The sequence below is a fragment of the Xiphophorus couchianus genome, chromosome 3 (assembly GCF_001444195.1).
Source record: "Xiphophorus couchianus chromosome 3, X_couchianus-1.0, whole genome shotgun sequence".
Classification (NCBI taxonomy): Eukaryota; Metazoa; Chordata; class Actinopteri; order Cyprinodontiformes; family Poeciliidae; genus Xiphophorus; species Xiphophorus couchianus.
The window spans coordinates 14,286,286-14,404,986 of record NC_040230.1 but is presented as its reverse complement, the minus strand read 5'-3'; the positions used below and the strand labels follow the sequence as shown (position 1 = coordinate 14,404,986).

The following is a 118,701-nucleotide window of genomic DNA, read 5'->3' as shown; positions in this document are numbered from 1 at the left end:
GTTTCCCATAAATCTCCTGTGGGACTCTTGGTTAGTTTTAAATCCTGCAGTCTGAATACTGCCAAAAGAAAAAATAAAAAAGAAGAAGCTGTTTTTCGTATTCCTCCCCTGTCTTCGTGTCACAGACTTGCGTGAGTTGTCATTTCCTGTTTCTCATCACGCAGGGAGGCTTAACAGGTCTGGTTGCGTGCAGTCTGCTGCCGGTGCAAGCCGCCGCGGTCCTCTGGGCTCAGCGGGCGTATAGCACCCTGCCCTGCTGGGCGATGGGTTCATGGGAACCCCCTTGTGATGGGATTTATACATGAAAGGCTGCATGTGTAGAGTTAGGGCTATATGTTGGAGGACACAGGCTCACAGAGGGAAGGAGGGGAGGCCAGCAGATGGTGACCTTTAGCAATACATTAACATGAACCTAGTGAACCCTTCGCAAGCCTCCCTCTCTCTCTCTTTCTCTCTAACTATCTCTCTGTCTCTCTTTCTCCCCACTCTGGGTGCACACACACACATCGAAGATAGGAAAGCTGGATGTGCTGCTGGTTTGTCTTCTGAAAAAGCTGGGTTGCAAGATTCAAGAAACTGAAATAGGGAATGTTTCAAATTGCAGATTTTTTAGGTTCTAGAGTAATGGTTTTTAAAATTGGTCTCTTATACAGAGCTTTGTGTAAAAAAAAAAAAATGATGGGATGAAATTTAAACTTTTGAGTATTTGTGAGTAATGCATATAGTTGCTCTGTTTAGACTTGTTTTGTTAATAAATATTGTATATGTTTATCATCATTTCAAAGTTTTACTTACATTTTGTAAATATTTTATAGATTTCAACGGTAACACTTGCTGATATTTTGAGTAAATGCAGGAACAGAGGTTGAATTATGTAATTCAGAGCATATCAACTCTTGCAATCTTCTTGCAGTGTTATTCTTTATTCAGTTTTCTTTGTACTTAATTGTGTATGATGAAGATGATTTCATTCACTCTGTCAGTGTTCACAACATCCATCTGCACCTTTATCTGTTTATTGGCTTTTACCATCAATAAACATGTTTAAGCGGAATCATTGCAAATGTGGAGCAGAGTTTTCATTATTAAGAAACATAATTGAAGTCTCAATTAGAATAATTCCTTATCTTGAAGGATGGCTGGCAGCCCTGCAGTACATAAAGCACTCTCAATGTCTGCTTTTTTTTTTTTTTGTACCCAAAGTGCAGCGCGTAAAGTAGGCCAACTCCGTCCCCGAGCTATCTCTCTACCCTCTGTCACACTCTTCGCTCAGTGAGGGTGTGAACGGGATTTCGGGGCTCGGGCGTGAACAGCTGTGGAGCAGTCGTGACTGCGTGATCGTTGTCGGCGGCGCGCTGAGGCGGCGTTTCAGCACCAAGGCCAGGGCTCGCGGCGAGAACAATAGGCGGCTCGCGCGCCGTGGTGCCCAGGGACCGTCCTCCAAGTTCATCCCAGCAAATAGCCGCTAAAGTCTGAGAAACTGAAAAAATCCTTAAAATGTCACAAATATATTAAGTGCACGCGGCTTATTACTACAGTAACTCAAATAAAAAGTTTGACATGGATTCGCTATCTACAGTGTTTATTTTAAGTAAACGTCTGTTGATGGTCTCAAAAATAAGATCAATAAAGAAAATTAGGTTGGAGGAAAAAAGCAGTGAGAGGACTGTAAAACAAAGACAATTTAAGAGCAAGTACTTCATATCTCAACATCTGTCTCCAAGGCATACTGCCTTGCATATTTTAGATCAGCGGACTCAAACTACATTCTTTGACATCTAAAAGTTGGCTTTTAGATGTCTCCCTTGGCCTAAATAGTTTAATTAAATGTTGAAACTGCCTCACGAGAATGCAGTGAAGTTCTACTAATGAGCTAATATGGAGCCAGGTGTGCCGAAGCAGGGAAACATATAAAAGTCGCAAGACACCACCTCTTCAGGACTGAAGGTTGAGACCCCTGTTTTAGATGCTATGCTGATTTACCACACCTGATTCAGATGATTGTAGTTCAGCAAAAACATGTTAATCAGCCATCAATTTGGAAACTCTGGTTTAGTACAGCCGGAGATATGCACCTCCTGAATCAGACATGTTGGAAGCATCTTTCCTGGATTTAGGAGAAGGACTGGACTTTAGCTAGTATTATGTTCAAATAGTTTAACTAATACGGTACACTTAAATACCACTCTGCATTTCAAAAATCCAAGTAATTGCTTTTTAGTTTATTGCTCCTGTAAGGTTAAAATAAATAACCATTTAAACACCAGTATGATGTAAGCCAATTACAAATTAAGCTAACGATGATAGGCATCTTTCACACATCGAGTAACTTTGGAATGATAAAGCATCTGGTGATGATTTACTGGTGTAAACTAAAACTAAAAATCTGATAAGGCTCGGACCAGCCATGTGATTTATCAACAGGATATTCAACAACTCTTAAGATTCCCGCGTGTTTTCGTGTTTTCAACGTAAACATGTTTATTGACGGTCCCTTGATGTTACGTCACAAGCAAGCCATGAAGGGGGAGGGGCCTAGAGAGAGCGGAGGGACACCGGCATCAGTAGGACGTGAGAAGATACCCAACCGTTGGACAGGAAATAAGGTCGAGGTAACTGTCCGCTCATCGCGGTGGGAACAATACCGTCACGGCTGAAAGAGGTCGTAACGTGAGGCCAGCCGAGTTCAAACAGTCGTGAGTTAGTCTAAATTTTAAAAGCCAGCTCGGTTGCAAAACAGGAATTAAAAGTGACAACCATAGCTGGCGTCGTCCACTTTTTGGTGACATTTTCACTCCGCCGGTGAGAAGCTGTCAGCTGCCAGGGCTTTCCTCCTTTCCCCCCCAGGAGCACATTTTGTATTGTTTTGTTTGTTTACTTATTTATTTATTTATTTATTTTAAAAACACAACACGTAAACAGTCGAGCCAGTTGTAGTAGTATCTGTATAAGCCGAGGAGAAGGAGGAGGAGGTTAGATCGCGGCTGGGTACAAAGAGCGGCGAGCACCCAGAGAGGAGGCTGGCGGACGGGACGGAGCGGAGCGGAGCGGCGAGGACAACAGCGGGGACCCGACCGAGAGCATCTCTGAGTAATTTCTGATCTACGCGAGCTCCACGAGTGATTTTAATTAGCGGTAAGCGCTTCCATGCGTGCAGTCCCTACGTTTCCATGTGTTGTTTTGTTCTGGGGTCTGTATGTATATTCGTGTGTACATTGAGAGTGGATCGGACAAAGAGCAGCGGAGCCCCATGACATCCGTGTGTGTGCACTAACCTACAGCTGCCTAAACAAAGAAACTGCTCCAGTGCAACGATTTCCATCCATTCTCATTCCGTTTCTCTGTTTTTCCATCAACAGGAATCCCCAACACCGTTTATCGACCAAAAAGGTAATTTCCCCCCTCACAGATACTTTTTTATATATATATTTAATTGCAGGGAAAGGTGCCATTATTGTTTTGTTGATTGGCTAATTAACATTTGCATAATTGTTTTCCCAGAAGGTACAGGAGCCCTTTGTCATCAAACAGGGCAATAAATACTCAAAATGACGGCTCAAATGCCTTTATTTTTGGTAATTGGGAAGCAGATTTGTATCTTTATTAAATTATGCATTTTCACCAACAAATATGTTCATAGAAAACATGATGATGCTATTTTAAATACAATAAATGGCTTATTAAAAATATTGTAATAAATGTTACAGTTTTGCAGCTCTTTTTTTTTTTTTTTTTTTTTTTTTACTAAAAATCCAGATTTCTAAATAAATTTTTTTGATGTTTTTCTCTTCCTTTTCAATCAGGACTTGTCCAGCAACAGCTGGTCCTCTCCAGAAATACCTGCTCCTGATCTGTTCACACCCCCCCACCACCACCCTCAGGTCCTGCAGCCATCACCTCCACTTTGTACCGATGAAGGAGGCCGACGCCATCAAGTTGTTTGTGGGGCAGATTCCTCGGAATCTGGAGGAGAAGGACCTTAAGCCCATTTTTGAGCAATTTGGCAAGATCTACGAACTGACTGTGATTAAGGATAAATACACCGGGATGCACAAAGGTAGGTCTCACCCACTTACTGTAAACAGTAAGCAGAGAGACAGACAAAATGACACGAGTAAGAAAGAAGCAGGGGGATGGATAGGTAGTGCTGAATAGATAGACAGTGTGACAGTGAGGGAGTTGGATGGGTGGATTTTTCTGAGGCAGCTGTCAGATGTATCCATGGAAACTGTCACAGCACCTCGTGGATTCGTCTCCTGTTATCGCCGCGGTGTGAAATCATGAAGACAGTCAGGAAACCTCACTTAGTGCACAGAGTTACGGATGAACAACTATTGTAAAATTTATCATTATCATGGAAAAAAACAGATGTGTTAGAAATTCATAGATATTGTGACATCGTTAAACTCTAATTGATGAAGTCTGCAAACCCTGAAAACTGGTAGGATGGTTGAGATTAATAGTTCAGCTGTTTTCCTGAATAGGAGAATAATTTAAAAGAATAAATTTTAAATATGATTTGAGGCAATTGTCATGTTGTTTAGTTGTGGAATTGACAAGGATGATTAAGTATGAATTTTGAAAACCATTTTTTCATCACTTTTATTGGAATCACAACAAATGCCTCAAATATTTGTGATAAAATCTGAAATTGATATCTCTCATCCCTACATGGAGCTATCCTGAATTAACTGGACATGGCTACTTGAGATGCACTGATCTGGCTTTTCTTAGCCAGTACCAATTTAAAATGTTCTTTCAGGGCGGACGTTCAGATTTAAATATTTGATTAATTTATGTTTGTTCTTTTATAAGAACTAGAACATAAAAAGAATACCAATTTCTCTTCAAGAAAATATTCTATATAGCCTCACTGCTTCTAGCGGTCATTAATTAATATAAAATATAGTTTAGCAGTAGGGGCAACTTCCTAAGGCCAGTCACTGCAAAATTAAATCATGCTGGTTTAAAACAGAGTTTGAGTCGACCTTTTAGCATGATTTAATATCCTACTAGTGATTAACGCAGTAACATTATTAACTGAAGACATCAGTCTCTCTTTGTATTCTCGAGAGATTTAGTGTGGAATGCCAACATTTCCAAATCCAGCTCGTTTCATGACAGATAGAGGCTGAAATCTCAACATACTAAAGCAGAGCAACTTTCCTATAATATGTACAGCGTTCGTTTTATCTGCTGAAGTCATCCTTTGAAACTCCAACGAAACATAATCAAAAGTGGATTCCAATTACAGTCCATTCTGGTCCTTTTTGTGCCCTTTAAAGTCAAGTATTAATCAACCCCAAAAAATAATGGTAAAGGAAAGAAATAGCCTGCACCTGCCAAAGTCTAGCTTGCTTCATAAATGACACAGTTTCCTTTGAAATGGCTTCTTATGGGTTTTTTCTTGTTCTTACCTTATTTTTAAACACCTCTCTGATATTAAAAATAGGTAACTTTGAGCCTTCTTCTCGCAGTAACAACTTCCACACTGAAGAGTGTTAGATCTGGTACCACTTAAATTGAGCGCACATACTGATCAAAAAAGATTGAATTTATTAGTTTCCAACTGGTCAGTCACTGGTTAGGCTAAAAAAAAAAATCTCCCAATTCCGGCCATCAACCAATTTCTCGTTGCATCTTAATGTAATGCCATCTCTCTCTCACACACAAACACACAGTCTTGCACAAACAGTGACCAGGGGTTCTTTCGGTTACATGAACCAGATTAGGCTGTGTGCTCCAATCAGTGTAATGGGACTGTAAGCCTGGGTGACACAAGGGAAAGAATTTGTTGTTTCGAGAATCCCCACAGCCACAGTAAGCCCCTCTTAAACGCAATGAGATGGACGAGAAGATTCATGTGTGTCTTTGTGTGTGCGTGGCACGTGTGCCAGTGCATCTTAATTATTCTGTTTTTCGTCCTCTTTTGTTTTGTTGAATCACAATGAATTCACACAGATTTACACTCCGTGTGAATTAAACGCTTTAATCTGATTCTATGTCACAGCGGATGCTAACCTGCTGCTAATCTTGTTGTCTGACGTGCTGGTGACAGGTGTAGTAAACAGCTCTCCCCAGCCAGCTCTACTATCCACCCCCCCTCACACTCAGACACAGGTACAGCATACCGGAGTACAGACGAGTGATAGCAAACTATGCGTAGTGGTTGATAGAGGGCAGAACGCTGGCATAGCTACACACGTCTGTGCTGTTGTCATGTGCTCTGACTCGTGCCGTGGAGTACTTGCAAAAAATATCCTCACTATTAAGCTGTACGTTTACATCTTTATTTTCTTGCAAAACATCAATGAGTCAGAAAATTCAACCAGTTAAGCCTGTCACAATAAGCAATAAACCAATTAGTCGCATGATAAATTAAATCAAGTTTGATTATTTCTATTTTTGCACAATTGTTTGTTTTTCACATGTCTCTCTCTATTTCTATCAAACACTGGATGAAAAAAAGCTTCAGTCTATTGCAATGGTCTCAACTAGCCCATTTTTTTTAATGGCAGTTTCATTTATTTGTTTGTTCCAGGTTTTTTGTTGACTTATTTTGGATATATTTATATATATTTTGGAAATCTCTTCCAGTTCCAATGTTAAATATCTGTTAGAAATTAAAGTTTATTGATCTTTGAGAGGGCAAGTTTGTATTTTTATGTCATTACCATTATATTACTCTAAAATAGCCTCAAAACAACATTGTTTATCTTAATAACGCATGGTTAAATTTATCCCATAAAGTGATGTACCTAGCAATAGTAAAAGAAAAATATCAATTGTTTGCTGGAGGATGATACAGAAAAAGACCCACTTGCTGACCTTTTGTACCAATAACCCTGCTCCCCCTCCCACCCTTTTGCCCCTCGCCCTCTTTCTCCCTGTGTTTGCCTCCTTCTTTCTGACAGGATGCGCGTTTCTGACGTATTGCGCACGAGAGTCGGCCCTGAAAGCCCAGAGCGCTCTCCATGAGCAGAAAACACTACCAGGGGTACGTGCTCAAAAACAAACAGCCATAAACACACACTTCCCATGACACTAGGCACCGCTTACTTATGCAACAATACACACAACCTTGCATATATGTATTAGAGATCCCACGCCCTCACCTAAATACATAGACATTTAGCGTGCAGGCAAATACACACTGGGGTGTGTGTGTGTGTGTGTGTTTGGAGGTTCAGCTCCCATTAGTAACACAGTGACATAACCCAGCAGCCGGCAGGCGTCTTGCTGCTAAGGACAAACATTCCCCCTCTCGCTGGAGACATATAGGGTACTCCACGAGCATTATCATCTCCATTTCTCTGTCTTTTGCTGTCACTCCATCTCACCGTCGTTCCCTCCGTCAGCCTCCGGTGATAGCTGCCGTCTAGAGAGTGTGTAATTAATGTGACCATTCCCCTTTGTCTTATCCCAGGCTCCCTACAGTCTCTCTGTTGAGGGATTGTGAGCAATGACTGTGCAGGGGTAGGACACTGTTCATTATGGAGGGGGCACTGTGCAAGAAGAGCGTCTGTCTCATAGGCTGTAGCTCTCTATCTTTAGCTTTTCCCTTCTTTTTTTTTTTCCTCTGACCTGGTTTCCAGGTGTGTTGTTTGAGATATTTAGATCAGGCATTTTATGGCTGGTATAATTACATGTGTCTTTGATGTGTGACGGATTCCAATATTTTATTCTTTGGATGCAACACATAAGAGAACAAAAATGTTGAATCCATCAGAAAAAAAAGAAATAATTAATACGTTTTCCGGGTTTGTCGACTCAAAATAGAGAAACTCTTGAGTTTTGATACATTTCATGAATTGGAAATACAGTATATGATTTGTGCTACAGTATATATAAACAACAATTTATTGGACAGATCAAAGGAACATTAATCTATGTCAGCGTCTTGACAATTTACTGATGCATCTTCTACGTTTTTACACAAAGGATTACAAGCAAAATTGACTACTAGAGAGCGAGATATAAAAATGCAAGTAATTTAGAAAAAAACGCCACTTTGTCTTATCTTAGTTCGGATTCACAGCAATTACAACAGAATAGCCAGTGTGCCTCAGCCGTTACTGCAAGTCTCTCCATCTCGTTTTCTCTGTGTTGCCTTGCAGCCGATCACAGTTTCAGGTCCTGCACCTTCTCCGCAAGCTGGAGTGTTGATAAGATCTATGTGAGAAAATAGTTGACGAAGAGCCTGAAGAGAAAACGTGGGGGAAGGGAAATGTTCTCGCACATATGAGCACAAATCCCTGCATACATACATATTTAGCACCATCACGCATGCTCTTTCATGTAGCTGGAGAACACATACACACTCACCTGTACTAGCAGCGTGTTCATAATGACATTAATCCAATTAGAGGCTGCTAAGACGTTTGACCTCTCTGCATTTAGAACACCTCTCTGCAGTCTGTTGTTTGGTTCCTATTTTTTCCCGTGCCGCCCTTTGTTTTTGGAGTTAACTCTACTGTGTTTTATCTCCTCCTTTTCTGCTTGTGACATCAGTGCGAGTTGTATGGAGACAAATGTCACAGACTGAAAGTTGCAGCATATTTCCAGATAAACTGAAGGAATTGTTCTGAACACAAAGATGAATGATTTGCAGGGTGGATACTTACTAAAGAGACTGAAGAGCCAGGATCTAACAATCACAAAGCCCACTACCTTTTGTGCTAAAAATGGGTGTGGCTATCATGTGTTGGATTTTTAGTAACCCTAAACTATTAATGAGAAAACCTTCTTTTAAATGTCCTCAGTTTGTCCAACCTTTTGAGGTTTATCTGAAAATGGTAGCATTTTGCATTCAAATCAGGTGAATATAACAATGTGAAAAAATATTTGACTAAGATACTATTGTGGCACTTACAGCTCATCAAATAACTCTTACATAGTTTGCTTACTCAAACCATACATATGTCATAGTATTCAGTTATTTACATTCTGTTTGGCCTTACTGTTTCGGCTCAGAGTGTGACATTTCTTTTAAAGCTAGATTTGTATATAGACGCACCTTTCAGAGATTTGTGACCTATTTACGATTTCCATCTTTTGTGCTTCCTCTACCTCCATTCTGAAACATGAATAATGCTAAATGATGACTCTAAAATGATACTAAAATTACGAGCTTCTTCCATTAGTAAAAGCACTTACACTGAAGAGTGGTATTAGTTCAACCTTGTTGTGCTTGAATATGATTATTCCTCTTAAGAAACCGATAATCATACGAGTCCAATCATTCGCTTTTTGTTTGTACATCCTTTCTTTGAGACAGATTTGAATTCTGTTTACCTTAACCTATTCTGAGGTTTTATTCTGCTTTAAGTTTCCACCAAATCTGTCTTTTTTTTCTTCTTCCTTGTTCTCCTTGGCTCCACCTGCCCGCCTCTGTTGCTTTCTCTGACAGGATTTGGAAATGACTTTCACTTTCTTTCACACTTCTGGACATTGTCCTATTCTTTTCTTTTCCTGTGACATGCCTTTCCTTTACTGTCCCCCAACCCTCAATATCCTTTGCCTCATTCCATTATATCTCCTTTTTCTTCTCTCAAATCCCCTCTGTCCCATGTTCAGCTCCTCCCCTCCTGTCTTCCAGTCTCCGTGCAGCAGTAGGATATTACAGGATGTTCTCCCTACTTCCCCCAATCCATTCATTTCATGGTACTCCTACTCATGTCCCTCCCCTATCCACCTCTTTTCCCTTCCCCGCTGTCTTCTGCTCATATTTTTCCTCTCGCTGCACACTCGCAGTTTCTGCTCAGATTCTCATTTCACAGTCATTTATGGTAATCCTTCTTTAGTCGTCCTCTCTACACCAGTCTTGCTCAGTATTTCTCCTCTCCTCTCCTCTCCCCCACAGTTCGTCTAGCCCTCATCTCATTTCCCTTCCTCTTGATTAGTTGACCCCTTTGACCGTTTCCATCTCCTCCCCCTTTCTGCTCGTCCTCCCCTGCTCTGTTTGTACGGCTCTTAGATGAGTTTCCTGCAAACTTTTCTCCATTTCCAGATTCAGCTTAAATCTGTGCAACATCAGGCTCATCAGGAATGTTTAATGGAAGAGAAGCATCCCTCCTGTATAGATGTGTTTTTGTCTTGTACAGTAATCACAAAGCAATTAAAAGGTGCTTGATACAATGTTTTCCAGTTTACCTATGTAAATTAAATAATGTACAACAGTTAAAGCAATGCATATGGAAACAAAAGAGGAATGCTCTGTCTCAGATTTCCTCGCCAGCCTCTGCATAGCAGGAGATTTTCCGATTGGAAACTGCAAAAAAATACAGAGGGATTGAGAGTGAGATGAACAGATGGCCTTATCAGGGAGTCCTGTGCCTTTTGTTTAGCTTGGACTCAGAAGGAGGAAAGAGGAAGCACATCATGGGAAGAGCAACAGTTACACAATATTTGTTAAAGTACAAGAAATTAATATAAGTTTTTAAATGAAGTTACATTGTAGGTTGCAGATGTTTGGTTAGAAGTGGTCCAGAGTTTTCCTCTGGGAGGTGTTTACATAAGCTCACGAAAAGCCATTGGCATTAATACTGGAGGCATAAAAGTTACTCCCAGGAATGTTTCTTTGGCTTAACATGTTGATGTTTAATTTAAAACCAATAGTACATTGCCAGCGGCTCATCAAATCTCCCTAAAAGGAATGAGACATTATTATTATTATTATGTGTGGCAATTGGTTGTTTATAAAGTGTAATAGCATTTTCTGTCCGAAAATCACAAGTGTACACATGGAAAGTTGTCTAAGAGCTACTTGAACCGTGAACATTTGGAACTAACACTGTGTTTTTACGAAAGTGGTCTCATATCCACTGTTGAGTATGGGGATGGATCTGTGATGCTGTGGGTTTGTCTCTTTCCGAAGGCCCTAGAAACCTTGAGTTGTCAGTGGTTAAAAGCTATGTCTGGTTCAGGGCTTCAACTAACAATTATGAAAGTTCTAGATTATTCTATCAACTATTCTGACGATTAATCGATTAATTAGATTTTTTTTTAATTGGCACATTCTGGAGATTTTTCATTTATTTTTTTGTTATACAATATTAGAAATGCATTAAGAGATGCAAATAAACTAATAATTTTAAAAATATATATATATATTATTGGTTGAAAGGCAATAACTCCGAATTCGTTTCGTGAATGCTTGATCATTTGTAACAAAAAATTCAAGGGCAGACAAAAAAACCTTGTAACTTCAACATGCTCAACCCTTTCTGCTTTACTTTACATCAATATGGTGTAGGGCTTATGTATTGACAATTTTTTGGATTAACTCATTAATAATGGAATAACTAAAAGTGCGTTATACATTTTTTTTCTTTATAAAGAATTTGAACTGAGTGAAGTTCTAGGTTGAACACATTTACAAACAAAGGTGTTTTTTATCTTAAATACAAAATGTATATATTATACAGTTTTGGCTTCATTACTGCTCTAAATATGTTGTTCTGCCCTAGTCTGATTTTTGCACACTGTTAGTTTGAGGAGTTGCTGGCAATATGCAAGGTCAGAGGTCAAGGTTTGGTGGAGGGGTGGGGTGTGTTGCAGAGGCTGCTGTCAGAGCAGTAAAGCATTCCTTCCAGGCGATCATGACATCCGCTGTAAATATAAGGTCCTCTGCTGCAGTGCATTAGACAGAACGGCAGCCACTGCTTTTCTGTTCTGTTTTACGTTTCTAAAACAGAACATAAAAGTGTCTTAATTTGTCTTTAAAAGGATTTTATATATTTACTCCTGTCAAAGACAGTCCAGAGCATTGAGGCATGAGATCTGTATATATGCAAAGCTGGTAGAAACAGGCTCAGCAAAGTAAATGAGGCCAAATGTGCCGTGTTTACTCAGAGGCACTGAAAACAGTAGGAATCTCCTTCAGTTTCTCAGTTTTGTTCCACCTTGTGTTGGCCTGTCACTTAAAATCCAGATATAACTGCACATTGAAGTTTGTGGTGGTAATTTTACAAAAAGTCAATATTCATAAAACCAATTTATGAATATTTTTTGCAAGGCCATTTGCTCACTTTGTCAAAAATATGTGTTTAACCACATTTGTCATCATTCAAATGGTTTCTGAATACAGTATTGATCCATAAGAGACTCCTTATATCTCTTTCAATCCATCTATCCCTCTTTTCTTTCCTCCCTCCTGTCCTGGTTAGGTTTTAACCTCATATTTCCCTACACTCTTTATCCCTCCATCCCTCCATGGCTTACTGTTGCTGTATTTCCCCACATATCTTTCCTCTTATCTGTTCTTTTGTTCTCTGCTGTTGATATCTCTCTTTCCCCATTTAATCTGCAGCCTCTTTGTGTTTATCTCTGCCTTCATCTTCTGTGCTACTTCACATACGACTGTTTCTACACACACACGCACACGCCTACACGCTTATACACAGCGACACACACACACACATCTGTTTAATCACACTGGCATCCGCAGATCTGAGTGTAGGTGAAATTAAAGTGTGATAAGCAGCTTACCAGGTGTGTGTTGTCATGCTTTACTGCTCTCCAGGCAGCATTTTGCTCCCTGTCTTTTGATTAGAGCCAAAACAGCGCATACACACACACCACACACATGGAAATACACACCTTGTGTTTCCCATGACATTCTTGGTGCTTCTAAATGATTAAAAAGGTAGCAGTGCCAAAAGACAAGCAGTTAGCAATAAGAGATACAGCAGAGGATCAATACTCTTATTAAAAAATAATAATAGTTTGTAGTTTTTTCATATTGATTGAACACATACAGCCCTGATGGCGTGCTGGAGCTGATAAATTGAATTACCGTAGTCTCACGGTTACAGCTGTAAACATGACGGGAGCTGTTTTATTCTCCCTTTATTGAGCTCGTGTTCTCTCCGAAGGAGGACGCATGAATTTATGGATGTCCCTGGCCAAAAAGGCCGAACGTTTTATGCATGCATCATGAACGGGGGCAGAAACGGCAGCTCAGAATTACTGTTGCTCCTTCTTTCACTTCTGTTACATCACTTTGCACAGACAGTGGGATAAAATGTAATTACAAGCTGTAGCGCTTAGTATTGGTGTACTTTCTGTGCTCTAAGCCTGCGACAATAGGTGGCATGTTTGCATGTGTCCATCATCACGTATGTGTGATAAATGTTTATCAGATCCGCTTAGGGTTTGTTCGTGTGGTGTGTGATCAGTGTTTGAGTTTCTACGTGGAATCTGAGAAGCCTGCCAGACAACCTCCCTGTGGGGCAAAGCTATGATGAGCAATTATCCACTAGGGCGAGTTTGTAGGCTAATTTTGCATATTTATGTGGTCAGCAACACTGTTTACTATTCCCCTTCGCTGCTTACTGCTGCATTTTCAATTTAGAGCAGACCCCAGTTTTCTTTCTCTCTTTCCCTCTCTCTGTCTTTATATTCTCTCCATCTCTTCTTCCACTGCCTCTATCTCTCTCCTTCTGATGGGGTTTGTGATGTGTATCGCTCCCCCCATCCCTCAGGCTGCTTCTCTATTTTTATCCTCACTGTGTGTGGGACGGGATGGCAGTAAAGGGACAGGTGTAGATTTGGCTCTGTGTGTGTGCGTGTGGGGGTGTGCAGGCGTGGGGGGGGGGGCGTGTGTGTGTGTGAAAGAAAGTAGACAGGGGGAGGAGTCGTACCGAGGGGGGTTTGAAGTGCCGAGGGTATTTGTTTTAAGGCAAATGTCTGTTTGCCTGCGATCGGGCTTAAATAGCAATGTGGACGTGCTTTCTATCAATCTTTTGTTTGAGGATATGCAGAACTCTATCACATTTTCTTACAAATATACACTTCAATTTTTATTATTGGGAATTTAGGTAATAAACCAGTACAAAGTAGCACATAAATGTCAAATGGAATTTAAAGGATACATGGTTTACGAATACAATTCTTCACTGGAGTTGGGCATTTATGGTATCGCTTATCATTTATCGTAATACATTTCTTATCATAAGAAGTTTGAATTATGGTTACGATAATTTCCAAGTTATGGTGTTTAAAAAACAAAATACAAGATATAACTCAAAGTATTTGTCTTTTATTAACCCTTTCCATTTTACAATTAAAAAGGCCACTAACATTCACTGCATTGTTAAAAAGCTGATTTAGACACAGCCATCCAATAAATTTGGCTAAATACAGGAAGCATTTTCAAAGAAAACATGAGGCATGTCCCGATTTTTTGCTATAAATACATTTAAAAAAATGTATACCAAGAAAGTTAAAACCTACTAACGTAAGAATGTAGGACTTTCTATATCTTTTTTCAGTTAAGCAAATGTTAAAGGCACCTTTATTACTTTGCATTGACTTTGTTTGATCAATTAAAGTATTGTGAGATTAATTTATTGTTGAGCAGGAAAATAAAAATTCTTCATGAAAAAAAATGCACTTCTTACAAAACACAAAAAATTTTGGTCACTGCTAAATACTTTCAACCTGACAATTTTAGATAAACCCAGTAGAGCTGCAGCTGTGGTTCCGCGTAGTAATTCTTTAAGAGGCCTGAATTTAATTGCATGCCACACTTTTCAGATTTTCATTTGTTACAAACATTTGAAAACCTTATATTACATTCCTTCCATTCTGAAATTAGGTGCCACTTTGTGTTCGTCTGTCACATAAAATCCTATTAGCATACATTGAATGTTGGGGGTTCATCATGACAAAATGTGATATGGATGGTTTAGCAGAACACTGTACGTGTGTGGGTCCATATGTGGGTACATTTATGCATGCAACATGCGGAGAGAAAAAGCGCCTGCCTCATATTTCACCACAAAATTGAGGCAGAATCTAATCATAGCCTCATAAAAGCCTGACCCTGGAGAGAGCCTGCCTCTTTAAGGCCTCTGACACACGCACACACCCGCTTGCAGATCAAGGTCAGTGATTATACCAGAAAATGGTCCAAATGAGCCAGCAAATAAGAAAACAGAAACACACACCTATAGGACAATGTAAGCGATTAGCTGATTTGATAATTATGTTTGTTTGGACACATGACTAGCAGGTTGCCCTGAATGTTCTCTGCCAAAACTGTGTGTCTCATAAACCGAGCTCTAAAGTAGCCTTAAACTGAACTGTGTCCATTTCCAACACCATCTGTTTTACAAATGCAGCCAGCTTCTGCAGGCTCTGTTTTCCATGTACACACAGAGAAAAAAAATGCTGCTCAGTTGCAATTAACGTTAATCATTTTGTTTTATTTTTGACGCTTTGTGGAATAGTGAAAACACAGAGAGCGTAGTTTGTGTCTTTCAGATGTTGGATTTGGTTGTGTAAAATAACAAATATCTCACACAGAGCTACTGCTGAAAGTGAAAATCAGCCTCCTTTATCTGTGCATTTTTTTATGTTTATGAGGAACTAAATTAACATTAGTAAACTCGACCAGTACACTCTCTTTGATATTTGCATAGAGATGAGGCTTTGATCACTAGGCATAGGCTGGTATGAGGTTCTCAAAATAAAACAACCTTAAGGTTTCATCTAATCAGAAAACCATTCACACAGAAATTGGTGTAAATTTTTTTTGTTCAGAACAGAAGAGCAATAATCATTCCAACCAATGATGATGATTGATATTGTTAGCATTTGACTGAGATACATAGTCATTAGATAAACTTAGCATGCACTCTGCTTTTTATTCAATAAAAAAAGTAAACCAAGATGATATTCTGCTTTCTGTTCAAGCAATCATCTGCATAAAAAACATACTGCATCCTGCTCGGCAACTGTAGTCCTAAGAAATATGACAATTCATTTGGAAATTTAATGAAATTGAACAATTTTATTTGGAAAAATTTAAGTTTTCCAAAATTATTTCTTTTTATTTTTAAATTAAAAAAATTTTTTTAATTATTTTGTTGGGTTTTTTATAAACGCCACTCTTTCAGTTTTCTCAACCAAAAGTATTTCTGAACAACCACCACTCTCTTTCTTATAAGGCGTAGTAGACTCTTTTTTTTTTTTTAATCAGCTGACCAGCAGGACACAGCAACATGTGGGGAGGGGCAGTTCTGTTTTATTCTAATTGCTGATTACGAGTATAAACTTTACCACTTTCTCAGAAAAATCTCAAAGATAATGTCCATGGTATAAACCGTCTTCAGGTTATATGGCCCATATTTCATTGTGTGGACATATAGAACAGATCCATACGAGGCGCCTGAATGAATGTGTGAATTTGCATGAATGAAATGGGGACTAGGAGACGTAGAGGAGGGCCCTGAAGAGGTTCTTTATGAATAGGGACGTACAGACAGGGAGGGGGCAGGGTGAGACGAGGGCGGAGTAGAGGAGGTCGGGGCAGAAAGAAGGAGGAAACGGGACAAAAGTTTTCAGTAATGAGTGTGGAGGAAGGGACAGGTGGGTGGTGCAATAGAAGAAAGGCTTTTCTCTGAATGCTGGAAGGGGTGGGAGGGAGTCAGGCGGACTTCTGTCAATTTAAAGAGAGACATCTGTCAAAGGGGAGTGTATGCCTACAAGTCTGAGTGTGTGTGTGATTAGGTAGAGAAATGGGATGCCAGGACTGTATCTGCACCTGGGATGTGACTCTTATCAAACCATAACTGGCTGTCTAAACACTGAGCTCTTTCACCCTGACCACAGAGAAATGAAGCATTTTACAAACTCATTAAACTTGTTAGGACTTCCCCTGCTTGGATGATTAGTAACCATCCAGTTTTTCCATGTAATATTTCTCATTGTATTGACTGTCTTATAATTTTTTTAGATTGATTAAGAGCAGTAATAAACTCTCATATATATTTCATGATGGGGTGTGGAAAAGTATTTGTTTTTCAGATGTTATTATTTACCCCATTTTATAAAAACTGTATCCATTTTGATTCCATCTTGCAAATATCACATTTGCCATTAAATTAATAAGAAACTTTGTATTTATTCCTAAAATTTTACTTGATTTTTTTTGTCTACTTTTAATGCCTACTTAAGCAAGAAGGCATTTATCCTGTAATCTGATATGATTAGGGAAGAAAATGGCACAATGTAATATATAAAAGTTTTCTGTCCACTTGAGGTTGCACTGATCTCATTTTATGACACAAATACATATTTCTATGTACCCATTCATGAAATGTTAGAGTTAAAAACCAGTGTGTTTAAATGTGACCATGTAAGAGCATAAATCCATGCGGATATCAGTCTTTTATTTTCTGGATTCCCGCCTACACCATAACTATCCGAGCTTTCATAAATGTGTCAGGCTCCGGATTGAACGTAATCTCAGTGAATGTGAGATTTCTGCAGCCATGAATCTGTATGGCTTTGAACGGCCTTTTTAATTCACCAGCTCATTTCCCAAAGGACTTACACTCCCGAAAATAGAAAGAAGGTCCAAGTGCATAGGTCTAACAGTTATCCGCTATAGTGCTGTTGGATTATGTTGAACTAAATCCACAGGATCAAATTTCAGTGAGTGCTCCGCTGCTGCATGCTGAATGTTCTCGTTGGGCTTGACAAAAACAACGTAATATTCTGTGGATCAACACGGTGGCTAGCGCTGCTTTATGCATGGTTTGATGTTATTATTGTGCAGGCAAATGAGGAGAAAAACACAGTGAGAGGAAAGGGAATATGTTGCTGCTCCAGCAGAGAGACTGGTGAAGGGTTTCTGCCAGATAACTTACTGAAAGGAAGAGATGGAGGGCAGACCTCTCAGGTGTGAAGAAAGGAATTAGAGACAGTAGAAGGGGGAGGGGGACAGGGCACCAGGAGCCTGTATTATGGTTGCAGACCTGCGTCACTAGGCAACGGAGTCGAGCCAGATGCCAGGTTTCTAGGAAACCTGAGGGATGCAAAGCCTAACGTGGTTCTAAATAGTGGATGATAGCATGGAGGGGTGGAGCTGTGCTTCTGTTCCACCTTAACGCTCACTCCCTGTTTCTCACATTTTAATGTTTTCTTGTCGCTCTAAATGAGAGGGACAAATTCAGTTTGATCATCATAACAGGATATTACATAAATATTGTTTTCTTACTGTACAGACATGTTAACTTTTCATAGAGTTTGACTCGCGCAGTGCAAACTATGACCCTGTCTATATTTTATATAGTGTCCAGTTCTGGTAGTTGTTGTATGTTATATACTTGTTTTGTTGGATGAAGTAGGGATCTTCAAATTGAAATATGTGTGATTGGATCTAAAGGTCTTTATAGCTAAATATGATTTGGACAAATTGTAGTGTGTGTTGCGATAAAATCTTTTTGTAATTTGGAGCTATATACCTTCAGGTCTGTGCTAAATGGTTTTGTTTTCTGATGAACATTTTAAGCCCATTAAAGCCAGAATATTCAGCGATTACTGTGAAACAAAAATAATATATTTGCAGTGTCACAACAGTCCTTTTTTTTTCTTTCTACAAATATAGAAAAATGGCTGCAAATACGTGCACACACAGTTTCTTTATCCTTATGTTGTTTCCTCTAAAGTTTATATATTTATACTTTGTTTGTACCCTGTGAACTCCTAAAAACCAAAGGCAAATTCTTTCTTTGTGCTCAAAATGTCAGCCAATAAAGCTGATCCTGATTCTACAGAAATAAACTGGATTGAAATCAGTTACATGAAACATATGATTTTTTTTAGCTGAAATCAATATACTTGTATATTATTCAATAATTCTGCAGTTATTGAATAATTTTGATTAAAATGCTGATTGTGTGCTTGAGCTGCTAATTATTTGGTTCTGCTACAGCTGTAAGTGTACAGACGCAGTCTAAATAAAAGCTGCATTTATGTCTCAAGATATGCTGGATTCAAACTGTTATGGATCGTTTCTCAGCATAGCTGGGTAATAAATGTAACTGATATAGGGAAGAAGCCTTTTTGATTAGGGGAATATTTTAGTTTTGAAGCACTTATATATATTTTTGTGGGCCTCTGTTTGTAATTAAGGATAAACTTAAAAACGGTCAATTTTTTTAGTTTTTTCTCTTAGTTTTATCATCATTGCAACACGCTATTGGTGAGTTTCTAAGAATAATTAGACAAACATTGAAGATTTAAAAAAGAGATGTTCCAGGAAAAGAAAGCTGAGATACTGCCGTCAAAAGCAGAATATGGAGGATTATGAATCTCGATGCGGAGAGCAAGGAGTCAAGGAGAGGCAGAAATAATGCGAGATTGTGGAGTGGGGATAAAAATAGTTTTCATTCCTTGGGCATTTTGGAAAATGGACTTCTGAAATTGTTAGGTTGAAGCGTCCCGAGGGAGAATAAAAGGGGAATGAGGAGGTGTGAACATATGCGTTTACAGAGGATTCAAGAGAGCATTTCACATGGATGCATACTCGCATGAATGCATGTTGTCTTGTTGTTTTTTTAAGTGTTGAATGAATAATTTCTTCCTGTTGTGCAGAAATACTTTTGATGGCAAAAGAGAAGCAAATACAAAATGAAGCTGTAGCTTTGATTTATGTCTGTACAGTTTCTTTCTCCTACCACTTCCCCCCTCATCACAGTGGATGGTTTGTTCCACTGATTTTGCGTGGGTGGGGGAGGGGGCAAAATACGATTTGATTGGATAATCCAAGGATTTAATATCCTCTAATCCTGGTACAATCCTCTCCGCATTACTGCAGGGAGTAAGATTAACTGTAAGTGTGTAGTATGTGTTTGTTTCAGTGTGAGCAAAAGGTCGGGTGCTGTGAGACACTGGAAAGGCGTACCGTAAAACTGTTTCGGGGTGTGTGTGTGTGTGTGTGTGTGTTTGTGTTTGCATCGATAAGTGACATGCACTGTGTGTCTATTGTATTTCTGTTGTCACCACAGTGTGTAAATGGGCTTGTGTTTGCATGCAGGCTTTGGTCAGAAGTGCATGAGTGGAAGCCGGGCTTTCACTGAGTGTGTGTGTGCTCATGCAGCATCACATATATGCCCTCATGCATCGCCTCACATGCAAGTTCACTTTCCTCAGAGGCACAGGAACTTGGAAAGCTTCTTAGTATGCAGCAGGATAGGTCAAACTGCACTCCGGCGCGAGTCCTGGCTCCTCTTTACATGTACACGTTTGCAGATGGCTGCTGTTAATTAAGTCTTATTTGGAACGTGAGTAATTAGAGGATAATTTGACATGAAAGGAGTGTGCGGCTGTTCTTGTGTAAAGGAGAGAGACAAAGACAAACTGGAGTACAGTTTGACTGCCTAACCAGACTCAAGGGAATTTTAATCAGCACAGTATAGATTTGCCACATACTTATTTCCATATCTGGCCTCTGACACCTTCTTCATTATTCTCTTCAATGTACATTTCTTTCTTCTCTAACATTTTTACTCAGACTTGGTGCTCATATTCCTGGTTTTCATGCTAGTATCCAGAGAGTAAATTCATTTTAGAGACAATTTAGAAGGCAGTACAAAGCCACTAAAGCATCCTCTGGCACCAATTCTTTGTTTACCCAAAGAGCACAGCAGTCGCCCTTGGCAACCAGCATCCTTGTTTACCTACTCAGTGTGCCGTCATACAATTGCCATGACAACAAGCTGGTTGCCATGCGAATTTTCCGATCTCATTGTGATGTCTCTGAAGAGGCAGTCTGCACGTCTCACCTGCTGCTTCTCTTCATGTCTTTAGTTTCTCCTGCTCATTTTTTTCAAGCAAGTTAATCACTGAAACGCATATTATATACTTAAGATTGTAATGTCACAACGCTCATATACAGAACCTTGCAAAAGTATTAATTCCCCCCACTCAACCCTTAAGCAATTTGTCATGTTACAACCACACACTTCAGTGTATTTTGTTGGGAATTTCTGTGATAAACCTGCACAACGTTGCACATAATAGTGAAGTGGGAAAATAAATATACACTGCTTTCAGAATGTTTTGCAAGTAAAAATTTGAAAAATGTGGCTTGCATTGAAATTCAGCTTTCTTTTATACTGTCAGTAAAATCCAGTATAATCAATTGCCTTCAAAAATCACCAACTTAGTAAATGGAGCCCACTTGTGTATAATTTAATTTTAGTTGTAATCTAATTTTTCTGTGAATTTCTCTGAGGTTTGTTAGGGGACATTCAGAAACAAACACCAACAGGAAGGACAGGGAGGGAGTTGTGGAGAAGGTTGAAGCAGAGTTGATTAGAAAGCCGTATCTCAATGTTTGATGGTGGCAGAATTATGCTGTGGGAATGTTTTTTAGGAAAGGGGATCTGCATATCTGTGTATATACACTAATCAGTACGCTGTGATTCCACTGGAAGTGGCGGGGGTTTTCTGTTTAGCCCATTTTATGTGCACAAGGACAAGGCTTAATGGAGGAAGAAATTGAAGAGGTGATGGATTGATCCAAGGTTAGAGAGAAGGTAGGTGGACACAAATCTTGCAACTATCAGGCCTCTCTACAAAGGAAGCCCAAATCAATGTACAAGACAGGACTGATCAATGAGCAGATGGATGGCAACTTGGATGGACAGCAATAACATTAGGACCAGAATAGGATGAATGGATGAATTTCTCCAGTAAAGGTGCTAGAGTTAAAAAAATATATATCTATGATTCACTCCTAATTTGTGAGTGTGTCTTATGAAGAGATGTGAGGAGGTGTGTTTTCATCTGCGTGCGATGATGTCGTGGCATGTGTGTGTGTGTGTGCGTGCGGTGGGCGTGTGTGTGTGTGTGGGATGGCCTTGCCCTAGATCGATAGTTTTGTGGTGACAGCTAAGAGCTGATTAATCAAATGCGTGGATCTGTCTTTCTCTGCTCTGCCCTCTCCTCAATTACCAGCATCATTACATTGCCTTAACACCCCACTGGGACGCCGAGCCATTCTTCCTCCTTCTCATCCCTTCCCTCTACATCTTCCGTCCTTTTCTTCCAGTCCACACATTCGCTCAAACTCCAGCAAGATTTATAAGAATTCAAATAAAAAGAAGTTAGGTCATCCCTCCAGGAGAGTCGACTCCACAGTTCTTTGTTGAGTCCTGTCTCTCCTCCGCTCCTCCTCCAGATCTACCTCGTTTCTTCCTCGTTCCATGTCTCTCCTCTTTTTGCCACCATCATTCTGCAGCTCTGCTCCTCCAGCCCATCCCTCTTTCCCCTACCTATGACTAAGCACTGTGTGTGCAGAGTTTTGGGGGGTTTTTGTAGGTTTTTTTCTGTCTTTTTGTTTGTGTTAGCCAAAGGTACAGACGATATGAATGGGAGGGATGTTTGCAACATGGGTTTGGGATAATGCATCAGCACTCTTGGCAGGGGATCTTGGTAGTCGTGAGATTTTTTTAGACAGAGCGAGTCACGACTGAATCACGCCCCGTCCGCCTGCCTGCTCCTCTTTCTCTTTCTATTCTTTTTGAATCCTCTCTCAGGGGCAGGCTCTGCTTTCATCCCTCCACTCTCAGCCTTTCGCTTTCGCACTTTCCATGTAATACTTTTTTTTTCCATTTACTCCCCGGGGTTCCTTTTAGCCTTCCACCTGCCCTTTCTAGCGGTCGATGTGAGTTGGGGTCCCCCAGGCTTCTCCCTCTGAGTTGTTTTTTTTTCTATCCTTTTATTTTCAGTTGACTGTGCCCGTTCCCTTTACACACTTGTCATTTCACTGAACAACATTATCTCCCCCTCTCTCCCACGCCTGCACCGTCTCATTTCTCCTCTTGCCTGTGTCTCTGCCTTCTCTTGTACCTCATCTAATCCCTACTTTTTAGGTAATCCAGATCAGCTTGCCTGCATTCTTAATCTCGCCACTTCTCAATCCCCCGGTCTGTGAGTGTGTGTATGTGGGACAAATCAAAGACTGTTTATGTTTGAGTCTTGAAGCAAATGTCACCTGCTAACTAGAGAAGCACCAGTTCAGTTGGCCAATTGACCTATTTTCTCTTGATCCAAAGATCAAATACTGGAAAAAAATGTTTCTAAGGTAATTTATTAAACATATCAAAACTAATAACTCCCACCATTTTCAATCCAGATGAGTATCACCGAACAGCATCTACTTCAAAGCACCCTTTTTACTTGAATAAAAGCCACATAAAGGTCAGGAATATATTTTTGATGCATAAATGAGGATAATCTTGTTACAATTCTTAAAATGAAAAAATGCTTTCTTTCTGAATTAGAGTTGTCAGGTCAATCCAGAAAGAAAACTGGGAATCTATGTCGGTCATGAAAAGGTTAATTCCTACTTAACTATCCATAATCTTGATACTTGAGTAACAAAAACACATGAATAGACCCTGACTGCTGTCATTACCTTAATTAGATTTTTTCTTTTTTAAAAATGAAAGAATTATTTTAAACTTCTGAAAATGTTCATTAGGGTTGATATTTTACGGTAGTTTTTTTTTTTATCTCACCTAAAAATCATCTGAGAACAGGTTTTCTTAAAAAAAAATACAAATTTCTTAAAGAATATATCTCTATAGACTGCATTTTTACTGAGGTTGAAATTATGTCATTAAAAAAATTGGATTTGGATGTTTTCTTTTCTTTGATAAGGTCGGACTAGTAATTGGCAGATCAAATAGTAAAAACACATTTTTCTTAGTAATTAAATGCATCAAGAAGAAGAACCCCCTCTGTTTAAAACTAATCAACTAATAGCATGTCTTCTGAAGGAGTTTAATGAATAAAAAACAGATGAAAGTTAGTGACATAAGTGGAAATAGTCTTGTAATTCCTACATTTCCTGTTAGATTTAAAATGACTGACTTTATTCAAGAACATATAACAGAGTTTTTTCTGATTGATGTGTTTTTATAAAAGTTTAAATCACAGCTATGCAGGTCAGATTCAAAATAGACTGGAAATCAGTATTGGTGAAGAAAAGCTTTTAGAGTGCATCTCTACTCCTAACCTAACTATGGTACACAAATGACTTTAAAAAATTGGTCTGCCCTATCTTTTGTAATATTAAGGCACATCATTTCATTTTAAATTTAAGTCTGATGCTTAAGGTCTCAAGTTTTGCCTCTGTTGATAGTTTTCAAGATGTTCCTAATTTAGTGACAACTTTTTTGAATATTTAACTTCTCACCAAAAACCTACCATCATGAATCAATCATTGGAGGAAATTTATTGATTAAAGGATAGCATACATCTCACCAGACAGTTAAATATCTTTTGTGGAGTTGAATTGAGTGTGACTGAAAGGCATTTAATGTTGACCTGTTTGCTGATGTTTTCTTTTGTCACTTTAGATGAATCGGCCGATCCAAGTTAAACCAGCTGACAGTGAAGGCCGAGGAGGTGAGTCGTCTTTCTCCTTTTTGTGAAGACATTTTCAAAATGTCTTCCCAATCTATAAACTCAGCCATCTCAATGAGTCTGTTGTATATTTTATTTTTTGTCAGTTTTGAGGTGAGTTTAAAATATTAACCTCAGATAATCTTTAATAGATGTTAGAAGGTTTCATGCTGGGCAGGATTTTACTAAATACCCGTACTTTTACACAGACATTCACACTAGCGCCTCACTTTTCCAATTACCAGTCTCAGTGGTCAACACTGCTCCCTGGTGGACGAAAATAATATATTTCCCTCTATAGTTTCAACCTTCATGTTATAAGAAGATATGTTACCAGTTTGGGGGTAAATAAATTGATTTTATGTCTTTTTGTTTTCCTTTCTCCTGCACATCCCTGGTGTCTCAGAGGACAGGAAGTTGTTTGTGGGCATGCTGGGAAAGCAGCAGAGTGATGAGGATGTCAGAAGGCTGTTTGAGCCCTTTGGCAGCATAGAGGAGTGCACTGTTTTGAGAGGACCAGATGGCACAAGCAAAGGTAAATTGCATAAGGTTGAACTGCTCAAGAAAAATACAGTACAAACAACTTTATTTGCTGTAGCATTGATTACTAATCTGATAACTGTGTTTGTTTTTGTTGTGCAGGGTGCGCCTTTGTGAAATTCCAGGGTCATGCCGAAGCCCAAGCTGCAATCAGCAGCCTGCATGGGAGCCGCACAATGCCTGTAAGCTCCATGCATACGATGACTAATGATTTAAAAACATAAAGACATTCAACATTCATATCTAAACGATTAATTTGAGTAAAGGTTTGGATTCTGTCCTTGAAAAAGTTTTAATACCCTTTTAAAATGTTGATACATTAAACTTTGTTGTATTTTACGTATTTTTAAGTGACACATTTATTGAAAGCAGCACATAATTGTGATCTGGATGAATTTCCACAGATTAGATTGATTTTACAGAAAATGCAATGGCAATTGCCATTGCAATTACAGCTGCAACTCTTTATGAGGAATGTCTCAATTAGCTTTGCACAGCTGGAAACAAAATGTTTTTCTTTACAAAGTAACTCAAACTCAGTCAGGGTGGATGGAAATAATCTGTAAATCAAGCCACAGATACCCATAACAAGTTTTTACCTTCAGTTGGCGTGTACTTGCTGAAGAAATATCACAACAGCATGATGTTGCCACCACCATGTTTCACAGAGGGGAATTTTATCCCTGACCTCTCTGGTGGGAGGCGTTCATAGAACAGCTGCGTTTAAACTGAGATAAAATTATATACATAGAGACTATTTTCTAAGTGAAAACAATAGGTTTTTATATAGCAATTTAGAATAAAAAGGGCTGGTACCATATACTTGGTACATTTTCCACATTTTTATTTGTAAATATTCTTGAGCACCATGTGAGAACCATGATGTTTACTTCAGTGTTACATCAGCCACCACAAGTTAATCTGTCACATAAAATTCACTACAACACACTGAAATTTTCAGTGGTCCAATGAGAAAATGTGAATGAATACTTTTAGAGAGCACTGTAAACTGTATCTCTCCGTATACAGGGAGCGTCGTCCAGTCTGGTGGTAAAGTTTGCTGACACGGAGAAGGAGCGGGGGCTGAGGAGGATGCAGCAGGTGGCCTCCCAACTCGGCATCTTCAGCCCCATGACCCTCAACTTTCCTGCCTACAATGCCTACACGCAGGCGGTCAACGCACAGGCAAGCACAGACACACAAAAGCCAACTGTACGGCTCTCACATTTGCTACACACCAAGTTTGCAAGGGCAGTGCTGTGCTTATGAAAGGATGTAATAAGTTTGAAGAGGCTATCAGTGGTCTAATTGGAGCTAATGTTATTACATAGACAACAGAACATACGTCATCTGGCATTAGCCTTCCCGCAACACACAACCATTAACCCACTGACTTGGGACATAATGGCCTTGTAATTAGATCTCTATTCATCTGTTCCTCCATCACTCCCTCTCCTTGGCCCTTCCTCCCATTTTTCATCTTCTTTTCTCTCTCTTTCTCTTTTTCCCATATCAATTTAACCCCCTTGCTCTCCTCCATCCTCTTTCTCCCTCGTCTACAGCTTGTCCAACAGCAGGCCCTGGTTGCCCAGTCAGCGTACTTGTCTCCTGTCGCAACAGTTGCTGCTGTACAGATGCAGCAGATGGCGGCACTCAATGCCAATGGAATCATCGCAACACCCATTACACCTATCACACCGTCCTCGGGTAATTCTCCTCATGCACACTCTTCATACTCCATAAATACCTGAAATTAAGGTTGAGAGGCTGCAGTTTGTTTTTATTAAGCCAAACTATAAAGAAACATTTAGATTATGGATTGGAGGGTGTGAACTCTTCACCCTATTACAAGGAAAGTCAGTGTTGCTGCATGTAAAGATTTAAAGTCTCAAATCTTTCCATCTTGCAGAGGTTCAGCAGAATTGAAATCCTTGAAAATTCTTGAATTTCAGCTAGGTGTTTTGAAGGTTTGGAAAGTGCTTGATTTTAAATTTCTTGAAAGTGCTTTATACTTAAACTTCACAATTTTGTAGTAAAGTTGCTTGATTCAAAGCATAAATTTGTAAAATTACATTTACAGATGAAATCAGATATTTTTATAGACCTAATAACAAGATAATTTTTTTCTCACTGTCTGAAGATAAATCGGATGAAATTTCTCTTGTCTAGACATTTTTATAAATTATTTCTATTTGCTAAAAGCCAGAAAACTTAGCGAGAACATTTTTTAGAGATTTTGTTTTTACTTTGTATATTGTGTTTAAGCATTTAATTTAAGCAGGAAGGTCATTTACCTTGACACAATTTTTGATTGTTTTAATGTAACAAGTATTTATTATTCCTTATATCTCAATGATTTATTTATCATCTTGTATTTTATACACTGAACAAAGTTAGTGAAATTGAGGGATTTTTTTTGTTAAATTTGTGTTTTGGGCTCAGATCAGTCAGGTGCAAAATGCGTGAGAGACATTTTAAAACATACAATTTTGCTATATTCTAGTTTACCTTGTCTCTGCTGTAGAATATTGAATACCATCACATTATTAATAACAGTGATAAATGATAGATAATAGTGAATTAAAACATCATTTTTTTTGTTCAGTTGTATTGTTTTTATCTCCAAAGTGTGGTGTTGGAAAGTTTGGAAACTTGAAAATGCTTGAAATGAAATGAATTTTGCTATGGGAAAAGTGGACAAACCCTGTAAATATCAAAACATTGTACATGTTCTTCTTAACTAGGAAGTAATTGTTCTGGTGTAATCTATATCTGCAGGTACAAACACTCCACCAACTATCGCAGCAACACCTGTGTCAGCTATCCCGCCAGCATTAGGAGTGAATGGTTACAGCACCGTGCCAGCTCCCACCAATGGACAGCAAACAGAAACACTGTACACTAATGGAGTTCACCCATACCAAGGTAGCTTAATAAAGGAAGAGTATAGAACTGTAGATTATCATGTTAGTTGGATTCTTAATCTCTGCTGCTCTTATTGTTTTTACTCCAGCCCAGAGTCCAGCTGCAGCTTTGGACCCTCTTCAGCAAGCCTACGCAGGCATGCAGCACTACACAGGTTTGCATTAGCATAGATTTGTAAAATTCTTTCTCAAAGCACTTTATAAAGGGATAACGGCCAATTACACACAATCCAATTAATTAATTCAACCCAATTGATCCCAAATTCATTATTTCAGGTCAGTTTACCTCAAAGTCTTTGCATTCAAACTGAACCATCCTAATTCAATTCTTTTTATAGCAGCTCTTTTCATTCAGTTTGGTTAATTCCTTATTTATTTCATTCAATCAGATTGAGTCCAAATTCATCTCATTCAATACAGTTTAGGGCTGAGTGGTAAATCGATTTGATAATTGATTTTGCCGACAGGACAAACAATCATGCATGCTCACACTCATACCTAAGGTTCAAGTTTAGAAACACCAATTAACCAATTATAAATGCATATTTTTGGACTGTGGGAAGAAACCAATAACCTGGAGAGATGCATGGATGTGTTGTTTCCAGGTACTCTGACTCAAAATGGGTTTATTGGTTATCCTAAATTGCCTTTTTGTATGACTGTGTTCATGTATGAGTGCTTCTCCTGTCCTATCTGTATTGCCCTGTGATGAACAGAGAAAACCCATCCTATCGCCCAGTAACCACTGGAGATGGGCACCAACTCCTGTGACCTTACAAGGATAAGCATGTGTAGACAATGGATGGATGGATATTACACATACATTTGGGAATCTAGTCATGCACATGTAGTAATGTACCCATCTGCTCAAAGCGATGGTTCATACAGGAGATTAAATGAAGAACATTCAAGCAATGTCTCCTTAGTCTGGCTGTCAAGGGTGAAACATCTTCAAGGGTAATTGATTTTATGATTTATCTGAGTTCACAAAGACTCGGTTTATAGATGATGTTTATAACCAGGGATTGCAGCGATGATGCAATGTGTGCAAACCAGATTGGGATCAACAGTGTCTTTGTTCTGTAGACTTGCTCCGCTCTGTAGTTAATAGATTTCACCTTCAACAGGGAACCCCTCAGTTCAAAGGAAATGTCTCTATTGGGCACTCTCATGTTGCCACCTGTTGTTATTACCCAATAAGACGTTAATGCCCCCGTCTCTCTTCCAATAGCGGCGTATCCTGCTGCCTACGGATTGGTTGGGCAGCCGTTTCCCCAGCAGCCGACACTGGTTGCTCAGCAACACCAGCAGCCCCAGCAACAGCAGCAAAGAGAAGGTGATGTGACTTCCTGTCTTACTGGGGCCACACCCCTTTTGATAGTGAGCGTGTTTAGGGTTGTTTTCTGAAAGCGTGGGGTAATTTATGAGTCTTCGTTCTATGTGTGTGTCTGTGTCAGGTCCAGAAGGGTGTAACATCTTCATCTACCACCTGCCACAGGAGTTCAGTGACTCTGAGATGCTGCAGATGTTCCTGCCCTTTGGCAATGTCATATCGGCTAAAGTGTTCGTGGACCGAGCTACCAACCAGAGCAAATGTTTTGGTGAGACACACACAGGGTGGGGGAGCAGGGAGGGAAGGGGGAGAGCATGTTTACTAGAGCGAGGGAAGGACAAGTGAAAAAAACACAAAGGATGGCCTTCTGGAGGATAAGATACTGTCAATGTCTGCATCTAAACTAAGGTGAGAGAAAATAATAGATCTACCATGAATGTTATTTATCTCTTTTTTTAGGATTTGTGAGTTTTGACAACCCTGCCAGCGCTCAGGCTGCTATCCAGGCGATGAATGGCTTTCAGATTGGCATGAAAAGACTCAAAGTGCAGCTCAAAAGGCCCAAAGATGCCAACCGCCCATACTGAGTGACAGCGGAGAGAAGAACGAACAAATACGGAGAGGTGAGGTGGTGGTGAGGCGATAAAAGGTGAAATAAGATGACCTGCAGTATACTTCAGGAACAGAATAATGACAGTAAAAAGCTAACTGTTGATACATTTTTAAAAGGAAAAAAGCTTGACATTGCAGTAAATTTGCATTGGGTTACTCCTGAAAGCACCCTGTGTCAAGAAACGTGAAAATAATGAGATATTGTTTTCCTTTTTTTATTTTCTTTCACAATCTTATTTCTTCCCTGCTGTTTTGATCTTTTCCCGAAACGGCAACTTACCTCACCCAAGATCCTCCCGTCCAATCATATTTCACGAGGACCCCATCGCTATGGCAATGGTTGCCTAGTGACCGATAAAGCCCTGATCCCCCCTTCCTCTCGCATTGTTGTAAGTTGATTGGTTGGCCTGTGTTTGGGTTGCTGTGGCGATTTTATTGCCTGTGTTGGTTCTGTCACCTCGAGCAACCAGCCATGCGTTGACCTGCATGTCCTGTTGCTGTAGTGATCACAGACTGTGTTTGGTGCATTGTGACTTTATTTTGTATTGACCTGTGCACATACTGATCAATAACTATCTATAGCCAGGACTGCACTCAACTGATTCAACTGATCTGATTGGATATTTGATACACTTAATCACTTTATAGTAATCTATCTGAGAAATTCTGTAGCAAAGCTTGTTATTTTTTTTGCAGCTTTGTTTTTGATCAGTTTCTGTAGTGTTCTGTTTGGTGTCATTATTATTATTTGAACAAATGGTTTGGGTAAAATAGTGAGCGTGGACATCTATGTGTGCATATGTTTCTGTGTTACACTGTTAGCGTGTAATGCAGGACTGAATAATCTTCGTTGCATTGCCTTCTGCATTGAGGTGTCCATAGTTTTCCATAACAAACTGGTGGAGACGAGCACAGCAACAACACAGGGAACAAGAATTATGCTTTGATGGGGGAAAAATACATGTATTAGGATGTTGCAACATAAAATGGCAGGCCGTGATGGACAAGAGGACATGACATGTTTATGGTATGCAAAACTCCAAAATGTGGCTGCAAACTGATCCAACGCATGGGATATATATAAACAAGAAGAATTAGATCAAGTTATCTTTTTGATGGCTGTAGCGCTCTGTTTTCATGGGCGAGCATGCATTTTGTTGAGCTGTACTCTGATAGGCTGAGTTCATAATCTTGGATTGTGACTTTTTTACACTGTGATGCTGCACTTTAGTTTTCTTACTCCTCCATTTTTCTCTGAGACTTCTTTACATCTTTTATCACTGCTCCTGCTCTTTTTCTGTCTCTCTTATCTTCTTCTTCTCCACATTTTTCTCTCCTTCAAGTGTTGATCTGCTTCTTTCATCTCAACCTCCTTATACTATTCCTTCTGACTTGTGTTTTGGGGTGAAGGGTATGATGGTGTCATGGTGGAAGAACAAGTGCCTCTTGCTCATTGGAGAACAGCCTTCAAATATAGGAATTCTGGGAGAGTTTTTTTAAAATTTATTTAAGACTTAAAAACTTCAACATGGCTGCTGTCAGATCAAAGTGTGGAGGCATCAAAAGGATTTTCACTTTTATTTTTTTAAAACTTTGTGTAATATGCTATGCCTTGCAAAAGTAACCACACACTCAGACATCTTACACAATTTACTACATTGCAACCCAAAACACAATGTAGTGTTTACTTATGAAGAGGAAGGGAAACAAAACATAGTTTCTAAAAAAAAATCTTTACAAATAAAAATGTTAAAAGTGGGACTTTCAATTTGTTTTACCCCTAAAACAAAGTCCAGTGCAACCCGATGCTTTGTTCCAATTAGTTAATTGAGTCCACCTGTCTGTGATTTAATTCTCCTTTAAATCCAGATGTTCTGTGGAGAGAATGTTTTAATCCATGATCTAAAAATTGCATAGCTGCAATGGTTAAAACTAACACTGGTATGGTTTGTAAAAAAGAAACTAACACTGTACATCATCCTAAGCAATCACTAGGACAGCGTCATGCCTTAGCAGGGGCAAGGAAGCTGGTCAGTGTTTATTGGAAGATGGATGAAGCTAATTAAAGGTCAATCCTGGGGGAAAAAACAGATAAAGGCAACAAAAGACTTGAGACTTGGCAAATGCAGTCCAAGTTATGATGGTTTAAATCAGTTCCTATTCATGTGTTTGACTGACCAAACAAAGTCCAGACCTAGTGCAAATCTGGTGGAGACATACAGTACTTCTAAATTATTGCAGAGTATGGCTTATGTCTAATGTATACAAGTATAAATATAGCGATGCTCACCACACTTTTTCAAATGTTTTTTTATGAAAAATAACACAAATGTTCACTATTTGGTGCTGATCTGCCACATGACATCCTAGTAAAAAAATAAGGTTTGTGGCTGTAACGTCAGAAAATGTGACAATCAAATTAATCAAACTAAATTTTCTTTGTACAATTAAATAACAAGGCAGTTCAAAGTGTTTTAATACATGAAAACTCAAAAATCAACAATTGAAACATTACATTTTACCAAGTGCTGTCATTACCTATCAAAGCATTGGTTAGTATTTCACTTATGAAGGAACTCAGTGTTTCGACTGTTTTACAATGTTCCGTGGGTGTTAGTATTTTTGCAAGGCATTATATATTTAATGATTTAAAGGCTTCTATAAATGAATATATAGACAATGAAAATAATTAAAGCATTAAAACCTGCAGTTAGAGCATTTTTCTAATTATATTGTCACCCAGAATTTCTATACTGCTAATGCCAGAGAGTGATGCATGTTGTTGGTAGTGTTTGCTTGCCATGATCCGGGGCACCTAAGTGCAGCAGATGCTGAAAACACATAAATGCGAGTTCCCAGAGTTTCAAGAGCGCACACACACACATGCTTTCCTTAGAGACACACAGTTGAGGTCATACTAGGATGCATACCAGTAACTTACTGTAATTAAGTGCATGATCTGACCAGACACGGTATGTGTATATGTAAAAGCACCGTGATTTACTACTGTTGACATCTGCCAATGATGCTCTGAGACTGAAATTTTAAAAAGCTAGGAGCGTCCAAAGGTACAAAGGGGAGCAGCAAGTTTGTCTGTAGCTCCAGTGATTCCCAGACAGGAGTCTTGTTGGATGGATGGGGCATGTTTGACAAAATGTGAAGCTCAGAAACCCACGCAGAGCTCCAGTTTTCCTACAAATTTTAACAAAATCTTTAATTTTTTTTTCTCTATTCCTCTCTTCTCATTCATTTACCACTCCCTCTACCCTCCAACTCCTCTCACAGGCGACCTCTCAGAGTCCAACTGAAGGTGAAGTCCCAGGGTTCATTGTGCTTTCAGACTGTCTTCTACCTGTGAGCGTCTGCAGAGAGCTGCCACACAAACACACACTGACGTACACAGAGATACCCTTAATTGTGAACCTCAAAGCTGAAATGTATATAAAATGCACAAGACAAACACATGCCTGCTGACACTCACTCACACAGTTAACACAAATTAGGTATCCGTACAGCCAGAAGCTTGGTTTGACCAGTCTGTATGGAAAAGGGTATTTAGTACAACTAAGAGAACTCAGACCACATGAGTAGGAAAGGCACTGATAAAAAAAAAACAATGATATATCACTTCAATAGACTTTAACATGTCTATTCCATGTCTATTACGTGATAAATATAGAGGGATTGTTGTTTCATAATAAAAAAGAAAGAAAATACAAAAAAAGACGGCTAAATGAGTAGGTTAGAAAGACTTTGGAAAGGATCCTTATGAGCTGTATATAGTTTAGTTTACAAAGAGCAGCATTTAAAAAAAACAAGAAAACATGCAAAAAAGAATAATACTTTAGATAAAACACTGAACAGAACACTACAACATAACTATTATTATCATTATTATTCTTATTAATACAACTAGTAACATCATCATTCTTCATGAGAAAGCTATTACATTCCAAATTGTAAAATGGGGAAATCACAAACCTATTTTAAATTTCTACTTAGATTTTAGGTGAAACACAGGGGAGGGTGCGGGGTTGCACTTTTATTCGGGAGGTTTTAATAATTGAGCTATTTTTTATTTATTTATTTACTAATTTAACAATTATTTTGTTTATCGGGAGAAAATGTTTGAGTGGCAATGCAATATTTTGGTTTTAGGATTTTCTAGAGAAATACTTTTGAGAGCCTGTTTCTGTCAGACTCTTACAATCGAGTAATTATAATGTATCTATTAACTATTACAGCAATTATATTTATTTCTTATTTATTGAATCCTGTTTTTTGATCCACTCTTTTTAAGTTTAAATAAAAGGTATCATACTAAATGGCCTGCTGTCATTCGTGTCTTGTTTGTGTTTTTGGCAAAATCATGGGGGGAAATTTTTCAACTGTAGGTGACGTTTGTGACCAGAAGGGGGCGTATCTGGAGTGCACTAATTAAGAGGTTTGCATCTAATCTTCTGAACTCATTTATAACAAACTGTTTATCAGCAAAATTACACACTGCACTTGCTTTGTCTCTGAGAACACTATTGAAGTTGATTACCCAGTAGTTTCTAACCAAGATATAAACTACTGTTTATTTCTCTGGATAAGCTTATCTCAGTCTGCCGCAGTTTAAAAAACAAAGACCTGAATAACAGGGTGCAAGCCAAATGATGTTATTATAACTGAAAGCTGCAGATGAATTAAGTTGCATCATCCCAGTGCACACAATTTTTAATCTATTTTTGATGCATATGTTTAGGAAGATATAAACACTGCAAAAAGAATAAAAGATCTCTGAATCAATGGGACACTGGAATAAGACCAGTTGTAGTCTGCAAGGAAAGCATTTTCTCAATTCATACCATCAATGATCAGTTCATATTTACAGCTGTGTGCCAAGTCCGAAGTAGAAATCAAACAAGAATGACTGTTTTATCTGTTTCCTTGTAAAAACAGAAAAGAAATAACAGCATAATACAACAATCTAAGGAACATCAAGCTGCTCAGATATGATGCAACAGCAGCTTAACGTAGCTTGTCCTTCTGAACATAATGTGTCTATCTGGGAAAGCTGTTTTACAAGCTGCAGGGTATGTAGACCTTATGTCACTGTGCACTTTGAACAACCCTTCATGTGCTTCAATTTTAGGTCACAGGGAAAAGAGCTTTAGCTGGTAAAAGGAGCAGCTAAAGCTGAAATGTTCTTGATCTGTAATGGCAAACATTTAAATGGGTGTCACAGCATAATTCTGTAATATCACTGAAATAAAAGTGGACTTGAATGAAATGGAAAAGGGAAAAACTGGTTATTGAAAATAAATGTTATTTATGACGTAATCAAATCAATTTCTAACTTATTTCATCCTCTGTTGGTCATGTTTGAAGTAGTTAGTAAAACAAACAAACTTGAAAACAAAACAAAAAGAGGAAACAGTTTTGTGTATGTGTATGCATATATATATATATTTAGGTGTGGCATGAACAAAACTGAAGGTCCTAAGGAATTATTAAAGGAATGTTTAATGAATTGATACAAATTCATTGACTTTTAATATATATATATATATATATATATATATATATATATATATTTTAACTATGTCTGCTTATTTAACTGTAAATGTTCCTTCTTTGAGCAATTTTGCTCAAGGAAGTGTGTTGTCTGACACACTTCTGCCAACAAAATTCATTGTATTGATTTGTTCAAACCATGACAATAAATAACGTTCTTTACCTAGAAATTGCAAAAACATTTCACGTTATGCTACTTATGAAAAGCAAAAAAAAATGGCATATTTTTAATTATTTTCTAATCAAATAAGCTCATTTAAAAGATGAATAAGGAAATGTTTTATGATAGCAATAGCATATAAAATGTTTTATTTAAACAATAAAATCAACCACTTTATTTAAAATAAAATACAAGCAAGACTTTGAATCTTTCAACTGATGGCGATATACACTGCCTGGCCAAAAAAAAAGTCGCCACCTGGATTTAACTAAGCAAATACTGTAGGTACAAGCCTCCTATTGGATAAGTACTGCATAGGCGATTATCTTTCAGCTGGCAATAAGTTATTTAACCCCAGCTGATGCAATGAGTAACTCCTCATTTCTTAAACAACCATGGCAAAAGACACATCCTGTGGTCGTGGAAAAGACGTTAGTCTGTTTAAGAAGGGTCAAATCATTGGCATGCATCAAGCAGAGAAAACATCTAAGGAGATTGCAGAAACTACTAGAATTGGGTTAAGAACTGTCCAACGCATCATTAAAAACTGGAAGGATGGTGGGGAACCATCGTTTTCCAGGAAGAAATGTGGTCGGAAAAAAATCCTGAATGATCGTAATCGGCGATTACTTAAACGTTTGGTCAAATCGAAGAAAAACAACAGCAGAACTCAGGAGTATGTTTAATTGTGAACGCAAAAGCATTTCCACACGCACAATGCGAAGGGAACTCAAGGGGTTGGGTTTGAACAGCTGTGTAGCCGTAAGAAAACCTCTAATCAGTAAGGCTAACCAGAAAAAAAGGCTTCAGTTTGCTAGGGAGCATAAAGATTGGACTCTGGAGGAATGGAAGAGGGTCATGTGGTCTGATGAGTCCAGATTTACCCTGTTCCAGAGTGATGGGCGCATCAGGGTAAGAAGAGAGGCAGGTGAAGTGATGCACCCATCATGCCTAGTGCCTACTGTACAAGCCTGTGGGGGCAGTGCTATGATCTGGGGTTGCTGCAGTTGGTCAGGTCTAGGTTCAGCAACATTGTGTGCCCAAAGAATGAGGTCAGCTGACTACCTGAATATACTGAATGACCAGGTTATTCCATCAATGGATTTTGTCTTCCCAAATGGAACGGGCATATTCCAAGATGACAATGCCAGGATTCATCGGGCTCACATTGTGAAAGAGTGGTTCAGGGAGCATGAGACATCTTTTTCACACATGGATTGGCCATCACAGAGTCCAGACCTTAACCCCATTGAGAATCTTTGGGATGTGCTGGAGAAGGCTTTGCGCAGTGGTCAGACTTTCCCATCATCAATACAAGATCTTGGTGAAAGATTAATGCAACACTGGATGGAAATAAATCTTGTGACACTGCAGAAGCTTATTGAAACAATGCCACAGCGAATGCGGGCTGTAATCAAAGCTAAAGGCGGTCCAACAAAATATTAGAGAGTGTGACCATTTTTTGGTGGCGACTTTTTTTTTGGCCAGGCAGTGTATTTAATAATGGTATCAAAACTAAGAGAAGAAACATTCACAAAAAATGAAAAAATAGATCAATAATAAAAATACTAAATAAATGGATGTACATTATGTATGTATAATAGTTATGGAATACAAAAAAAATTTTGATTATAATTATTCTTGACTCAAAATAATAGCTAAAGGTTCATTTAAAAATGGACTTAAAATCTAACGTATTTTTCGACAACTCTATAAAATTATGCGTCTTATGTTATTAGAAAGTGTTAAAATATTTCGGGAACAAATGAAGGAAACTGAACATAAAAAGGGCAAACTGTTTAATAAATGCACAGAGAAATCTCAAACAAAAGATGCGTAAAGGATTATATTTAACTCGCAATGAAATTTAATTTAAAAGTTGACTCAAGAATGAAAAATCTTATTTAAAATCTCTGGAAACAAGATACTAACGTAAAAATATGTCTCTTCAGTGTATTTATAAAAGTTATGCGTTTTAACAGTATACAATAGTAAAATTATTTTTTAGAAAATTATTTATAACGTAGTGATTAAAAACCCCGAAATACAGTAAAATGGCCATGGCTTGGAACCAGTGAGTAACTGGTACAGAAGTAAAACTTTCCTCGGTGTGGCAACAAAACGCGGACATGTCAGCCAAGCGTTCCCTCGTGCTCGGACGTCATCTGCGTCCCTCCCTCGGTCCCCGTTATCACTCCTCCCTCCGTTTGCCCGGATCCCAGTCCCTTCTCTCTCCAGCAGGCCCGACCCGCACATCTGTCCGGGCCGTACGCCCACGCACACTCTGCCGACCGCACACGAGAGCAGGGGGATGAAATTAGCGGGGACACGACGAGGGACAGAACAGCCTCTGGACGTTTGCTGGGAGAAAATCCGACCACTCTCATCGGAGCTCCTCGCGTATCTCCCAGTATGAAAGCTGGTTTCTAGATTTTCCCCAATCCGCAAAGAGAGAGAGAGAGAGAGAGAAAAAAATAAACAAATAACTGATTTCTATACTCCATGAAAACATGAAAAGACCAGCTCGGATCTTGAGCGGTTGCACCTTTCTGAGCTCAACCAGCCGGCTGGACACACGCCGTTAGGACCGTTAGGTTCACAGCCGGACAACCGCAACCCGGACTACGGAGGAGGAGAGGAAAGAAACTGCATTTATTTCCCGAGAAGGCCGAATTTTACAGTACTCAAATAAACAAAACGCCAAAGTAAGTACCGTTTCATTTTCATGTCGGCAAAGCAGTTAGCTGTTCGTTTATGTGTGTGAGCTGCGGCAGACTACGTTCTGCGTCCTGTTTCTGCTTAGACGTCATTACGCATTCATGTTGGAATCCGTTAATGCGACATAGCAGAACAGTTTTGTTTCATTTATTATAATTTTAAAAAGACATGAGAATTAATGTGTAAATGTGTTTGGAAAGGAGCCGTGAAGTTTCTAAGCGTTGCTGTTTAATGTAAGGAAATGATGACACTTGGCTCAGTGTTTGATCTATGCTAGCAAAGTTTGCCAACCAGACGAGATTATCTCAGCTAACACACACCTAGGTGGAATTTAGTAAAAGAGCTTGTACTGTTGTTGACTTTTACATGTAGGAGTTTTTATATCACACGTAATGATTAAATGGGCTTTGACTGGGACATATTTTCCAGCGTCACAGTTTTGAACAACAAAGTAGCCACCGTAAAGCTTGCTGCCCAGACTTTTCTGAAAACGCAACAAAGTCCACTTTTGATATAGTTTGTCACTTGTAGCAAAATGTTTCGTTGCAGTTTTTTTTTTCTTTTAGTGCTTTGCATTGAAAGAAAATAAGATCTTGATTCCCTTTGGAAAAACAAGGTTGGACTCTCAAATGACTTTGATGACATCACATAAGGCGGCTAATCACTAATCAGATCTCTTTTTTTGTGCTTGTATTGTTTTTTTTTTAAACCATTTCCATCCTTCAATAGGCCTGGCCTGATGTGAGATTATCACTGTATGACGCTGACTACTGCTGTTTAATTGGTATCTTAAGTCAGAGCTCCGATGTGAGAATGAGGACATGAGAGTAAAGCACCTCTAGTCTAATAGCTTGTAGTTTTGCTAACTACTCTTTGCAATACAGACAGATGATGTATTTGTCTTCATTTTATGCATACAAACACAAAATAAACATATTTAATAAATATACTTTACAGCATATTGCCACGTGCCACTGGTTTAATTGTCAATAAATAGTTTACTTGCAACTCTTAGTATAGATTACTTCCCCATTACCATATAGTCAATACACCAATTATTTTATATGTAGTGTAATTACGCTGCTAAATGGCAAATGTTAATATCATTTAACAATATTTTCACAGTTATTATAAATACATTTGAAGAGTAGAAATAATAGTTAAATCATCAAAAACAACAATCTCAACTAATACTGTCAGTTTTGGGTGTTGTTATTGTATAATATAAAAATTTTCCCACAGCTATAAACAACATCGATGTACGTAGGATGCAACATTTTTACAATATGCATGTCATCCAACGGGATGGAAAAAATCAAGTTGGAATATAAATAGATATGTGTCAGTGAAAGTTCCTAAAGCGATCGTTGTCTTTATCTGGTTTAGCTTCTCCATCCACAGCAGCATCAGTCAAGACTTTGGAGTCTAAAGAGCTTCCAAATAAAATGTTCGTCCAATGCTTCACAATCAGTGGAAATCTGTAAATGTAGCTTGTCTGCTATGTTGTCCAACAATGCTGGCTGATCTGCTCAGTTCTTGTGCCTCCTGTGATGTAATTGACCCAAATAAACATTAGCAGGAGGTGGTTTTTGGTCTATTGCTAGGAAACCTTCCATTTTGCTAAATCCTGCTGTGAACATTCTGACTTTATTGCCCAGTTGTGTTTTATTTTCTGGAGGTGACAGTCAGTTCTCCCATTCACCCTTTCATAGCAACGCTATCTCAGTTCATATCTCACAGTGGAAGCAGGAAGTAGCCCAACCCTTACTGGTTTGATTAGGACTACTAATCCATTGCTTTTCAATAGAGCCAAGAAGCCCAAATGGGAATCAAAGCCAAAGTAGAAGTTGCTGGAGCATTGCAATGAGAAAATTAAGGTATGACTGAAGAAAATGTGGATTAAAAGCAACCCGACACTCAACAATAATTTTCAATCGGACATTTTTAAACACTAATAAAATAGATTCACAGTTCTCTTAATCCCTACAAGAGAAATTAGTGTGTGCAGGTAGCACCTATAATCACAAAAACTAGCACACCAAGAATACAGTACCATAAAACACAATGGTACTTGTGGTATTTATAAATGCACATGGTCAGCAGGAGGTGTTGTGCTGCCTTGTTGCAGCAGGAGTGAAGGCTCTCTTGCACTTTTGTTCTACAACACAGACAGAGGTATTATTACTATTGTGAATGATTCTCTGAGCTGTCAGAGAATACTTTTACGCATCTTCTTCAAATCTTAATCGAAACTTGTGTTGTATTTTACCACTCCTACAACGCCTGTTTATGTTGGATTACATCAATAGGTGATGGACCAACTTATTACCTTTTTGGTTTGTAAAGGCCTTTTTCTCTGACCCACTTTGAGTCACAAATAAATTACATAGAGGTGAGGGACAAGTGCTTTGATGCATGAGTAAGAATAACTTTTATAACTCGTTCATTTGTTGTATTTCATTGACGGAAAATCAGAATGGGAACGACAGACCTGGAAAACCGCAGTAGTCTAAAAAAGTCTAAGTTTCCTTAAATGAGCTTCAGCAGTTGGTGATTCATTCATGAAACCTATTTCCTTAGTCCTAATATGTGACAATGTGTTTGTAAATGATTCATTCTGACAAAAATTCTGCGTTGAAGTCAAGATGAGTCAGTCGAGTTAAATCACATGTGTCAAACTCAAGGCCCAGGGGCCAAATCTGGCCCCCTGTAGCTTTTTATATGGCCCTTTAGCTTCCAATTTACATCAGTTAGTTTGCAAAATTCACACAAAATCAACAAATCCCCACATTTTTTTCTGATTTTTACTGCAATTATTCCTTGAAATTGGTCAAAAACATTGGGTTTAAGTGACTGCTGCCTCAGCCTTACCTGATGTAAAGTTATAGTCCATGACTGATGCGACGATTGATGAAAAGTGACTTTTAACACCATACATTAGCGCAGATATCATAAAAATTCCTTACAAATATTTCTAAAGTAGCGCCAGAAAATCTGTGATTTTAATTCCAAAAAAACCCCAAAACACACAAAAACAATACAAAATCCTGGATGGGCTGATCAGTATGAAAAGACATTAAATATTATTTAATTTTAAAAACGCTTATTGAATACTGCAAAATATCAATAACAGCTATTTATTGATATTTTAACAATTTAGTGGGTTTTATCAATACATTCTGGCCCTTAAAGTACATTCAGATTTTTGATGTGGCCCAAAATGAAAATGAATTTGGCAAGCCTGAGTTAAATACTTTAACCTGAGACCTAAAAAAGCAACTTGAACATTGATCTGTCTGTGATTGCGTCTTCCTTTTTGACTGTTTTCAGTGAGTAATCGGTGCTTTAGTAGAACTTGGTGGAATTTGGTCTCCGCTGAATGAGCAAAACTAATCACAAAAAGGTAAATGTAATCATGGCCTTTCATCCACTGAGGTGAATCATTCCAGCATGACAGTGCCTCCTGAACGGACCCTTTCACAGCAGCACGCTGACTGATTGACCTCCAACATTAATAATTCATGAGAGTCACAGATCAGTGTCACAAAAACCTGACTTTTTTGTGATGCTTACCCACAACACAGCAGAGAAGATAACAAAAAATGAAACAACTCAATAAACTGTCTGCTTTGGGATGATGAAACACAGATTGCCACTTACATACTGAGATTACCTTTTGATGGAATTTTTCTAAGCGAAATAATCTCCATGTTTTTCGAGTTACTTTCCCAAAGAATTCCTAAAATGTGGGGGATGTGTGTTGATCATTTATCCTTGCTGGAAATTGCTTAAAGCATGACCTGAGTTAGGGCTAACAAACCATGTGCAGCAGAGAGCATGCCCTTTACTCCGCCTGTTACTCAAATGCATTTTGCTGCATAGAAATACTAAATATTCACATTTTAAAAGCTTTGAAATGACAGTTTGTACCTTGACTGTATAGGTGATACTGCAATCGTTAGACTAAAATCTCAATTTCAATCTGCACAGACATCACTACATGCTTTAAAAACAAACCAATCACAATCTCATGGGCTATAAAAATTATCCTAATATTTATAGTCATTGCAAGTTAATGACCTGTGCTGTTATTTATGGTTCCCATTTATGAAGCAACTAATAAGGTTCTATGCAGCTTTTATTTATTTATTTATTTATTTTTTACATCTAGTTTCATTAAGTTCAGTTTATTGATATTTAGCATCTGTTTGCACCTGAACAGTTCTATCGAATTTATGTAAAAGAACTTGTATTTTTCACTAAACACCCTCATTATGTGTACTGTATATGTAGTGGCTTTTTAAATCGGCTTTAAACACAGGAGAGCAGCAGGAGCCAATACAGGGTTCAGTTTAATGCCAGTGAAAATCTGACAGGAACTCAAACCATCTTCATGTCAACCTGACTGTGAGCAACATGGTGATAGTAGATCATTAAGGATTTAATATCATCTATATAGTAGAGAAGTTGTTCTCTCCATTGCTGTTTGATGTTTGTGCACAAATGCATCAGTTTGTAAAATAGCTTTTGTGTTACAAACTTATCTGAGTGGTTCTGGATGGTCAGGTTGAAGTGGTCTGAGGCTGAGCGGACTTTGAGTCTTTAATATTTCAACATGTTTATTCAACAAAAGTTAGCTCTCGCTGGTAACTTATTAAAATCTGACTAGAAATGTAGACTGTAATGGCCTATCATACATCGTATTGTTACTGATACAGCTGTAAATGTACTTAGGGGATTTGTGATATAAAAGCTCTGGGTTGGTTTTACTTAGAAAGTATTAGATGCTTAGTTTCTCTGCATGAGAAGACATAGTATTCATCTTTTTAAAATATATTATTTCAAGAACAAAAACAGGAAATGCATTGTAATTTATAGATGTATTCTGACATGTTACCTCAGTGACACAGCTTTGCACTAAATATTTAAAGTTTTGACATACCTATGACTCACTAAAGATCCATATGTGAAGGATTAAACCAGCACAAAAAGAGTTAAATTAAAATTAATCACATTTACTGTATATAAACATTTATCTTTGGGACATTTTCTGACAGCAAAAAGCTCGAAGTGATCAGAGGTGTTACCTCAACAACAGCTCTTATAAAGCGACTACCCTGACCAAATCACACAATAACCCTTCCTCTCAAATCTGCTCAGCTCTTCTCTCTTCAGCTGCAGGTGTAAGGTCTGTAACCCACTGCTTGAAGGAACTAACCCTCTACCTGGATTCACAAACATCCCTGTTCAACAAATAGTTACTTATCATGAAACACTGGAATAACGTAACATTTGCTTAAAATGTCAAAATTAAAACGTGAACCTGACTACAAAGTATCGTTTCATTCACATTTATAACAACTTTCATTCAGACTGATTATATTTATATAACTATATTTGAAGATTATTAAAAGTCTGCTATTTTAGAACAACTTTGAAACACAGTATTTGTTTTTGTCAGCATATCGTCAGTACATTACTGGAAACGGAAATACATTAAGGTACAGCTGGCTGTAAATTTTTGTTTTTCCATTACAGGCGTAACAATAATGTGTTGTGCTGGCCTGATAAGTGATTTCACAACCCATATTGGTATATTAAGTGACATGTGGTTATGTAATAGAAATTAGTGAGAACTGATCATGCTTCTTGAAGGAGTGTCCCGTTTCTCTGTAGAGCATTTGAACCACTTCCTGAATCCAGTACCAGGGGAAGGAGGAGGGCTAATGGTGGGCATAAACCCAGGAAATGGCATTCAGCTGAATGACACTGGACATCTCTGCTGTAATCTGTTTAGTTATTGGCAATTTATTGGTTCATGTTTTTGTTGTGCTCTCTTGAAAGCTTGTCTTGCATCAATCTCCTAGTTCCTGTGTTGTTCTGTTATTGGACTGTTAACCCTGATGGTGTTGGTCTCTCTCATGAATCTGTCTGCTGTATATTCCTCTAATGGTTGCCTAATGCTGTGGTTTGTATGATTCAGCCTCCAAAGTGAGCATCCTAAATGTGGTTGGATGTGAGTTGTACAACACAGCTGGTACGGTAGTAGTGAGTCACAGTCAGAGCACAGTGTTAGTCTTATGACTTATAGTTCCCCTGACCTGCTCAGCTGAATGCCTTCCAATACTTATTTGACTGTAAAGCACCAGATGATTTTCGGAACCAGTGGGAGTGAGTGGGGACGGAGTGGAGTGAATCCTCTGTTTGGTGCCAGCGTGTTTACATTCTCTAAATATTCCTGGACTTTGTACCACACTCCCCTCGGATCTGTTTAGGTTCTTCTAACTTTTGTCTGATGCTTTTTTATCAGAATAAGCATTATAGGCGTATAAACCCCAGGATTCAGGAATATCTGGAATGACATTCAGCCAGCTTGATGTGAAATCACTGTTTACAGTCACTGAACGCTTGCAATGTATAGTGTGGAAGAGAAAGTCTGTCTGACAGAGAGAGGGAGAACGCCTTGCTCCCTCCCCCGCTGGAGGCATTCTTTACTTTTATTGGACCTTTGAAATGGTCAGAGTCTGGTCATGTGATCTGTTAGACCAATGGCATATGGTTTTTGGGAAGCCGTGGGGGGAGAACTGCTTAAACATGCTGAATTCACTGGATGACCTAAACAAGCAACCCTAAAAATATTCTCCTGGCGTCTGCAAAATGCTAAAATGTTGCAATGCTTCCGGACGGTGTGACTTTTTAAACATTTTTCTTGGCTTCATTGTATATTTGTCAACTTTTCTTGCTCACTTTGTGGCGTGTTTGTCCAGCTTGTTACATTTAATTGTGTCCAACTCACTTTGTAGGAGTTTTGTAGTCTTTCGTCTCTATCACTTCCGCACATCAAACAGCCTTTGGACCGCTGATTTTTACTTGTCTTATTTAGGTTCGACTGCGAGAAACCTTTTTCTGTGGCTATATTTGCACACAAATGCATTATGCATGACCATCAAAAGTCAGATGTTGAATCTCTGAAGTGGAAGAACTGGCAAAATAATAGGGAAAAATCTACCAGCCTCCCCATTCTCCACCAACTGTGCTGAAGGGAGACAAAGAGAAAAAAAAAGGGGGGTAGCGCAGCGTTTTTGCAACAGGATAGAGGGATTGTGATGACTGACATGACTCTATGTGGAAAACAACACTCACTCACCTTCAACAGCAGTAGCCAGATCAGAAGAATCAGCTTTATTATTATTATTATATGTATGTAAATTGAGAAACGAATTAATTTAGCTAAAAGTCAAAAATATTCAGATATGTTGATATTGCATTTATGTGTTTTGTGTCTTTACATAGTCAACGTTTCTTTTCTGCTATCCATTAATGCATTTTTATTCCCTATTTTAAATATGTCAAACTGAAGGCCCGGGAGCCAAATCTGGCCCTCTGTAGTTTTTATATGGCCCTCTAGACTCCAGAGCAGGGGTGGGCAATCCTGGTCCTCGAGGGCCGATGTCCTGCAACTCTTGCAAGTCTCCCTGGTCCAACACACTTGAATCCAGCAGCTGAATCACCTCCCAAGTGCAGTCAGGTTCTCCAGAGTCCTGCTAATGACCTCATTATTTGACTCAGGTGTGTTGAAGTGGAGATGCATCTAAAAGTTGCAGGAGTCCGGCCCTCGAGGCCTGGAGTTGCCCACCCCTGCTCCAGAGGGACGCATAAATAGAACCATGAAGATAACAGTTGTGTGCTCAAATATTATTTTATCAATTACATCAAAGCAGTTTTATATATTTTGCATAATTTTGAGATTATTGCAAATTTTCTGCAAAAAAGGTTGAAAATATTGGAGTTATGCGGCTGCTTACTTTCTTACTACTGCTACACTGCTGCCTCAGCCTTACTTGATATCAAGTTATAGTCTGTGTTTAAAGTGGAGAGTAACAAAAAGTCATATTTACCATCTTCCATAAGTGCAAAATTTATTTTAAATGACTAAATTAGATCCACAAAATCAGCCATTTTCACTGCAAAAAATAAAAACGATATTGAAATCCTGGAAGGACCGATGATTGTGAAAACATTACTTCATTTTAAGAGGTACTTATCGAAGGCAGAGACAGCTCTTTATTAATATTTTAACAGTTTGTTGATGGGTTTTATCAACACATTCAGGCACAATCGGCCCTTTGAGAACATTCATGATCTTGACATGGCCCCTAAAAGAAAACTAGTTTGGCACTCCTGCCCTATCAATAACATTATGTGTGTTATTGGGCGTGTTATGACAATAAGAGCAGTAGAAATGTTTCTGCCTCTCTGAGCCAAAGGGGGAATCCTCCTTGATTACTGGCAGCAGCAGCAGCAGCAGGGTGGGGATGGGAGTGGAAGCCAGGCGGTTACACGGCTTTGGCATTTGCAGCTGCAGGAGTGGGAGTTGCTGTAGCTCTGTAAGGGGACTCCGCTGACAGCGTGCGTAACGGTGCCCCCACTCGCTCTGCTCTTATAGATGAGTTATGACTCACATCCCACAGATGTATCTTCTCCCTTTACAGCCAGCCTTTTACTCTCTGCCACTCCCTGAACATAGCAGCAAAAGTACTCATCATAACGTCAGAGAAAGAAGCAGCGATCACAGATGACTCCATTTACGAGTTCATCGTGGAGGTGTGAAGGAAAAACATTCGCTCATCCCTTAGGTGGATCTTCAAAGGTCGATGGCGAGCCGCCTGTGCTCCGTTATATGCATTAGGAAATATGTACATGCTCCCTGTGAGCATCAAATAAAACCAAAATTAAGCCACTGTATTTTCACCATTTGTTTCTGAATGACGATTTTACTTGTCATTTACTACATGTCTCTAAGCTTAATTGATTTATATTTGCAGGCTGATAAAGCTGTAAGGGTGGTGCCGAGTCCTGGTGCGTCAGGATGCTGGTGGAGCTGAGCGAGTGGTTCTGGCAAGAGCGGCTGTGGTTTCCGGAGGGTCTGGGCTGGGCTGACCTGGAGGATCGGGATGGACGAGTTTACGCAAAGGGCCGTGATTTATGGGTGGCACTTCCCATTGCGCTGGTATTCCTCATTATCCGGCAAATCTTTGAAAGGTCGGTCCGTTTTTCACTCTGTCCTGTGGCCTACCTGTGACCCTCAGCTGTGTTTAATTTAAACATTTACTTTCTCCGTGTTCACACATTTATCCCTGTCTTCCTCTTTTGTTGTTCTTTTACCTTCTACCTTCTCCTTGCTTTGTCCTTGACTTTCTTGGTCGACTATCTCTTCTTCCATCTACAACATAAAACAGTATTTATATCCCACGCAGTCATATATTTCACTTGCTTATGCTTGTCAAGTCACTATTAATTATTATTTTCATTATATTTATCTTTTGTTACCTTCCCTCTCACCTTCTCTAACGTTGGGAAATGTGATAAGAGAAACAGAAAAGAAGACAGTTTTGCATAAACATTTGCATAAACCTACAGTGACAAAAAAGCTGCTGCTCACAGTTGCTAATAAATGTGCAATGTTTTTCATTATGAAACATACTTTTTTGTCAGACATCCCCTAATTCCCAACTACTAGATTATTTTTTCCAGCTCCATTTACATAGATCCCGATGTTTCAGAAATAACATGAATTAAAATCTTATTTAGAATAAAAATGAAGACAAGCAAAAACAGCATTTATTTTTATTAGCTAGTTATTCTTTTTATGCCTTTCTAGATTCCTGCACAGTCTGAAAAATATGATCTTATTGTTTAAAAGTTGGATCCAGTCAGCCTTTTGTTAATCCTTAATAACCTTCTTCTTGTGGTTTCAGGTTCTATATATAACTTTTCTATTTATATATTAAAAATTTGCTGTTTTGAGACTTATGTACATATTAGGGGAGAAAACATATTGTCATTGACCCTTGAGGACCTTTAACATTAAAATGAAAACGTGTTTCAAAGGAAACAGTTTTCTTTTTCAATTCTTCTTTGGAAAAGCTATGCTAAATATTTTTTACTTTTGATTTTGATCTTTAGGCTCCTCTAGCTTGAGCTTAGAAAAGGGTAAAAATCCTCATTGTTTGTTAGATAAAGCATTAGCTTTTATCTGTGAGGTGTGGAAGACAATCTTTTCTACTTCCGTCTTTTGTTATGTTGCCAGATATTTATTGAATGTAGTTAATTAGTTTCCAGAGATACTGTGTAAACATCCTGTACCTCCAGTACACATCCTGTATAGTACCGCACTTTCATTTTGTCATCTGTGGGTTAGGGTTCAATTTTAGATTGATTTTCATTCATTTTACCTATTTCTCCTAAAAATGTCCTTCCTTTTTAATCCCTTGTTCAATCCCAGGACAGTGGCGACACCTCTGGCCTCTCTACTCGGTGTGAAAGAGACGGTTCGGCTCAAAGCTCCTCACATCCCCTCCCTCGAGTCCTACTACTTTAGAGTGACCAAAAACCCAACACAGGTAACTCTCATGACACTGAGAGCGCTGTAGGATGTAAAGTACCGGAAAATGCCAAAAATCAAACCTTTTTTTATTGGTTCAGTCTTCAGTAGCAAGCCTTTGCAAACAGACGGGTTATTCAGAAAGACAAGTGCAGCGGTGGTTCAGACGGAGGAGGAACCAGGACCGACCAAGTTTGCTCAAGAAGTTCCGAGAAGCCAGGTAAAAACACGCACATGCTCTTTTCTAGATACATCAGTGTTCTTAAGTGTCTATTCGGATTTAGGGCTGATAAAATAGTAAGCATTTGATAAATACTTCCAAAAACTTTTTTCACATCTAATGTGACATATCTCCTATGCGATTCAGGTGCGTAACCTGGTTGCAGAGGTGTGTTCAACCTCAGACTAACACTATATTGAAGCAACTTTTGATTCATATCCAACATTCAACATACTAAAATTCACAAGTGAGGTCAACTGTTGAGGAAATAAAGTTCTTATTTGTATTCTTTAGCTAAGCTGTCGTTAGCAGGAGCAAAATTGTACAACGTTATCTGTCAAGATAAAAGTTGTAAGAATTCATTTTTTTTAATTTAATGATGCCACATTTTTATGTGGCACAAAAACAAAAAAACTGAACTAAATATAAACGTCCTTTTATAAGCCAGAGTTGGCAAATATTACTAAATCATGATGTGATTGGCTGATAACCTCCTGGCAAAGAAAACTGAATCCTGTTTTTAAATCACAAAGTGCTAAAACAAATGATTTGTTTAAGGATGCCAGTTTATTGAGGTTTTTTATTTGTTCAATATTTTAATTGCTCTTAATATGTGTACAATTAAAGGTGGAGGAAACTCAGAGGTGATTGATCAGAGTTTCTATGACCTGACATTTTAATAACAGTAGGTAAACTTTGGAGCCCAGCTGTGTGACATGAAGCAGGTTAAAACAACCATTGACCTTAAGCTAACCCACTGCATATACAAACAAATTTCTGGTTTTAAAAATGAACCCTCTATTTTTAACTTACACTCAGAACCGTGCCAGTCTGCCTTTCTGGCCCGGTTCTCCACAAGCATTTCCAGCTATAAACATGTCTACTACACGGCCTAAGCTGTGTCAGGGACTCTGTCATCGCTTTAGCTGTATTTCTGTTTGCATGTGAGTTATATCCAAGCTGCGGACGATTCGTCTGGTTTTGTGCAGGCGGGGGCACGTGACTGGATGTTTGTCCCTGCCTGGTTATGGTGTGTCTTTCACTGTGTTGGTTGCAACATAAGGACATTATTTCTTTTCAATCAACCCATTGTGTGCGTGCGGACAACAGGGTTTCTGTCTTTCCTGCTTCCCCTCAGCTGATGTGTCCCCTCACTCTCTCACTGTCCTTTTCTCACTGTGCTTCTGCTGCTCTCTTGCTGCTCCAGCTTTCTGTCTGAAGCCTTTTCACCACACCTGTGTGATTGAGCAAAGGGAGCTGTGACCTCCCTCCATCTCTGAAGCAGGATGTTAACAGCTCCCTCTTTTGTCTGGTATTTCTGCCGTTTGATCAACATTTGTTCAGCTTTGTTTTTTTGTGAGTCATTGTTGAACATCAATGATGTATTTCATCAGATTTTTCCCATGTGTGTAAACTAAGGATGAATTCACACAGCCCTGTTTAGCTCGTTTTAATCAAACTCGAGTTCGTTTGTCTACTTAGTCTGATTTGTTTGGGAAGGGGTGAATGCTCAATCAAACTCTGATGCAAACAGGTTTTAGCTCGAAGAAAGTGAACTCTGGTGAGGTTTTGAAAGCATATGTGGATGCAAGCAGACTGGAGGCCACTTCAAAAGCAGGACTCAAACTATAGCGCATTGCATTCTGGGTAAATACAGTCAAAACAAACGCTAGCCTGCTCCAGCAGGAGAAATGACTCGTGTTTTTTTTTTGTTACTAAAACAAAGTTAAATCCTTCAATGACTAAAATCTGATGCCACTTTATTTTTGTTTTATATTTTTGCAAAGAAAGATGTTGCTCTCATGTCTTCTTTTTGTGTTGTTCTCTTCAGTGGTTCTTTGTGCAGCGCACCCACAGGCGAGCAGGTGAACAGGTTTTCCAAACCGTTTGATTTGGGAAAACGAACTGCACCAGCTGAGAATGTGACAAAAGTTGCAGTTTTGGTGTGAAAACACCTTAATTATGCGTTTCCTGATAGATGAGTTACTAAACATCTTTTTCTCGACTGACTGAAGAGAAAATGTGTATGTGTTTGTTCTCTTGCAGTTGGAGATTTACCTTTTACCTTCTTGCTTTCATTGCTGGCCTGGCCTCCCTCATCGATGTGAGTACTGCCTCTTCTCTTCATACAAACTCACACACAGTCTCATCCATCATATGCTCCCGTTGCTGTAACTTGTATATTTCTGTAGCTGCCTGCTCTTTTTGCTCCGATAACTTTGCCTCTCTGTAGAGACGAAGCCCTGACTCATCCCGGTGCTGAGTCAGTGGATATAAATACACCTGCTGATTTCTGCTGTCTCATTATCCCGTCCCGTTTCTCCTTCCAGAAACCTTGGCTGTATGACACGAAGGAGATGTGGCAAGGCTTTCCTGTGCTGGTACGTCTCTGGGAGGGATGAGAATAACAAATGCATCAGATTACTGACTCAAACTATCCAGCATAAATACAAAATAGCCATTAAATGATTGTGTAGTGATGAATTATAGTCATAAACTGGGAATAAAGGTAAAATATTGAGATTATTTTGGAAATAATTTGCTCCTTACAGATTTCGTCTGTAGATTTTGTTGTTTTTTTTGTGACACGTATATGTTTTGGATCATTAAACAAATGTCACTGTCACACCAAAATAGCCTGAAAAAACACAGAAACTATTTTCAGTTGATGATTTGATTTATTAAGGGAATAAAACAATCCAAACTATAACCTGTTACCTGTACCTATGTTAAACGGTAAATGCATCTTTAATCTAATAACTTTCCAGGAGCTGCTTGCAACGAGGAAACGTTTGTTAGATCGTTCTGAAGATATTTAGTCCTACTTTCATGTACTTTCATTCACTATTTAAGCATTTAAAAATACAGATGACTGTAGAATACATTTTCTGATTCATCATTGGGATAATTATCTATTATTACATTTAATTTTAGATGAAATTTCTGTCTCTGTTAAGGGACCTGAAAGCAAATTGTTTCCTTACATCTGTTAAAATCCTTACAAAAAAGTACATTTGAATTAGGAAGTAGTTAAAAAAGGGCTAATGCATTCCTTATTATCTGTAATCTAATTCTTACAGTCTGAATTTATATTAGCCCATGAATTTTAGGTATTAAAGACATCTCTCTTGTTCAGACTCTGCTGCCATCTCAGTATTGGTACTACATGATCGAGCTGGGGTTCTACGGCTCTCTGCTCTTCAGCGTGGCTTCTGACGTCAAACGTAAAGTAAGTGAATTTATTTCAGCAGCAGTTTTCTCTTCTGAGAACAAATGAAGTACACTGCAAGAAACTGTCTACTTGCACAGGGTTTCCCAAACATTTCAGCACTGGATCAATAAAGTAAGAGTGGCACAAACATGCGACCCGAACTATTTGTCAAATAAACAAGATTTCCATTTGAAATCTGGAGATGATCTCAAGATTCTGGTTTTGGTGATTTGCAACCCTCTGTGGAGTCCAGACACCAACAAATACTTAAAGTTAGAATTAATGTTGCAGGTTCTTGTAGCATAACTTGTAATATTCGTTTTCTTTTTGTGTGCTGCTATTACATTATGTTCAGAGAAAATCTCTGTAACCTTTGAATGATCTGAGCTGTGACACATCTGTGGACTGTGGGTGGACATTAGACTGTTGTGACACGTGTGTTTTTCTGTGTTTTTGCTGGACTATGCTCTGCCTGCTCAGCTGTGCAGAGCAGAGAAAAAAGTCTTGCAAAAGAGGCACAGCGTGTTCCTCTAACACCACACGTCTAACCGGGGCTCTGAAACCTTCGGCTCTGACATTTCAGTGGCTATTTAAACCCTTCTTAAAGTAGAGACTTTTAATAAGTCTGGCTTAAAACAACAAAGAACCAATTCATGTTGTTAAATGTAGATATAACAGTTAGCAGTTTATGTTTTTTATTTCATGGAATAATTTCATTGGATTTCCACAACAGACTGACAGCAATAGCACCAGCAATATATGTTAAGATCTATTATTATTGACTTTAGGTCGGAAACTGTGTGCTTTTTTGTTTACATCATTTTTCACAACTATTAATATCCCATAGCATTAAGATTTTTGCTGGACTTTAATACTTTTATTTATTTTAGATTAAAAAATAGATATAAAATGATGTATTAAAAATGGCAGTAAATTTAATCTATTAGATTAAATAGATTAATCTATTTTATAATTTTTTTTTATTTTAATTAATTAATTAAAATCCTAAAATTATTTTATTTACTAAAACAATAATTTTAAGTAAAATCACTATTTCACTAAAATGAATAATTTGTCCCTTTTCATAAGGTCATGTAACATTTGCGACTCTGAGAGTTTTATTCAATAGTGCTTTGTGTTGTAAAGGCTGCAGATCCCTGGTCTAGTCTGAGATAATCTTAACCAGGATTTTAACTCTAAACCCAACAACTTTTTAACATGCAACACACATTTAAATGTTTCCTCCTCTCATGACCTGAGCGAATCATTTCCCTGCTTTCCCTTTAGGACTTTAAAGAGCAGATAGTTCATCACGTAGCGACAATCCTCCTCATCAGCTTCTCCTGGTGTGTGAACTACATCCGTGCTGGAACTCTAATCATGCTGGTTCACGACTCCTCCGATTACTTCCTCGAGGTAAATGGCTCTCACTGGATTATTTTTGAATGTCAGACAACATTTTACCTCCAGTGTTTCATCACTACCCCATGGCTTAATTTTCAATGTGATAAAGGTCTGCACCGACTGGAAACACGTAGATTTATTTGATCATTTTCCAGGTTAAACAAAGTCTTGAATTTTAACAATGAAAAAAAAAAAACCTTTTTAAATACCTTAATTTCATAGTGATGGATACTACAATCTAGAAGTTTATGAGATTTTCTTTTTAAAGATTGAGGATAGCCCATAATATCAGATTAGAAGTGAACCACAGCATCGTGTTGTTGCTTTGTGAACAAAGAAGTAGTAAAACCTGACTTTAGTAAATGTTTTCTACTTAAATGCCCATAATGTTGTACAAACACACAGAAAAATGTAGAAATGTGAAAATTTGGAACCCTGATAATAGACAGGAACCACATCTAATATACTAAAATCTTATGCGCTAATTTTATTTATGTGCCACTTCCACCCAGAGGATTATTTGATGCAAAGAAGCCGACACTGCCACCTGGTGTTTGAAAACATGCAATTAAGTTTTATTTGCTTTTAAAGAGATTAGCAATAATCATTTGTCTCATTTGTATCCGTTTGTTTGTAAATCATTCTTTTTCCTTTGACAGTCTGCTAAGATGTTCAACTATGCTGGGTGGAGAAACGCCTGTAACTACATCTTCATCGTTTTTGCTGCAGTATTTATCGTCACACGCCTCATTTTTTTCCCCATCTGGTACAAACGCACACACACTTACACACATTTTTGATCTTTAGTATAAGTGCAGAGCACCTCTCTTAGATTAATGTAGACTTTGGGTATATTCAAAAACAGTATTTAATAGATAAAAATGAGACAACATTAAGACTGAAAAGTAAAAGACGAAAAGATTAAAACTCATCACACATTTTAATCAGCTGAATGTTGTTTTCCTCTGTGCCTCATTCCCTCCTCCCTGATCCTCTCTGTGTGTTTCAGGATCATTTACTGGACCTGGGTTTACCCAGTGACCATCTACCCGCCTTTCTTCGGCTACTACTTTTTCAACGGCCTGCTTATGGTTCTGCAGTGTCTCCATATCTTCTGGGCCGTTCTCATCATCCGCATAGCAATCCGCTTCCTGACCAACAACGTAAGGAAAACATATATGTAGATACGCAGCTTTTATTTTCTAAAAAATATTCAGATTTACTGTGCTTCCTGTTTATGGAAATGTAAGAAACGGTAAATGCAGGGAGAAAAAGAAAGATGTAATTATTGTGATGTTGATTATTGTGAAATAGTTTCTGAAATTTGGAGTGCACACTATCAGTGTAAGAAACATTTTCATTAAACCGCTGCTTGCTTTACTGTGCACTATGTGAAGCTGCTGTATGATTGGAATATGCAGAATTCACTTATTCAGGTTAGGACATTAGCTTCTCTGTTTTGCCTTGCAGTTCTGTTCAAATGCTGCTTTCAAGGCTGATGCACTTCTAAGATGGAGGTGGTCAGATTAGGATCACAAGATAGAGCCACCATAGAGGAAGAGGCTGAGCACAGAGTGCTGCTGTCACTTCTCTCTTATTGCAGCACGGCTTGACTGAGTAAAAGTGCACAGTGACATAGCAGAAGGCCTGTCACTGTTAGAGGAGCAGCCTTTTGCACTTGGATACAGTAGACAAACCCAAATATATCATCAGTTCCGGTTTATTGCAAAGCTAGGTTTCTTATTAACTTGTGTTGTTCCATATTTCACACTATATAGATATATATAAAAGTTTATTTTAGACAAATTTGTCTAGTTCTTTTGAATTTATTGTGGAATTTCTTCCTAATAAAAAAGGAATGTGGACAAGTAAATGAAAATAGAAGAAATGTAAGACTAAAAACACATCTAGAGCTGATAAATAGGACCTGAAAGTCATATTTAATGTCTTTGCAGGATGGAAAGAGGTGATATGTATTATACATCGGCTGTCCATTTACTGCATGACAAGAATCAGTTTTACAATAAATGCCATCTCAATGCACTTTACAATGCAAACAAATCCAGTTTATGTCCAAGAATGTAGAGAGAAATAATGAAATCAGATCCTGTGGCATATTTAGTATTGTTAAAGTCCAAAGATATTTTCCTAAATACCACAAAATGTTTACTCTATTTACTATCTACTGTTTGAAACTGACTAGGAAGCCTGCAAAACTGCCAACAAAACTGTGAAATGCAGATAAAGGCAGACTAAGAAATAAAAAGACATGTCAATAAACATCCTAACTGACTGGGTTTTAATGACAAGATTTTACTGATGTAATTAGCAAATATATTCTTTAAATACAGATGCGACAGAACTGTTTTGTTTTTTGAGACTAAGTTCAGCTTTCAGACTGTCCTTAACAGTCTCTCATGTCTGTTTTTCTTATTCCCAGGAAAAAGTGGACGATGATCGGAGCGACAAAGACGAAACAGACGAATCAGAGGAAGAGGAAGAAGAGGCAGGGAATAAAAAGCACGGAAAGAAAAATGGGCCCATGCAGAACGGCCACACAGTCCACAACAACAACCACAGCAAGACAGAGTGAAACGTGTGAGAGCAGGAAAGAAAGGACTCGTGAAAAAAGAACGACAAAGAAGACGAGATGGCATTCCCTAAAACTAGGAGATTCAACACTGTTACTTTAACACAGACATACACATGCTCAGTCAAACTTTTAGAGAACACAAGTATCAAGATTGACACTACACTAAGTGGCACTGCTTTTGCTTTGTCACCACAGGAAAAAGGAAATCACGTATCCTCATCTTTGTTAGATGTTTGTCCAACAAACCTGTCAGTGAGACAGGAGAGAACATGAAGAGGTTCCAGGTGTGGAGGAGAAACAGGAAGGTGCTGCTGCTGCTTCTACTTTAGCTTTCATGTTTTAACGGTGTGCCTTAGAGCCAGCTGGTAGCTGCCAAAAAGCCATTTTATGGCTTTCTGCTTTAAAACTGTGCTGCTTTATTACGCATGTCTTTGTTTTTTTTTTTTTTTTTTGTGCTTTGTTTTGCGATCACAAAGAGATCAAAACAAAGTGAGAACTACTATTAGGAACGCGAGATACTGGGGCATTTCTTTGTCTATGCAACAACATTTCTGTTGGGTATTATCATGTCTTTGCACAAAGATATGAAGGAATATTTTGCAGTCAGTGCAGCCTTGTGCCATTTATGAAGTTCTCTGGTTTCTGTTCAGTCTTTGTCCAACAAAGCTCAGTTTGTACGTGACGTACAAACGTGACGTTTTGTAAGTGACGTCTCACCGCTTACTTCTTAAGAAAACTTAAAGCAATAGACCGAAATGAGCGCTCAGTTCAGCTCATGATTGAGCAATCACAGCTGAGTGTGTTTCAGACTCAGAACAGACCGTGATGATGCCACCCACTGAAAACTGATGACTCAGCATATTCTTCCTGAGGAGAGGTTTCTCCGTGGAAGTAGTGGGATTTTCCAGAGTTAACTTTAATAGGACAGATTTCTTCAGCTCACTGCCTGACCTCTGAGGTTACATTCATTAACCTGCAGGAAATGAAAAGTGTCGATCTAAATGAATGATTATGATTCTGTTTGAAAAGGTTTACAGTTATGTTCTTTAATGTTTTTAGAAATAAATTTGTTTTTTTGTTTTTTTTAAAGAAAAAGTTCTAGAAAGAAGTATCTCATCTGTGTCGTCACGCATTCATATATTTGTACGTCAAGTGCCTTATTTGTAATGAACGAGGAATTCTCCTGTCTTCATGTTCTCTCCTTCATATCTAAGCCCCAAACACATCCTCCTCCCACTACTGCATCCACCATTTCTCTTCATTAAACACGACTCTCATTCCACTACTACTAACCCCGACCAACCAGCAAACATAATGCAGAAAAATGTCTGTGGCCTGATTACAGTGTTATATTTTTTATTTTGTACTTTTCTTTTGTTTAATGATGCCTAAATGTTGTTAATAATGATAAAAAAAAGTATGAATCACAAAGAAAATGCTCCGGAGTCATCTGTGTCTAAATTGTGTCTCTAAAGAATCTGCACACAACACACTGACACAAAATCGAACTAACATTTAAAAGAACGTTTTAGCAACATTACACTTTAATTTATTTTTGGCAATCTAGTGTTTTAAAATTGAGTAGAGACATACAATGCTAACTGCATTTATTGGCATCCCTGCAACTCACAAACATTATCCCAAAGCCTTTGGAAAAGAAACAGAACCAGAGCATCACAGATCCTCTGCCATACCTTACAGCTTGAGGTGCTTTTTAACGTATTCATTCTTTGTATCACGCCAGATCAACTTAAAGTGGTTGTTGCAGAAAGGTTCAAACTTTAAACCACTTTTACTTTTTAAACGTTTGTCATGTTGCAACACAGATTTTCCTTGCTTTAACTCCTGAATGGAAATGTTGCTCTGGATTGTATTTATTTTAATTTTGTAGAAAACATTGATCGTTTTTCTTCCTCGCTACAGTTATATTTTGCTTTGGTTTGCCACATAAAATCGAAATAAATAAACTGAAGTTGCTACAAAAAAAGTTCAAGGAGAGTACTACAAGACAGCAATTTCATGCATATTTTCACCTACAGGTAGAATAACTAATTAGAAAGACTGTTATTGGACTAACATGCTATGTTGCTTTTTAAAAAAAAATTTTTTACCTTAATCTGCAAACTCACCAAAACATGTAAATTAATTTTAATTTGTATTTTTAATGATGAAAGTGTTCTTGGGTGTTTTGAAAGGCGTTGTCAAATAAAACGCGTTATTATTATAATTATTAAAACACGGCTGGTACAGAAAATAGTGTCACTAGCGCCCCCTTCATTTCCGGAATGCAATGGTCCCATTTCCATATAAGGTATGAGACTGACAGTAGTCCGTCCCCGCCCCTTTCTGTTTGCTGCAGCGAGGTGTACTTGGGTCCTTCTCGAAAATTTGGGCTTCCCAATATTACGTCACTAGTGGCTTTCTAAGTGGTGTCCAATGAGAAGCGTGAAAAACAAATACGTTATTAGTATCCATCTGACTAGCGTCCAATAGGAATCGGAGAAAGAAATGCAGTTTGAGACGCCATCTTACATAGAAAGGGGGGTTTAAACGGGTTGAAAACAGGAAAACGGGGGTAGTGACAGGGATTAATTATCACTTTGGAATCGTGTGTGAAAATTTCCCGTAGCTTTGAAGTACCATCAGTCATGGCTCTGGGTCTTTTTAAGGAAAAGTGAGAGAAATCCGCACTGGTCGGCCCGAAGTCAGCTTAGTCAGTGGGGGAGAGAGGGCGGAGAGTTAGATGATTTTTTTTCCGCTGTAAAAGAAGTTATTTGTTTATGTTGTTCAACGCGGATATGTCCTCTTCAAATCCAGGTAAGGAGAAGTCAAAGTCAAGTTGACAGCTAAGCTACAGGACCCTGCAGTTGTTAATCCATTTTGAGGTATTTCTATCAGTACTTCTTATGTAAACACTTATCTAAAGATAGCGTGACAGCAAATGCTAAGTTAGCTTAGCATAGAGGCTAATGCTAAGGTAAGCCTAGCTGATCGTTGCACAAGAAGTTGGCAGCTTACTGGCTTCTAGTGCCTTTAATTAAAATGCCTGTCGCGTAGTTTAAATAGATTTAAATTGAATATATTTGCACGGCTAGCATATTGGAGACAATAAAATAAATCTATTTTGACTTAGCTGCTCTCAGTTAACTCCCTCCAGATGTTGTGTATTTCTAATGTTATTTGTAGCTGTCGAGCTAGTCATGTGTCGCGATATCTCTGCTATCAAACGGTCTTAATCAAGAGTAAATTGTCGTTGATTTGGGGGTTAATTTCAGAGTCTTTTAAGCGTGTGGTCCTACTGGAGGTACAGTTTCATTTTCAGCGGTGTAAGCATAAAAGGAAATCACCTGTCATCTCCGCTACATTGAGTCTGTCCGTCGCTGTGTTATTAATAGACCTAGCAGACCATAGTCTGGATATGGGAGCAAGTGGGACCCAGAACGGCGGTGCTGGTGGACCGAAGGGGACCAACAAAAGACGGGCAGCGTAAGTCCTTCACTAGAAATGTCCTGTAGCTGCTCTCCTCATTCTTCTGAGGACCAACCATAAATATCCCATCTTATACTTCACATTACAGGCAGGACTTTGATGACGATGACGGAAGCAAGATGATAAGGTATTTATCTGTCAGTTTTTTGTCAAGTCGTTTTCAGTCATTAACTGTGGACCAGAATCAGGCCTGAGCCGGTCTTGTGCGCTATTCGGTTCCCCTGCGAAAATCTGTTCCCCCTGTGTCGGGAGCGCGCATTACAGCCGGAGAGGCGGATCTGACCATTTTCACGGCGCTTCTGATCGATTTCTCGGTAAAAACAACTCAGTTAATCATGTCAAGCTTGTAACATTTAGTTTAATCGGCAGCTATTGTTTACAAAATTGTAAAAATAATTAAATAAACGAGGTCTTTTTACGCTGTTTTGTGTTATTTTAAACGCCAAGAGAATCGGTCTTTTTCTAACTTTTGTCACTTACGCCTGACAGAAATAAAAGTCAGTCAACACTTAGTGTGTATTTATAATTTTTCATTGCTGATATAAGACGATTGCTGAAAGCATGGCATAATTATTAAGACTTCCTGAAAAGACGAAAGCGTGGACTTTCTGGTAAATCCCGTTCTAATGTAAAATATGACAGATTACTGTAGTAAGGGCATTTCTAGTATACTGCAGGCTATCACACATAACAATTTTTGAGAATTTGGCAACAGTTGCCCTTTATTCCCAAACGTTATGGGGGGAGGAGAGTAGAGAATGAATATTTCAGCTGCCTGAAATAACCTGTTCCCCTCCATAACATGGGAACAAATTAATTCACCAACAAGGCCTTAACTCTGTTTATTCCTCTTATCATCAACAATAAATCCTGTGAATTTGGTAACATTTGCTCTTTATTTGACAAAGTTATGAGGGGGGAACCATATATTTCAGCTGCCTGAAATAATCTGTTCCCCTCCATAACATGGGAACAAATTAATTCACCAACAAGGCCTTAACTCTGTTTATTCCTCTTATCATCAACAATAAATCCTGTGAATTTGGTAACATTTGCTCTTTATTTGACAAAGTTATGAGGGGGGAACCATATATTTCAGCTGCCTGAAATAATCTGTTCCCCTCCATAACATGGGAACAAATTAATTCACCAACAAGGCCTTAACTCTGTTTATTCCTCTTATCATCAACAATAAATCCTGTGAATTTGGTAACATTTGCTCTTTATTTGACAAAGTTATGAGGGGGGAACCATATATTTCAGCTGCCTGAAATAACCTGTTCCCCCTCCATAACATGGGAAAAAATAAGCAAACCCTGTGAATTTTGAAACTGTTGGTCATTATTTGTCTATATATCGTTTGAAGCAATTAATTATTTGATATTTTGAAATCTAAGATGGTTATAATAAATATTACTGTTGATGTGATTTGATGTGAAATTCACAGGATTTATTGTTGATGATAAGAGGAATAAACAGAGTTAAGGCCTTGTTGGTGAATTAATTTGTTCCCATGTTATGGAGGGGAACAGATTATTTCAGGCAGCTGAAATATATGGTTCCCCCCTCATAACTTTGTCAAATAAAGAGCAAATGTTACCAAATTCACAGGATTTATTGTTGATGATAAGAGGAATAAACAGAGTTAAGGCCTTGTTGGTGAATTAATTTGTTCCCATGTTATGGAGGGGAACAGATTATTTCAGGCAGCTGAAATATATGGTTCCCCCCTCATAACTTTGTCAAATAAAGAGCAAATGTTACCAAATTCACAGGATTTATTGTTGATGATAAGAGGAATAAACAGAGTTAAGGCCTTGTTGGTGAATTAATTTGTTCCCATGTTATGGAGGGGAACAGGTTATTTCAGGCAGCTGAAATATTCATTCTCTACTCTCCTCCCCCCATAACGTTTGGGAATAAAGGGCAACTGTTGCCAAATTCTCAAAAATTGTTATGTGTGATAGCCTGCAGTATACTAGAAATGCCCTTACTACAGTAATCTGTCATATTTTACATTAGAACGGGATTTACCAGAAAGTCCACGCTTTCGTCTTTTCAGGAAGTCTTAATAATTATGCCATGCTTTCAGCAATCGTCTTATATCAGCAATGAAAAATTATAAATACACACTAAGTGTTGACTGACTTTTATTTCTGTCAGGCGTAAGTGACAAAAGTTAGAAAAAGACCGATTCTCTTGGCGTTTAAAATAACACAAAACAGCGTAAAAAGACCTCGTTTATTTAATTATTTTTACAATTTTGTAAACAATAGCTGCCGATTAAACTAAATGTTACAAGCTTGACATGATTAACTGAGTTGTTTTTACCGAGAAATCGATCAGAAGCGCCGTGAAAATGGTCAGATCCGCCTCTCCGGCTGTAATGCGCGCTCCCGACACAGGGGGAACAGATTTTCGCAGGGGAACCGAATAGCGCACAAGACCGGTTCAGCTCCACTTGATCACAATCTAGATAACTGGAGACTATCAGATGCATTCTAGGAAGACAGATGAGATTGTGATTGATTTCATATTACTAGTGTAGAGATTTCGAAACTGTGCAGTAAAACACCAAATATATACGGCTTCCTTAATTCTCTAATTAGAGTTTTGTGCCAGATTTCTTGTTGCTGGTTTTGTAAAGCTTTGACGTGCCTGTACAACTCTTGTGACTCTAGCGGTTGTAAGACCTTCAAATAGTGTTTTTTTTTCTGGCTTAATGAGTAGTCGTTAATTAGTTTGTTAGATCAGATAAAAGAAAAGAACTAGCTGTATTGTTCTGTAGTGGAGAAATTCACATGTACCAGCAGCAAAGTGTCAAGCAAGATGAGACGTGTAGATTCACAGAAAATTAAAAAAAAAAAAAAAACATACGCTGGGACTAACATGCAGTTGCAGTAAGGGACACATTTACACCTTTTAAAAATACAGTGCAGTTATTAGAAATGGCATATTTTAATGCAAAAAATGTACAGCTGAGTAGGATAATTAAGTGAAAGTTTTACTAAAATGTATAACAAAGAGAAAATTATCAAATTGGCATTGTAAAATGTAGGTAGTATCTTAATTTAGTGATTAGCATGCATAACATTATTAAGCATAAATAGCAGTTTTGGTGAGAATGTTAACCCTTTGGTTTCTGGACAGTTTGCCTCTCTATTTTATATCTATGAATTAAAATTTCATCCATTCCTACTCCAGTTTTATACCTGTAAATAAATAATTTGTCCTGATGTAGTTAAACTATGGCAAATCCATTTGTTTTTGGTTGTGGTTAAGTAACTTTATTGATCAAAGAGATTAAAAAATGCTTCACATCTAATTTAATATAGTCTGAAAACACTCTTTAATTTCTTCTTTGTGAAAATATGATAGATTATGAATCTATGTCTATTGACTCTCTCTACCCTCTTAATGGTAGATATGATTTGCTGATTTTTATATTCTATATGAATACATTGGAGCACAATAGTTAAGTATCTATGTGCAAAACATTTTTGAACTGATTGGAAGTTGAGTTGGGATGAAATTGAGCTTTGAAAGAACAAATTTATCAGGAAGTGTTCCCTCCCAGGCAGCAAATGTAAATGATCTAACCTCCAATGCTGCATGAATGCCTCCTTTAATAGGCATGAATTAAATAAATGATTTTGACAATATGAGCAGCTAACTGTTCACATATTTAGGTGCTGTATATTTCTGTTGATTTACAAGTTTCTGTGGCACAGAAGTAAGAGCTTTGCAATTTTAATATAAACATGGCTGCTACACAGACTGATGAGAATTAGTTCATGACCTTGGTTGCACCTCTTAAAGTGGTTGTTTGTCCACTGTTGACATTTATGCAGATGGGTTTTTTTCCATCTAGCCTAGAAAATGTCAAGGACACAGAACATGTGCGAGTCAGATTTGGCTTGGTGAAATGAAAATGTTCATGTTTGAATATCCTGAGCTGCTGTGTTAACAGTGTTTTCTTTCTGCTTTGTCAGATTTGATGATGAAACGGGAGGCTCCAGCAATGAAAAAGAGCGCTTTGCCAGGTACGGTGCTAAATCGGGAGAACAGGATGTGATTGGAGGCTGTTTATGGGATTCAATAAAAACAGCCATTACCCCCACTCTCTTTCCTACTTTAAGTTTTTGGGTTTTTTTCTCATTTTGTTATGTGTTGCACCTCTCTTTTTTTTATTTCGGTAGTAACTTCTGGGCCGGTGCTTTAGTAGGCTGGTTTTATTTCCAGGTTTCTGGAAGAAGATCAGAGTTTTGCAGATAAGGAAAAACTAGCCAGGTATGGCATGTAGCACCGAGGAAGATTCCCTCTCCCGCTTGTATCCATATTTATATGGAATGCAATGATCAGATACTATCCTGTCCTGCAGGGATCCCAGCACATTGTCATTTTGACAGCAAATTTGACAAAATTAACAGTACTTTTTTTTTTTTTTTGTCTCTCTGCATCTGTTTTGGTGCTTGTCAGAAAGGCAGCCGGTCGTCTCTCGCAGCCTGTCCTTGTGTTATGTGTCACTAACCACACTGCTCAGTCTGGGTCGTCTTTCACTCTGGTAATCCCTTTGGCTTGAGCAACTGTTCTTTGTCCCTTTTGTCTCCCTCCCTCTCAGGACGACTGAAGGGTCTTTCTCTTTCTGCACTTGCTGTCTTTAGTCACACAATCTGGCTTCCAAAGGCCAGACATTCTCTCTCTCTCACTTACAAATCTTCCACCGCACTCATTTATTTTATTATATTTTTACGCGTCCATGACTTCTCTTACATTCTTTCATTCCCAGCTCCTCTTCTTAGTTTCCACGATTATGTTGCAACTCCAAACTGCTCCACGTTGCCCATTTCCTCGTCTGTTTTCCCCATTTCAATCACTGCTTTTCTCTCCATTCCTACCAACCCATTTCTTTGCTCCAGGGAGAATCACAGTGAGATTGAGAGGCGGAGGCGGAACAAGATGTCTGCCTACATCGGAGAACTGTCGGACATGGTTCCCTCGTGCAGCGCGTTGGCACGGAAACCAGACAAGCTGACCATCCTGCGAATGGCAGTCTCTCACATGAAGTCTCTCAGAGGAAACGCCAATACTAATGCCGACGGGTCATACAAACCTTCTTTTCTCAGCGATCAGGTATGAAAATGGAAGCTGTGAAACACTGCATGCTTGGTCGACTTGTGTTCAAGCCACTAACCAACCACACGGTGTATATATACATCGGTTGTCACATGCAAATGTTTTTTACTGTTTAGTTGTAAAGCGTCATTTAATTAAGACAAAATCAACCCTACGAAGAACACAATTTCTTTTCTAGTCACATCACAAAATATTTTCACTATTGCTACTTGTTTATTATTAAATGTGCATGATTTCCTCAAATTTCCTCTTTTATTGCAGATTTTATGATCAGATCTTTAGCCATCCATTGAAGCTGTATAAGTAGCATGCCAACTGTTCATTTAGAGTTTAAACAGGGTCACTTTTAATTCAGTGAGGTTTCCTGCAGAACAGCTTCATTCACTGATGCATGCACCTGCAGAGCAGCCTATCCCACCTCTATCATTCCAGACAGAGGAAAGGCCAGCCAGACACAGAGAAGTGTCTAAGTAAGCTTAGGTTGCAGTAGAAATCTCCCAAGTTGCTCATCTTTCATTATGTTTTCAATGCCAGCTGCTCAACTTGATATCTGTGGCTCTTGTAATTTTATCTCCACTCAGTTTTTCTGTGGACTTTTTAAAAACATTTTAGTTATATTCTTGATTACACTCTACTTACAACCTGAGCCATTCAAGACGCAGATATCACAGGTTGGCTGCAGTTCACTCGCTGAGATCAGTCGATACAGAATAAAGGAAGACTGAAAGTAATACTGAAAAAGCTACTTGTTAATATTTTCACATCGTGGTCAGTTGTTATATATTCCATAGAGGTTTGAACTCCAGTTTTTTTCCCCTTCCCCCTGATGACTAAACAAAACAGAATTTATTTTTTAAAATTGTGTTGGGCGTCCAGAAAATATTTAAGGTAAACAAAGAAAAGGTTTTTGCTGCCTTGTGACTTTTTGCAAGACTTTTTTAACATTATAGCTCTCAGCATAAGCTAGTATGAGATTGTCAAGACATTATCTTAAATAATAGTTGTACCGTTTTACAGTATCATGATATTAGTAGTTATTTAACATGATTTAACTGCAATTTCTATTTATAAAAGAAACACAAGTATTAATACTGCTGCAAAAACAATTTCTGTCATTAAAGTTCTAATAATGTTATGTTAATGTTAGCTGTATTTAAACATGTTTATTGTGCAGAGTATTCTCCTCTTCATAGTTTCCCAGCTGTATGTCACCTTAATAAGAATAACACTGTTTTTCACAACTCAAAATATTCCCAAACATCCAAACGTATTTTCGTGTGAGCAAAGGTATCCATATGACAGCCTCGGCTTAAGTAGATGACTGATGGTGTGCAGCAGCAGGTGTGGGTGGGGCGCTAACTGTGCTGCTTTATGCTCCAGAAAACTCTGGTTACTCCTGTTATTTTTCTGGTATCACACTGAAAAGAGTTAAATCATAGGAATGGAATAGTTTACAGTTTTCTTCAACTTAGAACTGACCCATGCTCAGGTGAAAACAAGCACATGTTGATCCCGTGGAAGCAGCACACGATCATAAATAATCTAGATTGATGTAGATTATAGGCTAACTTTGTTTGCTTTTGTAATATTTTCAACTTCCTCGACTTCTACGTGCTATTAATTTATTATTTTTTTTGTTTTCCACAGGAACTTAAGCACCTCATTTTGGAAGCAGCGGACGGCTTCCTGTTCGTGGTATCATGCGAGACGGGCCGTGTTGTTTACGTCTCGGACTCGGTCACACCTGTACTTAACCAGTTGCAGTCTGAATGGCTGGGATCTTCTCTTTATGATCAGCTCCACCCAGACGACACAGAAAAGCTCAGGGAGCAGCTCTCCACTTCGGAGAACAACAACACGGGTATTGTAAGACGTAAAAAGCCTTTTCAAGGTGAAAAAATAAAAATGTTAACTTCTCAGCTTCCTGTGCTTTTAAAGGGAGGATGTTGGACCTGAAGACAGGAACTGTGAAAAAGGAGAGTCAGCAGTCATCAGCTAGAATGACAATGGGGGCGCGCCGATCATTCATCTGCAGAATGAGGTTAGACTTGCACGTTATAAATAAATCAAATGACTTTTTGTGCAAAGCTTGATGCTTGGATATGTACTACAATGGTCTTTGTGCAGGTGTGGAACATGCCCAGTGGAACCAATGTCTATGAACAGGCTCAGCTTTTTCAGGAGTAGGAACAGGTGAGCAGACACTCACATTTCTGTTCGAATTAGTGCAGATTGGATCCATGTTAACAGTAAACTGAACTTCAGTTGTAAATAGGCTTTTTGTGTTTCTTGTTTCACACCAGGAATGGTTTAGGAACACCCAAGGAAGGGGAACCCCAGTACGTTGTGGTCCACTGTACAGGATACGTTAAATCCTGGCCCCCCGCGGGTAAATCAAGCAAATATCGATTTGCTTGTGATAAATGTCACAATATTTAATAGTGGATTTAATTTGTTCTGTTTTGGTTATTATTTGTATTTCAGGTGTATCATTAACAGACGATGAAGCAGACAACAATCAGGGGAGTCGCTACTGTCTAGTTGCCATTGGGAGATTACAGGTATGAAACAACATAGATGGCTATAAACTTTTCTCTCAAAGGTAATTTTAAAGGCAATATGTTACATGACAGATTAAATAAAAAATATTTCAGACGGATTAAGAATAAAGTTAATGTAATTGTTTTGAAATATATTAATTTTACGTTATTGAAGCTTTCATAAAATAAATCATGAACAATTATTAATGTTCCTAAAAGTTCCTAAAGTCTGAGAACATTTAGTTTTTTTTAACAAAGATTTGTAATGAAATAACCTCATGAAACTAAACAAGCAGAACTGAAAATGTATCTTGCTTATAGACATTGTTTTTTTGGTTTTTTTCTTGAAGCAATAATATAGTATGAAACTTTGTCGTAGAGATGACCTAAGCAGAAATTTGTTCTAAACAGCTTTAAAATGCTATAAAATAATAAACAAATCTCCTTCTGGATCATTATTTCTTGTGCTTCTCAGCAGCAGATATGCTGCAGATCAGAAAGATCTGAGACAATTTTTCTGCAGCAACAAGTCGTAAACTTGGCCGTTTGATGCAGTCAATCTTTGCAAGCCATTTTATGTTTGGCTTGCAAAGAGAGGCATGTTTATGTCTATGTTTAAGACCTTTACAAGCTTTTGAAATCACACAATTGTTTCTTTTATTAGTCGGGATAACAAATAGCATACACTAACATTTACAGGATAAGCTAATCTGTGATTTCTGTTGCTGGATGAGCTTTCGGTTGCATAAAACAGTAGAAACAGTAAATAATTATAATGCCATGAAGAACATGGTTTGGGCATTTTATTTATAACTATATAGCTGGTTCTTTAGAAACTCCTACGCTGGTATTTAGACATTGGGGGGAAAATCCTAATTTGCTAGATCAACAAAGCAATTTTTCCGAGAAAATTAGCAAAGTTATTACGGCAGGTAGAGAAAGTTGGGCTTAGAGACTCTGATATGGATCAGGAAATCCCTGCTTTGTTGTCCTGGGTTGCTGTGTTCTGCTTTTCATTACCTCTCCCCATTTTCTGCAGGTCACCTGTTGCCCTGGTGACACAGACCTAAACAGCATCAGCGTTCCTGTAGAGTTCATCTCCCGCCACAACTGCCAGGGCATGTTCACCTTCGTAGATCATCGCTGCTTGACCTCGATCGGCTACCAGCCCCAGGTAAACCATCACCTCCATTAAAATATCTTCAACTTTATTTTAAACCAATTAAAGTTTTGTTTCTGTATCGCAGGAATTACTGGGGAAGAATATTCTAGATTTTTCACACCCTGAAGACCAGGGTTTGCTGAGAGACAGTTTTGACCAGGTACTAAAAATATCTTGCATTTTGATCTCACTTCATTTTTTAAAAATTCTTGTTCCTGTTACTACATTTGTGCCTTTTAAGAGTAATATACTTTAAGAGTATATACTTTAAGAGTATTGTAATAATACCTATTGTAATACATTTTAAATATATACTGTTGCAATTTGGTAAACTTGTGCAAATTGGAAAACTAATTTTTCTCCTTTCATATAAACTTGAACTTCCCATTTTGGTTTTTCTTACTGACGAGTATATCAGATGCTCGTCTTATGAGACGTTTCCCTTTAATCGTGGTCAGCATGTCTCTGTGTTCATCGAGGAAGCTGGAAAAATTACAGATTGCGTAAATATACTGGTGCAATTCAATTAATTAGAATACCTTTGAAAAGTTTAAGTAATTCAGCCCAAGAAGTGACTCTTGTACACACAGTGATATATTTCAAGCATTTTTCAGTTGGTTTTTAAATATGGATTGCATTCATTACAAGTCTCCAGCTTCCCAGAACATTTGAATAATCCATAAGACCAATAAAAAAAAAAAGAAAAGGGGATTTTCTTTAATACAGACATGATGAAGTCATGGGGAAGAATGCTGATTCGGCTACTGTGTCACTAAGCCCTCCCAAAAGGAAGAAAAGCCACAGAGGCTGTTAGAGAAGAGTCTTTAAGTACATGCAAATGGAAAGTTGCATGGAAGAAAAAAAGTGTTTTTCTTTAATAAGGACTACAGTTGTAGGAACTTTGAATCTTGGATAACTCTTAAAACACGAGTCAAACTCGAGTGCCGGGGGCCAAATCCAGCCCACCGTAAGTTTTTATGTGGTCCTCTAGGCTCTAAAGGAGCCACATAAACAGAACCTACATGATAAGATGTGTGCTTAAATATTACTTTATCAAGCAAATCAAATCTGTTTATCTGTTTACAGTCAATTTGAAAAGATTTTCAGTCTTATGTAGTTTCTACAGAAACCGTTATTTATTAATATTTCAATTGCTGGTTAATGAGTTTTATCAATATATTCTGCCAAAACCGGACCTTTGAGGGTGTTCATGATCATGATGTGGACTAAAATATAAATGATTCACATTTCTTTCTTAAACATCGTTTTCGGTTTTTTATTTATTTCAAGAAACAAAATCTTGGATTTTAATTGGCTGTACTCATGAAACTGAAATGAATGCGTTACATATGTCACTGTGTAAGTATTGCATCTTCAGGAAGTTATTTTTTTGGATTGAGTTAATGACATTTACTTTTCAGCAGATTTCTAATTTGCATTTAAAAATGAAAATTCTTGAAATAAATCTAAAGCATAAAAATGATTTCTTACAAATGAGCGTTTTTTAATGATTCTGCTGTTGGATGGGTTGACGGTTCGGTTTGCGTCCTCAGGTGGTTAAGCTGAAAGGCCAGGTTCTGTCGGTCATGTTTCGGTTCCGGGCCAAAACGAGAGACTGGATGCTGATGAGAACGAGCTCCTTCACCTTCCAGAACCCCTTTTCAGAGGAGATCGAGTACATCATCTGTACCAATGTCAATGTCAAGTGAGTAACACGCGCTGCCAGATTACTCAACTGAATAGATAGTGAAAAAGTGGAAGTTATGAAATGTTGGCTGTTGTGAAATGTTGGCTTTGTTTGGATGCATATCGATTTCCCTCAGTCCCCAGTTCCTCCTAAGCTTCAAACTCAACGTCTTGATAAAAACCAAACTCTGATCATTCTCTCCCAACACTTCTGCTCTTCATCCAACAATGATTGTTGGGCATCAGAAACTCAACCCAGGACCCTCTCACTCTCATCTCCTCCCCCGGGGCTCCAATGCCCCTGGCTCAGAGCAGCCCAAACGGCCATCCTGTTGTGCTCAGCCCAGGCCCGATGGCCGCCAGGTGAGATCGGGCCTGAAGAGCCTTTCCTCCCACCTTAAGGGAGCGCGAGGGGCGGCTGCTTTCTGGGAGTCTGTAGCTGTCTGTAGCAGGCTAAAGTTCTTCTAATTTTTGGTTTCTCATTTTCCGTTCTGGGTGACTCTTCCTCCCTTCCTTCATTTGTATTGAGCTTTAATAACTGCATTTAAAAAAAAAAAAAAAAAAAAGAAGAAGCATGTCTTATCAAGCTTTACATGTAGTTCTCAGACAAACCTTTTATAGAAGTGGTGTAGCATCTCAGTTAGGGCTGGGCAATAAATTGATTTCATTGATTAATCAAATTTTTTGCTTTTTTGAAGATTTAATTTTTGGAAAATCTGGATTTTATTTTTCACCAATCCACTTATTTGGTGTCCATAATTCAGAGTGATGTCAGCACACCCAAGGTTGGCCATCTTGTTTGACAAGCGTCTTTTTTTATAGCTAAGTTTAAGTTCAAGTCAACTCTTTGGCAAAATATAAGACTCAGGCTAGTTTTTTTTTAAATGAGAATAAAGTCATAATGTTACAAGAACAGTCGTATCATAAGAAAGTTGAAATATTACGAGAATAAAGTTGTAATTTTGAGAACTCCAACACAAAAAGTAACCTAAAATTAATTATCCAAGCTTTCTTCTTAAAACAACTATTTTCTTGTAATTTTAGGGCATTCTTCTGATAAAATAGCATCTTTATTCTGCTAATATTATGACTATATTCCTTTGCATAACTCACAGAAGGGATGATTGAAACAAGATTTTATTTTTAAGCCGTATCACCCAGCCCTAACCTCAGTTATAAATGTGTTTAACAGACTTTCTCTTCACCTCTCCTGTGATTGTTTATGATTACCGGTGGCGGGTTGCGGTGTTTGGGGATTTCTCGCTCATCAGTGAAGGGAAGGAAAAAAAAACAAATGAGTTAATTCCCGGTGGACAGCAATCAGAAGTCCTTTTTTTGTGTTTGTTTTTTCAGACAGCTACAACAGCAGCAGCAGCAGGCCGATCTGGAGGGAGGGGCAACAAGAGATGGGATGTATGAGGCGGGACCAATCAATATCCAGCAACAGGTACGGAGCACTGACGGCTACAATTCTCAATCAGTTTCCGCAAGATATCACCAATATCCCCTTTCAACACAGGGTTGGTTTCATTAATAACGTCTCAAATTGCCTGATGAAACTTCACCTTAAATGTGCTGTTTCTGAAAGGAGACCTATTACACAAAATTCACATTTCGCTTGTGTTTTTATACGTTCTTTTGGGTCTTTCCAAAAACGGCCAAAGCTCTTAAAAAGAACAAATAAAAGCAGGGTTTTTTTTGTGTGTAATAAGTTGATGTTTTTTGGAGTCTGGAAAGTGAGCCATTTCAAAAACCTCCTGTATGCAGAGTCACAACCGGATCACTGCGCCATTACCTAGCAATCCCAGCCCGTCACCTAGCAACCAGAGCAGCATGTAATGGTCAGCTTGATTTTCTGCTTTTTGCGACGTTCGATAGCTGCTGGAAAAGACAAATGTTTTGCTGTTGACTTACCATCCAAAAACCACTTGCTTCAAACTTGTTGGTTGGGTAGGAGGCTCCACTTCTGCTTTTCAAAGATGTACAGATGTATAACTGCGCATCTGTTTGCAGCCATTTTCACTGTGAGAGTGTAAACATTGAGTTGGGACCATCAACAACTTATTTGGATTTAAAGTGATAAGATGCCCTAAAACAACTGAAAGGAGCTCAAAACAGAGCTGATCAGTCTGTTTATAATAAACAATGTTTGCAAAGGCTGTTTAGACCTGAACATCTAGTGAATGTTGTCACCATGTTTGAGTAAGAGTCATGGAAAAACACTGTGCTCTATAAAGTAACCCTGTCACAACTCTGATGATTCGGCAAACTGATAACTGGTTCTGGACTCTGATACGGCCGCCTCTTGTAGTCACTCTGAGCAAGCAGATTTGCGCAGCCACAGACTATTAAACGAAAATATAACACTCATTTTACAAAAAAATCCTAGGATATTTAAAACAAACACATTTACCTTGAAGAGTGCAACTTTTATTTTTGTATTTTTCTAACTACAAATTGACATGTGCAGTGTTGTTCTTGTGGAGTGTTACAGCAATATTTACGGTGAAATGTTGTCACCTTTCAAAACTATGAACATTGCATGCAAATTTTAGACAAGAATCCAGAACTAACTATATTTGTCACAGTCTGAATTCCTGTTATCATTTAACAAGTCTAAAATTTGCTTTGGTCGATGCAGCGGGATGATTGGTTCAATATTTCTTAGTCTGCTTGATTTAGACCAGAGATTTAAGATTTATTACCAAATAAATTTAGATTGTTTATTCAAAATAAATTAATAACCTTAATAGAAAAATTGCAATTTAATGTGTCATTTAAATATTTGTCCCCATAAATAGTCACATTTTGATTCAATCTAACAGATCACAATTTTTATCCGCCGTTTTAAGCCCATATTGGAACTTTTTGTTGTTGTTTTGTTGTTTCAGATGCCGGTGCAGCCAGTGGTAGCGGTGGGGCCGGACCACAGCAAAACCATAGAGAAGCAGGAGATCTATCCGCCCATCTTCCCAGGGTCAGATCAGACCAAGGGCATGCCGACCAACTCGACGCCTTCCACTCAGATTTACACCAACAACTTTTCTGCTGGTCGCTCCAATGACTCATACAGGTGGGTGTCTTTTGTATAAACAAGCGTGTCTGCGTGTTTACGTGCACATTTTGTTCTCAACCTCCAGAAAATTAACTGCTTGCTTTTTGCCCAATGGGAGCTTTGCAAATGACCTGGTGTCTGAAAACGCATTATTTCCTGTGAATGTGCTGTGGAAAGATTTATTAGACTGATATGTTTTTAACCTGCCAGAGAGTTTTCATGTCTGGACCTTTGCACATATAAGAGTGAACTAGGCTTGGCTCTTTGTTTGAAATTGGTTCATTTGTAAGGAAAACTGTCAGTTCTGCCAGTGTGCCTTTGCTCATAGTTATTGATTTAGTGGAGGTTCTTACCCAAAGCAACTTAAAAATGAGAAATAATATGTAGCAGACACCTTCTATCAGAAGACAGCAGAACAGGTTAAGAAGAACAGCAGCACAGTGACAAACAGAGCAAATATAGCGACACAAAGAAACGGAATAAAGAATAAAAATACTGTACATTAAGGGCAAAATTTCAACATTAAAACTGTATGGTTATAAAAAAAATGGTGTACTTCAGTCCAGAGGAATGTGCAAGTGAGCTTAATTTAAAAATGTACGAACGGTTCATATCTATTTGAGCGTTAAGACAAATCATTTACAAATGCGAGGCAGCTATTGTGTTGGTTTTAAGGATGAAATAAGACGGAAAAACAACAAAATCAGTTCAAACTAAGACGGATGATAAAAATTACAGCTTCACCAACTAGTTTATGAGGCTGATTTCCAAACATGAATTTCTTATAAAGTTTGTACGGTCCATTATTTCTTTTTGCACCCCTAAAAATGCAAACACTATTTCCCAGAATGTTTTTCATAAGATTCTTTCAAGCTAACAAATGTCCCAGCTCTGTCTAACTTTGTAATTCAGCAAGAAAAACTCTGATTTCCTATTTAATCAGAAATAGGAAATCAGGTTTAGCTAAATCTGGTTTAAGCTAAATCATTGTAGCTAAACCTTTCTATGGTAATTAGTTATTCGTATGGGTAGCAGAGGCAACGTCACACTGTATGAGAGAGGTGTTTCTGCGATGCAACTCTGTAGAGAGGACACTCCAGCTTTTTTATCTCTGTTAGCATAAGTAACGATGAACATCTTTGGGTCTGTTGGCTTCATGCATGTGAAGTCAATGGAGAGTTGGCGGCTTCTAAACAGCTATCATTGTCTATCCTCCCCAATGATAGCTGTACCGATATTGTAAGAACTTCCACTGTCAATATACCTCATAAAACATAAGTAAGCACATTATTTTAGATGATGATTATTTTTATGTTTCAGGGAAGCCAGGTACCAGGGTTCTCAATCCTGCTTATTGTCTTTGCAGACCAGTCGCTATGCCGCCACAGATGACACAGCCGGCGCACTCGGCACCGCAGATGCTGCCTCACATGCCTCGCCAAAATGGCGCCCCGCAGTCTGTTACCCCATCAAGCACTAACAGCCCCCTCCATGGACCGTCAGGAGGATGGCCTGCACCAGGACCTGCAGGCAGGCCGCAGTTCAGTAACCAGGTAACCCAGCAGCTTTCTGTTCCTCCTTGTTTTGTTCCATAACTTTAGTCTTTAATTGGTTTCTTGTATTTATTTTTCTTGTTGGTCCTTGAACCGGGATTCATACAAGGGCTTGAAATTCCTGAAAATTCTTGAATTTCAGTTGGTTGTTTTCAAGGCTTGGAAAGTGCTTGATTTCTGTATTTAAGTCCTTAAAGTGCTTCATATTCAAACTACACAGTTTAGCAATGAAGTCCAATGTAACGTTTGATTAACACCCTAAAATTGAAAAGCGTTTCTTACCAAAGTAAACCAGATATTTTCATACACCTAAAAAAAGGACAGACATTTTTTTCTTTCTCACTGTCTGAAGTTAAATCAGACTAAACTTTACTTATTTCAGGTTAAATCTATTCGATAAATGCCAGAAAACTTAGCAATAATGTATTTTATTTTGAATATTCATTCGTGTAATTTAAATAACAGTTTGCTTATATTTTATATGTTAAACATTATTGGAATTGGGGGAACTTTTTTGTTTTCATACCAGTCAGGTGTATAGTGTGTGAGACATTTCAAAACATGTAATTTTTTGTGCTTTAGTTTTTCTTGTTCCTGATACAGAATCTAAGCTATTATCACAATACATTATTAATAACAGTAATAAGTCACATTATAGTGAATTGAAACTGTCTTCTTTAGGTCATTTGTGTTGTTTTTATCTCCAATGTGTGTTTCTGGATAAGTTTGAAATCTTACCTTAAATGTTTGAAATGTTTGTTTGTGGGAACCCCGTTGACCAAAGCCGGCCCGTTTCTGCTCTAACCAGCAGGTTGCTCCGCAGGCAGCAAAGACGATGTCTCAGCAGTTTCCTCCAATCGGAGGATTCGGAGGCGGCTCTTCTAACACCTTCAGCCAGATACCCACCGGTGCCGCTCCCACCCCCACCAACGGCACAAACTACCCTCAGATGAATCCCCGCACCAGCCTCAACACCAACGGCTACGGTAGGCCGTAGAAACTAGTGGCAATTTATGAGAGCAACCAAATTAGACTGCACAATACCTGCAAATAAAAGGTCTTTTGCTACTTTCGACTATTTCAATTATAAAACACCCCATATCTAATGGCTTCTGACTTTTCTGCCTAGGCCTGTCACAATTACAAATTTTGTGGGGTGATAAATTCTTAAAAATTACTTTTATTAATGACAATATTGTCATTTTATGAACATTTTCAAGTGATATCATAATAGCGTAATCATGCAATTTTACCCTCCTTAAGAAGAGAAAAAACAATTAACACTGAAACGTTTTAAATATCCAAAATAAAAAAAAGCATAAATGAAATGGAAATTTTACCATAATATAATGGATTATGAAATCAGTAAACAAAATTTCCCTTCAAAAAATATAAATCATTAGGCTCATACAGAGAAAACAGGCCAAACTACCAATTAGGACTTTAGGAAGTATTGAGCTCATTTCAATTTATCATGTGATTAATTGATTTATTTCTAATTGCATCAGGTTTATTTCTTTACTCTTCCATCCTCCTCAATTTGAGTTTTACCACTAACGTTATTCTGGTGCATAAATGGAGCCGGTTTTGGTAATATTTCATGTTTAGTGCATAAGTGTGTGATGCTCTCGAGTCTCACCAGTCTGTGCTCTGCTTTTAGACACTTCCCAGTCTGGAGGCCAGTTTCCACCTCGAGTGACGGAGGGGGTGTGGCCTCAGTGGCCGGGCCAGCAGCAGCATCCTCAGAACAACAGAGAGCAGCATCCTCACGCTCAGGGAAACCAGCAGGACATATTTCCTGTGAGTAATGACAACTTACTCTATATTACAAACCTCCCTCTTTTCTGCTGTCTCTAGAAATAATGTCGTTCTTCTGTTTTATTTGTTTGGTTTTAGGATGTGTTGTCTATGCTAGACCAGCCTGCCGCCTTTAACAGTGACGACTTTGAGATCGCCATCTACCCGCCGTACGAGTGACCAGCGCTACGCCTCTCTTCTTCCTCCCCTGGGTGAATTTTTCCTTCACATCTTCTGCTCCTGAACTCTTCCTCCTCCTCACAGTGGCAGTCTTCCCTTTCTTTCTGTGGCCTCGCTGTAAGTCAGGTAAAGAGGAAGGGATATTTTACTGCACCTAAATTAAGTAGAAAGTGAAAGAATAACATTATAAAAAAAACAGAGATATTATTTTCACAATATTCCAATCATTGTAAGAGATTGCTGCAGCTAGCACTACCCAAAGCTCCATACCGGTGTTGTAGATATGTGATATTAGTATTTTTGAATAGAAAGATATAAGACGCACAATCGCACCACCACATGTGGATGGACTGCACAAAAAAAGAAAAAGAAAATACACTCTGCCACTCTTTGAAAACACACACACACAGATAAAATGGCCTTTTATTGCAACATGTCAGTGATTTTTCTCAGGATTACTAGAATATTTTCCTATTTTACTCCTTAGCAGGTATACTAAGTATTTCAGAGAATGATTTAAAACCTTGGAAAATAGCAGTAATATATATGTTCATTTAATTAGATTTTTTTTTTTTATTCATTATGAATCCACAGCATGTATTTGCATGATTTACAGCGTTAAATATTCTGCAGATCTATATGTAATTTAACGTATACATGGCTGACTTCACCTATAAAAGTTTCTTTACCCATTGAGTTACTTTGACAACACATGTGGACGGCACCATATCTTTTATTCAGTCTCTCTGCTGGCTTTTTATTTTACATTTTTTCATTGCTGATACACGACTACAGCCCCCATGTGTGCGACTTTGTAAGATTTATGCATAATTAACAAAAGGTTGTTGGGTATCTGCCTTGTGTCATTTACCCTACATTTGGGGGCTTTTTGTACTCCTTTTGTAAAAGAAATGTATATGTATAAAAAAAATAATCAGCAGCAATAATTGACAGACAGGATTCATATATTTTTAAAGCCATTTTTACCTTTCTTTTTAATGTTTTAAAATGCAGAGATGTGATTGTAATCTTCGGATTTTAATTATGCTTCTTGAGTATTTTATTGAGCTATTCGTCGCTTCTCTCGCGTTGCTGTTTTACGGTTAGATCAGGGTATTCAAGCAAGTGGACCTAAATGTGAGAATGTACAAACAGGTTATTTTGTTTCTGCCTCAGTGTTTTTCTCTTTTTGTTCATGATGTTTGGGTGAGGACTCAACTTTTGCCAACAGGATGTGTTTTGGACAGCTTTCACAGTGGAGCAACGCGAGATAAACATCTTTCACTTTTAAAATGTTGAATTTGAGGTTAAGTGTTTTATTCTTCCTTGTCTGTGTGTAACATTCACACACTTGTAAAAGCAGACTATGTAATTGCAGTGTAGATAATTGAGTGTTTTCTGAGCTTCCAAAGGATGGCATGTTGGTGATTTGTGTTCGTTCTTTGATGATTTTTGTGTTCAAAGCAACCGATTACTCTGTATACAGGTTTATTTTTCACTCTTAGAAACACAAATATATAAATATACTGTATATGTTTATGAAATTTTAAGAGAAATATTTGTTGTTTTTTGTATTAAATTGTTATATTGTCAAGACCGAAGGGCTTGGTGGTTTTTGTTCTTTTTGAGCACCACATTTTCACAAAATGTTTTATAATGGAAAGTTTGTATATATTTAGAGAGATGGAGATACAGCACAATTCATATAAAAATAAAAGGAAAAAGGAAAACTGCACTTAAAAATTTCATTAAAAATAATATGAATATGCAATTGTTGCATAATCAAATTCAAACCAAGTAAATGGCTACGACACAGGGTTGGTCAATAAATCAGTAATCTATATTGTGATAGACGTGATGGTTCTGGTCCAATATTCAATATATAGAATATTCGCTGAACTCTGATGCAGAACCGCACAGCATTCTGGGAGATGTAGGCAGAGGAAAGGCTTTAGTGGCTCAACTCTTACAGTGACTTAAGCAATGTGTATGGCATCACCTAACTTGGTCTTTGGTTGCCTAGCAACAACTTGTTAAATCACTTGCTGCCTCAGCCTCATGACTTAAAAATAAAAAAGAATAATGGCACAAAATGAAAACTGGATAAAATAGAAAAGGCCATGCCACCAGTTTGGAAATATTTCAAATATTTCCGTCATTGCAAAAATCCCACACAAAAAGTATGAGAAATTCATGCAGAAAACGGTTAGCAATGCGACAGTAGTACGGGTCAGTTTCCATCTTAATTTTTCACCACTTAGGGCTAACAACAGACAAATGTAATATTTTAAGACACTCATGAACACTTAAATATTTAATATGCAGCACATATACCTGAATCATGTTTAACTCAAATGCTTCCCATCCGTTTGTCCTATTCTACTGTATTTGGTTTTATTTGACTATACTCACCTCACTTTTAGCCTGTGCATTTATTAGGTAACCTGCACCGTTTTTTGTTTTTTTTTTAAACTCAGGATCAGTTTCTGAGCCCTCTTAACTAGATTACAGCAAAAGCATCATATCCTCTTTCTTCTCTAACATTTTTTCCTTCTTTGTCATTTCACTTCCTACTTTTTTTAGAACATTTTTGTCATGGAATAATTTTAAGTGTTGTTCATTGGAGCAGAACTGTGTGTGAACTGTTTCATATTTATTTTAAGCACACTGGCATGACTTCAGAGTGTGCACACCACAGTAAAAGCTTACATTTTCAGGCAATTCAAAGGCAGATGTAACGAATTTTCTGAATTTTTCTGTTCTACACAGATACATGAGAGTTCTAGTCACCGGAATGACCTGTTTGTTACCAAACTCCCTATTAACTATTCAAGGAGGCCACAGGTGCCAAACAGACGCCTGTGTTTGGCTCATTGGAGGAAAAAAGGTGAAACAGCAGAACAGAACTGGGCAATAAAAAGACATCAGCTTAGGTTAATAATAGTGATAAACAAAGCAGAGGTGGAATGGTGGTAAACTTTTCAGGATTTTTTTTTTCTGGATTCAGATGAGATGTAGAAACACATTTTTGGATTTTGTGCATTTGTGAACATGGACCCTTCAGTTGGTCCTCTGAGAGGATTTGAAGTGGATGTGGATCTTGGTTTCGCCCTCTTCTTTTTCTTCCTTCTTTGCTTCTTTTTGCTCGTGACCATTGTTCGCTGTGCTCACCTGGTGCTGGACCCTTACAGCGCTGTTTCTGTGTCTACATACATGGAGGAGCAAGAGGACGAACCAGAGGAATGATGGAGACCAAAGAACAGTTGAGACTCCTCACGTGGAATCAGGCTTTGGTGACTTACTCTGTGTGCCTGTGAGGTTTTATTTTGGATGCAACTAATGGTTATTCTGAATCTTCCAATGAAGTGAGTGTGCTACGAAGAAGGTTAACGATCTTTTAAGAGGTATTATTGGAAAGTGGCAAACATTTGCATAAGAAGGATTCTTAGAAAGCACCATATTTCCTAAAATAATCTGGATTTTCTAAGTAAAACTAGTCAGTAAATATGCAAAGATATTTAGAAAATGCAAAATAAAAAGTAGATGCTGATATTTAACAAAGCAAGTTTTATTAGATGATAATGGCTATTAAGACAGCAGCTGTGGAAGAAAATCCGCAAAGATTAAAGATAAACGTATTCTTTTAATTTTAACAAATTAAAATTCTTTAAATTTTTTGACTGGAAGTGATATCATTTGGAGCGCTTTTTTTTTTGACAAGCAGCACCGCCCACCTCGGGTGCCCCGGCAACCACAGCATGCGCTACTCTTTGTAGCCAACCCTCCGCGTTAGCAACAGGCTAGTTTAAAATTTGCAATCGACAGGATGGAAAGCGGTGATGGGTGAGTGTTTTTAATTAGCCTTTCATTAGTTGTTTGAGTTCAGTGTGTGTCACGTTTGTGAGAACAGTTGCAAACTATAGAATAATATTTATTTTGCAGGCAGCCGCCGCATCCTGTCCGAAATATAAACACATTTCATTGCTCATGCTAGGCTAACCAGCTAGCATGCTCATGAATCTTGGTTGCTGCTAAACAAAACACTTAGAAGTTGTGATTTCTTGAATTGATACGCTGACTTAAATAACTTTATTTTGCAAGTCTGCACATTTTGTGCATTATAAACAAAATAGTCGCAATATATTACTAGTGTATTTGTTTCTACTGTAGTTCTCAGATGTTTACTAAGAAGATAATCATATTGCCTAATCAGTCAAAGCTGTTTTGCGTTTGTTTCTTGACTTTCTGACTAAACCTTCTACAGTTTCTATGAATGAGCGAGTTACAAACACCTACTCTTCACAGACGGGCTGCCGATCAGCAGAAAGAAAACCTTTTGCTTATCTGCTTGACCAAACTGAGCATGGGATCTGCTGCAGCCTTTACTGCTAACGGTCGCATTATTTTGCATGGACTTATTATTTTTTTTAACTTGATTTTATCTGGAGGATATCCAGGGGAAAACTCAGAAAGGGAAAATTCCTGTAAGATCTTCCCGCAGTTAAATGCTCTCTAGAAAAATACGGAGTGTAAATCGAGTGTTTTTATGGGTACTTATGAAAACGCAAAAAAAAAAAAAAAAAAAAAAAGCCTGTATTTCATATTTTTATACTCGGCTGTTATACTTTTCAAAGCTGATTTTGCGGCAAAGATTGACTGAGGCGCTATTATTTCATCTTTTTTACAGACCGGTGCATTTATGCTAAAATATTCCATGTCATGTTTACATAGCAACCTATAATTAATTTTTATCCCATCTATCCATCTATATGTCTGTTGAAGTCTCTATAAAGATGTAGGAAGTATAAACTCTGTGATACTGTTATTGCTTTTAGTAATAGTGTTTTAAAGTAAAAATATATAACTCAAAACTTCAACAGCATTCTGAGACCTTCCTAAAATACAACAATTAAGCTGTTGCTCCCTTACAACATGTATGTTGTGTTTTCTAATATTGCATTCAGTGTGTTTATTATTTCACTCAGATTTGGATGAATAAGCAGGGTCAGTCATTTAAAATGGTAGATTTCCTAATAAAATTATATTATTAAGCAATATTTTGATAGTAACGTGATTGTGCTTGATATAGTCACCAATCTGACCTCTATTTCTTACGCTGATTACATTTTTTAAGTCATATTCAAGCTGTGTTATACACATGAATTCAACCATTTATCAAGCATTTTATTTGTTGTTTAATTTTAGAGTTTTAAAAAATTGTGCATTTCAAGATAGAGTTCAGGCATTTTATAAGTAAATTTTTTACCCTATTTTCATTGATTGCAGCTCTTAATCCCATACGTTCCACTTGACTCTGAAGAATTATGACAGATTAACTGTGAGCAACATTTATTAGAGGCACATGATCCCATTTCTTTGCATTAGACTATTAAAGATGATATAAATTTCTCCCGACTGACAGCTCAATTTTGCGCCAGACTTTCCTGGGAACAAAATCATCACCATCACTTCCCAGAATCATAATTTGTTATGGTTCTGGAAACCATAACACCTCTCTCGGTCATTCAAAAATTATATAAGCCCAAGTAAGTGTTGAGTCTGTCTGCTGATGGATGAAAGACATAAAGTGCGATGCTCATCTGCTGGTTGTGTCCCCTCCTCAGAATGGAGGTCGACGACTGGGACCCCAGTCTGGAGGACGAGTTGGGAGTTTCACTGGATGACCTGAAGAAATGGATTGAGGAGGCTGTGGAGCAGAACGAGGCTGTGAAGAAGAAAAAAGCCCAGTTGATAGAGCTCGAGGAATGGGTGGAACAGAAAGAGAAAGAAGAGGCGAAAACAGAGAAACTTCTCAACGATGCAAACCAGTATGGAAGATGTTGTTTTTTTGGGTTAAGTGGTGTTTTTTGCCATGTGCTCATTTTGTCTCTCTGATTCTTCAGGTCCGTATTGGAGTGTGAGAAGCTGGTGAGGGCAGCGTATGAAAACAACGGCCTCGTCTACCGAGAGAGCAGCTCAGAGGATGAAGGAGGTGGCGGAGGAGGAGGGCTGCCCTCTGAAGTCATCGAGATTGATGATGATGACGACGATGACGTCATAGCTGTAGGATGTTGTAAGTCACAGTTTTCTGCAGAGTTGCTGTCAGTGCTGCAGTAGCTGGAAATGCTAACATGCTTATTTTATCTCTCACTTCTGTTCTCCACCATCAGTGGTTCCTCCAAAGACACAAACGCCATCTAAGGACCCAACAGTGAGAGCAGTCAGCCACGGCTTTTCCTCTTCTGATGATCAAGTGTCGATGACGAATGATTAATTAAATTATCTGTAAAACACAGTCTTTGGCCGTGAAATTAATATTTCCACCTCCAAAAATAATTGTACACATAGCATCGTTTTCTGAAAGGTTTTCATCCACATCAACTCTTACAATCTGGTCCTGAGTGTTGTATTAAACATGCCAAACCTATAGGGGCAGCGTAGCGCTAAGCTAAAACTTGTCAACCAATCAGATTCCTTCAAAACAACCAAAACTTCCTGTTGGGAATTAAACATGGTGCCAGAAGGTTTGTGTGGGCTGAAAAACGATAAATGTTTGAAAATGTACATATTTCTAAGAACAAGGCATTTTGCCAACAGGATATTTATCCATTTTACCTCTAATATAGTTTTATATAAATTTTAAAAAACTTGTTTTTATGAATGAAATAAAAAAAAAAATAGAATAATTTATATTAATTAAAATAAATATTTATAACAAAGGATTATGTGTATATTTTTATAGAGTACAACATTTTAAAATATAATTCTAAAATATGGCTTTACTACAAGTGTTGTGTGAATTGGTAACATAATTTTGAAAAATTAATAAATGGAAGATGTAACAAATAATAAAAGAAAAAAATGCACTTGAGTTACTAGGACGTAACGTAAATAATAATCTCCTGCACCATTCCATATAACAATTAAGGCACCAATGGTAAATAATACTCAGCCGTAAACATTAACCAAGGCTCACAAAGAAAGGAAGAAGAAATTAGCTCACTGTGATCATCCTCATCCTGTTTTCCACTGCATGAATTGTCTTATAATGTTCCACTAAAACCTGAAGTCCACATTGTTTCCAGCTGTTCTGACATCTGCTGCCTGCTCTTTCATCACCAGTTAAATGAAGCCTCTGCAGTTCTGCAGAAAACCACCCAGCAGGTCCAGAAGTTGGTCCAAATAGTCGCCAAGCCTTCCTCTGTTTCTCCATTGATACGAACAGCAGTGCAATCTGTAGTTCAGCCAGGTGAGCACACGTAAAGCTTCTTGCTTTGTGGAGCTGTTATTGATACTAATGTGGGGATTTTTTTTATTTATTTTATCTTCCAGGAGTTCAGGGCCCGACACCAGCAATATTTGTATCACAAGCTCCGTCTCATCAGACGATGACGCAGACGCAGCCAAACCCCAACATAAAAGAAGACGAGCTCAAAGTGGGGATGAACATCCTGGGAAAGAAACGCACCAAGACATGGCATAAAGGCAACCTGGTGGCAATTAACCCTGTTGGTGTGTTTCTTTTAAACTCATTATAAGCATCACCTGTATCACAATGTTTTACATAACTTTTGCTTTTTGCTCTGTTGGATTGTTTTGATAATCCATAAGCTCTCTTTGTTTCCAGGAAATGGTGTATTTAAGTACAAGGTGAGGTTTGATAAAGGCAAGAGTCTGCTGTCTGGAAATCATGTGGCGTTTGACTACAACCCCACCCTGGAGAGCCTGTACGTCGGGGCTCGTGTCGTCGCTAAGTACAAAGATGGAAACTTGGTGTGGCTGTACGCTGGAATCGTAGCAGAGATGCCGAACAACAAGAACCGCATGAGGTATAAATTTTATTTATTGTCATATCACACAGATTAAGAAGAATTTGTAGGTTTACATTGGCAAGAAGTTGGTAATTATTCTGATCCTGTATGTCCGGTTGTTATTTACAATGATCTCTTTTGCTATTCTTATTATGCCTAGATTTTTTTTGTCTTCTTCTGAGTTCATTTGTAACCATTTTATCTATATAAAATTATTTATTTGTTGGCTCCTTAGCACAGTATATTGAACAGGCACATTAATATTCTAACATGGTTTTAATTACAAAGTTTTCTACAATTAGTCCTTTATAAGCAGAAAATTGGTGTTAACAAATTATGTATGCACATGTTTTCTCTGTCCTACTGATTGCTTGTTTTCTTGCTTGAAAACCTGCTTGAAATAAATAAATCAAATAAAAAATGTGGACGTTTCCAAAAGTTATGTTTTAAGTTCAATAACATACAACATTTGTGTTTTAGGTTTCTGATCTTCTTTGACGACGGCTACGCTTCATATGTGATCCTTCCTGAACTGTATCCGGTTTGCAGACCATGTAGGATTTAACTTCTGTCTTTGATAAAACATTAAAATAACATGCAGGAAAAGAGATAAATGAAGACGTTTTTCTGTTTCTTTGTGTAGTAAAACGAACTTGGGAAGACATAGAGGATGCATCTTGTCGGGACTTCATCGAGGAGTACATCTCCGCCTATCCCAGCAGGCCGATGGTGCTCCTAAAGGTCGGCCAGATAATCAAGACAGAGTGGGAGGGGACCTGGTGGAAGAGCAAAGTGGAGGAAGTGGACAGCAGCTTGGTCAAAATCCTCTTTCTGGTTCGTACGAGCCACTCATCCGAATTCAAATACCATTTTTCAGAGCTTCCAGGTCAACAGTTGCATTAATATTTCTTACAAAGATGTGGCACTTTAGTCTTGGAGAGCGTTTTAAAACAATTTCCTGTGTTTTCTTGGTGTTGAGAAGGACGATAAGAGGAGCGAATGGATTTACAGAGGATCCACCAGGTTGGAGCCCATGTTCAATCTGAAACTGGCTTCAGCAAACACACAAGAAAAGAAGCTAGCTGGCCACCAGAGGACAAGGCCAAACATGGGTAACTGGACACAGACTAGCATTCACACAGATTTGCAACATTAAAACCTTGTATTGAACCTTGTCAAAGCCTGACTTAATCAGAAAATCCCCCTGGTTCTGTCAGCCAGAACTGGTTGGGTTTGAGCTTTTTTTATTAGGACTATCATAAAGTTTAAAGCATTAATGATCTATTTAGTGACTATAACTTTGTTTTGTTTTTTAACAAAAAGTCTTCTAAAACTTGCATTAATAATAGTTTAAATAGTATTTTGATCAATAATTACTACATGCTCTTTTTTGGGGAAGAAAGTTGGATCTTTAATGGAGAATTTCCCTCTGTCTGTCACTACTTCTACACTGTCTGTTGCTACTTTTTCCAATCTCTAGGAGCATTAAGGAGTAAAGGCCCAGTCGTTCAGTACACTGGCGTCGAACACGTCGGAGCTTCTCCTGCCAAACCTCCTCAAACGACACAGAGTCAGCCGCCAGCGACGACACTGATCCAGCAGCTTCAGCAGCGCCCGCAGCCCCAGCTCATCCAGCAGGTCCAGCCATCCCTGCAAACCCAGCAGCCACAAACTCAACAAACCCAGCAAACCCCTCAGCCCTCACCGGCTGCCCAGCTTCAACGCATTGAGTAAGTATTAGAGCTGAAACGCTTAATTGCATTATTGAAATATTGTGTGGATTATATAGATTTTTTAAAAATGCCCATTCGCTGAAAGAACAACTCAGAGCAGTAATTAACCTAAAACTATAACAAAACATTTTGCATTAAAGATAAAAAAAAATTATTTTGGCTGTAAATATGTTCTACCCAAAATTCCTCCAGTGGCATTAGGCTTTACCTAATTAAAATTATGTTACAAAAATCACATTTTTAATCAGTCCAAAAAACAATCACTATATCAGTCCTACACTACATTGAAGTTAGGTTAAAGTGGAATAGCTGAGCTTTTCACACGTTGATGTCAAAATTATTGTTTTGACTGAAGCATCCTTTGCTACAAATGGCATAGCATACACTATAGAAATGCTTTTCTATTGCATTTTAGGCAATAAAACATTTACTTTCAAATTTAAAGAAGGAATTATTTGTTTTTTTTGCATCTTTTAATGTTTGCATGAAAGCCTGTAATAAGAACAGGTAAGTAATGATCATCATCCAGATGTTAGTTTCTAGCATGTTTCACTTTTTGTCAGGGTATAACAATTACAGCTTCCTGGGAAGCTAACCTACGCTTTAATGCTCGAGTTGTCAAGAATAAACAATAATTTTTTTTCCCCTTTTGTTTTATCACCTCAAGAAATAAACATCAGATGGCAAAGAAGAGCACGTCTAATTTCATCCCTGGTGTCGGCGGGACGCATGCCTCCAAGATCTTGCAGGCTGCGTCTGCTAATGCCAGCAACCTCTTAGTGTAAGTTCACAGTTTTACACAATTAAATTCAGTAAACAAAACCAAGAAAGTAACTAATAAAGCTACTCAGATTCTGTTCTTTGATAGAAAATTAGCACTACATAGTATATATTTTTATTTTCAATGCAGACACAATGTTTGGTAAAGCTCCATTTTTGTACTGCTGTCATCTTGTGCTTAAGTCTGTCGTACTAACAAAATTTGGTGGATGATAAATTGTTCCAGAAGTGCTATTACAATAAACGATAACATTGTTCTTTTGAGGCAATTTTCAAGTAATATAATTTTAATAATCCAGGAATACATTCTCAGCCTTAAAGTTTTATTAACATTTAGCACTGGAACGAGGAAAATGTTTTAAATATTCAAAATAAATAATCAGAACAACAGAAACAACAAATAAAACGAATTAAGTCTCTGTAAACAAAATTGTCCCATCGAGCAAAAAAAAGGTTTTGTTGAGACCAAAGCACCAGACCGAATACTTTTGTCAAACAGCTTTTGGTAGAAAAAGAGAGAAAAGATAAAAACGATAAATCATGCAAGTGGAAATTATTGAGCTAATTTTAATTTATCATGCAATTATTTGATTTATTGTGACTCAAAGACCGACTCTGACCAGCAGAGCAGGAGTTAAATTAGATAAATTAGCTAATCAACTATCCGTGTTCAGCGGAGAGCTCGTTAACAATCGCAAAATAAATATCAAGCCTGAAAACCTAATATCGTAACGGACTGAATGTTTTGATTTCAACGTAATCTCTGATCGGCTTGAGCAGCTCAGGCGGTTGCCAAGGCAACGGTTGTTTTACCTTTGTTTACCTGTGGCGCATTACAGCCTCTGTAATTTCTGAACGCTCAATAAACGACAAAACTGGACTAATTACCTCCTTCGTTTGCGAGTATACATCATTTACAACATACATCAAGTAGGACAAATATATTTTATTAAGTATTTAACAAATGGCTCCTACCGCCATAATTATGTGAGATTAAATTAATTGTCTTATATATTAAAAAAAAAGAACAAAAAACTATTTTGGTGTTCTCTGGCATATTGCTTTGAGCTCAGACCTTTATTGGTTTTTCCTCTATGCTATTTATTTTCATCTCTTATTTAGTGGAAATATTGAGACTTTCTCTAAAATGACAAGCTTTTTCAACCTGCTTTGCGACATTGAAATAAATTCCAGTCCAACATCTGGTTTGAGGTGATTCATCTGGAACCTGTTGGAGGAAAACTATCCCAACTTCAGAAGATGTGCTTTAACCTAACAGAGCTTTGTGGTTCCTCCTGTTATTCTGTAGTTTCTCAAATTAAGGTAACCAAAAAAAAAAAAGTTCAGATCTACCATAACTGACTGACACCTGTTGGCCTCAGGTTTGCAACCAGCTTCTGACAGAGAAACCAGTAACCTCCTCCCAGTGTCAGAATCTCACTGAGGAAGAAACTGGGTTAGGCTTTCTATCACTTTAATATGTCTGCTATAACTAATGTATATTTGCATAAGTCAATAGAGTTTAATTTACAATTTTTATATGTTCGTAAGATGTGGTGAGAGAAGAAGTAGATCTTAGTCTCAAAAGGTTGGGCACCCCTGCACAAGAGGATCAATAAATATAAATGCATTTGAAAATATGATTGAATTCAGGTGTGCAGCTTAGTGACATAAATCTCACTTCTTTAAGTCAGTGGAGTCCTGAAGAAACCTGTTTCAAATGGGAATGTTTGTCAAGAGAAATGTTTGTGTTTGCAGCACCATGCATTCATAGCCATAAAGTTACCTAAAAAAGAAGCAAAAAAAGTTTTTTAATCATAATTTTTATAATTACCACAATATTAAAACAATGTATCGTAATGAAATTGTAAGTCCATATCGCCCAATGGCCATTTTAATGTTTTGACCATTTTAGTTTTATATCTCGTTTCCATTAGTATGAGATATAAAATCCGTTATGATGAAAAACCTTCTGGTTTTGAAAAGATGTTGCTCCTGAACTTATTTCCTGTCTCTGACAATTTAACGCTTCCATACAAAAGTTTCCTGCAAGAACATAAAAACTTTTTATTTTTAAGATGAGACTTGCAGTATTCTTACATACTGTAAGTCTCAGTGACCTCAGGAAAGGACGAAACAACTCCGTTCTGTATTTTCATTGATTTAAGTGTTTTAAATATCTTTGCGTAGCTTTTTTGCTTACAATTGTTTTATTTATGAAGAAACCGTTTTAACTTTCAAAGTTAGCTGAATCAAATTCAGTTTTTTGTCAGTTTGTAATGTTTTAAATCCACAGTGGAAAAGTGCAGAGCACCCCGAGTACACCCACGTCCTCCTTCACACCTCTGTATCAGAGACAGACGTCCGCCCTGGTGTCTCCTCCTTCCATCGTCACGCATGCGATGGCCACCATCCCTCAGCAGCCGTCCTACAGAGCCCCGACGGACCGCATCTTCTACCTGGCTCACACCTGTCAGCCTGCGTGTCTGAACCGTGTTCGACCAGCAAAATCAGACCTGCACAGAGGAAAGAACCCCCTCCTCACGCCGCTGCTCTACGATTTCAGACGCATGACGGGACGACGCAAAGTCAACCGTAAAGTACGCGCAATCTTTTGAGTCGTATAAAAATTCTGCTTGTGTGAATGAATTTAGTCTTAAAACGACGTTTTCTTTATGTTCGACCTTCAGATGTCCTTCCATGTTATCTACAAGGCTCCGTGTGGACTTTGTCTGCGTAACATGGGGGAGATCCAGAACTACCTCTTCCAGACCCGCTGTGACTTTATATTCTTAGAGATGTTCTGTCTCGACCCGTATGTCTTGGTGGACCGACCTTTCCAGCCACAAAGGCCCTTCTATTACATTCTAGACATCACTAGTGGGAAGGAGGACATCCCTCTGTCCTGCGTCAATGAGATTGATACCACTCCACCACCTAATGTAAAATACAGTAAGGATCAAAACCATTTTCTACCAAATGTGGGATTATTTCATATTTTTATTCAGTTTTATTCTTCCTTTGGTCAGTCGTTCACATTCCTAAATCTTTCTTTCAGCCTAATTTTTCCCTGTGCAATTTATTTAACATGGACACATTTTCTCCAAAATCTTCAGTATGAAAATATTCAGCTTCAATAACGACTAATTTATTTTCAGGCATTTCACTCATCTTCCCATGTGTATAATGGAAATCTTTAAATAAAATATTAGTAAAAGAAAACAAAGTTTTTCTAAGTACTAAGAAGAAATATGTCAGCTTCTTAAATTGGGAAAATAATCTAATTTACTTTTGTGCATCTAAGATATATCATTAGATGCAATGGTATACCATAACTCATTTTCATTTTGGGCCATATCAAAAATCCGAATGTTTTTAAAGGGCCAGACTGTATTAAAACCATTCAAATGCTAAAATATCAATAAATAGCTGTTTCAGCATTCAATAAGTGTTTCTTAAAATTAAATAATATTGAAAATCTTTTCAAACTGATCAGTCCAACCAGGATTGTTTTAGTTTTTTGCAATCAAAATCAAAATGCAATCAAGATTTTCTGGTGTTAATTTAGAAATATTTGTAAGGAATTTTTATGATATTTGCTAAAGTATGATGTTAAATGTGACTTTTTATTAATCGCCCTATTGATCACAGACTATGACTTGACATCAAGTGAGGCTGAGGCAGCAGTCACTTAAACTCAAAGTTTTGGCAGGTTTTGAGAAAAAAGTTCAGTAAAATTAAAAAAAAATGTGCGGATCTGTTGACTTTGTGTGAATTTTTCAGATTTGTGAAAAACTGGAGGGACTTATTGATGTAATTTTGAGTCTGAAGGGCCACATTAAAATCTCTGGTGGGCCAGATTTGGCCCCCGGGCCTTGAGTTTAACAAATGTGACCAAAAATGATAAATGTTTTAAGATAAATTAAGAAAATCCGTCCAGTTTTTCTTGTTTTTCTCTCTCTCTCTCTTTTTTTTTTTTTACATGAGAGCAAAGTTTAGCAAGTTGATCACAATCTGTGTCAAAATTAAAATGCAGCAAATTAAAAATGATTGCTAACTTGTGCGTTCAGCTGTACTTTGCTGCTGAATACAATTTGTTTTGTGATAATGTCACACCTGATAGCTGTGCCTGACTCATTCTCTCCTCTCTCTACAAGGCAAGGAGCGAATCCCTGAAGACGGAGTATTTATTAACACCAGTTCAGACTTCCTGGTCGGCTGTGAATGTACCGACGGCTGTAAAGACAAGTCAGTGGAGATAATCGCCTTTATTTCAATTTGTCTGCTGCAGATAAAACCCTGGAAATTTGTCATGGGATCTTGGTATTTCTTCTTCTTTTTAATTACAGATCCAAATGTTCCTGCCACCAGCTGACCCTGCAGGCTTCAGGCTGCACACCTGGGGGACAGATCAACCAGAGCGCTGGATATTCATACAAACGATTAGAGGAGTGCTTACCTACAGGGTCAGACATTTTCACATGCATAATTCACTCATGTCTTTCATTAACACACAGGGAAATAATAACTGAAAACTAATTTTGTCCTCATGTTTAATGTGAAATTCTTTCTTCCTGCTCTTCTCTTAGGATCTATGAGTGCAACAAAAGGTGTAAATGTTGTTCTCAGATGTGCACCAACCGGCTGGTGCAGCACGGCCTGCAGGTCCGTCTGCAGCTCTTTAAGACACAGAACAAAGGCTGGGGCATTCGCTGTCTGGATGATATAGCTAAGGGATCATTTGTGTGCATTTATGCTGGTGAGAAACACGATTAGGACTGATGGGAAGACAGACACAATCAGGCTGCCATTGATGCATTGTCTTTCTTTTCTTCTATTTTACCAGGTAAAATCCTGACTGATGATTTCGCTGACAAAGAAGGTCTAGAGATGGGTGACGAGTATTTTGCTAACCTGGATCACATCGAGAGCGTGGAGAACTTCAAGGAAGGCTATGAGAGCGAGGCGCACTGCTCCGACAGCGAGGGCAGCGGCGTGGACGTGTCCAGAATGAAAATCCAGCCGTCCGCTTTAGTCTCCAGCAGCGCTGCGAGGAAAAAAAGTGAGTCCTACCCCAAACACATGATGTCTCGGCTGCTTTTATTTACAACATGCAGCCATTTTATCATACATGTCTCCTCGTCCCGCAGCTCAGAGCTCCAGCTCTTCAGATGACAGCAATGACGAAGAGGAGAAAGATTCAAAGAGTGAAGATGAAAGCGACAGCTCAGACGACACTTTTGTGAAGGACAACTACTACACCCCTAGCTCTGTGTGGAGGAGTTACACGACTCGTGGTCAGGCCAAGGGCAACAAAGAAGGTACTGCAGATCCATCGCTAATGATCAAACTCAGCAGTAGTGGTGCAATACACTGCTCTGAAAAAAATGAAGAGCCCACTGCAGTGAACCTCATTGAAAACTTCATGATTATTCCACCAAATATTGATTTCTGAACTCTTCCTGAGTTACAACATCAGTATTGTTGTTTCTAAATGAACATGAACTTGTTTTCTTTGCATTATTTGAGGCCTGAAAGCCTCAAATAATCTTTTTTGTTATTTTGACCACTTATCATCTTCTGCAAATAAAAACTAAATTTTTGCTTGTAACGTCAGAGACATGTCAGTAGTTCATAGAAAAAAGGAATAATGTTCATTTCACTCAAATATATACCTATAAAAAGTAAAATCAGAGAAACTGATCATTTTAAGTGGTCTCTTAAATATTTCCAGAGTTTTATATGTAAATGATTTCAATATTTTTTATTTTCTTTATGGTAACACTATGTGCCCACCACACATTTGTCCTTTGCATGCTAAATATAAATTCTGTTTTTTAAATAAAAACTTACATTTTAGGAAAACCCTTATTGCTCACCGTGTTAATCTAATTTAGAGGAAATCAACACATATTACTGAGACCTGATGATCTCACCGTGAGCAAATTGCTTTAATGTTGCTAGTAGGTAATGTCTAAGATGTGGGCCATTTTCTCTCGTCTTTTATTGACTTGCCTGCATTTGGTGCTTAAGGGTAATTAAAAAAGTAAATTTGGTAGAACAACTTAATTTATCACGCTTCGATAAACAGTTGTAGTACGCCAACAACATGCTAGCTAATGTTAAAACAGCGAGATGAATGCGGGTAGCCATGCTTTGCCTTATTGCTGCCTGATTGTTTTGCTAAATAAAGTTAATTCTTGCTCTCCTGCTGCAGGGAGTCAGGACAGTAAAGATGGACTGAGTGTCTCAGCCAAAGGTCAGGATGATGAGAAGCCGCCCTCTATGCCAGAGGAGACGGGGAAAAGCAAAGTGGCTTCCTGGTTAACAAGCCAGGGTCTGAAGAAGGTCAGTAAAATAAAACAAATAATATTAAGCCATGAGATTATTTTACATCCTGAAATGTGCAGGTGCCACATGAAACAAACTCTGAATATATATTTTATTTTGGGCGATTTTTGCTTCAATACTCTGTTCTCTCTCCAACAGGAAACTGGAGACAAGAGGTGTGCTGAAATTCTCAAACTCTCCTTAAATTTAATAGGACATTTTCATTTAAACTTTAATGTTACACAAAATTTTCCAACCATGTGGCCTGCTCATAGAATATTCTTATTCTGCAGTCAAATAAAGACAGAGCAATCAAAGAAACAGGACGTCATGACTCTATCGGACAGCGACGATGTTCAAACCATTAGCTCCGGATCTGAAGACAACAAAGAGAGGGAGAAAGCCACTCCGGGTAAACGCAGTTAAAAAGCAAACACCACATCTTTACTCTACATGTTTCGTGACTTTCCCACACTCTTCTTCGCTGGAGCTTCTGTATCTGGCGTGACCAAGAAGCAGGTGGCAGTGAAATCCACGCGAGGCATCGCCCTGAAGAACAGCCACAGTTTGATGGTGAAACCGCCTGGGGGAGGAGTCGGGCCCAGCGCTCAGGGGAGCAAACCCGGCCACCAGGGGCAGCCTGGAGGAGGGGCAGAAAACGCTCCCAAAAACACCCGGCTGTTCTTTGACGGCGAAGAGTCCTGCTACATCATCGATGCCAAGTTGGAGGGAAATCTGGGACGTTACCTCAATGTAAGAAAATGTTCTCTGTCATTTAAAAACAGCTTTCTGTGATTCAAATTGACATGCTCTTCTGTTACCTGCATTACAGCACAGCTGCAGTCCTAACCTGTTCGTCCAGAACGTGTTTGTCGACACACACGACTTGAGATTCCCCTGGGTGGCGTTCTTCGCCAGCAAGTGAGTGAGAAATGGGTTCATTTCATCATAGTGGGGATTTACAGTTTAAACATGGTCTGTAAGCCCTATTGTGACATACTAATGAGGGAGTGTCGGAAAGAGTAGGAGGTTCTTAAAGAGACAGAGGCCAATTTTATGGATATGACTGTGAAGCAAAATCAGAGTAATTTTAATTTATCTTTGATATATAAAGAATTTTAAAAACAACTGGAGGTAAGAAAGTTTTAAGCTTTAAACATTTCCTCTAGAAAAAAATCTGGAAGCAACCAATTGTTGTAAAACTGCAAAAGTATTCACACCTCTTCAACTTTTCAACATTACAACCTCATTATAGCTCATTTCTGCATTAATGGGACACACAAACATGGTGGCAGCAGCACCCACACATATACAGCTTTGGAAAACATTAAGAGCCCACTGCTGTGAACCCCACTGGTTATTCCACCAAATATTGATTTCTGAACTCTTCCTGAGTTAAAACAGTAGTATTGTTATTTCTATATGAACATGAACTTATTTTTGCTTGGAAATTCAGAGACATGTTGTCAGTAGTTCATAGAATAAAAGAACAATGTTCATTTTACTCAAACATTTATTTATAAAGGGCAAAATCAAAGAAACTGATCATGTTAAGTGGGCTCTTCATTTTTTCCAGAGCCGTATTTATGTTAGAATGGCCCAGTCAAAGTCCAGGCCTAAATCTAGTTAAGACGGATGCTCTCCATCTAACCGTACTGTACTGAGTTTGAGCTATTTGGAAAAGAACAACAGTCAAAGATTTAGTCTTGTGTCTGCAGAAACAGAGCATAAACTATTTGCAGCTGCATTTACAGCCATAGGTTTTACAAATAAAAATGTTTGCTACTCTTCTAGATTTTGATTTAAAAGTTTTGAAAACCACATATCATTTTGTTTCCACTTCATAATTACATTTTGTGTTGATCTATCACATACAATCCCACTAAAATAATTGGGTTTGTTGTGTTAAAATGCGGAGAAGTTTAAACTGTATGAATATCTTACAGTCTTAAATTTACATATTGTTTAATAAGAGCCACAGAAGAAGATGTTTCAGCCAAAGACAAACCAAAATACGTTAAAAGGGTAGACATAATAATTTAAAAAATATGTTTCAAGGGTTACTAAATGTATTTTTGCTGAAGTCAACAGTGATTTTTATTTATTTATTTTGCAGCTTAAACCTGGAATTTGCTTTGGGTTCTTTCAGCAGCTACTGTCATGATTGCTACATCCTAACTAAGAAGACTTTAAAGCCTTTCGGTGTCATTCAATTCAAATTCAAAAGTACTTTATGAATCCCAAATTAAATATAGCAAAAATATAAATAATACTGCAAAAATCTGTCCAACTATACAAAAGAAAAAAGAAGAAACATTTGTCCAAAAAAAAGCAGTTTTCCTCCCAAATTGCAGGAATGATTGTCTGAAAAAGGGAGAAAATATCAATGAAAGTACAGAGCTACTTCAATAATAATATATCAATAGTAATATAGTTTTGTTTCCTTCATGCTGCATTTTGTTGTAGCTGGTATTTAAGTTTCAGACTTCTAAGCTGGAAAAATCTGATAAAAAGGTTTGAAAACCTCATGAATGTGATGGCAGTAGGTGTAATGATGGTCTATTGGCTTTTTCTCTTATATTTCTTAAAATCCACCTCATATAGAGATGATTGGCCTGTGATATTAAGCTTCTAACACATTTGAAGACAGAAACATTTGTTACTGGCGCTCTGGTTAGTTGGGAGTCATTCCCAGGTCAAGTTTTCATAGACGGTCGAACAGATAAAACATTTTGTAATGGTTTGCTTCAGTTACAAGTCTAAATATTATAGATCAGAAATGCCTAATACTTATTTTTTTATTTTTATTTTAACTCGTTTGCACCTTCGTTCTTCTTCATATTGTTATATTATCTGATAAGGTTCCCTTCTGTCTCTCCCGCTGTGTTGCGTTCAGGCGGATTCGGGCCGGGACAGAACTGACCTGGGATTATAACTACGAGGTGGGAAGCGTTGAAGGCAAAGAGCTGCTGTGCTGCTGCGGATCCACAGAGTGCCGTGGACGGCTGCTGTGATCCACCCGGACTTACACCAACATCCCCCTCAACGCTGAACCCCGTTTATTTTATGTTTTATTAAGTTCTAGGAATTTTATAACATCTCCTTCTTTTCGTGTGTTTATTTTTTTTACCAGCATGTGACTCTTAATGTCGTCCATTAAATGTTTTCTTTACCTCCGAATAAAAGTTTCTTCAGTGACCGGGGCTCCTGCCTTGTTACTCATGTATTACTGCGTGAATTATAAGTTATTTTGTGTTTTCTGAAAAATCTCTTACTGACCAAAACAGCTAAATATGTTTTATTTCTGCTCGATGTGACTCAAACTTGCAGAAGTCCAGTTTCCCTCAAAACGATCCGTTTCTTTCAATTTATCCAACTGGGCAGAGAGTTCGTCCAATCAGCTCAACTCAATCTAAAAAAACCCCAACAAAATAGATCAACATTTGTCTTTAACATAAAACTCAGAGCAGAAGCTGCTGACTTTCATCAGTTTTGGAGGTTCTTTGGTTTACTCGAACATTTTTAACATGTTTTACTACCCGGCTGTTTTAAACCGTCGCTCAGGATGTTTCTCTACAATCTGGTGAGTGAAATCTTTTAAATCCTTCAACAGTCCAGTGATTGCATTTTCAATCCGAACTCGTAATATGTACCTGCATGTTTCCACTAAATCTGATTCTTAGAGAGTTTTTAAAAATGTATTATTGAGGTCGATGTGTTGCATTGCTACTTAGAAAAAATTGATAAAACCTGGTGAACTCTTTTAGATTTAAACTAAGTTAATATCTGTCATTACAAAAGAGAACTGGCTATTTAAAAAAGAAAAGGACAATTTTGCACAAAGTGACAAAATCATGAAATACTCAATACATTATTTCTTTCATAAATTTAAAATATGTCTACGCTTTTTAAATTTAAATCTGTAACCAGTTTGATTTAAACACAAAATGGCTCACAGAATTGACAAGGTCTTTTTTTTTGTTGTCCTAAATGAAGAGAAGTCAGAGTCCAGGTGCACCTTTAAAAGCTCACAAACAAAAACAGCGCCTCTGAAGTTTAAAACAAAAGCGTTGCAGTGTTTGATGTGTCCTTCACCAAATGTAAGATTTCTGAAGATTAAAGAGAGTAGATTTAAAAAAAAAAAACTCAGATTGATTCCCACAGGTGCTCCTCAAATGTGAACATTTTATTTTTTTTTTAAGGTTTTTGACCAGTTTTGATTATAACTTTTGACTTAAAGAAGATATGGCTCCTTAAATGAGTGGAAATCAAGATATTAGACTATAAAGAGCCTCAAATGTAGTTCTTTAAATATGTAAAGATTTTATTTTCATAGAGATACTGGTGAATAATGACAGGATGCTGTAGAAATCAAAATAATTTTATATGAGTCAGAAATGAGGATTAAAATCTAAAACCAAAATTGACCTTTTTTTTTTACGTTTTTTTCCCAAATTCTCTCAAACTAAATGTTTTCATGTATCAATAGAAAAAACCCCCCAATTCTGATCATTTTCCAGGCAAAACATATTTAACATTACATTAATCTGTGATCAAATATTTTTTAGTAAATGAAAGATAGCTAGTTACAATTAGTTATAATAAACACCTTATAAGTTGTTCCTTTTTGGTGGGATTGTCATTGGGATCGGCTTCAAATGCTGATCCGTTTGTGAAGCTGATTTGACAATTATCTCTGTCTTCTGGTTTTAATTCAGCAGTAAATGAATTATTTACATTTCAGGCTGGTTGCCACAAAAGGCATCAAAGTTCCTCGCAGGGATTTCCTGAGAGTCAACGTGAAAAGGACTTGGTAAGTTGTTTTTTTTTTCCAACTATAGTTGCTTTATTCAGTGCATGACGGTTTTATTTGTTCCACCATTTATGCAAAAGGTGAAGCGCAGGGATAAAATGGAAAACAGTTAAAAGTTTTATTAAGACAAGAAACAGAAAAATACTACCACTGAAAAATTTAAATGACTGAAATATAATAAAGCAATCAAATCTTTTGATTTCGTGTGGAAGATGCATATTTTTTACTGCAGCTTTCATGCAGCGAACATGCTTCCCCATGAAAAGTTTTAACTGAAAGGAGTTTTTTGTGGCGTTTACTCCAGAGTTTAGGAGATTGATGTGTTTTCCTGGTGTTGGTCAGGACTCTGACAACATCATTTTGAATGAGCTGTAACTTCCTGATTTGGTTTTACAGAGACCTGTACAGACAACAAGATTCTAACCAAGTAAAAATGAACATTTAATTGTATTTTTTAGCCACATTGCAAAAAATAATTAAAGCCACACTTACCCCTTCCATGCACAGCGGTCACTGCAGTGGACAGCTATCTGAAAGCGTTTTTCTTGTGCTTCTTGTGGACTTTTATGTTATAAATGCACACAGACCACTGAAATGGACACTAGTGCATCATACAATATATGGTCAACTATTGGCCAACCACTGCAAGCGCAAAGAAACGTTTAAGTCCAATTGGCAGACAGACGAAAAAGCATCCTGACCAACCCAGACCCTACTTCTACTGTAGACGCCTCTTGCAGGTAAAAGTAACCCCTAAAGAACATTACTACTGATGCATTTTCCAAATATCAACTTTGTATTTGGAGAAAATTACAACTGATCACCTAGAAAAAAAATTCCTAGAATTTTATTTATTTATTTTTTACAACATTTTTTTCCCATCTTTTCTTTATGCCTTAAGAAAATCAAAAACACTTTGGAAAAAAAAAATCCTGACATAAAGGATCATAATTCATGCATGAAAGGGTCATGTGGCGACAAATAAATCTAAAGTTGCATTAAAAAGCAGCGTTTGGAGAACAGAGCCTTGAGGAATCCCACAATCGATTTTCAGTCACATTTATAATTAAGGCGACACAAAGTCGTCTGGGTTTCTCAAACCAACTAACCAAAGGACTGATGATGTTAACTAAGCTGTTGCCTTGGCAGCGATGACATCATGAACTACGTGCTGGAGCAGGTCGCCCCACCTCAACCCGGCCTGCCGCGACCCCGCTTCTCCCTCTACCTCTCCTCACAGCTGCAGTACGGCGTCATCCTGGTCTACCACCGGCAGTGCACCATCTTTCTGGGTAAGAAAAACTATAAAAGGTTGAAAAGTTCTGGGGAAAAACCAGTGATGGAGCTCATGGCAAACTGGTTTCCTTTCAGAGGAACTCCAGTCCATTCTGGGCCAGCTGTTGAAACAAAGAAGCTCAGGGAAAACGGATCTTTCCGGCCACAGCAAGTATGAACATTTGCTTCAATATGGTAAAATAAAATCACATTTCTTCTTCTGCTTTAAGTCCTGTTTTACTCATTCAAGGTCAGCTGCAGTTCTGCCTGATGCCCTGTTTCTCATGGAGGACACAGAAGGTGCTCCGGATCCTTTATTTGGAGCGATGCTCCTCCAGGACATGATGCCCAGCCCGACGCAGCTGATGCAGGTACCGACTGACGGGAAGCAAGCGCCGAGCCGATGCATATCGCTCAGGATAACTGAGTTTTTTTTCTGCCTTCTGCGTCAGATGAATTGGGAAACTCTGCGAGAATCCTCTCCTGAGCTTCATGAACGGAGCAGCTCAGCTACATCTTCTTCTCCACATCCGGAAAATGGTAGGATTGTTCCTTATGTGCTGCAACTACATTATGTGGTGGTGGGAGTGTCATGGTTTGGTCATAGTGTAAGACAGGAAACGTTCCTCAACTTCCATCATCTCATTTTTCCCTGTCTTCACCGGATTCTGCGTCAGCCATGTTTAGTTAAACGATGGGTTGTGTTCTTTTTCCTCAGGCATCTCCGCTTCCCTTGAATCCATCACTCTGAGTGAGCCGGTACCCGACGCTGCCCCTGCCGCAGAGGTTCGCCTGCTGGCTGAAAAACGATAAAAACGCTCTCAGTCTGAGTCTCACGGCCTTTTTTCCCCCCTCTCATCTAGTTTGATGAGGAAGACTTCACTGATTATCTTCCAGAAACTGTTGATTTACTCCTGGACCAACCGGATCACTTTCAAGAAGGTTTGAGGAAGATCTTGTTTCTCAGCTGTAGTGTAAGTTACCAGCTGCTTAATGGAGGAGCTGCTGCGTTGTCAACAGGAGGTTTGGAGCCAACACAAGAAGAGGTGAGAGAGGAGGAGAGAGAGAAGACGAAGGAAATGACTCCGTCCATCACAGAGTAACGCCTCTCTCCTCGCGTACAAACGCAAATGAGAAGAAACAAAATCCGACTGACTGTTTAATCTTTCAGCCTGCAGCCGCCCACCGTCTCCAGCGAGGGCCCCGAGCTGCTGCCTCTGGAGGAGCCGGGCCCCTCTGAGGAAACCCCCTTAATGCCCAGAGACCAGGTCACCCCAGTGTCAGCGCCCGGCGTCCCCTCACCGCCGTCTGCAGCGCGGCGACGACACAGGAGCCCCGAGTTAGAGGTACGTTCTCTCTTTTTGTTCTTCTAAAAAACTGTAGTTTTTACTCAATCATAATTGCATAATTAAATACATCTTTATATGTTTTAATAAAGATTACCTACTATGCAAAAGTCACATTTTTGTGCTTCCATTTTGGTTTCTATAAACAGCCCAAGTTCTTAAAATAAAACACAGAATTTTGGGGGGAATAAGTTAAAGTTTGTTCTGAATGTAATGTCACAAATCTGCAATCGCTGCCCATCACCTAGAGACCCAAGCTGAGCTCCAGAACGTCTGATCAGCCAGTTTTACCTCTGTATGTGTTGTACAATGGCTGTTGGAAAAGACAAGTGGTTTGTTGTCGACTTACTGTGCAGAAACCACTTGCTGCATTCTTGCTAGTTGTGCAGGAGGCTCCACTTCTGCTTTTCAAAGATGTACAGCTGTATAATTGCTCATCTGTTTGCAGCTATTTCCACCTGTGAGTGTAAACGTTGAGTTGGGGGCGTGGCCAGCAGCAGCTTACTTGGATTTAAAGTGACAAGATGCTGTAAATCATCTCATTCTGAAAGGAACTCGATATAGACAGAACTGATCAGACTAAAATCTCATTATCTAAGAATGATTTTGTGCACAATATGTAGTGAACATGTTTTGTATAGACCATAGATCTGCTGTAACCTGTTGAAGGAAGCATAATAGGTCACCTTCAAATCAGTCAGTTTTAGAGGCTGGTTTTGTTCCAAAGGAGTTAAATTTAAAGTGACAGTACCAACAATCACCCCCCTTTCCCTTACAGATCTGTTTATTTCAGAGTCTTTACGCCTTGTCCAATTAATACCCCTGATACTTAGCAAGTCATGATTAAAAATTACACAAATTGTTTTCATTAGTTAAATTGTTCTGTTTCGCTTTGATCATCATAGAGTGGGATCCAACATATTTTAGAGCAAGAAAATGGGTAAAAACATAATCTAGGATGTATTGTTTGTCTTTTTCTAAATAGAGCATTAAATGAGCAATTTCTGTTGTCTCATTAAAATATTATCTTATGGTTGAGCAGGGCACACAAAAACATTTCACGACATTATTTTACAGTTTTTACATGCTTTATCGTTGCTTCTACATTATAAATCCTCTCCTGCAGCCATCTTCCCATCATCAATCGCCCGGTTTTTTAAACGTTATGTCCCGTTCCGCTCACCCCGCCAGGAGGTCCAACCGGAGGTGAAAAAGAGGAGGAGGAGGAGGAGGAGGCAGCTGGTGTTCTTCGATCCGGAGACGCAGCTCTCGGAGACGGAGCAGCAGCAGCAGATTGAGGAGCCTCTGACTGAGACCAGAGCGCTGGTCGTCGCCCCGCCTCCTTCTCACCGGGTCATTCCTGCCGCCGAGCTGCTCAGCAATCCCTGCTGCTGTCAGTGAAGCTATTTTCCACTTCATAAAATCCAACACTTACTGACTAAATGAGTCTCTGTGTGCAGCACCGACTTCCTGTGAATGGAAGCTTTAATGAAGGTACTGAGCGTAGCTTTTTCCCGCATTGCCGCTCTGACCCATACACTTTCATAACTACAGTTTTGCCTGAGGAGATTCTGTCTCTGTGGAGACGGGCGGCGATCATAACGCCGCTGTCGGGGCCTGACCTGCAGGTCGGGGACAGGGGGCCCGAGTCCACCGACTCGGAGCGCGAGCGAGAACGGGAGGCGATGCAGGAGGCGGCAGCAGAGGAGCAGAGAGCCGATGAGATTTCCACAGAGGTGTGGCCAGGTGTGTCTGCTTCTACGAACAAACTAACGTGAATATTTGAGGGATTTTAAGTGTGTGTGTGTGTGCTTCTGTGTGAATGTAGGTCCAGAGAGGAATGGAGGAATCTGAGATGATGAGAATTTCAGGTAATACAGTACTTATGGGTTTTTTTCTTTACTTTTCTTCACTATTCAGTAATAAATAGTTATTGAAATGACATTTCAATAAGTTATTTTAACTTATTTTCATGGTGACTGAAAACAGATGAAAACACATTTGATTTTACTATAAAAAATTAATAATTAAAAACTCATCATTAAAAACATTAATAGATTTTTTTCCTTCAACTTCCTGACGTCCCCTTATCACCTCCTGGTCGTCCCCCAAAGGGTCACGGCCCTCACTTTGATAAACACTATTCTCAGATTTAACTTTGTAAACTTTTTTTTTTTTTTTTTTTACATTTATTCTAGTTTTCCTTGTCACAATTATATATACATATGATGATCTCAAACATTTAAGTGTGATGAAGGAATCTGTCTCTGGGAAAATATTTTTCGCAGCTCTGTGGAAGTTAAGTTCAGGTTAAAGGTCATGACTGACACTTTCCAGGCTTGTGGTCGTCAGGGCATGAAAACCGAAGGTCTTGTGGTGTGTGTGTGGGCGTGTGTGTGTGTGAGTGCAGCTCACGACGCTCCGTCTCTGGAGGGATCGGACCAGCGGGAGGCGTCTCGAGACATTTCTCCTCTGTACACGTCTGAGAGAGAAGGGTGGGTGACGAGGAAACCTGTGTGTCTCTGTTGGTGGGGTCTCGCATTAAGACGCGTCCTCCTGTGTGTGTCTCCAGGTCCACCGTCTCCACGGCGCTGCAGGACATCCCGGAGGCGGTGGACGAGAGGATTGAAGAGTTGCCAGTAGAATCCCCTCGGTGTGCTTCTCTGGACTATTAAACTCAGCTCACTGGGTCTTTATTTACATTTTGCATTTTATTTTTGTGTCTCCGTCTTCCCAGGTTGCTGCCGGAGTTGGTGGACTTTGAAAACGAGCCGGTGCTTTTTCAGTCGGTTTTACCATCTGGAGCCAACCGCAGAACAGTCAGCTGCATTTTTCAGAGGCTGCTGGGTAACGAATCGCCATTTCCACTCATGTCTCTTACGTTGAAGCTGGGATTATTTTACAACTTCTTTGATCAATATGTGGCCTCTGGTAACTGCGCATGTCTGAACCACACCTGTTATTTGTGGTTAAGTGCAAAAAGGTTTTTGATATGATTCTGATTTCTCTACACTCCAAAAACACAAAATCTTACCAAGTTTTTGGCCTAGTTTCTAGTGCAGATATCTCAGCACAATGTCTTGATATAGGTAAAATTATGTGCCAGTGGAAGTAGTATTTTTCCATCAATAATAAGGAGTTACTGACTAAAATAAGCTCATATTTATTGCTGAAAGGTTGCTTGTAAGTTAATTGTGTCTTATTTCAAGTATACTGAGATTTTTCCATCAGAAATACTTGGTAAGGTTTTTGCAGTGTAAGCCAAATGCAGTTCAGGTCACATAAAGGAATTTGTCGCATTTGTTGTTGACTTGTAACTATTTACATACATTTTCTTTTCCAGGCTTGAAAACTGACATTTATGCAACAAAAACTTTGATGATTCTTTTTTAAAATAAGAGATTTGTAAACTAATCTGCAGGTTCTTTCCATATACACACAGGGTGAAAATTACATTACCTAAAAGAATACAAACCAGACGACACCAGAAACCTAAACCTGAAATGTTATCATTTTGTTTGCAGAGAATTTATCATCCAACAGGATTTCTGCTGAGCAGGAAGAGCCGTATGGAGACATCGTGATCCTCCCCGGACCCAGATATGAAGAACTGGATCTGCCGTTATAATCTGCAGAATCTCAGCTGAGACTCTGAGGATTTCTGAATTCACTATTTCACCCAATAATTCTGTCTTCAACCACTGTGTAGTTTTAAAAGTTGCATGATTTCCAATGTATCCCTGTATTATGTATTACTAGAATGAGTTTTGTGGTTTTAAAGTTCTTTTTTTATTTAGCAAAAGAAGATTGACATCAGTTTTCTGTGTTCCTGGTGGTTCTCGCAGGTTTTACGAATACTAAATTTGATTTTATTGTTCCAGTTTTCATATTTGAAATCAAAGCTCCCTGGTTCTGTGTTCCTTTCAACAATAAAATGTATTTCTGTTGAATTTGTGCTGATTATTCTACATGCTGGAGGGTTTGTGGGGGAGCAGGCCGCGGGGCAGATGAGCCGAGCGACACTTGATCTTCCTCTGCCTCTTCACACATCTTAATTCTCCTCTGCGGACCCTGAGAGGCGGGTGGGGGGGCTGGGACCAGTTTATTATTAGCATCTGTCTCCACTCGCCTTCGCCGTTTCTGTCGTCTCATTTCTGTCCGTCACTTTCCGTCTTTGTCTGTACTTTTGCTTTCTTCTGTTTTTCGTGTGATTGGGTTTTATTTATAAGTTTTTTAAAATTAGTTCTTCCTGAGTTTCTGTCTTTCCTTGTTGGCTTTTCTGTCAAGTTTGTGTCTTTCCTTCACTTCAGGTTTCTGCTGACAGCACTGGAGGCTATTTTTTACTTTCTTAGGTCTAGATTCTCTGCTTGTTTTCTTAAAGCCACTTATTTCATATTCATGGTGCTATCTTCAGTTATTTTTCTCTACGTAGCCCCTAAAGCTTATCAGCTGCCGCTTTATCTGCTTCTCCTCTTCACCTTAAAGGAACATCCCTCTATCTTTTTCTCTTCCTCTTGAACTTGACCTTGGTAGTATCTGATCTGCACCTCTGTGTGATGGGAAACAAGGAACTGTTTTCTCTCTTGAAGGGCTTTCTGGACTGCATTTGTCTCCGCCTGTCAGTGAGTACCATGGATTTATTTTACTTTTCTCATCTATCAGTCTCTCTTCTTCATTTGTATGATGTTAGTTTTACCTCAAACCAACAACAACAGACAGAATTTAGTTCATTTATCCACAAATTCCCCAGCTTGTGTTTATGTGGTTCAGTGTGACTTTTGTGTGCGTGTTTTTTGGCGTGTTTCCAGCACTGAGTATCTAATTTGCTTGCATGCTTAGCTTCTGATATTAATACCAGCCTCAGAATGGGGATCGAAATAGATGCTAGCCTCATCCAAAGAGACCAGAAGTCTCTTATTAGCCTCTTTTAGTCATTGCTAACATTTCTGGGATCAACTTCGCAATAATTGACAGTTTGGGTTTTCAGAGGTATGGGGCTATTTGTGAGATTTTTCTAACGTAGGACAAAAAGTCGGGACATTTGTGTTTAGTTGCCATATTTGTAGGAGAAATGCACAAATTGGCAAATTGAAAACTTGCCAAATCTTCTCTGCCAGTGCCAAACTACTTAAAACAACAGGATCTGTCAACATTTGAAAAGGAGAAAGTTTAACAAAAATTTATCATAATGTGATTTGTCACATCACAAAAAATGAACAATTTGGTTGGGATGTATTCACTTGTGTGATCCACTGTACGGCAACAAATCATTTGAATGTTATTGCTCAGCGGCTTTAGATTTTCACATAAGTGAATTAAATCTCAAAAACAAGATAAACAACAATTTAATTTAACTTAAAGAACATGAAGACCAAGGATATTTCAGAGATGAAATTGTTTAATAAGTAACCAAGTTTTTATTTTATTTACACAAAATGCTTCAATCATCTAAATCACGTGTCAAACTCGAGGCCCGTGGGCCAAATCCGACCCTCCACAGCTTTTTATGTGGCCCTCTAAATTATAAACTAAACACTAAGTGTGCTTAAATAATATTTTATCAGTCAAATCAATTCAATTTTTTATCTGTTTAATCCAAATCAGTCCCTCCAGTTTCTTGCAAATTATTGTGGAAATTTACTGAAAATTAACAATTTCCTGCACTTTTTTGCACTAATATTTATTGCAAATTTTTCTCAAAAAATGTCAAAAACTTTCTTGCTTGTGCTAAACAGCTGCCTCAGCCTAAATTTAGGTCAGATTATAGTCTATGATCTACACAGCGAGTAATAAAAGTCGCAATTACCAACATAAATGTGTGCAAATATCGAAAATATTTCCAAATTAGTACCAAAAACACACAAAATCACAAAACAATCATGAAATCCTGGAAAGATTGAAAAGATGTTCAATAATATTATTTAATTTTAAGAATTGATTGATATTTTATCAATACATTCTGTCACAACCGGCCCTTTAAGAGCATTCATGGTCTTAATTTGGCCCAAAACGAAAATGAGTTTGACACCCCTGATCTAAATGTGCCTGAAAGGGCTTTACACAAGCATCACATCAATTAAAAAAAGATGAGACGAGAGTTGTGGCTGTAATGAACAGAGCAGAAACTTTGAGCTTTGTTCAGAAACTAAACAATTAATAGTACAAAACAACGGGAATATAAAATACTACTTTTACGAAGGAATTATATTTAGTGAACAGACTTCTCTGGTGCTGATTCCAGAATCCGTATTCCAGTTTGTTACACGGTGTTGAAAGTATCACATTTGGTTTGTTTTGTTTTGTTTTTCCTCAAAACAAAACAAAAATTTGAAAAACTCCTCAGATGAAAAACAAAATGGGATTTCAAATTTAGATCTCAGTACAATATCCTGCATTTAAAGTATTTCAGTGCTTTTCAAACAGGAGGGACGATTTTAGTATAAACAAAAGAAAAACCCTATAATGCTATAAACTGATCTCCATGCTTTGAATTCGCTGGATGTTAAATGGAGACCTTCAACTTTATCTCCTGAAGTTGGATCGGTCTGTGTTTAGTGAAAGCAGGATGATTTCTTGACTTTGTTCACAGCAGAGAAGCATCAACATTGAAGCTGAAAATGAGCGGGACTCTAAAAATGGCCACCTGATCTACGACAGCGGGGACATCCTGGAGGACAGATGTAGGTCCAGAACATCTGGCAGAGCGGGTTGCAGCTGGAATCCAACAACACAGATTTATCTGACCTCTGTTTTCCAGATGAGGTGCTTGACACGCTGGGAGAGGGAACCTTTGGGAAAGTGGTGCAGTGTCTGGATCACAGCAGGTAGCTCCTCCTCCGATTAAACGCATAACTGTGTGTGAGAGTTTATGGGTATTAGTTACGAAGTAACGTGTTGAAACACACAGAGGAGGAAGACCAGTAGCTCTGAAGATCATCAAGAACTTGGAGAAATACAGAGAAGCAGCCAAGCTGGAGATAAACGTTCTGGAGAAAATCCGGGCCAAAGATCCTGAGAACAAGCAGTGAGTTTAACGCTCAGCGTGTTATTAATGTTACAATTCAACGTATTTCATGTTTGTTTGTGTCCCTTCCAGTAACTGCGTTCAGATGCTCGACTGGTTTAACTTCTGCGGCCATGTGTGCATCTCATTTGAGCTGCTGTCCCTCAGCACCTTCGACTTTTTGAAATCAAACAACTTCCTGCCGTACCCCATTAACCAGATCCGACACATGGCGAGCCAGATCTGCCACGCTGTCAGCTGTGAGTGCAGCACAAACCCCTGCAGCCACTCTCTCCCCCCCGTTACCTGTTTCATCAATAAGAGAGTAGGGAGATGTTTCACAGTGGGGTTGTAAAAGAAATAAAATTATTTTTAAAAAAGATGTTTGATGGAGTGTACAAAAGAAGATGATGCGAAGGTTTCTGGTTTAAATCTGCAGGCCTGATTAAGGATACAACCAAAGAAAAACTCTTAATTTGTAAGTGCGGAAACATTTAGTTGTTGTTGTTCCAAGTCCACAACTATTTATATAAACCTCTAATTAAGCTAAGCCACCAGAAGGAGATTGTAAGAATTTTTTCCCCCTCCATAGTGGGGTTTTGTAGAATAGTTATAAACAGTCAGTGTCTTACCTGACATAGATAGCAGTAAAAACAACTTCCCAAAAAATATTTACATAAATAAATGAGTTAATCAATCAGTTCAAGTAACATAGCATGACATCACACTAAAATATTGTAAAACTGATTAATCTTTAGTAAAAGATTTAAAAATTAAGATGCATCTAATTAAGTGGATGCATATAGCAGCATCATGATGTGTAGATCACTCTTTTGTTTTACAAATGTTATAAAGCTTACAAACAATGGATTTAAACTGATTTAAATTTACATTTGATACTACAGATGCATCTGAAAAATATATTTTTTCCCCAGTTAGCAAATGGATCATACTAAATGAAAATAAGTCACACTGACAGCAATGCTGTTCTACAATGAAGTTGCTGGTGAGTGAAAAAAATATAAAGGAAGAAGGTTTCAGTTTCAGAGAGGTGCTTAAAAAAGAAATGAGAGGAAGCACAGATAAGTATTAACATATTAAGATATGGAGCAAGAGAGAGCATAAACTTCAGGAAATAACAGGAAGGCTGAATGTATTACAGTAAATTTATATGATTCACTCCTGAGTAAGTTGTTAGTCTTTTTATTCAGGTATAAATTAAACAAATACCTCTGGAGGTGCTTTTATTGAATTAAATAGTAATTATTATTATTATTATTATTATTATTATTATTATTATTATTTGTTACTTTGGGGATATAGATGTTTAACAACAATCTCCTGTTCTGTACTAAGTAAAGATAAAATGACAGGATAATATTTAATTCCAACATATGACTATAATATCAGAACGACTGGAGAACTAACTGGCAGAATAAGGTAGCTTTAAATGACTTTTTACTTTTTATAAATAAACAAAAAAAAAAGTAAAAACAATGCATCGTTTTTGATTATGTTTATGATCAGTGCAATATTTGTAGCTCCTCTAACTCCAAATCAAGTGTTTTATACCCACTGTAATGCCAGTTTAACCGAGATGAATGTATATTATTATTATTATTATTATTATTATTATTATTATTATTATTATAAATACCATTTATTCTCTTCAATTAAGCTGACAGGTTGCCGTAGATTAAGACGTCACCACCGGGGGGCGCTCGTTTCTGACATGTGCAATAATCTTCTGTCCTGGCTCGCTCTCGTCCACAGTTCTCCATGACAACAAGCTGACTCACACCGACCTGAAGCCTGAGAACATCCTCTTCGTCAACTCCAACTACTCCCTCGTCTACAACGCTGAAAAGGTGACAGTCGGCCTGCATCCTTTAAGGAGGCCGCATGGCGACAAAGCAGGGATTACCAGTGGCAGAACAACCTGAGAGTTTCCTTTGTGTTTTCTTATTTACATGCAAATTTATCCCAGCAGCAGAACCATGAGCCACCCACAGGACGTCTCCTTTTAGCTACAGGTTTATCCGTCAAGACTGCAGGCTGTATTCGCTGCACATTGAGCAACATGTGGCATTTGAAGATAATATATGGTAGAAAAAAAATGTATATTAAAGTTGAAAAACGACAACCCTGATAGTGCAGCTCTAATTTTTTTTATAGCATTTCACATCTTTACAGAGCATGCAGAAAGAGTGAACTTTAACCATTTCTCTTTCCACATCTTTTCAGTCTGATAAAAATTCTTGAGATGGATAGAAGAAAGTTAATTTTGTGTCTGGTGGGTTTTTTTTTTTTCCATTTTCTTCTCCGAAGAGTTTTTGCGGCGCTAGTGGCTCGTATTTTTTGTACAGTAGGCAGACAGGAAGGAGGGAAGACATGCGGCAAAGGCCGCCGGGACCGGGAGCCGAACCCGCGACATCCGCGTCGAGGACCAAGGCCTCCAAACGTGAGGGGCGCCAACCCCCTGCGCCACCACAGCACGCCCCGTGTCTGGTGGTTTTGATTTAGTTTTATGTTTTGGATTTGATCCTGATGAAAAACATAAATATAACCCATTCTTTCGTCTTATTAATTAAACCAATCTGCTGTTTTAAAGAATTCATGATGTTCTCTAAGAAGATTCCCCTTGCCTTTGGAAGACATATTGGCCCAAAGCATGACACATCCTCCTCTGCACTTGACAGTGTGCATGTGGTGCTTTTCCAAACCCATCTGAATTTGTCTGTTGTTGAAAAGTTTTGCTTCGCATTTTTCCAGATGAAGCTTCAGTACTATGATGGCCCCATTGTCGAATCCCCGGGAATCACATCGGAAAAGATTGGATAAAAGTCAGATTCAGGAGCACATATCGTCACTTTCCTAAATCATTTTTGCCAAAAGTTTTATTTTTATTTTTGACAAAAAAGGACATAGGCCATTATTTTAGAAAGGTGACAATATGGAAGTGGCTCAAATCTGACACACAAAAAAAATCAAATTTGAAAAATCAAATCACTTATCCTCCCAAAAAAATCAGATTTAGGTCACATTTGCTTGCAGTAAATATGGGCAGCAACGTGAATGTCTAGTGAATGTGCTGTAGTTGATGTCATTTTGTGCTTGTTCAGCCGCCAGTTTCTCTGAAAAATCTTTATGTATTTGGTTGTTGCCTGTTGCCCCGTCCAGTTAATGCTGGATGCTTTTTTTTGCCATATTTGTTAAAAAGGCTTGGACTTCAAGGTTTGACCACGGGATTATTGATTTAAAGTTTGCCGTCTTGCCAACCACCACGGTCTCTTTACAGATTGAAAATGTTATTGGTGGTGGAGGAATCAATGGATGCAGTATGCTGCCAATCAAGTCCCCTGCGCCTGAACACATAAACTATAAAACATGCAGCCCGGATGAAAATAGCACACAAACAAGTAGAGTTAAAGTAATACCTACATCGTTCTGTTTCATAAATTGTTCGTTCATCAAAGCAGGCAAGTTACCACCAACAAAAATCTTAGATATGTACAAAACACAAAAAGACCGGAATTATCCTGAGGCTAGAAAACGTTTTTGACTTCTTTAATTAAATGTCTCAAGTGTTCCCAAACATTTCCGCTCTGGTTTAACTGTAATTAAATCAACTGAAGCATGAACATATGACTCAAAAATAAGAAATGAGATACAAACTGAACCTTTTCTCACCTGTCTCTGTGTGTCTTCTGAGTAGAAATGTTGTGAACGGAGGATAAGAGACACAACGGTGCGGCTGGTCGACTTCGGCAGCGCCACCTTTGAACAAGAACACCACTCTCTGGTCGTCTCCACTCGTCACTACCGAGCCCCAGAGGTCATACTGGGTAGGCTGGACTTTTCACTCGTAAAGCTGTCAGTGATGTTTGGACGGTGGTGAAACTCTCTCGTCTCCCACAGAGCTGGGTTGGAGTCACCCGTGTGACGTTTGGAGCATCGGCTGCATCCTGTTCGAATACTACGAAGGCTTCACACTCTTCCAGGTCAGTGCGCCGGAAATCTGAAACTCTGGTCAGCCATGTTGTTTTGTTGTTTTTGTTGTGAGTGACTGAGGGTCATTGCGCGTAGCAGAAACCCTGTAAATTCTAGACACTAACAGGTACCATAGAATTGCACAAAAATCCATGAGGGACGGTGGAGTCCCAGCTCGAAATTCCGTGAAAGAGGTTTACGGAGCCTTGTGCCAGAAGCTCATTAAAATGCATCTACATCATTTTAAACTGTGTGATTGTGAGGGGGAATAAAAATAGCAATAGGTATTTTGTTCCATATAACACAGTAGGAGTGTAACAGGTAAATCTTTTATGGATGCAAACTCGACTAAAAACCCACCTGTTTAGGATTGTATTTGAAACGTAATCAATTACCAATTTATTGATGGAACCTGACTTAATGTCGTGTTTTGACTGTTGATTCTATGTTGCATTGTGTTTCTGTGTTTGATATGATGTAAAGCACTTTGAAATGCCTTGCTGCTGAAATGTGCTATACAAATAAAATTTGATTGATTGATTGATTGATTGTGGGATTTAAATCCTCCGCTTTTCGTCACAGACTCATGACAATAAAGAGCATCTGGCGATGATGGAGAGAATCCAGGGACCAATTCCTCTGAGAATGATTCAGTGGAGCAGGTTTAAACCTACCGACCCTTAAAGCTTTAAAACCCAATCTGAAACATCTGGCTGAATTTTATTTATTCTTCTCCACAGGAAGCGCAGGTATTTCCATCGTGGTCATCTCGACTGGAATGAAAGCTCCAAGGCCGGACGCTACGTTAAATCTAAGTGTAAACCACTGAGGGTAAGCTGAAGGACTGCAAACATCTGGAATGAATAATTTGCCATATCCCTGGCTATTTTCCTAAAAAATTCAAAGAAAATGCAGCTTAGGAAGCTGAAATACTGAAGCCTAATGCTACTTGACACAATATTGACTTGTTGCAATTCACGGTTGTTTGCAGCCCTGTAAATAAAAAATAAAATTAAGAAATAAGGAAAAGAGAGTTTCCCTTAATTATCTGTAACTCTTAGATACCAAACAGAGAATGGTGATTTTCACTTAGACAACACTTTATTAGTTGAGAACAGCAAGCAGACATGCTCAGTGTCTGCTTATAGAGTCTGCTTCAGCACACCGAGCCACTTTTAGCCTCACTTCTAATAAATTAATTTCTTTAAAGCCATAAAAGCCTTTGTAAAATGACCTAGCTCAACTGCTATATAGCTATAAAGTATATCTATTTTACAGTTAACGAACCAGAGTTGTATTTCTATTTTGCGGTTTTAGATCCATACAAAATTGTGTTTTTCAACAAGCAGATTAATTTGACTTCTTTAAAGCATCTGCTTTTGAATGAAAACCTTGCTATTTTTATACAAGGCATATTTTATTCATCTATGTCTATGTTCACTTCAGTCCAGAGTCTGATGTTTTTTTTTATCATCAAAATCACAATCAACTGAAATTCAAACTGTTATGTCTTTTTCTATTCATCTTATTTTGATGTCATGCAGATATTGAACCAAACCACAGAAAATTTGCTTCTACTATAACTTCCAGTTAAAGAACAGTGCTCAGTTCTACCATCTTTGACCAAAATTAGCAAGAGTGGAGGCCCCAAGAGCCACATGCGTCTCTAGAGTCGCAGGTTATAGACCGCTGAACTAGATGGAGTCACTACCTACTTATATTCGTCTTATCACTGAGTTTTCTCACAGTGATAAGTCACTGTCTGGGAACCAGGATTTCTGGCTCAACATTGTAGCTCTTAATTGGGATGATCTAACCTTGAACGTAGAGGAGCGCTCCATCCTTATCTGTACCTCTCAGCATCTGTGAACCCTCCTCCCTAAGGTCCAGCAGGGTGAAAATACAATGAGCCTCATATAAATGCAACTACTGCTGCACCAGGAAGTGCATATAAGAAGTTATTTTCTAAAATGCCAGGAACAGGTTCCTAACTCCTGCAAAAATTGGGTGTCCACTGCAAATGCTGAAGAAGGTCTATGATGCAAAATTCACTCAACTCTCAACTGCGTCTACGAATAGCCCAAATGTTTTTTTTTTTAAGAAAGCACCCAACCACTTTTTTGGCAATAAGTAAGACTTCTTTCGGTATCTGGAAAATGAGCCATTTCAAAAACCTCCAGGATATGTAGCCCATAGGTGTAAATTTAAGCTGTGAGACTCTCTTCAGCCTACCGGCATCGTGAATTACCACGCCTCCGCCTCAGCCAACCAGCACCAGATTGTCGCTCCACTCCAGCCAATCACCACGCAAGAGCTCCTTCAAAAGGCCAAACAACCACCTGCTTCAGCCGCGCTTTGACTCACCTCCTCCCCGTCTCCACCCTCATCCTCCCAGGCATCTTCCAGACTCCCTCCAGGCTCCTTCCTCTCCAGGGTCCACTCCACCACCAGTGTCCGGGCCCGGGAGAAGACTACCCTGAGCTTTGCCCCGAGCCGATCATCCAAGCTCACGGCGATTCTCAGCACGCACGTCTTCTGCCGGTGTCCGAGCGCCAAAGCACTTTGGGTCAATAAAACTTTCTAACTGCTGCTTTTCTCTGTGTGAGTCTCTATAGATTGAATTAACAACACAAATCAGCAGGCACCGCCCCTCACCTACCAACTAAACTGACATGATGATCGAGCCCGTTACCTAGCAACCACAGCCAAGCCCAACCCCGTCACCTACCAACCCAAGTGGAACTCCAGCATGTTTGGTCAGCCGGTTTTACTGCTGTGCAAAGGCTGCTGGAAAATAGAAGTGTTTTGTTGTTGACTTACTGTTCAGAAACCACTTACTGCGTTCATGTTGGTTGCATAGGAGGCTCTTCTTCTGCTTTTCAAAGATGTACGATTGTATAATTGTGCATCTCATTAGATGCACAATGAGATGCATCTAATGAGATGCAAAAAGAATAAAGTTGTGCAAAAAATATAATGAATATACTTTGTATAGTCCATAGACCTATCCTAACCTGTTCACTGAAAAATAATAGGTCACCTGTAACCTTATTTCTCCCTTTAAATAACAATCTTCTACGTTGTTCCGTTGATTTCCAGAACTACCTGTTATCACACGGGAGAGAGCACCACCAGTTTTTTGATCTCCTGGAGCGGATGCTGGAGTACGACCCGGTGAAACGGATCTCTCTCCCCGCCGCTCTGAACCATCCCTTCTTCCTGCCGCCCAGTCAGTCTGCACGGACTCAGGCCTGGAGGAACAGCTGGGACAACAGCAAATGACCCTTAAGAGCTTTTTAACGCTTCATGGACCACATGGATGTGTTTACAGGTTTACAACAAATTGTTCTTAACACTGTATTCATATTGTAAAAGAGAGTAAATGAGGGCTCACAGATTAGGCAGAAGATTAATTTATTTACAAATGAAGAGGTGGATGTTGTGCTGAGGAACGTTTACATTGGAGTGAGGCTGAGCTGGATTGCATCGACTGAACACTGAAGGTTTGAAGCTCTGGTAAATATCTGAACAAAGCCTTCTTTATTCCAAAGAATACAAATCCTCTTTATTAGATTTATACTCAAACAAACTGTGAAGGAGGCTTTTAGCTTTACGGATCCTGTTCTTCTTTTACTTTGCCTTATTTGTTCCATGTTGCATCATAAAAGTTTAAACAGTTTTTCTGTTATTTAGATGAGATCCAGTGTCAAACACTATAAAAATGGACATAAATTAGATAAACTGCTTAGAGAAATGTAGCTATTTAACAAAAGGGGATTAGTTATAAAGAGGTTTGCTTTCATGCACTTAAATGGAGTTAAATCAGGGAGAAATAGGAGCAGTCTTCAGCTCACATGTGGGAAGAAAAGGAAGTATAAAATGACAAAATTTCACAAAGTGTGTGACTATATTTACATTTTAAAGCAAGAAAATGCAAAACCTTAAATTTATGTTTACATTCTGTCATCTGACAATAATAACGTCTGTGTTTTTTTTTATTATAAATTTTGTATGAACTGACATTTGTGATCGAATAATAAATGAGTCTCCTGACTCGATGATGAATCCACTTCAGTTCAGTTTTGTGTTGTTCAATTCAGTCCTGTCCATTCAGTTTTGTTCACTTTAAGTTATCTCAAGTCATTTTTGGCCAAATTCAGTTCAGTTGGTCATCCACTCTAGTGAGTCAGTACCTAGCTAGCTAGCTAGCTAGCTTTTTTGCATATGGGTAAGTGCAAATTTATCGCCAGTTGGCTGGATGAAATTAATGCATTTTCTGTGGATATATCACATTCATTATGGTATTAAACAGTCTTAAATTTGAGTTGGTGAAACGGGTAACACCAACGCAAATTGACGTATCACCAGCAGAAACTCCCTGATGGCCCATTACCGGCTGTGCGATAATCATAGACAGCTTATAAGTCGTGATTAAGAGAGAGATAAGTCATAATTATGAGATATAAGCTTTTTTTTCATTCCATAAAATCCTGTATTGCATAAAAAGGTTTAAATAAAAAAAAAAATTCAGTGCCAATTTTTAAAATCTGATTAATTGTCACAATAATCGATATTTTAATTGATCTATAACTGAAGTAATAGTAGTCGCTTACAGTCCAATCCTGTCCCAGAGACAATAGAGGACAAGAGTTTACACATATCGGTTAATTTTTTTATTTATTTATTTTTTGTATTATTTTGCATGTCCTGAGCCACATGTTGCATTGGCAGAGTATGAGCTCTTGTAAAGGCCGCCGCCTCCAGCAGGTTGATTGAGTGCAGCTCGGCAGAGAGAACGCTCACAAGGCCGAGCAGTGGCTGCCAGCTTCCCTCTGCAGCCTTGGCAGACTGACTGAGAGCTGAAACTGAGGAGTGTCTGTGCAAATAAATGATGTGTCTGTTCATAATTATGTTCTTTGGTAAGCTAAGCATGGTATCAGAAAGTTCATGGACATGAACTGATGTTAAACAGAAGAGAGTTTTTTTAAAGTCATGTGGTGCAGACAAGAGGAGGCTAGAAAAACAGTATAGGTAAGTTGTATCTTCAAGAAATAAATACATAAAACAGCATGCAGTTTTTGTGGTTTTGGTTTTTCTTTTTGTTTGTGAGATTTCCATAAATAAACAGGAAACATTTTTTGTATGAATAACAGATTCCCTCTTAGGAGTGTAGGGAGATTTTTTAGACACAAATAATTTAAATTAGACTTTAAAAAGTGCTAAAGAAATATTGACTAACTCATTTAATTTACCTGTAAATGCTCATGTTTATTGCATTAGATGAATGACAACTGAGTGAGTGATCCCACACACCTCAGGCACATGTTAGGTCACATGCAGGTCATGGTAATTCACTGTGACATGAGTGGGTTAGGCTTCCTTTGAAATCCTTATTGGGCTTTGACCTCAGTGGCGTCCCTGACCTCTGTGGTTATACGTGTATGATCACACCTCAGGTTCTGGGGATGTAAATTTTTTTAGACAGCTGCAATACTATACAGAAACTCACCTCTCTTTCTAGAAAAAATAACTACCTCTATTTGGTTTGTACTTCATTCCTACCTGCTTTTGTTCCATCCTACTTTCCTTCTTGCTCTCCATCTCTCCCACTTTCCTGTCTGTAGTCTTCCTTTCCTTGGACTTTGATTTAGAATAAGGATAAACATACAAGAGGAAGGATATTCTTTTTTAAAAAGCACATATTCCATCCTAATGAAAAGTAAATCAGATATAAAAACACATTAATGGTACCTTCAGTGTCATTCTTTGTGGAAATTCAATTTAATTCAGTGGAAATTTTGAAGGAAAAAAAATGGATAGTGGGTTAAATCTCGCAACTGTTATTATATCTGTGTTTAAAAACATGGATTGGTTCTTTTTCATTTCTAGCCAAAGTTATTAAGTGTCATTTTAGAAGATCCAAAGAGCCACAAGTTGCAGACGCCTGCACTACAACAACCTATGAGAACTACCTTTAACATTTTTACTAAATTTCCAAAGGTACAAAATAATATCTGATGATTAAGACTCGATTTTAAAGGATTCAGTTTGTTTCTGATGTATTTACCAATAGCGATGGGATGCAATGGGTCCTGATAGAGGCGTGTGTGTGTGTGTGTCAGTACTAGAACCACTTAAAGGATTCTGCAATGGATCAGCATGAAGCACGTGATGCAGCATCCACACACACGTTCTCATGCATGAGGAACTATGCTTTCATCACCAATAAATGATTAACTATGGGTGACACGCAAACACATTGTTTTCTTAATTAAACCTGATCTGACAACATTTAAAGCAGGAAAACTAGACTCCTTGGTCGTTATTTTCTCTTTTTGTCTTCAACCCATGCTGAGAGGAAGTGCCTATCCTCTCTTCTTGCTCCTTAAACTCATCCCAGGTCTGTTTCTGCACACAAGCTCATGGGGCCGTGGCTGAGTGCTGATCCGGTTAAAGCATTAGCCTCTGTGGGCAGAAATGGGAAGAAATCTCAGCAGTGAAAAGGAAAAGAATATGAGAGTTGAAATGAGTTAATTTGCTGCAAGCCAACTGGAGTACTCCTGAAGAGCAGAAAATCTACTGTGAAAACACATTTAAGGACATAAAACACAAGAAGGCAGAAGGCGGCTCTCTTCAATCCTTTTATTATTTTAACTCAACATATGTTAAACCACATTATAAATGATTAAATGTACTGTTTCTATGAGTTTAAAACCCCAAAACAGAGTTTTTGGGGGTTTCTTTATGTAGAATTATTTTTTATCAATCACATATACAATCAAAAAGTTGAGTTTATTCTCTTGGACTAAATTATTGCTGCATACTTTTGTGTTTCACAATCATGAAAAGTGCCGTGAATTATTGGGAAAATGCATCAGTAAAGAAGGAAAGAGTCACACACTCCTTTGATGGAGTTCTGTTTTTATTACATCTACTAGTGATGTTTATTGATGTTTATTACATCTAATAAACATCAAAACATTTCCTCCCTACCAGCTGAGTAATTGTGTCTTTGCTGTGACTTTTATTTCACATCTGAATATAATTTAAAACCTTTCTGATTACTTTAAAGGCTCTCTACAGTCAGACCTCTTCTTACTGGATGGGTTTTGCTTTTCATCTGGAAACCAATCACTTCCTCCTGTCTCCTTTAAAAC

General features: G+C 38.3%; 7 protein-coding genes and 1 long non-coding RNA gene across 14 annotated transcripts; 7 read left to right on the top strand and 1 right to left on the bottom strand.

Moving 5' to 3' along the window:
- The first annotated feature begins 2,560 nt into the window (after positions 1 to 2,560).
- Positions 2,561 to 33,941, top strand: LOC114141144 (CUGBP Elav-like family member 3). Its single transcript, XM_028011603.1, has 16 exons — positions 2,561 to 3,135; positions 3,360 to 3,390; positions 3,804 to 4,057; positions 6,915 to 6,997; positions 24,162 to 24,210; positions 24,614 to 24,742; positions 24,850 to 24,929; positions 25,777 to 25,932; positions 26,310 to 26,454; positions 27,526 to 27,672; positions 27,761 to 27,826; positions 28,903 to 29,007; positions 29,129 to 29,272; positions 29,464 to 29,627; positions 29,907 to 30,005; positions 32,902 to 33,941. Exons 3-14 carry the CDS (start codon positions 3,913 to 3,915, stop codon positions 29,589 to 29,591), a joined length of 1,377 nt encoding a protein of 458 aa, XP_027867404.1. The 5' UTR covers positions 2,561 to 3,135; positions 3,360 to 3,390; positions 3,804 to 3,912; the 3' UTR covers positions 29,592 to 29,627; positions 29,907 to 30,005; positions 32,902 to 33,941.
- Positions 33,942 to 37,119: 3,178 nt separating this feature from the next.
- LOC114141875 (uncharacterized) lies at positions 37,120 to 38,748 on the bottom strand. Its single transcript, XR_003594920.1, has 2 exons — positions 38,049 to 38,748; positions 37,120 to 37,957 (listed from the first exon to the last, which is right to left on the bottom strand). It is a non-coding gene; the product is annotated as an uncharacterized LOC114141875 (long non-coding RNA).
- cers2b (ceramide synthase 2b) lies at positions 37,872 to 57,133 on the top strand. 2 transcript variants are annotated; one of them, XM_028012748.1, is made up of 12 exons: positions 37,933 to 38,040; positions 38,783 to 38,876; positions 46,879 to 47,095; positions 48,339 to 48,456; positions 48,539 to 48,657; positions 50,704 to 50,761; positions 50,988 to 51,038; positions 51,794 to 51,886; positions 53,156 to 53,284; positions 53,932 to 54,038; positions 54,282 to 54,435; positions 55,713 to 57,133. In XM_028012748.1, the coding sequence occupies exons 3-12, from the start codon at positions 46,923 to 46,925 to the stop codon at positions 55,863 to 55,865; spliced, it is 1,155 nt and encodes a 384-aa protein (XP_027868549.1). In that variant the 5' UTR covers positions 37,933 to 38,040; positions 38,783 to 38,876; positions 46,879 to 46,922; the 3' UTR covers positions 55,866 to 57,133. The 2 variants fall into 2 exon arrangements, with proteins under 2 accessions (XP_027868548.1, XP_027868549.1); XM_028012747.1 differs by lacking the exon at positions 38,783 to 38,876 and having other exon boundaries at positions 37,872 to 38,040.
- A 1,261-nt stretch (positions 57,134 to 58,394) lies between these two features.
- arnt (aryl hydrocarbon receptor nuclear translocator) lies at positions 58,395 to 78,057 on the top strand. 4 transcript variants are annotated; one of them, XM_028012615.1, is made up of 20 exons: positions 58,395 to 58,682; positions 59,261 to 59,351; positions 59,443 to 59,481; positions 63,347 to 63,397; positions 64,274 to 64,487; positions 66,138 to 66,351; positions 66,429 to 66,531; positions 66,618 to 66,683; positions 66,794 to 66,879; positions 66,975 to 67,051; positions 68,070 to 68,204; positions 68,278 to 68,352; positions 69,746 to 69,897; positions 70,125 to 70,241; positions 71,232 to 71,325; positions 72,770 to 72,951; positions 74,300 to 74,486; positions 75,298 to 75,472; positions 76,147 to 76,286; positions 76,383 to 78,057. In XM_028012615.1, exons 1-20 carry the CDS (start codon positions 58,646 to 58,648, stop codon positions 76,461 to 76,463), a joined length of 2,316 nt encoding a protein of 771 aa, XP_027868416.1. In that variant the 5' UTR covers positions 58,395 to 58,645; the 3' UTR covers positions 76,464 to 78,057. The 4 variants fall into 4 exon arrangements, with proteins under 4 accessions (XP_027868416.1, XP_027868415.1, XP_027868418.1 ...); XM_028012614.1 differs by having other exon boundaries at positions 58,396 to 58,682; positions 75,295 to 75,472; XM_028012616.1 differs by having other exon boundaries at positions 58,636 to 58,750; positions 75,295 to 75,472.
- Positions 78,058 to 79,257: 1,200 nt separating this feature from the next.
- On the top strand, positions 79,258 to 79,709 carry LOC114142231 (cortexin domain-containing 1). Its single transcript, XM_028013381.1, has 2 exons — positions 79,258 to 79,264; positions 79,528 to 79,709. The coding sequence occupies exons 1-2, from the start codon at positions 79,258 to 79,260 to the stop codon at positions 79,707 to 79,709; spliced, it is 189 nt and encodes a 62-aa protein (XP_027869182.1).
- A 487-nt stretch (positions 79,710 to 80,196) lies between these two features.
- On the top strand, positions 80,197 to 96,315 carry setdb1b (SET domain bifurcated histone lysine methyltransferase 1b). 2 transcript variants are annotated; one of them, XM_028012907.1, is made up of 25 exons: positions 80,197 to 80,306; positions 82,088 to 82,291; positions 82,367 to 82,536; positions 82,634 to 82,674; positions 83,586 to 83,712; positions 83,796 to 83,975; positions 84,091 to 84,292; positions 84,755 to 84,828; positions 84,918 to 85,108; positions 85,257 to 85,386; positions 85,755 to 86,004; positions 86,675 to 86,788; positions 89,084 to 89,387; positions 89,478 to 89,739; positions 90,945 to 91,035; positions 91,137 to 91,253; positions 91,377 to 91,546; positions 91,634 to 91,849; positions 91,938 to 92,108; positions 93,005 to 93,135; positions 93,277 to 93,293; positions 93,411 to 93,529; positions 93,608 to 93,870; positions 93,950 to 94,038; positions 96,014 to 96,315. In XM_028012907.1, exons 1-25 carry the CDS (start codon positions 80,290 to 80,292, stop codon positions 96,129 to 96,131), a joined length of 3,768 nt encoding a protein of 1,255 aa, XP_027868708.1. In that variant the 5' UTR covers positions 80,197 to 80,289; the 3' UTR covers positions 96,132 to 96,315. The 2 variants fall into 2 exon arrangements, with proteins under 2 accessions (XP_027868708.1, XP_027868707.1); XM_028012906.1 differs by having other exon boundaries at positions 85,254 to 85,386.
- Positions 96,316 to 96,390: 75 nt separating this feature from the next.
- LOC114141958 (meiotic recombination protein REC8 homolog) lies at positions 96,391 to 104,524 on the top strand. Its single transcript, XM_028012910.1, has 17 exons — positions 96,391 to 96,700; positions 97,862 to 97,930; positions 99,080 to 99,222; positions 99,302 to 99,377; positions 99,456 to 99,576; positions 99,658 to 99,745; positions 99,924 to 99,991; positions 100,069 to 100,147; positions 100,226 to 100,304; positions 100,377 to 100,551; positions 101,743 to 101,944; positions 102,106 to 102,287; positions 102,380 to 102,422; positions 102,962 to 103,046; positions 103,124 to 103,204; positions 103,289 to 103,398; positions 104,076 to 104,524. Exons 1-17 carry the CDS (start codon positions 96,645 to 96,647, stop codon positions 104,177 to 104,179), a joined length of 1,761 nt encoding a protein of 586 aa, XP_027868711.1. The 5' UTR covers positions 96,391 to 96,644; the 3' UTR covers positions 104,180 to 104,524.
- Positions 104,525 to 104,676: 152 nt separating this feature from the next.
- Positions 104,677 to 115,618, top strand: clk2b (CDC-like kinase 2b). Of its 2 annotated transcripts, none has more exons than XM_028012909.1 (11): positions 104,677 to 105,173; positions 107,144 to 107,231; positions 107,309 to 107,375; positions 107,459 to 107,575; positions 107,648 to 107,814; positions 109,328 to 109,422; positions 111,270 to 111,399; positions 111,473 to 111,555; positions 112,127 to 112,206; positions 112,285 to 112,375; positions 114,644 to 115,618. In XM_028012909.1, the coding sequence occupies exons 1-11, from the start codon at positions 105,108 to 105,110 to the stop codon at positions 114,824 to 114,826; spliced, it is 1,167 nt and encodes a 388-aa protein (XP_027868710.1). In that variant the 5' UTR covers positions 104,677 to 105,107; the 3' UTR covers positions 114,827 to 115,618. The 2 variants fall into 2 exon arrangements, with proteins under 2 accessions (XP_027868710.1, XP_027868709.1); XM_028012908.1 differs by having other exon boundaries at positions 104,678 to 105,173; positions 107,141 to 107,231.
- Positions 115,619 to 118,701: the final 3,083 nt, after the last annotated feature.

Excerpts from the sequence above, each read along its gene's own strand:
- LOC114141958 (XM_028012910.1), top strand. The coding sequence starts at position 96,645 with ATGTTTTACTACCCGGCTGTTTTAAACCGTCGCTCAGGATGTTTCTCT. Across the intron at positions 102,288-102,379 it reads CCGATGAGATTTCCACAGAG|GTCCAGAGAGGAATGGAGGA; the intron begins GTGTGGCCAGGT and ends GTGTGAATGTAG. Across the intron at positions 103,047-103,123 it reads TACACGTCTGAGAGAGAAGG|GTCCACCGTCTCCACGGCGC; the intron begins GTGGGTGACGAG and ends GTGTGTCTCCAG.
- cers2b (XM_028012747.1), top strand. The coding sequence starts at position 46,923 with ATGCTGGTGGAGCTGAGCGAGTGGTTCTGGCAAGAGCGGCTGTGGTTT. Across the intron at positions 48,658-50,703 it reads AAGAAGTTCCGAGAAGCCAG|TTGGAGATTTACCTTTTACC; the intron begins GTAAAAACACGC and ends GTTCTCTTGCAG. Across the intron at positions 51,887-53,155 it reads CTTCTGACGTCAAACGTAAA|GACTTTAAAGAGCAGATAGT; the intron begins GTAAGTGAATTT and ends CTTTCCCTTTAG.
- clk2b (XM_028012908.1), top strand. The coding sequence starts at position 105,108 with ATGGGAAACAAGGAACTGTTTTCTCTCTTGAAGGGCTTTCTGGACTGC. Across the intron at positions 109,423-111,269 it reads TCGTCTACAACGCTGAAAAG|AAATGTTGTGAACGGAGGAT; the intron begins GTGACAGTCGGC and ends TCTTCTGAGTAG. Across the intron at positions 111,556-112,126 it reads AAGGCTTCACACTCTTCCAG|ACTCATGACAATAAAGAGCA; the intron begins GTCAGTGCGCCG and ends TTTTCGTCACAG.
- arnt (XM_028012614.1), top strand. The coding sequence starts at position 58,646 with ATGTTGTTCAACGCGGATATGTCCTCTTCAAATCCAG. Across the intron at positions 64,488-66,137 it reads CTTCTTTTCTCAGCGATCAG|GAACTTAAGCACCTCATTTT; the intron begins GTATGAAAATGG and ends TGTTTTCCACAG. Across the intron at positions 70,242-71,231 it reads CCAGGCCCGATGGCCGCCAG|ACAGCTACAACAGCAGCAGC; the intron begins GTGAGATCGGGC and ends TTGTTTTTTCAG.
- setdb1b (XM_028012906.1), top strand. Across the intron at positions 85,109-85,253 it reads TGGTCAAAATCCTCTTTCTG|AAGGACGATAAGAGGAGCGA; the intron begins GTTCGTACGAGC and ends CTTGGTGTTGAG. Across the intron at positions 85,387-85,754 it reads GAGGACAAGGCCAAACATGG|GAGCATTAAGGAGTAAAGGC; the intron begins GTAACTGGACAC and ends TCCAATCTCTAG.
- LOC114141144 (XM_028011603.1), top strand. The coding sequence starts at position 3,913 with ATGAAGGAGGCCGACGCCATCAAGTTGTTTGTGGGGCAGATTCCTCGG. Across the intron at positions 24,743-24,849 it reads ACCAGATGGCACAAGCAAAG|GGTGCGCCTTTGTGAAATTC; the intron begins GTAAATTGCATA and ends TTTGTTGTGCAG. Across the intron at positions 29,008-29,128 it reads GCAACAGCAGCAAAGAGAAG|GTCCAGAAGGGTGTAACATC; the intron begins GTGATGTGACTT and ends TGTCTGTGTCAG.